Source organism: Petromyzon marinus, chromosome 27 (genome assembly GCF_048934315.1).
Source record: "Petromyzon marinus isolate PM22_M1 ecotype Great Lakes invasive population chromosome 27, UKy_Petmar_22M1.pri1.0, whole genome shotgun sequence".
NCBI lineage: Eukaryota > Metazoa > Chordata > Hyperoartia > Petromyzontiformes > Petromyzontidae > Petromyzon > Petromyzon marinus.
The window spans coordinates 5,786,721-5,930,899 of NC_133693.1; the positions used below are offsets into that span (position 1 = coordinate 5,786,721).

General features: G+C 52.0%; 1 protein-coding gene across 1 annotated transcript; it reads left to right on the plus strand.

Moving 5' to 3' along the window:
• The first annotated feature begins 6,521 nt into the window (after window positions 1-6,521).
• On the plus strand, window positions 6,522-89,178 carry LOC116946616 (transcription factor AP-2-epsilon-like). The gene is made up of 7 exons (XM_032961694.2): window positions 6,522-7,281; window positions 13,937-14,719; window positions 54,277-54,328; window positions 64,886-65,108; window positions 67,784-67,902; window positions 79,667-79,808; window positions 88,548-89,178. Exons 1-7 carry the CDS (start codon window positions 7,255-7,257, stop codon window positions 88,849-88,851), a joined length of 1,650 nt encoding a protein of 549 aa, XP_032817585.2. The 5' UTR covers window positions 6,522-7,254; the 3' UTR covers window positions 88,852-89,178.
• Window positions 89,179-144,179: the final 55,001 nt, after the last annotated feature.

Below are 144,179 nucleotides of genomic sequence, written 5' to 3' on the forward strand. Positions count from 1 at the left end.
CCATCTCCATCATCATCATCACCATTGTCATCGTCATTCATTTTCAACCTCTTTTCTCAACCCACTGCTGGATGATGACCCGCTCGACGCCGTCTCGGTCGCGTTGCCACCGGTCGAGGTTTTCTCCGGACCGTGCCCTTGTTGAGTGAGCCAGCCTGCTGTGCTACATTACGTCTAGTGTTGTGTTTTTTTTTGTCCCTGTTACGTAATAATAATTCTGAAGTTACACCACTAAAGACACTCCCTCTTCTGGTATTGTGAGATATTCTTCTTCTTCTTTCCATGATATGTCCATGCTTCATCACGCTCGTCAGCGTGGCTTTGACGCAGGGAGAGGGGCAAAAAAAAATGTATCCCAGGCGTCTGGCTCAAAACATCACTCGCCACTGACGTGAGTTGATGCAACGTTCGCCTGGAACCAAACTCAGGGGATGGCCCGGTTCAATTTGCGCAACGTGCTCACTGCTGCGCCACCGCTCCGGCCTCGTCATACGACAGCGAATCTTTTAATCGAATGTCCGGCACGGACTATAGGAAGACGTTCACATCACTGTAGGCGTTCTGTTTGTGGCTGGGCTTTGTCTCAGCATCGCTCAACTCCAGCCGGAACAGTCCGGCTGGATAACGCTGACACGCAAACGGCGTTATCACCTTGTTTTGCCTGCATCATAAAAAAAAAACCTGTTCGTCGGATTACATAAATATAGGGTTCAATAATAATAATACTAACTCTGAGGTTGCACCGCTCAAGACACTGTAATGGATGTTTACTGGATGTCGTGCCCTAGTGATGGCACTAGTCGGAGTGTCTTACGTCGGGAAAACCCAAACTCAAAGCGGCGTTCTGGGAAAAATACGGAATGAGGAATGAATGCGAGTCGCGGGTGTGAAACCACACGGGCGCTGAGCCAAGACCTGCTTCTCGAACCCCGCCGCGATGTGAAGAGACAACGGAGCCCGCTTTGGAGACGCGCAGAGAGACGGGGCGATGGACACGGACAAAGAGACTGGCGGACGACGGGATTTGCCAGAGAGGAAGATAGGCAACTGACGAAGACACGGAGAGCGGCAGACAGGAAGGCAGACATACGGGAATGTGAGTAAGGCAGTGCAAGACGGAGACTCGAGGAACGTAGGGGGGGGATGATCGCACGGAGATACAAACGTTGGAGAGAGGTGGGGCGAGAGAGAGCGAGACAGGGAGACAGACAGTGAGACTCGGATAGCAGGAGCCGGAGGCAAGGTAGAATTCACAACCAACCCCTACCTAACCTCCCACCCCTCCAAATCCTTCACCCTCCCCCCCGCACCCACCTACCCCCAAATTCTCCCCTCCCCCAACTGCACCTCTTGGGCTGCTACGGTTATTGCCTCAAGGGGGCAGACTCTATCCACATCCTCCCTCCTTCCCTCGCTCCCTCCCTCCATCGCTCCTCTCCTCCGTGCCGATTACCCCTCAGGGGTCGGAAAACCTGCGGCTCATAGAGCCGCATACGGTGGCTCTTTAAGGATTCCTTTGAGACGCAATTTACGAAGGACATCCGTCTTGCGTTCACCACCACCACCACCACAGTGCATCGCGACTATTGAGACATTGAGTCTTTTTTTTTTGTTGTGGCCGGCTCGTTCCCTCTCCACCGCCCGGATAGATAAATATTCCGACTCAAGGTCGGAATATTTACTTATCCATGGAGGCATTCCACTGAGCTATAAAGCTCTTTTTACAGGTGTCCAGTAAGTCCAAATCCGACGAGAGAGAGAGTCGCCGAGTCTCACGACTCTTCTCTCCGGGATGGTGCAGCTCAGTTGGAATGTTTGGCCAATTCTTTTATCCGATTGGAACTTCTTGCTTCTTATGTGAGGGCGCCGCGGTGGAGAGATGTTAACTACCTCGCCTGGTACACAGGAGGTCGAGGGATCGATCCCGATCCTGACGCCTGCTGTATATTTGGAGTTTGCATGTCTCTCTCTCTCTCCCCGGGGTCGCGTGGATTTTTCTCTGGGTCCTCCGGTTTTCCCCTCCACATTTTTAGAATTAACATCACGCATTGAGAGTATTTGGCTGCTATGAATTTCCACGTGGCGAGCCACTTCGTTCAGCTATCATTTTGCGACCAGGTCGTTTCAGAAAAAGAGCTATATAGCTCAGTGGGCCTTACGTGGTAAAATAATATATATACATATTCTTGGTTCTTTCGGTAAAGTCACGTAGAAGGGAAACAATAAAATAATAAAAATATAAAACAATAAAATTCTCACGACGTTTCGACAGTCGAAGCGACGTTTCGACAGTCGAAACGACAGTCGAAACGTCGTGAGAATTTTATTATTTTATATTTTTATTATTTTATTGTTTCCCTTCTACGTGACTTTACCGAAAAAAACAAGAATATGAATCCCTGCAGTCACGAAAGCTTTAAATCAATATATACACTTAGGTCATCGGATTCTTCCAGGATAAATAAATATTCGGATTCTTAGGAGCATGACTCACACACATCTCTACGTTATCCACCAACCCTCACTTTATCAAGCGCTGCGTCACAGGCGAGCGTCACGTGCTGCTATCGCTAAAGAGAATATTCGTCCCGTTTGCACCAAGTTCCTCGTGGAAAAAAAGCGAACTCGGGTCAAATGTAAAAGAATCGACGACGCATTTGCGTTCACTCTCGACGGCATTTGAATACCGTTAATGCACTGTTTTCCCTCGCTCTATGCGGTAGTAGTAGTCGTAGTAGATGCGTTCCAAAAAAAAATGGGCGCACAATGCGAAACCATACGAGGAGATAGCTGCCTGCCGAGACAGAGTACAGACATACAATACATACAGTACATACAGTACACACAGTACACACACACAGTACACACACACAGTACACACATCCAGTACACACCTAGTAAATACACACAGTACACACCTAGTACACACACAGTACACACACAGTACACACATCCAGTACACACCTAGTACATACACACAGTACACACACAGTACACATAGTACACAGACACTACTCACAATGCACACACACAGAACACACGGTACACACACAGTACACACACAGCACACACACACAGTACATACATCCAGTACACACGCACACAGTACACACACACAGTACACATACACAGTACACACACAGCACACACACAAAGTACACACATCCAGTACACACACACAGTACACACACACAGTACACACGCACAGAACACACCCAGTACATACACACACAGTACACAGACAGTACCCATAGTATACAGACACTACACACACACAGAACACACGGTACACACAGTACACACACAGTACACACACAGTACACACACACACAGTACACACACAGTACACACATCCAGTACACACACACAGTACACACACAGTACACACATACACACAGTACACACACAGTACACACATCCAGTACACACACACAGTACACACACCCAGTACACACGCACAGAACACACACCGTACATACACAGACAGTACACATAGTACACAGACAGTACACACAGTACACACATCCAGTACACACACACAGTACACACACATTACACACACAGTACACACACCCAGTACACACGCACAGAACACACACCGTACACACACAGTACACACACACAGTACACACACCCAGTACACACGCACAGAACACACACCGTCCACACACACACAGTACACACACACAATGCTGCCCGATGTTCGACCGCATAGCCGCATTTGAGTGAATTGAAACCGCACGTAGCGAATTTAGGCTAAGAAGTAGGTTAGCCGCATGGACACAAAATCGCACAAACCGAACCCGCACGGAACGAATCGCACGAAATCGGTTCGTAGGCAGCTGGCTGGACGTATCGTGAGAGGTGGCGTCGCCAGGAAGAAGCATTGATCCAGCAGTGGATCGGGCATGGCTGATGATGATGATGCTTATGATGATGAATACGAACGACTGGCCAATGGGAGTCCCCAATTATTGTACACCAGCAATTTGAACCAGACCATCCGATTATACGAAGAATCGATTATTATTTCGATTGTCGTTTCGATGAATTTGACGCTGGGCGGGGAGGGATATCGCGATATTTAAATCATTGATCATGACAAAGAAGCGTCCTTTATAATTTTCAATCGTAACTTCGACTTAGCTCGTCCCAGCAATTACAATAATTAGTAATAATGTTTGCATATCGCGTAAATACTATTACAAGTTGCATATATATATCTGAAATATTTGGTGCGAAGATGATGATTTATTCGTAGGATATTTAAAAAAATTATATATTTTCATTACCAGCGGCGGTGATGATGATTCTATGATTCTATTTTCCAACACATGAAATATTTAGTGATATCGAGTTTCGGTGGTGGTGGTCCTGATGATATTATTGTAATCTTTATGATAGTGGTGATGCTGATGAATCTATAGTTGTCCATGATGGAACCTTGCATGATCTTGAGTTCAGGTGGCGGCGTCGGTGATAATATGAATTATAATATGAATAATAATGTTTAAATTTTACATTAAGCGTCGTCTTTCCTACATCCCGCATCTCTCGCGAATTGCTGACGAACCGCTGGCAGGAGCTGGAAAGTCTCGACAGGAGGGTCGGTGCTAACCGACGAGTACCAAGCGACCACAATGATATTCACACGTAGAAAACACGTGATTATATTCTATACGACTACATGTATCAAGGTATCGAGTTGAGACGGTGGTGGCGATGATGATGATTATGATATCGTCAATAATACGAGTTAATTTATTTATGGTCGAGGCGGTGGCGTTGATTTGCGATGGTGGTGCCCGCGAACAGCACTTGCCCCAACAGTCTGCTGAAGGCTACACGGGTGATCTTTGTCTTTCGTGATGATGGCGGGGAGCGGTAGTGCAGCGGTTAGCGCTACGCAGCGCTACGAACCCGGCGACCCGAGTTCGATTCCCGCTCGCGGTCACCAACACCCAGTGACGATTATTTGCACCGGCCCTGGCCTTCCCCTAGGTCGACTCAGCCTCCAGTGAGTACCTGATGCGGTGTGTATAACGTCTCCACGAGGGAGACAAAAGCGGCCGGGCGAGTTGATCAGCACCCACCCATGTCGGCTAACGTAGGCGCTGGCTGAGAGCCCTTTGCACCAGCGGGCTACCCGGGGGATATTTGTCTTCGGTGACGGTACGAGGAACGATGAAAGTTTAAATTATACTGCCCGTAAGTGTTCGCGCGATGGTCATGACGATGATGATGTAGCTGCCGTCTCGGGATTGAAACGACACAATCGTAGAAATCGCTCGCTCGCTCACTTCTATCTTAGCTCTCCCCCCCTCCTCCTACCCCCTCCCCCATCAACTCTCTCTCCCCCCCACTCCGATCCCCACCCCCCCGCCCGTGCCCCCCACTCGGTGTGTCTGTCGTTGGGACGCGTGTGCAGAGAGAGAGAGAGCGCATTTTTCTGCTCGCGTGCCTTCAATGAATAACCATGAGCGGGTGATGGGTGGGAGGCAGTGGAGGGGATGGATGCGGGGTGCGTGCGGGGGTAACAGAGGGAGAGAGACACCCGCACAGGAGGGGGTTGAAGGAGAGACGCACACACACCCTGTGTGTATGTGTCTTTGTGTGTGTATGTGTCTTTGTGTGTGTTTGTATATATATGTGTGTGTGGAGCGGTAGTGTAGCGGTTAGCGCGCTGCGGTATGAACCCGGTGACCCGAGTTCGATTCCCGCTCACGGCCAACACCAGTGACGATTATCTGAACCGGTCCTGGGCCTCCCCTAGGTCGACTCAAATGAGTACCTGGTGCGATGTGTAAACATCGCCACTGGGGAAACAAAGGCGGCCGGGCGTGGTGGTGGCCACCCACCCCCTCGCGTGCCGTGCCGGTCTTCATAGGTGCTCCGCTAACAGCACTTGCCCCGACAATCTGTTACAGGCTATACGGGGGATCTTTGTTCCGTGTGTTACGTACCCAAGTTCAGAATCTTTGTTTTTATCCTGGAGAAATCGAGTGGAGTTAGATTTCCGATCACGGCAAGCACCAGTGACGAGTGTTATCTGAACCGGTCCTGGGCCTCCACTAGGTCGACTCAGCCTCAAATGAGTACCTGGTGCGGTGTGGTAAACAAACATCGCCACTCGGGAGACAAAGGCGGCCGGGCTCTCGAACAGCACTTGCCCGAAAAGTGTGTTGAGGCTACAGGGATGATCTTTGTCTGTGTTGCGTGTGTGTGTCGCGTTGGGGGTGGAGTATACGAAAGTAATGTTTGGATCCGGAGAGAGGGAGCATTGAGGGTGGATGAGAAAGAGGGTGGGGGGAGGAGTAAGGGTTTGGTGGTGGGGGCGAGGGGGGGTGGTAGAGGCGAGGGGGTGTGGGGGGGGGCGGGGTGGGTAGGGGGGGCTCGCGGGGGGAGTGGGGGAGGCGTAAGAGTGAGCGATTGAGAGAGTGGGGGGGGGGCACAGGGAGGGAGTGACATGGGTGGTGGTGGGGTGTGTGTGTACGTGTGTGTGTGTATGTGTGTGTGCGTTGCGGAGGTGCGGCGTTTCGCCCGCGTTCAGCCGATTCCGCCCAGACGAGTCGCGTCCGTGGCTCCGAGCGGGAGCGCGCTCCTCGCTCGCGTCAAGCAGCAGCAGCAGCAAACCACTCAGCAGCAACAATTTAGCAGCAGCAGCAACCACTCTGCAGCAGCAGCAACAACTCAGCTGCAGCAGCAACCACTCTGCAGCAGCAACCACTCAGCAGCAGCAACTCAGCAGCAGCAACTCAGCAGCAGCAACTCAGCAGCAACATCTCAGCAGCAACATCTCAGCAGCAACATCTCAGCAGCAACATCTCAGCAGCAACCACTCTGCAGCAGCAACAACTCAGCAGCAACAACTCAGCAACTCAGCAGCAGCAGCAGCAACAACTCTGCAGCAGCAACAACTCAGCAGCAGCAGCAACAACTCAGTAGCAACAACTCAGTAGCAACTCAGCAGCAACAACTCAGTAGCAACTCAGCAGCAACAACAACAGCAGCAGCAGCAACAACAGCAATACTGTTATTGCAATTGCACGGAGGAGCTGGGCGCGTAAATACAAACTTGTAGATGACAAGAGTCGTCGCGTAGCGGTGCACAGCACACGCGTGCCAATTTGCCCCGTGACTTTTGTAATTTTATATATAAGATATTTATTTTAGAGTGGCGGCGGCGGTGGTGGGTGTGGGCAAATTTTATCGCTTTTTTTAAAATCTGAGAGCCTCTGACTGCATTCGTCCCAAATGCTGGTTCACACGTACGCGGCCATGGTGAGTTTTCCGCGTCGCGATCTTATCTTGTTCTTATCTCTCTCTCTCTGCGCGCGTGTGTGTGTGTTGTGTTGTATTATATGGGTCGACTCAGCATCGGCTGAGAATCTGGTGCATGTGTGTAAACGTTAGCGCGAGGGAGACAAAGGCGGTCCGGGCGTGGTGCTGGTCACACACCGCCGCTCGTCGTGCCGTGATGGGCCTTTACAGGCGCTCGCTTTACTGCACTCGCCCCAACAGTCTGTTAAAGACTATACCCGGGGGATCTTTTGTAGTATATACACACACACACGTATATATATGGTGTATGTATACATATATGGGGGGAGCTGTAGTGCAGTGGCTAGCGCGCTGCGACTACGAAATCCGACATAAAGCCGAGTTCGATTCCCGCTCACGGCCACTACGGCCAACACCAGTGATAGCGATGATCCGAACTGATCCTTGGAATCGCCTATAGGTCGAACTCAGCCTCCAATGAGATCCTAGTGCGGTGTGTAAACATCAGCGCTGGGGAGACAAAGGCGGTCGGGGCGTGTTTTTTTCCGGCCGGCCACACCAACCACTCGTGTGCCGTGTCGGCCTTCGTAGGTTCTCGCGAACAGCAATGGGCCCCGACCGTCTGTTAAGGCTATACGGGGGATCTTTGTGTGATTTTTGTAGCTTTTTTCCAAGTTATGAATGTCAATTTTCTCAGTCTTTTAATCGTGATGCGATTTGACGTTTTGAAAGCGGCAGACAAAGATCTCCCGTTCATTCTTGACCGATTTTTGGGACAAGTGCTGTTAGCGAGCACCTATGAAGGCCGGCACGGCTCACGAGGGTGGCCAGCACCACGCCCGGCCGCCTTTGTCTCCCGAGTAGCGATGCTTACGCAACGAAACAGGCACTAATTTCAGGGTAGGACCGGGTTCATATGATCGTCACTGGTGTCATTGGTCGTGAGCGGGAACCGAACTCAGCTCGCCGGGTTCGGCAGCGTCGCGCGCTCAACCCACTACACTACCCACTACACTACCCACTACACTACCCACTACACTACCCACTACACTACCCACTGCGCTACCCACTACACTACCCACTACACTACCCACTGCGCTACCCACTACACTACCCACTACACTACCCACTACACTACCCACTGCGCTACCCACTACACTACCCACTACACTACCCACTACACTACCCACTACACTACCCACTACACTACCCACTACACTACCCACTGCGCTACCCACTACACTACCCACTACACTACTCACTACACTACCCACTGCGCTACTCACTACACTACCCATTACACTACCCACTACACTACCCACTACACTACCCACTACCCACTGCGCTACCCACTACACTACCCACTACACTACCCACTACACTACCCACTACACTACCCACTGCGCTACCCACTACACTACCCACTACACTACCCACTACACTACCCACTGCGTTACCCACTACACTACCCACTACACTACCCACTACACTACCCACTACACTACCCACTGCGCTACCCACTACACTACACACTACACTACACACTACACTACCCACTACACTACCCACTGCGCTACCCACTACACTACACACTACACTACACACTACACTACCCACTACGCTACCCACTACGCTACCCACTACACTACCCACTACACTACCCACTACACTACCCACTACACTACCCACTGCGCTACCCACTACACTACACACTACACTACACACTACACTACCCACTACGCTATCCACTGCGCTACCCAATACACTACCCACTACACTACCCACTACACTACACTACCCACTACACTACCCACTACACCACCCACTACACTACCCACTGCGCTACCCACTACACTACACACTACACTACCCACTACACTACCCACTACACTACCCACTACACCACCCACTACACTACCCACTGCGCTACCCACTACACTACCCACTACACTACCCACTACACTACCCACTGCGCTACCCACTACACTACCCACTACATCACCCACTACGCTACCCACTACACTACCCACTACACTACCCACTACACTACCCACTGCGCTACCCACTACACTACACACTACACTACCCACTACACTACCCACTACACTACCCACTGGGCTACCCACTACACTACTCACTACACTACCCACTACACCACCCACTACGCTACCCACTACACTACCCACTACACTACCCACTACACTACCCACTACACTACCCACGTCGCTACCCACTGGGCTACCCACTACACTACCCACTACACTACCCACTACACTACCCACTACACTACCCACTGCGCTACCCACTACACTACCCACTACACTACCCACTACACTACCCACTGCGCTACCCACTACACTACCCACTATACTACCCACTACACTACCCACTACACTACCCACTACACTACACACTACACTACCCACTACATCACCCACTACACTACACACTACGCTACCCACTACACTTCCCACGTCGCTACCCACTACACTACCCACTACACTACCCACTGCGCTACCCACTACACTACACACTACACTACACACTACACTACACACTACACTACCCACTGCGCTACTCACTACACTACCCATTACACTACCCACTACACTACCCACTACACTACCCACTACCCACTGCGCTACCCACTACACTACCCACTACACTACCCACTACACTACCCACTACACTACCCACTGCGCTACCCACTACACTACCCACTACACTACCCACTACACTACCCACTGCGTTACCCACTACACTACCCACTACACTACCCACTACACTACCCACTACACTACCCACTGCGCTACCCACTACACTACACACTACACTACACACTACACTACCCACTACACTACCCACTGCGCTACCCACTACACTACACACTACACTACACACTACACTACCCACTACGCTACCCACTACGCTACCCACTACACTACCCACTACACTACCCACTACACTACCCACTACACTACCCACTGCGCTACCCACTACACTACACACTACACTACACACTACACTACCCACTACGCTATCCACTGCGCTACCCAATACACTACCCACTACACTACCCACTACACTACACTACCCACTACACTACCCACTACACCACCCACTACACTACCCACTGCGCTACCCACTACACTACACACTACACTACCCACTACACTACCCACTACACTACCCACTACACCACCCACTACACCACCCACTACACTACCCACTACACTACCCACTACACTACACTACCCACTACACTACCCACTACACCACCCACTACACTACCCACTGCGCTACCCACTACACTACACACTACACTACCCACTACACTACCCACTACACTACACTACCCACTACACTACCCACTACACCACCCACTACACTACCCACTGCGCTACCCACTACACTACACACTACACTACCCACTACACTACCCACTACACTACCCACTACACCACCCACTACACTACCCACTGCGCTACCCACTACACTACCCACTACACTACCCACTACACTACCCACTGCGCTACCCACTACACTACCCACTACATCACCCACTACGCTACCCACTACACTACCCACTACACTACCCACTACACTACCCACTGCGCTACCCACTACACTACACACTACACTACCCACTACACTACCCACTACACTACCCACTGGGCTACCCACTACACTACTCACTACACTACCCACTACACCACCCACTACGCTACCCACTACACTACCCACTACACTACCCACTACACTACCCACGTCGCTACCCACTGGGCTACCCACTACACTACCCACTACACTACCCACTACACTACCCACTACACTACCCACTGCGCTACCCACTACACTACCCACTACACTACCCACTACACTACCCACTGCGCTACCCACTACACTACCCACTATACTACCCACTACACTACCCACTACACTACACACTACACTACACACTACACTACCCACTACATCACCCACTACACTACACACTACGCTACCCACTACACTTCCCACGTCGCTACCCACTACACTACCCACTACACTACCCACTACACTACCCACTACACTACCCACTGCGCTACCCACTACACTTCCCACTACACTACCCACTACACTACCCACTGCGCTACCCACTACACTACCCACTGAGAGCGATACAGAGAGACAACACACACACAAGCGCGTACGAAGTTAATCAACTCCACATTGTCGACTCTGAGATATCTCGTGCGACTATACACCGGCACCACCGCCGCCGCATCATCAGCAGCATCAAGCGACGTGTCGAATGCAACTTGTTTCCTATCTCTTCCTATCTCTCTCTTGCTGTGCGAGTGAGTGATGCGTGGTGGGTTCTGGCCGGGGGGGGGGGGGGTAGGGGGTGTCTTCGCGCAAAGCGAGACGCCTGCAGGAGATGTTTCGGGGGGGGGGGACGGGGGGGGTTAGGGGATCTCGGAGCGACAATCGCCCGCAGGGCACGAAGATCTTGGCCGACTCCAGCGCGCTCCGCGCTTTCATTCGCAAGCCCGTCTTCCCACTGCGAATCGCGCGCGCTGTGGCAACGCTCACAGCTGCCCGCGCGCGTGTTCGTGTGTGTGTTCGTGTGTGTGTGTGTGTGTTCGTGTGTGTGTGTGTTCGTGTGTGTGTGTGTTCGTGTGTGTGTGTGTTCGTGTGTGTGTGTTCGTGTGTGTGTGTTCGTGTGTGTGTGTTCGTGTGTGTGTGTTTATGTGTGTGTGTTCGTGTGTGTGTGTTCGTGTGTGTTCGTGTGTGTGTGTTGTGTGTGTGTTCGTGTGTGTGTGCGTGTTCGTGTGTGTGTTCGTGTGTGTGTGTTCGTGTGTGTGTGTTCGTGTGTGTGTATGTGTTCGTGTGTGTATTCGTGTGTGTGTTCGTGTGTGTTCGCGTGTGTGTGTTCGTGTGTGTTCATGTGTATGTGTGTTCGTGTCTGTGTTCCTGTGTGTTCGCGTGTGTGTGTGTTAGTGTGTGTGTTCGTGTGTGTTCGCGTGTGTGTGTTCGTGTGTGTGTGCGCGCTGCGCTACGAACCTGGCGAGCCGAGTTCGATTCCTCGCTCACGGCCAACACCAGAGACGATTATCTGAGCCGGTCCTGGGCCTCCCCCCTAGGTCGACTCAGCCTCAAATGAGTACCTGGTGCGGTGTGTAAAACGTCGCCACTCGAGAGACAAAGGCGACCGGGCGTGGTGTTGGCCACCCATACCCTCGTGTGCCGTACCGGCCTTCATAGGTGCTCGCTGGAAGAACTTGCCCCAACAGTCCGTTAGGGCTATATGGGGGATATTTGTTTTGGACATTTGTAAAAAAAAAATAGAGCTTCATAGCTCATCGGATTCCTGCAGTCTAAAGATTCTGATTGTGTATATGTATGTGCCTTTGTCTGTGTTTGCCTTAGCGCATCTACGTGTCTCTGTATCTGTGTAGATCTCCTGTGTTTGTGTATCTGCGTTTTTCTGTATCTCTATGTGTGTATGTGTGTAGGTGTATCTTTTTGTCATTTGTATCCGCGTGTCTTTGTGTCCGCGTCTGTGTGTGGACGTGTGTATCCGCATTGGGGGGGAGCGGTGGTGTAGCTGCTAGCGCGCTGCGCTACGAACCCGGCGAACCCGAGTTCGACTCCCGTTCAGGAACAACACCCGGTGACGATTATCTGAACCGGTCCCGGGCCTCCTCCTAGGTTGACTCAGCCTCAAATGGGCAACGTCGTGCGATGTGTAAACATCAACAACGGGGAGATAATGGCAGCAGCAGTCTGTGAAGGCAATGCGGGGGTGGAATCTTTGTCTTTGTGTCTCCGCGTGTCCCTCTCCACGAGCTCAAAGGCGCGTTGAGAGTCGCACCTCGACTCGCATCGCCACGCCGTCTCGTCCCAAACAATGGGAGCACGTCGCTACCCTTGACGCACCGACTCCATCTCGACGCATTGTCTCGTCCGCCTCTCCGCTCGCGTCTAAGTCACGTCCGGCCTCGTTCCCCGCGTGACCTGCCCCGCTAGGGAGAACATTGCCTCTTCATCGGTCCGTCCGTCCGCGCGTTCAACTTTCAAGTTCCGAATCGCGATCCTTCGCCGTTCGACCGCGCCCGCGCGTCGAGTGTGTCCCCGCGTGTCACGTGTGTCCCCGCGTGTCACGTGTGTCCCCGCGTGTCACGTGTGTCACGTGTGTCCCCGCGTGTCACGTGTGTCACGTATGTCCCCACGTGTCGAGTGTGTCCCCGCGTGTCACGTGTGTCCCCGCGTGTCAAGTGTGTCCCCGCGTGCCACGTGTGTCCCCGCGTGTCCGTCTCACCACCCGCGCGTCCGCGTGTCCGTCTGCCCGTCTGTCCGCGGTGTCCGTTCCCCGGTGTCTCCCCCGCGTGTCCGCGCGTGCTCCCCACCCCGAGACTCCGGCAGCTGCCCGAGAGGCTCCCCCCCCCCCCCGTGCCCGCTCCGCGCGACTCCCACGCGCCGATGGAGGAGAGTCGAGGCGTCGGCACGAGCGGCGCGCCGCGTCCAATTGGCCAACGCGAGGGTGCGTCGCGAACCCTTCATCGGAGCTCTCTCAAATCGCTCACGACCGCTTTTGCCTCTCTCCCCCCTCTCTTCTCTCTCTCTCTCCCCGCTCTCTTTATCCGATCCTTCTCCACTCCGTCGTGGGCAGGAGCGAGCCGACATGGTGGGGTCCCACGGAGCCGGCCGCCTGGCCGCTCAGCTGGGCCAGGCCGGTGGGCCCTACTCGGGCAGCGCCCCACCGCTCTCCCACTCTCACTCGGCGGCCGCGGCGGCCGCGGCAGCCGCGGCCGCCGCAGCCGCTGCAGCGGCGGCCGACTTCCAGCCGCCCTACTTCCCCCCGCCGTACCAACCGCTCGCCTACGCGCAGTCCCAGGACCCCTACGGCGCCACCCCCCACGACCCGTTCGGAGCGCTAAACCCCCTGCACCAGCACAACGCCCTGCACCACCATCACCACCACCACCACAACAACCACCACCACCACGCGCACCAGAGCCAACAGGCGGCGTGGCAGCAGCAGCAGCAGCAGCAAGCAAACGCGGCTCAGAGACAGGCCACACCAGAGGCGGCCAATGCGCACGGCCACGCTCATGGAGGTGGTGGTGGTGGTGGTGGAGGAGGTGGTAGTGGAGGTGGAGGCCACGGACACGGCCACACGGGGCCATCGCATCACCACCACCACGGGGCGGTGAGCGGCGGAGCGGGCGCGCAGCACGCGATACTGCCCGCTCACTCCGCGGCGTCGACCCGAGCCTTGGTCACGCAGCTGTCGGGCGGACTGGAGTCGAGGAGAGACTACGGCACCCCGCGGCGGCCGGACATTCTCCTGCACGGCTCCGGTGGGGGGCCGCCGGGGGGGGGGCTCGATGTGTCGCTCGCGGACGGACTCACGCTCGCGGGACTCGTTCATCAGCACATGGACGACATGCAGGTGGGTGAGAGGGTGAGCGGGTGGGTGACTGAGTGGGGTGGGTTAAAGAGTGAGAGAGTGGTTGAGTGGGTGAGTGAGTGGATGAGTATGTGAGTGAGTAGGTGAGTGAGTGGGTGAGTGGGATGTTATGCTGTGACGGTGGTGGTGGTTGCGATGCGAACCCGGGCGAACCGAGTTTGATACCCGCTCACCATCAACAACAACAGTTGGGTCTTTGCTAGATCGACTCGGCCTTTAATGGGTACCTCGTGCGTGTCGTGAAGATCAGAAACCGGGGAGACGAAGCTGCCCCAAACAACAAACAACACTTGCCCTAAACATTCTGCTATGAAGGTTATATAGGGGGTCTTTGTCAGTGAGCGAGTGAGTGAGCCGGCGAGTGAAAGAGATAGTGAGTGAGAGAACCACAACACACATAGACAAAGACAACCCGTATAGCCTTAACAGGGTGTAGGGGCAAGTTCTGTTTGCGAGCACCTATAAAAGCCGGTACGGCACACGAGCGGGTGGGTGGCCAGCACCACGCCGATCGCTTTTGTTTACACATCGCACCGGGTACTGACTTGAGGCTGAGTCGACCTAGGGGAGGCCCAGGACCTGTTCAGATAATCGTCACCGGTGTTGGCCGTGAGCGGGAATCGAACCCAGCACGCGCAGCACGCTAACCGCTACACCACCGCTCCCCGCAACACACGCACACTCAGTCACACACAAAACAAAGATCCCCCATATAGCCTTAACAGACTGTAGGGGCAAGTGCTGTTAGCGAGCACCTATGAAGGCCGGAACGGTACACGAGGGGGTGGGTGGCCAGCACCACGCCCGACCGCCTTTGTCTCCCTAGTGGCAATGTTTACACACCGCACCAGGTACTCATTTGAGGCTGAGTCGACCTAGGGGGAGGCCCGGGACCGGTTCAGATAATCGTCACTGGTGTTGGCCGTGAGCGGGAATCGAACCCGGGTCGCCAGGTTCATAGCGGAGCGCGCTAACCGCTACACTACCGCTCCCCACTACCGTCACACACACACATATATACACACACTCGTTCATGCACTCACTCGCTCGGACGCTCGCAGCAGTCAGCACGAACTTAATCACTTATCGCCACTCACTCGCTCACACTCTCTCGGTCGACCGCTCATTCACTCGTTCGCACGCAGGCACAAACAGCCCCACTCACACACTCACTAATATACCAACGTACTCGCTTCGTGCATACACACACGCACATACACTCAAAGACAAAGACCCCTTCGTATGGCCTTAGAAGTGGCGATGTTTACACACCACACCAGGTACACAGGCAACGCGCAAATTTAACATGCTTGCTCACACACTAACAAAGACCCCCACGCCATACATTCGCACCTATTAAGCACAGTGAGTGGTTGCTGTCTGGTCAGCACCACGCGCGCGCCCGACCGCCTTTGTCTCCCAAGTGCTGATGTGTTACACACCAAACCGGAGTCGACATAGGGGTATCTTTAGAGCCGCTACGGTCACACATCTGCACGTGATTCATCCAGCAGTGGATAGACCAAAGAGGATTTCGTTTGTATCGTGTGTACATGTACACATCTCGCGGGTTATGTTGATGCTGGTTGTTGTCAGCTAACACGCTATAAGCCTGTGGACGCGTGAACAAAGATAATGTCTCCTGATAGTCTGTGATGATGTCATGTGACTCACTGAGTCTCAAGACTAATTTTACGGAGGGACCTGTCACATTGAAATTGTGGGCAAATGCAATTCCTTAAGGGGCGTGAAATTAATTTAAATTTCACGCGCCTGCAGTATATATATCTACATTAGGCCAAAGAGCCTTAACAGACTGTTGGGGCAAGTGCTGTGAGCGAGTAGCACCTATGTTGGCCGGCACGGCACACGAGGGGGTGGGTGGCTAGCACGACGCCCGACCGCCTTTGTCTTCCCCGGTGGCGATGTTTACACACCGCACCACGCACTTAGTCGACAAAGGGGAGGCCCATAACCGGTTCAAATAATCGTCACTGGTGTTGGCCGTGAACGCGATAACGGTAGCACTAAAGGCACACACACACATACATACCCAAACAAAGACAAAGATCCCCCGTATGGCCTTCGCAGACTGTTGGGGAAAGTGCTGTTAGTGAGCACCTATGATGGCCGGAACGGTACACGAGTGGGTGAGTGGGCAGAACAACGCCCGGCCGCCTTTGTCTTCCCCAGTGGCGATGTTTACACACCGCACCAGGCACTCATTTTAGGCTGAGTCAACCTAGGGGGAGGCCCGGGACCGGTTCAGATAATCGTCACTGGTGTTGGCCGTGAGCGGGAATCGAACTCAGGTCGGCCAGGTTCGTAGCGCAGCGCGATAACTGCTACACTACCGCTCCCCACACACCACGTACACACACACACGTACACACACGTACACACATACACACGTACACACACACACGTGCACACATACACGCGCACTCCACGGTCTCGTTCTACCTAATTCGTGTATACGATCGCGCCGCTGGGCCATGTCAACTCTAATGGCGTTGCAGAGAGGCCAGAGAGTTGAAATTTGGTACAAGCGTAGCCCAGGCTGCGCTTGTAACGTGGACACATTCTAAATGCCACAATTTTCCAAATTGGGCCACAGCCCCTGCCCCCCCCCCCACTCCAATAAATGAATTACAGAGGGAAGCCTGACAGGCAAGGCAAGCAGGATGAGCCTCAAAGATTATACTCATCGCTCGCGCAAAGTATTGTGCTAATAAACGCTTAGGAATACACAGCTAGGCCAACACGCTCCTCAGCAACACCGTGTGAGTCTGCGTGGCCTTAAAGGGAACAACATTTGTATTCATAATAATAGACGACGTTTCGGGCAATGGTCCTTCTTCATAGCACGTAGAGAGGCCATATAGAGAGAGAGAGAGACGGTGGGTAATACGAGTTGGAGACTAGTTACTTTATACTTTACATAACGGGGCCTGATAAAATTTATGTTTGAACATGGCAGCACTGCATATACCTCATAATTTGTTACAAACATACGATCCGCACAATCAGTGGACCAAGTGATGCTCCTCGCGTGGAGTATGACGCTAACGCTCCAGCAGGTTGCACGTGTGTTGTATCCTGTAGACCTATACACACAAACAAAGATCCTTAACATACTTCTTGCAGCAAGCGCTTTGAGCGAACAGCACGGTACACGAGGGGGTGGGTGGCCAACACCACGCCCGGCCGCCTCTGTCTCCCGAGTGACGATGTTTTACACATCGCACCAGGCACTCAATTGAGGCTGAGTCAACCTAGGGGGGGGGCGCAGGACCCGTTCAGATAATCGTCGCTGGTGTTGGCCGTGAGCGGGAATCGAACTCAGGTTCCGGGTTCGCAGCACAGCGCGCGAATTCCTACACAACCGCTCCCCACATATATACATATTCACACACACACACGCGCGTATATACGCGTGCATACGCGTGTGTACAGATACACACACGCGCACGGGCGCGCGACGAACATTGCACGATTGTCCAGATAGTTGTTCACCAACGGATCGTGATTTATGGAAAGGCACAGCGTACGTAATCGTATAATGCGCCATCAGCATCGCAACGTGGTCATGCATGAACACGGAGAGCGAGCGGTGGCGCAATGGTTAGCGAACGGACACCCGACTGTCGATTTCCAGCCAAGGCCTAAGGTCGTGATGTGCAGCGGGCGTTTTCCCTTCGCCAACCCACAGACTCACCCGCGTATGGTCAAGTAAAACACCTGCGCCCCTCCCCCCTAAGACCGACATGGCGTGGGGATTGATTATCCAGCGGTCGATTGACATCGGGACATTAATAATGATCACAATTACAATTTACAACGTGGGGATTTTATTTTTTTCGTATATACACACACGCATATATATACACACACATGTATATGCGTGTGTGTGTGTGTCAACGGCATCTACGGAACCAGACAATTGCATCTACAGTAGACAGATATGTAATAAGTGACGTTACGGGCAATGACCCTACATCTGTACACAGATAATGCTGTACAATTCCGTATAAAGAACATGTACAGATACTTCGCGATCAATAACGAATATAATATACACTTTCAGCGTGCAGAAAGGCTGACCTCTGCAATATTAATTTACGGTTAAAATGTACACGTTAACAAGAAAACCACTGAGACACGAGTACGGATCACGCATCCGTCTGTGTATTATGCAATCGTAATACAAAAATAAAACATCAACAGTTCCCGAACAACCGCGTCTTGGTCCTCCTCCTCCTCCTCTCGTCTTCTTAGCCCACCGTCAAAATTAATCGGAGCCAATGTGACCGACTGACAGCTGAGAAAGTGATGGGGCAAACACCGTGGGTGGGTTCTCTTACAATTGCGACTCATCAGCAGAGCACAGTCAGTCGCCAAATGCGCTGCTGCTGCTGCCGCTGCTGCAAAGTCTGCAAATAATGGGAACGTCATTTGGACGGAGGTCTCCGCACATCAGCTGGGCGACTGCCAACCAAACAAACACGACGTCTGTACGTACGTTCGGCCAACCGTGCTAAATCGGAGGCGATTCTCGCACGTGTCGGGAAAAACTCCACCTCTTCTTCATCGCCCTACCCTCTCGCCCCTCCACTCCGTCCCGTCCCTCCCCTGTCGAGGCTCTAGCGTGACCCATCCCTCAACGCGTGCCCTCTGTGACGGTCACGCGTTCCTCGGCCACTTGGCATTGCCCTTGCCATCCAAAATCACTCTCCCCTAGTTTCGTTACCGCTTTTTAAACGATGTTATAGAGCGCCTTGAGCTCAGCTAAGGCACTCGTCAAAATGTAAATGCGACAATGTATTAAATGCTGGCGAACTCACAGTGAATTCTTGTTACTGTGTTTTCGGTTCGTCGTGTCGCTCCAACTCTCACCGCGACTGCTGATGCGACCGTGGTCTCGCGGTCGCTGTTTGTACAACGAGAACTCGCTTCGAGTTGTGCGTCTATAGACAGTATATATACTGTAGACAGTACATATACTGTAGACAGTATATATTTACTCTCTATAGATGCAACGTAACTGGCAGATCTCGCTTAGCGCGACCCCCTTAGGACCCCCGATTCGCGACAGCGCTCTTAGCCCTGCACGTGATACGGCTGTTGTTGCCTTGGTTGTTGCTGCTGCCACAATCGTCGATGGAAACTGTTGTTGCATTCATAGTTGTTGCATTCAGACCCTGAACGTAGTGCGGAGCAGCTGGTGTTGTGATGGTTGGCGGTGCGTATTGATAGATATATTGATTTGCATATTATGCTAATTATAATTGGTAAGTGTTTTTTTTTACCTTTGTTGTTGCTGTTGCGTCTTGGGATGCTTGTTTGTTGTTGTTATTGTTGTTGTTGTTTATGTTCACGCTGTATAATTTCACGTTGCTCGTGCGTCTGCGTTTTGACCTTATGTGTTGTTGCATTTACTAAGCGCATGCGTTGACATTGTTGCTGCTGCTGCTGCTGTGTTACCGATCCATTGGCTGGGACGCTGCATGCATACAGCGCTGTTGTTCCAGCTGTCGCCCCCTTGAGCTACTTAGGCCAATTTGCTTCCCTCGGCTGTTCGAACGTGAGATGAGAAACCCTTCGCCCTGCGTGCGTTCTCTCTCATCTCCACGCGAATCTCTCTCGGCGCATGCCATGTCGAACCACTTTCGCGACGTCGCCAACCCGTACACGCGTCTGTACGCGACTGTTCAATTTATGCTGTTGTTGCTGTTGTCGCTGTGGTGGTTGTTGTTGTTATTGTTATACATACGCTATCCGCAAAGAAACACAAAATTGGCTGTTGATTATTAATGTTGTTCTAGGTCAGCGGCTCGGCAAGCTGCGGAGCCGCGTGCGGTGGCTCTTTAAGGGACTGCTGCTTCGTGACCGATATTTATCACCACCACCACCATGGTGCATCGCGGCGCCTTATTGAGAGGGGGCGGGGGTGGTTTATTTTATTGTTTTTACGGAATTTCGCAAAAGAACAAACACCCCGAGCCCCCCCCCCACCCCCCCCTCCGTTCTTGATGTTGTTTAGTCGGAAGAACCGCGGTCTCGCCGACATCTGTTCTTGAATCCGCGTTGAGTTCCGGCTCAGACGCTGGTTTATTGGTCTTCGTGGTCTACTCGGGCCGTACATCCCAAATGGCCGAGCACGTGGTCCCAACCCACCACCATCCCACCCACCCCTTCCGCCTGGCCCATGCAGGCAACGTCGCCTCTCCCCCCTCTCTCTCTCTCTCTCGCTTTCTTTCTTTCTCCCGGCGATATTCGGAGCCTGCAATTTGTGTGTCTCTCTCTCTCGGCTCGATGTGTCGCGCTGTTTGCCTTCACGCCGCATTACGTACGCGTGTGTGTGTGTGCGCGCCTTGTTGGAATTCATATAGGTGCACGCTAACAACACTTGCCCCAATAGTCTGTTGAGGATATATGGGGGATCTTTGTGTGCCTGCATGTGCCGTGTTGCCGTTCATATAGGTGCTCGCTAACAGCACTCGCCGCAATAGTCTGTCGAAGGCTATATGGGCGATCTTTGTATTTGTGTACGTGTGTGCGTGTGTGTATACCGTGTCGACCTTCATAAGTGCTCGCTCACAGCACTTGCCCTAACAGTCTGTTGAGGATATACGGGGGATCGTTGTCTTTGTGTGTGTGTGTGTGTGCCGTGGTGGCCTTCATAGGTGCTCGCTAACACGACGTGAAGGCTACATGGGGGGAGGGGGGGTCTGTGTCTTGTGTTCGCGGGTGTGCATTTGTGAGTGTGTGTGCGTGACGTTGTAGAGGACGTACTGACCACACCACAATCGTTCACTTACCCCTCCGGCCTCTGGAGGCTATACGGGGGATCTGCATCTCTATCTGTGTGTGTGTGTGCACCTCCGATTGGCACGGTTGGCTATGTGCGGTGCGAAATAAGTTCAACATACATATTGTGTATGCGCATTTGTGTCTGTTCGCCTGTATACTAAATATCTCGAAATATATTTACGCACACACGCATATACTGTTTACCGCCAATACTCCTACATGTGCCCGTCTATAACACTATATATGTTATCATATAGGATATACTTGTCTCTGTATATGGTACGCGGTTAAGGTGGTCTGAGTGTGCATGTGATGCAGTGGTGAGCGCGCTGTGCTAGGAGCCCCTATACCCGAGTTCGATTCCCGCTCACGGCCACCAACACCGATGACGATTATCTGAACCTCTCCTGGGCCACCCCTAGATCGACTCAGCCATAAATTAGCACCTGGTGCGATGTTTAAACGTAGCCACTTGGGGGAGACAAAGGCGGCCGGGCGTGGCGCTGTCCAACCACTCCCTCGTGTGGCGTGCCGGCATTCATAGGTGACCTCTAACAGCACTTGCCCCCGACACTCTGTTAATGCTATATGGGGAACCTTTGTCTTTTATATATACACGTTGTACTTGTAAACAGTAGCGGGGATATTCCCTCTTCATATCGGTTCACTGTTGATAGGGCTCGTGTCCTGTGTACGTTCTATATGCGCAAGCTATTCCCGCGGGACGTGGAGCAATGTGAAACAAAATCTCCGAGTTTTGAAATATGTCTCGTGCTCAGCGGAGTCTTGGCTACACCCGTAACAAATTGCAGCTCTCTAGCCCTTCTGCAACATCGTTTAGAATTTGCATCTCCACGCACCTCCGATCAACACGGTTGGCTGCGTATGGTGCGAAAGAAGTTCAACGTATATACATTTCTGGAGACCCGATCGCCTGCGTGTTTTCTCGATGTGGTCTGGACAGCAAAAGAATATACGCATGAGATATGTATTGTATACTCTATGTATAAAGCACTTACTATATACTGCAGTTAGCATGCGTGGCCTAATATGCGTATAGTACGTACATGCCCATTGCATGCTGATGATATGTAGTTAATATAATCTATGACGGTGTATATATATGTACGCATTATTGTGGTGCTGCTGCATTGGCACGATTACCATTAACAACAAACTCACATTCGTCAATGACACTGCCTTATAAAGAAGGGTCCATTGTCCGAAACGTCGACTATTAAATTGTGTTGAGATATATATGTATGTATATATGCAAAGACAAATATCCCCCCGCATAGCCTCAACAGACTGTTGCGACGAGCGTTGTTAGCGAGCACCTATAAAGGCCTGCACGGTACACAATGGGTTTGGATGGCCAACACCACGCCCGGCCGCCTTTGTCTCCCTAGTGACGATGTTTACGCACCGCACCAGGTACTCATTTGAGCCTGAATCGAACTCGGGTGGCCGGGTTCGAAGGACAGCGTGATAACTGCTGTACTACCGTTCCCCATATATATACACACAGATATTCTATAGGCTAACTGTTATACATACGTATATGTGCATAGTATAGGTAACACGATTAGCTCGTCTTATATGCGTATAATGTCCACAGCTCTCTTCTTTAATCCACTGCTGGATGGACCAAGGCCTCCTCCCCATGACGTAATTTCACTAAGGCGTCTTACATTCCCACGTAGTAGTGAATCAATGCTGTCAGCATATCCATCCGGTCTACGTGACACTCAAGACAGCCGCTCGCAATGTCCAGGCAGTCAAACAGAGGTAAAAATTGTCCCCAAATTGACTGAAGTATTATCAGGTCATTGGTCTGATTTGTTTGTGCGACTGCGTGTGTGTGTTCATGTCCATACACGAGCGTGTATACATCTACGCATCTCGTACATGTGAGTGTGTGTATTAACGTGCGTGGTGCTGACCACCCACCTCTCTCGTGTGCCGTGCCGGCCTTCATAGGTGCTACTCGCGAACAGCACTTGCCCCAACAGTCTGTCACGGCTATACGGGGGATACGTGCCTTTGTTGTTGTATACATGTATACGTGCGTGGCCTTATCATTGTGCCGGTGGCGTAGTGGTGAGCGCACTGCGCTACGAACCTGGCGACCCGCGTTCGTGCTCCGACTCACGGCTAACATCAGTGGGCGAATATCTGCAGCGGTTATGCACCGTGAGGTTTGAACGAGATAACTTCGTATAATACGTGTACATACTGCAGTACTGTATACTGTATACAGTACTGCAGTTAGGTAGACTCGGTCTTGAACGAGCACAATAACTGGTGCGGCGAGTAAACACGAGCACCGGAGAGACAAAGGCGGCTGAACGTGGTGCTAGTCACGTCACCCCCGTCATAGGTGGTTCTCTAACAGCACTTGCCCCAAAAATATATTTGTCTATACGGGGGGTGGCGGCGGCGGCGCGGGGAGGGGGAATCTTCGTCTTTGTATTTCGGCTCACAGTTTAAAACTGCCGTGTCAATCCCGCCTGCTATGATGATTATCATTTAATGATCGGCAGAACCAACGGGAGCAATGACGAAGTAAAATGAAACGACGGCTGAAGATTGCGTTGACGAATTTAGACGCTGTCTCTCATTAGGCGCGGTTTATTTTTTCGTGTGTGTTCTCTGAACCACGTGCTCCTCTGTCTGCCTCCCAATGTCCCTCCCGTACAATCTTCGGGACTTCGTTCCAAAGCATTAAACTTTGTCAGTGTCCCGCGGTGCTGACGATTCTCACGAAACACGTTTAGCATTTCATTTTGAATTCCGTTTAGCGAAATAAACAATTAACATTTTATTTGACCAGGCAATACCCACTGAGCTATTGAGCTCCTTTTCATCCACACGTGATAGCTCAATGAAGTGGCTTATCACATGGAAATGTACAGCAGCTAAATGCTCTAAACGCACGTTTCTAAACGTGGAGGGAAAAAACCGGAGGACCCGGAGAAAAATCCACGCGACCACGTGGAGAGAAAGACACGAAAACTCCAAAATATACAGCAGCAGGCGTCAGGGTCGGGATCGGGATCGAACCCACGACCTCCTGCATACCAGGCGAGGGAGATAACATCTCGACCACCGTGGTGCCCTATACAACTATACAACTGGAAGTACCCTATACAAATTAATGGTCGCTCATATCTGCATTTCACTGATTTAGATCCTGGTCCGCGCTAAATATATAAGATATTTTTAATGTGTCTATTATCCAGTTGCATCCCTGCATCTAAACGAGGATTCTCTGTTGTTGAGAGGAGCTGTGATTATTGTTTCCTTCTGTTTATCTTTTATAGCCCAACTTTGCCCACCTGAATAATTACGTTCAACGCTCTTTTCCTGAGCTTCACTTTCACCGCAAATGATTACCATCATCATCACCATCACCACCACCGCTATCGCCATCAGGGACGCGCATATAGCTGACGAAGTTCCATGTTGTGCCAACCTCAGTATCCGTCCACGTTTCTTCGCGTTGCAAGGTCAGATCAGCGTCACGGCAGATCTGAAACTATAAAATCAACAACTGGACAGATCTGAAACTATAAAATCAATAACTGGACAGATCTGAAACTCTGATCTCTACGTAGAGCCGAACAGCTTCATCGCGGACTTGCTGCTGACATAAACAAAATCTGAAATCGATTTTTTTTCGCGTTGAGTTCGTTGTCCTCCCCCCGCACCTCCGATGAACGCGGTTTGGCTACGTACGGTGTGCAATACGTTACAAAGACAAAGATCCCCCATATAGCCTTAACAGACTGTAGGGGCAAGTGCTGTTAGCGAACTCGGTGGGTGGCCAACACACGCCCGCTCGCCTTTGTCTCCCTAGTGGCGATGTTTACACATCGCACCAGGTACTCATTTGAGGCTGAGTCGGCCTAGAGGAGGCCCAGGGCCGGTTCAGATAATCGTCACTGATGTTGGCCGCGAGCGGGAATCGAACCCGGGTTGCCAGCGCGCTAACCGCTACACTACCGCTCCCCACACACAAATCTAGATCGGACGAGCACACGAATTCCACGGGGCTATTAAGAAGGGTCATTGCCCGAAACGTCACCGATTATATATCTAAGGCCACGCACACAGTGTTGCTGAGCTGTATGTTGATTTATTTTATTTATTTGTTAATTGGGCTTATGTACGACTGCTAAAGTAGCAGCGGCATCATCACCGTCGCCGTCAAAGTCGTGAGCTCAACCAAGAGGCCCTCTGGACGTCCCCAGCGGATCCGGGAGCCGTGACGGCCCGAAACGTTGGGAGGCCTTCAATCAGCGGCAGATAGAAAATGGCTCATGCTGATTACACGCACGAACTACATTGTATACAGATATGTGTGTGTGTGCCGTTTGTTGTTGCGTGTGTTTACAGGGTTATGCCTGTGTTTGTGTGTTAGTGCTTGTTCGTGTGCGCTCGCTAATCGCACTTGCCACAACAGTTTGTTAAAGGCTATACGGGAGATCTTTGTTCATTGTGCACGCGTCTGTGTGTGTAAAATGCGCCAGGCAACCCGGCCACCCGAGTTCAATTCGAGCTCACGACAAATGTAACAGTGACGAATATCTAAATCGGCCCTAGGCCTCCCCTAGGTCGACTCGGCTTTAAAAATGCGTACCTTGGTGCGGTGTCTAAACGTCGCCACGAGGGAGACAAAGGCGGTTGGGCGTGGTGCTGACCCACCCATCCCGATCGTGTGCCGTACCGGCCTTCACATAGGTGCATTCCTCGCTAACAGCACTCGTCCCAAACACTCTGTTAAAGGCTATACGGGGGATCTTTGTCTTTGTCTCGTGTAATAACACGTGGCTTGCCGAGTTCGATTCGCGCTCACGGCCAACAGCAGGGAGTAGTCGTCAGCCTTCGTTCTTGCAACGTGGCCACACAGACGTCAGTTGATCTGAGACCCGTGAATAAACCTCACCCTGCAACGTAGTGCATCCAGCCATACCTCTCTCCAATACAATTTCCTCCAGTTGAACCAAGTAGGACTTACGCGACCAATATTATCCACAGTAAAGGGGTTTTTTTTTGGGGGGGGGGGGGGTTGCGCTCGTAAATATGAATGTGTCGTTAAACCCGCCACCACCGACACAACCAATTTAGTAGGGGTTGTCACGTAAACAGAACGTGGCCAATTCGTTACTCGTACAGCACGCCAGTAGTGTGTTGGAAAGTAAACCCACAACATTTACAATTTGACTGCTGTAAATGTGGGTGGGTTTGTTGTAAATGTAGTGGGTTTACTCTCCAACACACCGGCGTGCTGTACTCGTAACGAACTGGCCACGTTCTGTTGACGTGACAAACCTTACTAGTTGGCTGTGTCGGGTGGTGGCGGCTTTAACGACTCATTTCATATTTACGAGATCTAACCCAACAAAAAAAAACCTCTATGAGCATTCTCTCCTCTCGAATGTTCCATTGTGTATCCGTATACACAAATGTCGCTGCCAATGCCTGCGGTGGGAGCATATCTCCTTGCCCGACTCTTCACGGATTCGTATAATGCCACTCGGTGTAGCTATTTAATCGATTTCATTGTCTTGATTTATATTTGTATATGTCTGTGTGTGTACACATCACGAGTATAGGCCCCGTTGCGGCTGCAATGATAATTAAGAGACAGCTGTTATGTTCAGAGTCTTCTCACAATCCTCCGGTACTCGAAGCACTAAAATGTATTCGTGTTTTTTTTGAGTAGTAATAATAACATGCCAAGATAATTTATACGGGGAAGTAAAAAAAAGAGTAGTATTCTCTAGGCTATAAATAATATTCTCGCGGAAGAATTGCATAAATATGAGCATTGAATCAAACGTTAGAGCTATTTTAAATGAACCGTGTGGCCAGCATTCTGTATTCGTTGCTATGAACTTTCTATTCCGCCGTTCCAGTTCAATTCCACCTTTTACATTAAAGCACGGAAAATCCCGTGTAGCCAGTTACCCAGCTAGTTTCGACGGCAGCGACCCCGCAGCGGTCACTAACAGCGGAGTTATCATTAGGCGTGCTGAGGAGCCCAGCCAGCAGCGAGCCAGGAAACTCGAGGCTTGGATCATTTGCATTGGAAGCACGATGAACATCTGGGTTGCTTTGTGACGTCTTTGTGACGTCATTGATAGCACGATGAACACCTGGGTTGCTTTGTGACGTCTTTGTGTCGCCATTGGTAGTACGATGAACACCTGGGTTGCTTTATGACGTCTTTGTGTCGTCATTGGTAGTACGATGAACACCTGGGTTGCTTTGTGACGTCTTTGTGTCGTCATTGGTAGTACGATGAACACCTGGGTTGCTTTGTGATGTCTTTGTGTCGTCATTGGTAGTACGATGAACACCTGGGTTGCTTTGTGACGTCTTTGTGTCGCCATTGGTAGTATGATGAACATCTCGGTTGCTTTGTGACGTCTTGTGACAGCTTTGTGATGTCATTGGTAGCACGATGGACACCTGGGTTGCTTTGTGACGTCTTTGTGTCGTCATTGGTAGTACGATGAACACCTGGGTTGCTTTGTGACGTCTTTGTGTCGTCATTGGTAGTACGATGAACACCTCGGTTGCTTTGTGACGTCTTGTGGCGGCTTTGTGACGTCATTAGTAGCACGATGAACACCTGGGTTGCTTTGTGATTTCTTTGTGACGTCATTGATAGTACAATGAACACCTGGGTTGCTTTGTGAGGTCTTTGTGTCGTCATTGGTAGTACGATGAACACCTGGGTTGCTTTGTGACGTCTTTGTGTCATCATTGGTAGTATGATGAACACCTCGGTTGCTTTGTGACGTCTTGTGACGGCTTTGTGACGTCATTGGTAGCACGATGAACACCTGGCTTGTTTTGTGACGTCTTTGTGACGTCATTGGTAGTACAATGGACACCTGGGTTGCTTTGTGACGTCTTTGTGTCGTCATTGATAGTACAATGAACACCTGGGTTGCTTTGTGACGTTTTGTGTCGTCATTGGTAGTAAAATGAACACCTCAGTTGCTTTGTGACGTCTTTGTGTCGTCATTGGTAGTACCATGAACACCTGGGTTGCTTTGTGACGTCTTTGTGTCGCCATTGGTAGTACGATGAACACCTCGGTTGCTTTGTGACGTCTATGTGTCGCCATTGGTAGTACGATGAACACTGAAGGTTGCTTTGTGACGTCTTGTGACGGCTTTGTGACGTCATTGGTAGTACGATTAACACCTCGGTTGCTTTATCACGTCTTTGTGACGTCATTGGTAGTACAATGAACACATCGGTTGCTTTGTGTCGTCATTGATAGTACGATGAACACCTCGGTTGCTTTGTGACGTCTTGTGACGGCTTTGTGACGTCATTGGTAGTACGATTAACACCACGGTTGCTTTGTGACGTCTTGTGATGGCTTTGTGACGTCATTGGTAGTACGATTAACACCACGGTTGCTTTGTGACGTCTTTGTGACGTCATTGGTAGTACAATGAACACCTCGGTTGCTTTGTGTCGTCATTGATAGTACGATGAACACCTCGGTTGCTTTGTGTCGTCATTGGTAGTACGATGAACACCGCGGTTGCTTTGTGACGTCTTGTGACGGCTTTGTGACGTCATTGATAGTACGATGAACACCTCGGTTGCTTTATCACGTCTTTGTGACGCCATTGGCGGTACGTTGAACACCTCGGTTGCTTTGTGACATCTTAGAAGACTGAATCATCAATCTTCCGATTATTCAGATCCATTGGTCACAGTCCAACAGGAGCCGAGGGGCACCTCATCCCCTGTCGCTGTATGTTGCGTCTGACAATGTATTCGATAGCATCAGGAGACAGCTTGACGATGGAAAGAGATCTTCATCGGGCAATCTCCAGCGAGATGTTACGGTACTCGAATTGTAAACGTTGTGGGTTTACTCTCCAACACGCCGGGTGTGCTGAAGTCCTAACGAATTGGCTAGTCTCGTTTACGCGACAAACCTTACTGGTCGGGTGGTGGCGGGTTTAACGACACGTATATATAACCTAAGCGATCTAACTTCAATCAGGATAATTTTGGTCGCAAAAGCCTTACGTGTTCACATTGAATTGCTTTGTAACGTAACTTGCCGCCGTACGTAGTGGACGGGGCGTTGCGGTTGCTTATCCAGTGGACAGACTCTGCACTTTTACACATTCGTAGGGCATCTCTTTGATTTTAATTTCCATATTCCTTCGCGTTTTTGTTTGTTTCAACCACCGCTCTCGTCTAAGCTCTATCTACGGATGATGAGGACCACGTGACATGAACTCTCTCTCTCTAAACCAGGGGCGGGGAACCTTTTTTTTCTGCCAAGGGCCATTTGGATATTTATATAACGTCATTCGCGGGCCATACAAAATTATCAACTTAAAAATTAGCCCGTTATATTTGGTCAAACTTTTAATTAACTCGCCCCTAATGAGATGGCTGGAAACCGCTTCTCTTTGGCGAGGCGTGTGATGTTGTTAGCTGCTATTGATGATGTCGCTACTCGCAACTGCTTTTCCACGTTTGCTTCTAGATTTATTGCATTTCGAGTCCCGCCTGCAGTTGCCTTGGCAGGGCCAGAACAAATGATTTCGCGGGCCTCATACGGCCCGCGGGCCGGACGTTCTCCACCCTTGCTCTAAACGCTACAGCCGTCTCGTCGTGGGCATCAGCAGCATACGTCAACATTGGCATCGAGCTGCTGAGCCCACAGTGCTGCCGTTGTAGGCAAGAAGAGAATGGAATTGTAGAATGTCGACAATGATTTGTATCTTCTTCGAGGGTGTGTGGCTGCATACTGTGCATGGCCGCAGCTGGTAGAGAAATATTTCTAAAAATACAAATCCAGATTCACCACGTGATCTCTACGTCTTCTACCGTGCCTTCACTGATCGGTACAAACAGCGATATATATAAATGTGCAAAGAAACTATAAACGAGAACTCTTTTTTATTTCACCAGGTAAGGCCCACTGAGATATGTAGCTCTTTATTCAGAAGCGACCTGGCCACAAGTTACAGCTCAATAAAGTTGGCTGATCACGTGGAAATGTGAAGGGGACATGCCCGCTTGCGTGGAATTACATTAAAAGGTAGAAAATAAAATAAAAAAACGGTTTAGAGAATGCATGTAGGTTAATGACAAGATATTACATCTATTAAGAAAAGTATCAGAATCAGAATATGCATTTATACTTGAAGAATCCGATGAGCTATGAAGCTCTTTTTCACAGATGTCCAGTAGTATGGAAGGGACGACGACTGACGATGGTCGAGAGTAATAACGGAGTGGCAGCCAAGGAATGGAACTCGTCCGCGATGACAAGTCCGGCACCCCGGGGGAGGAGATGGAGCGATGGAATAGGGCTTCGTGCGCAGGCGCTGCGCGGATTTCTACTTCTACTACATCGTATGATCGCGATAGCTGTGAAGGTTGCTTGGTGGAGGCGTTCATACAGCAGTGGATTGACCATGGCTGATGATGATGTTTATTCATTGGACACATGCTGATTGAGAAACGCGCTACTTGTAAAGCGCCATGAATCAGCAAAATGTGTCCACGAGAGCGACAGAGAGTGTGAATGTGTGAGTGTGCAATAGAGCGTATGGATGTGTATGTTAAAGACAAAGACAAAGTTCCCCCGTAGGGGCAAGTTCTGTGAGCGAGCACCTATGAAGGTCGGCACGGCACACGAGGGGGTGGGTGGCCAGTACCACGCCCGGACGCCTTTGTCTCCCCAGTGACGATGTCTACACACCGCACCAGGTACTCATTTGAGGCTGAGTCGACCTAGGGAAGGCCCAGGACCGGTTCAGATGAATCGTCACTGACGTTGGCCGTGAGCGAGGTTCGTCGCGCAGCGCGCTAACCGCTACACTACCGCTTTGTTGTCTTTGTATATGTAGGGAGCGGTGGTGCAGTGGTTAGTAAAATGTACAACGAACCTGGCAACCAGAGTTCGATTCCCACCCACGGCCAACGCCAGTAACAAATATGTGAACAGGTAATGGGCTTCCTCTAGGTCGACTCAGCCTTAAATGAGTACCCGGTGCGGTGGGTAAACATCGCCATTGGGGAGACGAAGGCGGCCGGGCGTGGTGCTGGCCACCGACCCCCTCGTGTGCCGTGTCAGCCTTCATAGGTGTTCGCTAAGCACTTGCCACGAAAAGTTTATTAAGGCTATGCGGAGTATCTTTGTCTTGTGTGTACGAACATGAGATTGTCTGAGTGACTGTGTTAGTAGCAGCGTGTGTGTGAATCTGTGGGTGAGTTAGTGTGTGTCTGTGTGCGCACGATTGTATATATGTGTGTGTGTCTATGTGAGCTTGCGATTCTAGCCTTTCCTCGAGCATCAATGTGTTCAAATCAGAAGCTAAGTGCCAACGTCGAAGGTCTGCTGCTAACCACGAGAGGGCTTCAGAAGAAAACCTGCGATAGAGTGAATGGATGAGTGAGTGCATGAGTGAGTGCATGAGTCGGTGAGTGAATGACTCACTCACTGGAATGGCTTAAGATCGCCCATTCTCATCCTCTCTGCGCCAAGTACCAAAGTTTCCCGCACATCGTTAACGGACTGTGGGGGCACGTGCACTTGCTAGCAGCACTTGCCAGAACACCAACTAAGGCCGGCAATGGCACGCGAGACGGGTGGGTCGCAACGCACCACGCCCGGCCGCCTTTGTCTCCCCAGTCGCGATATTTACGCATCGCACTCATATGAGGCTGAATCGACCGAGGGGAAGGCGTAGTGAAGGTTCAGATAATCGTCACCGGTGTTATATTAGCAGTGAGCTGGAATCGAACTCGGGATCGCCGGTTTCGTAGCGCAGCGCGCTCACCGTTGCACTAACCCCCCCCCCCCTTCCTCCTCCCCCCCCCCCCCACTCTGGCGCTTCGACTCCTCTCTGCACCGCCATCCTTTTCTGTGCAACGACCGCAAATGACCAAGGCGCCTTCCCGATCATCTCGCCCCCCTGCATTAACGGCTCCAAGAGGCATTAAACATAATGCGCGTGGCTTGCAGCCCAGGCATTACGATAACTGTGCCAATTCATTACAGCGTTCGGGTACGTGCATTGGTCTTTGCGTGCGTGTGCGTGTGTGCGTGTGCGCGTGTGTGCGTGTGGGGAGCGGTAGTGTAGCGGTTAGCGCGCTGCGCTATGAACCCGGTGATCCGGGTTCGATTCCCGCTCACGGCCAACACCAGTGACGATTATCTGAACCGGTCCCGGGCCTCCCCTAGGTCGACTCAGCCTCAAATGAGTACCTGGTGCGGTGTGTAAACATTGCCACTAGGGAGACAAAGGCGGTCGAGCGTGGTGCTGGCCACCCACCACCTCGTGTGCCGTGCCGGCCTTCATAGGTGCTCGCTAACAGCACTTGCCCCAAAAGTCTGTTCAGGCTATAAGGGGGGATTTTTTTGTGTGCGCGTGTGCGCGCGTGTGTGTGTGTGCGCGCGTGTGTGTGTGTGTGCGCGTGTGTGTGTGCGCGTGTGTGTGTGTGGTTGCTCTCGTGTGTGTGTGTGCGCGTGTGTGTGTGCGCGTGTGCGTGTGTGTGCGCGTGTGTGTGTGCGCGTGTGCCCGCGGTGTGGGGAGCAGTGGTGTAGCGGTTAGCGCTGCGCTACGAACCTGGCGACCCGGGTTCGATTCCCGCTCACGGCCTAAACCGGTGACGATTATTTGAACCGGCCCTGGGCCTCCCCTAGGTCGGCTCAGCCTCAAATGGGTACCTGGGTGTGATGTGTTAACATCGCCACGAGGGAGACAAAGACGGCCGTGCGTGGCGTCGGCCACCCACCCCCTTGTGTGTGCTATGCCGGCCTTCATAGGTGCTCGCTTACAGCACTTGCCCCTACAGCCTGTGGAGACTATACGGGGAACATTTGTCTTTGTTTTCCTTTAAACGCTAACAGCGCGGGCAAGTAAAAAATAAACCGTCGAGAAATAATACAAACGAGACGGTTAATCAAGACACGATTATAAAGTCACCGGTTAATGTCTGTGGGGAGCGGTGACGCAGTGGTTTGCACACTGTTACGTAACATCAGAACCGGTTTTGGACGCCTCGCCCGCCTTCCTTAATCCCAACTCGCTTTAGCCAGCGTGTTGAAGTGTGGTCAAACACCCAATCCCCCCCACACACACACACACAGTAGTTGATTAACAACGTTTTGGAAATTATTATCATCATGTCATGTAAATAAAATTGCGTATAAAATTATCGCGTTTATTTTTGTGAGTATATCTTTTATATTTGGCTTCCAGTGTATATATAAATAGCGTGCAATTTGTTCTTGAATATCAAGCAGAGTATTGTAGATTACATTGTAGGCGTATACATATCATATATATAATCCGTTTGCACGTGCCCTATATTGATGTGTCCGTGTGTGCTTGTGCGCGTGTGTGTGTGTTCATATTGGGAAGCGGTAGTGTAGTGGTTAGCGCTATGCTGCGCTAAGAACCTGGCGACCCGAGTTCGATTCCCGCTCACGGCCAACATCAGCGACGACTCATCCTCAAATGAGTTCCTGGTTGCGGTGTGTAAACATCGTCACTGGGGAGACAAAGGCGACTGGGCGTGGTGCTGGTCACCCACCCCCTCGTGTGCCGTGCCGGCCTTCATAGGTGCTCGCTAACAGCACTTGCCCCAACAGTCTGCTAAGGCTAAACGGGGGATCTTTGTCTTTGTTCATCGCGGGGAGCAGTCAGCGCAGTGGTTAGCGTGCTGCGATAGAAAGCCGGTGATCCGAGTTCGATTACCGCTCAGCAGCAATAAGAGAGGGTAATTATAATTAAACTGCTCCTGAGTACCTGGTGCGGTGTGTAAACATCGCCACTGGGGAGACAAAGGCGGCCGGGCGTGGTGTTGGCTACCCATCCTGTCGTGTGCCATTCCGGCCTTCATAAGTGCTCGTTAACGGCACTTGCCCCAACAGTCCTGTTGACGGCTATAGGGGGATCTTTATCTTTGATTATGACATCAAGTGTGCGTAGAGGTAGTAGGGGCACGCACGTGTATGTGCTTATAGGGAGCGGTGGTGGAGTCGTTAGCCCACTGCCCCACGAACCTCATCAACCCGAGTTCGATTCCCGCTCACGGCTAACATCAGTGGCGATTATCCGAACGGACGGCAGGGCACTGAGTTGGCCAAGCCACTCCCGTCGTGGGCTTGCTAGCAGAACTTGCCCTAACCAGCCAGTGCAAGGCTATATGGGGCACATTTGCCATTGTTGCGTGACGTGGGCATGCGTGCGTTCAATCTAGTCATTAACAATTAAGAATCCTACCTATACATTGAACCGGGGAGGAGCCGATCATTTTCAACAATGTGCAAATTTGCGGCCTCCAGTGGCTGGAGGGGGGTTACGTGAACGCATTACACAACGTCCACGAAATCGAACAGCATGGATTTTCACGCAAAATTCGCGGCATTTATCGTCAGCTTAAATGATTGATTGATTAATCAATGAGTCGTTGCACAGCTAATAACCTTAATTTGCCTGTAACATTTACAGAGATCATTACTATCGCAGCTCAACGCTGGCGATGGCTTTGGGGAGGCCTTCACCCATCGTTAGATCTCTCGATCAAGCAGCTCAAGCCTCCCGTAAATCACGTGACTTCTATGCGGCCACCCCCACTGAATCTCCCTCCCCTCGCCCCGCCCCCTGTGAAAACAGCCGCCCGCTCCTCGAGACCCTGACGCAGCCTCTTCCTCCGTCCCTCTCCTCATGTCTCCTGACCCCTGGGCTCCCGATTCTCCATCCCCTTCTCCACTCTTTCCCTCTTAATTCCTCATCCGTTCCTCTCCTTCTTCGCTCTCCCGTTCCTTTCACCCCCCCCCCCACGCATCGCATCCTTGTCTCTACCCCCCCTCCTTCCCGTTGTGGTTGTGCCAAGGGCTCAACGTTGCTAAGTTTGCCATGTGCACAGATAGATTTTTTTGTCAACATCTGCTTTCAAGTCTTCGCCACATGTTCGTGTACTTTTTTTAAAATAATAAACTTTGCGCGCAACTCAAACGCACTGTTCCGTGAAGAGGAAAAAAATATATATACATGAGCAGACAATGTATCTCCTTCACACGTCCGTCTCTCCACGAAATAAATAAATAAATAAAAATGCATACACATATATATTACAAAAACGCATCAGCCGTTACGGCCTTCCTACTGGGGGTGCAGAATTCCAGCAGCATTGAGTTAAGAGAAGACCAACTCTGGAGGGGTTTCGACACGCCGTGGCAGCAGCAGCAGAGTCAGGATGGTTCGAATCAATGCTGGTGGACTGCCAGATACTTACTGGCAATGATGTAACTCCTACGATGTTATGTCCTAGTTGGACGGGGAATTGTATTCACGCTATTTAACATTAAAAAACCCTCTATTATGGATGATACTGGTCGCCAAAGCCTACATGTTAAACCAAATTGTATACCGCATGTATATATCAAACTCTGAATAATTATTGGACTATGAGGCAATGCACAATACCAAACTGTAGAGCGAATTCATTTACTTTCCCCTGCACCTCCGCTGAGCACGGTTGGCTACGTACGGCGCGAAAGAAGTTCAACGTATACACGTACACACGCAGCGGTCTCCCGGCGAACACACACACACACACACCGCTCGGGTTGTACGTACAACAACGGTAACCGGTAAAACCGGTAACCGTATCGAGTCGCTGAGACTCATAAGCAGGGTCAGACAGCGCAGCAATAATAATACCAATGGTTACTTTGGAACGGTGCAATTGTGTGTGTGTGTGTACAAGGGAGTATTCGCTGTACAAACACATTGACATTGCAACCATTATTGAAGGAGTGGCTGACTGAATGGATGGTTGGCTGGAGTGACTGAGTGTCTGTCTGATTAGACATCTGATCGAGTGGCTGGCTGAATGGCTGACTTGCTGGCTGGCTGAGGGTTTGGCAAACCCGAGTTGCTGTTTGTGGGACCGCTCGTGTGTCTGCGTTGCTGGCTGAGTGGTTGGCTAACTGGCTGACTGAGTTGGACGTCTCATTGGCACGGTTTGGCTACGTACGGTGCGAAAGATGTTCAACATACATTCATACATTTGGCTGGGTGTCTGGCTGGCTGAGTGATCTGACCGAGTGGTCCCGGCTGGATTTCTCGGCTGAGTGTCTAAGTGGCCTCCTTGTACCCACGAGGGCCGTCGAGTGTCTGGTACAGCACGAACACCTAGATTAGGCCACAAGCTGCGCTCCGCTCGGAGTGATAATTGCTCTTTAAAAAAACGGTGTGCGTACACGTGGCGCGTAAAACACACACTCACACGAATTCACACTCACACAGAGAGAGAGAGATATTTAAAATAAAAAAAGCTTATGTGATGAACATGAACATATACCCTCACCTCCGCACCCCACTGCACATTTGATCGCTCCACTGCTGGATGAGCGAGGTGCCTCTCCCCACGCCGTGCCGGTCGCGTGGCTTACGTGAAGTGAACTTCACCGCCACGCTGATCACCACGAGTTGGCTTCGCCGGAGAGTTTATCCGCTAGGTTATTATAAATACGAGCAACACGCTCGTCCACCAGTTTAACACGTAGGCTTTCGCGACCAATATTATTCATAATAAAGGTTTTTGGGTTAGATCGCGTTAGAACGCTCGTCCACATTTGGCCGTGACCGTCCGTCTCTCCCTCCAGCCGTCCAGCCAGCCGGCCAAACTTTTCGTCGAATACAGTAGGATGTGGGAGCATAGAAGTGCAGTACAACAGTGGATTGTGGATTTTACTCCAGTTCCTCGCGGCGGAGCACAACCCCCACCCCAATACACCCCCCCAGCCCCACCCGTACCCCACCCCTACCCCCCCGAATCCCGATGGCAACATTTTTTTTAAATTCCTGCGACTCTGGTCGCACCAACCGAGCTCCTGATTCGGTCATTCGGTCGAATGCGCCTTCAGATGCGCTTCTGCGGCCGTCTGGAACGCTCCTCCTTCCGACAGTAGGAAGCCGCAGGAGCGATACGCTTTCAAAGCGATGTCGACAAACGATTTTATTTTAGAACTGCTTTTTTTGTGTTTAGTTTGTTGTCCTTACCTCCCATCAGCAGGGGTTGGCAGACGTACGGTGCGAAAGAAATTCAACGTCTTTGCATACGAGTGATGGCGGTGGCAAAAAACCGAGCTATGAATGCCCTGAAAGAGCGTTGTCTTTGTGCTGCTCGCCTTTGGGCGTCCTCTCGTCTAACAGTGGTTGGGACTAGTCCCTAAAGAAAGTTGCTGTGTCTGGTGTAGGCCTATCAGTTTCAAAGACAAAGCCCACGTGATATCAGAGCGTGTTTTTGTTTGCATGTTCAGCACAAGCACTGTGTGTGGTCAATGCAGGCTTTGATTCCTTGCAAAAAGGGTTCTATTTGGTGTTTGAACATCTTAGTTATATATATGTATTATTATTTTATAGTTTCCCTTCAACGTGACTTTACCGAAAGAGCTAAGAATATGAATTACTGCAGTCACGAAAGCTTTAAATCAAAATCTTAATAACCTGTTTTATTTTTGCCATAAAGGGTGATACACTGTATATCCTTATTTTCTTTTATACTTTGACGCTGGCCAGAAAAAAAAGGGTCCCATTTCTACACATACATTGGGTCATCACGACTATTAAGCGTGCGATATTTCCCCGCGCTAACGATTATTGATCGCTCGTGGTTATGGTTTCTCAGCTCGCGTCGGGTCGTGTGAGTGTGCGAACTCTCGACGTGCCGACCTACATCCTTGCGCGCTGGTGCAGCGGTCTTCATTGCAAGGCCACTAGCCCCCCCCCCCCCCCGTGGCCTTCAACGCGGCCCCTGATGTGAGCTCCACCCCCCCCCCCCACCGACCAGACACACAACGAGTGAAAACACCACCCCCATCATCATCATCATCGTCGTGCTGCTGCTGTCAAACCCCCCAATGGTTTCAAACGTGTGGCGGCCCCCGCACACGCCTCTGAAAACACTCAAGGCTGCTATATTCGGCAGGGTGTCATATCTATACAATGTGTGTGCATTTTGAACTATATAACTCATTAATTCGCCAAGGGGTGGGAGCATAGCCTAACACCCCTGTAATCACCACCACCACCATCATCACCGCCACTAAAGCGCTGTGGCAGAATGTGCGGCACGTGTTAGCGATTACCGGTGAAATATTAACGTGTAAATTAAATAGAGCGACGTACTTAATTTACCAATTAGCCTCGAACATTGTTTGAACAACAACAACAACAACAAAATAGACACCGCCAATACAGGGCCCCCGTGTCAATTCCACTGCTGGATGCTACGAGTAACATACGATTCCCCATAGGACATCGTATTAAGTGGTCGCTCGTCTATTTCACTTCGCACAGCTTAACCACTCATATATTTGGATGCCGCTCGACGAGGCGAGCAATACGAGTACCACCTTTATGGGTCTGCGACGTTTCCTTCCAGAGTTATTGCAAAAAAAACATAAACATCCCAGAATCCTTTTGGTTTTGGGTCCAAATGTTGTCGCTTATTATATCCCATAAGAAACGTCGCATTGAATGAATGTGATTTAATTATACTCGCCTGGACGAGCGGAATTGAATGGTGCAACTGGTTTTGCTGTGCTGTTGGCTACTTTTGCTACGAGTCGCATATGCTACTCTTGCTACTAAGGGTAATCCGGCACACTGGTTGACAGCACGGATGACTCGGGGAAGCGATTTCCAGACTGCAAGGGCAGCGGAGGTGAAAAGGTCGACTGGGGGGCTTCAATAGAACGCCTTAGTGAAGTACATGCAGTGCCGGAATACCCTGGTATCAAAAGTAGCTACATATGCTAAGGGCCCCGCACTTTCAAGGGCCCCGCGCTAAATGATATCAAGCTATCAATTCCGGTTCAGTGATTCTGCCCTTGCTCTATTACTATAGTGCTTTACCGCCTTCAACTTTTATGAACGACTGGGTGTTTAAAGTTAGCGATTTGTCGTATTATCTGGCTGTGTAGCAAATGAAAAAATACAATTTACTTTAATATAAAAGTTTTAAAAAATGGTGTTTTAATATTAATGTTTTTTTTTTAATTTAGAGCCCATTTATAACATATGCTAAAGGCCCCGCACTCGCTTAATCCGGCATTGTGTGGGTGGTTACTGTTTGACCATACTTCACCAAGCTGGTCAGTACCAAGTTGGTGACGTGCGATCCGGATGTCACCCGCCAACGGTGTTCGGCAGCCGTGGCCGGGAATTTAACTTCCAAGTGCGTTGCGCTAACAACCACTGGGCCACCGCTCCACATACACTACATAAACCACATTATAAAGACTGAACACATATATACATTCGTATAGTTCAGTTTACTGTGTTCGTATTGAGACTAAACATTAAATGCACTCGTCTAGCTTAAAATACATTGATAAATAATCGACGACGTTTCGGGCAATGGCTCTTGAGCGTGTCAACGGAGAGACCAGAGAGATGGAGTGGATACATCGGTGTTGCAGATTACGCTGACCACACCATAGGGCCTTATGAAGAGAATTGCATTTAAACATATTTTCTGGCGAACATTTTTTTAAAATAGTTATATGAATAGTTAGTTACCCAATAGTGACTATTGAGTACCGGACAAACCCTTCAATAATCAAAAGTATTCCAACCCAATGCACTCGAGGCTTCAAATGTCATACTAAATGAGAACGTAAAAAAAGTTTTGCTCACTGGCTGGCTGTCTAGAGGGATGGACGGACGGTGCCGTCCAAGGGGCTTGCTGGATGCTATCAATAGTTAAACTTAGCGCACGTGTGCGGGAGAGGGAATAGGGAGAGCGAGAGAATAGGGAGAGAGAATAGGGAGAGAGAATAGGGAGATAATAGAGAGAATATGGAGAGAGAATAGGGAGAGAGAATAGGGAGATGGAATAGGGAGAGAGAATAGGGAGATAATAATAGAATATGGAGAGAGAATAGGGAGAGAGAATAGGGAGAGAGAATAGCGAGAGAGAATATGGAGATAATAGAGAGAATATGGAGAGAATAGGGAGATAGAATAGGGAGAGAGAATAGGGAGAGATAATAGGGAGAGAGAATAGGGAGATAATAGAGAGAATATGGAGAGAGAATAGGGAGAGAGAATAGGGAGAGATAATAGGGAGATAATAGAGAGAATATGGAGAGAGAATAGGGAGAGCGAGAATAGTGTGCAGGAGAGACAATTGGGCGAACGGGACTTGAACTCCGCATTGTATTTACTGCGGAGTAGTGGAATCCCGTTCACGCGCGGGTTAACATTTGGGTACGACCACCACAGGAGATGGAGCGAGGAGAGATCACCCCCATCGTGGTTGGGGTGATCGAGACGAATTGCTGCCTTGGCAGTGGATAGATCCACGGGTTGATGGTAAAAGCAGACTCTGTGGATGTATCGGAATGTGTTTTTTTTTTAAAGGAAGGGGTTCACACCTGAGTGGTAACGTTTATTTGTTTAACTTTCAAGTGTATTTTGGTTTAACCAGGTGAGGATGACTAAAGAACACAACCGCGTAGGGGGCAGGGAGGGAGGGTCGATATCAGTTGCATGCAATCGGTTGCGTGCAGCTCAATCGCGTGCAATGTATTTGTTGGACGTGCCTGCCAAACGGTTGTGTGCAACTCAATCGCTTGTAATGTACGTGGTGGACGTGGATGCCAACCGGTTGCATGCAACTCAATCGCGTGTAATACATGTGGTTGACGTGTCTGCCAACCAGTTGCGAGCAGTTGCGCAATGCAATTTGTAGCGACGTGTTTCATCACGTGTGCACATTTGTCGAGCGTGATTGCAAACTAAACACATTCACAAAGGGGGAAACAATTATAGAAAAACTGTAGTAGGTGACGTTTCAGGCAGTATCCCTACTTCATGAGTGCAGTACGTAAACAGAAAACTACAGGAACACCTCTACTTATGAACGCGTTAGGTTCCAGAGGTTTGTTCGTAAGTCGATTTGTGCGTAAGTCCAACTTTACTCCTGTCGATTCCATACATTGTCTACGGCGTGTACACTAAACACGGGGTATGATGGCTTGAAAAGTTGTATAAACTCATGTAGATGTAGATGCCATTGGTTCGTCATGTTCTGTGTATTGTAGATGCCACTGGTTCTTCATGTTCTGTAGATGCCCCTGGTTTTTCACGTTCTGCAGATGAAGATGCCACTGGTTCTTCACGTTCTGCAGATGCAGATGTCACTGGTTCTTCACGTTCTGTAGATGTAGATGCCACTGGTTCTTCATGTTCTGTAGATTCCACTGGTTCCTCACGTTCTACAGGTGTAGATGCCACTGGTTCTTCACGTTCTGCAGATGTAGAGGCCACTGGTTCTTCACGTTCTGTAGATGTAGATGCCACTGGTTCTTCACGTTCTGCAGATGTAGAGGCCACTGGTTCTTCACGTTCTGCAGATGTAGATGCCACTGGTTCTTCACGTTCTGCAGATGTAGATGCCACTGGCTCTTCACGTTCTGCAGATGTAGATGCCACTGGTTCTTCACGTTCTGCAGATGTAGATGCCACTGGTTCTTCACGTTCTGCAGATGTAGATGCCACTGGTTCTTCACGTTCTGTAGATGTAGATGTCACTGGTTATTCACGTTCTGTAGATGTAGATTCCACTGGTTCCTCACATTCTGCAGGTGTAGATGCCACTGGTTCTTCACGTTCTGCAGATGTAGATGCTACTTCCGCCATCTATTTCGCGGTAGTTGAACTTACGACTCTCGATCTGAATGGGCAACTGGGCATACGGAGAGGTTTGTTTGCATCTCTGAAAGTGCGCAAGTCGAATATTCGTAAGTAGAGGAGTCCCTGCACATGCTTGGCTGTTCCAGTGGTGAAATGTGTTTGTGTGGGAGGAGAAGCTAACCAGCAACGTGGACTGCTGCGCGACCGCTCAGCTCAAACGTGGGACAACGCGGTTTGCAGGCGACTTAAGTCACGCGGTTTTCTGGGACGCGAAAGATCCTCCCCCCCGCCCGCCCGCCATCGGATTGGCAATGTACAGCCACGCAACGCGCGATCGCAGTGTCTCGAGCGGTGTTGTGTGCTTGCCTGCGCGCTGAGGTTTTGCAGACGCACTGAGCCAACGGGGGTAGGTGGGGCGGGGGGGTTACTGATCCGGGTTAACTGCCAATTACCCTGGGCAGATGTGTTCGCTTGTGTACAGAACTGTGAGTTCGCACGTGTGTATGTGTGCGTGTGTCTGTCTGTCTGTCAAGGCTATACGGGGGATGTTTGTCTGTATTTGTACAGGACTGTGAGTGTGTGTTTGGAGAGCGGTGGCGACACGAGTTCAAGTCCTGCTCGCGGCCAACGTCAGCGACGATTACAACGAACCTGTGTTGGGCCTCCCCGAGGTCGACTCAGCCTTAAACGAGTACCCGGTGCGGTGTGTTAACATCGCCACTGGGGAGACAAAGGCGGCCGAGCGTGGTGCTGGCCACCCACACCCCCTCGTGTGCTGTGCCGGCCTTTATAGGTGCTACTCGCTAACAGCACTTGCCCCGACCGTCTGTTAGAGGCTGTACGGGTGATCCTTGTCTCTCGATATCTGACTGTGTGTTCAGTGTCCTGTGAGAGTGCGCGCGTGTGTGTGTACACGTGTGTGTGTACACGTGTGTGTGTACACGTGTGTGTGTACACGTGTGTGTGTACACGTGTGTGTGTACACGTGTGTGTGTACACGTGTGTGTGTGTAGGTGTATGGGGGGGGGGGGAGCGGTAGTGTAGCGGTTAGCGCGCTGCGCTATGAACTCGACGACCCGGGTTCGATTCCCGCTCACGACCAACACCAGTGACGATTATCTGAACCGGTCCTGGGCATCCCCTAGGTCGACTCAGCCCCAAATTAGTATTTGGTGCGGTGTGTAAACATCGCCACTGGGGAGACAAAGGTGGCCGGGCGTGATGTTGGCCACCCACCCCCTCGTCTGCCGTTTTTGCCTTCATAGGTGCTCGCTAACAGCACTTGCCCCTACAGTCTGTTAAGGCTACACGGGGGCATCTTTGTCTTTGTGTGTGTATTGATTTGGGGAGCGGTGGCCCAGTGGAAAACTTGTCAAATTGTATTCATTCCCCCCCCCCCCCTCCGACAAACGTTTTTAACGCAAGACCATGCCCCAATATTAACCCGCTAGCTGGCTGTGGTCGCTTTCTGTCAGCTTTGGCGTCACACTCTGCTTGCAATGTGAGTCATTTTACTCTGGCTCGCCACTGGTATCCTGGGACGATCATACTTATGATTAATATTGTTTTTGTCATCATCATCATCATACTCGTTCATTCGGCGTTCTGAAAATGAGAACTTAAAAAACCCCACCGGAATGTAAAGCGAGGATTACGTTTTGGGAATGTCCATGGTGATCCATTTGTAGATACCCCACTGGCGTCCAAATGACCAATCGTTTGTTTATTTGTTCCTCAAAATTAAACAAATTAAATTATTTGGCGGTGGTGATGCCGCTGCTGTCGCCTTGGCAGTGTTTATCTTACAGGCACATGTCAACAAAACTTAAACAACTTCAGAAACAATCGGTGTGCTATGAAGAAGAGCCATTGCTCGAAACGTCGCATGTTTTATATACTGCAGTGAGGGAAAAAAGTATTTGATTCCCTGCTGATTTTGTACGTTTGCCTACTGACAAATAAATTATCAGTCTATAATTTTAATGGCAGGTTTATTTGAACAGTGAGAGACAGAATAACAACAAAAAAATCCAGAAAAACGCATGTCAAAAATGTTATAAATTGATTTGCATTTTAATGAGGGAAATAAGTATTTGACCCCCTCTCAATCAGAAAGATTTCTGGCTCCCAGGTGTCTTTTATACAGGTAACGAGCTGAGATTAGGAGCACACTCTTAACGGGAGTGCTCCTAATCTCAGCTTGTTACCTGTATAAAAGACACCTGTCCACATAAGCAATCAATCAATAAATCAGATTACAAACTCTCCACCATGGCAAAGACCAAAGAGCTCTCCAAGGATGTCAGGGACAAGATTGTAGACCTACAAAAGTCTGGAATGGGCTACAAGACCATTGCCAAGCAGCTTGGTGAGAAGGTGACAACAGTTGGTGCGATTATTCGCAAATGGAAGAAACACAAAACAACTGTCAATCTTCCTCGGCCTGGGGCTCCATGCAAGGTCTCACCTCGTGGAGTTGCAATGATCATGAGAACGGTGAGGAATCAGCCCAGAACTACACGGGAGGATCTTGTCAATGATCTCAAGGCAGCTGGAACCATAGTCACCAAGAAAACAATTGGTAACACACTACGCCGTTAAGGACTGAAATCCTGCAGTGCCCGCAAGGTCCCCCTGCTCAAGAAAGCACATATACATGCCCGTCTGAAGTTTGCCAATGAACATCTGAATGATTCAGAGGACAATTGGGTGAAAGTGTTGTGGTCAGATGAGACCAAAATGGAGCTCTTTGGCATCAACTCAACTCGCCGTGTTTGGAGGAGGAGGAATGCTGCCTATGACCCCAAGAACACCATCCCCACCGTCAAACATGGAGGTGGAAACATTATGCTTTGGGGGTGTTTTTCTGTCATGGGAACAGGACAATTTCACCGCATCAAAGAGACGATGGACGGGGCCATGTACTGTCAAATCTTGGGTGAGAACCTCCTTCCCTGAGCCAGGGCATTGAAAATGGGTCGGGGATGAGAATTCCAGCATGACAATGACTCAAAACACACGGCCAAGGCAACAAAGGAGTGGCTCAAGAAGAAGCACATTAAGGTCCTGGAGTGGCCTAGCTAGTCTCCAGACCTTAATCCCATAGAAAATCCATGGAGGGAGCTGAAGGTTTGAGTTGCCAAACGTCAGCCTCGAAACCTTAATGACTTGGAGAAGATCTGCAAAGAGGAGTGGGACAAAATCCCTCCTGAGATGTGTGCAAACCTGGTGGCCAACTACAAGAAACGTCTGACCTCTGTGATTGTCAACAAGGGTTTTGCCACCAAGTACTAAGTCATGTTTTGCAGAGGGGTCAAATACTTATTTCCCTCATTAAAATGCAAATCAATTTATAACATTTTTGACATGCGTTTTTCTGGATATTTTTGTTATTATTCTGTCTCTCACTGTTCAAATAAACCTACCATTAAAATTATAGACTGATAATTTCTTTGTCAGTGGGCAAACGTACAAAATCAGCAGGGGATCAAATACTTTTTTCCCTCACTGTATATCTTGTCCCTTTAATGCCACAGTGTTATTGACTGACGTGTTGAGTGTTGTTGTTAATTGTACTTGTGCGCCAATGGCAACGTAGCAGCAACAACACTGAATAATTAGTTAATTTTAATGAAATACTCAAAAAAAGTCATAATTTAATATGGGTATCTATAAATGGATCGGCAATAGCGCCTAAGGGTAGCGACGACCGCTGATCACGACCTCCATAAGTTCGACACCGACTCCAGGCGAAATAAAATAATTTATCCACAGCAAAATATTACACCAATACCTTAACGCAATGTGGATTTCTCGGATAAATACGGCATGCGTATGATTATTTCATGAAGAAGGGCCTTCGCCCGAAACGTCGCCCACGATATATACTTTAACGAAAGCGGTTTTGGGTGGGGGGGGGGGTTGAATCCGGGTAAATAATTACAGAGAGTGACGGGGGGAGGGGGAGTGTGACTCGTGATGAACACGAGCTCGAACATTTATGTCGCAAACCACCCCCAAGTGTGATGCGCAAAACAAGCTGATAAAGACGGCAGAAAATGTTGGTGTGGTGTGCGCTGTACTACTGTGCCAGGTGTAACTATGTAACTATTATTTCGCCAGGTAAGGCCCACTGAGCAATGGGAGCTCATATTCAGAAGCCACAAATAATATTAATAATAGATCAGTGAAACGGCGCATCACGTGGAGAGTTCTGGCAGCCACGTACTCTAAGCGCGTGACGTTGATTCTAAATGTGGATGTGAAATCCACGCGACCATGGGGAGAACATGCAAACTCCAAATATGCAGGCGTCAGAGTCGGGTTCGATCCTACGAACTAACTGCGTACCAGGCGAGGTAGTTAACATCTCGCCACCGCGGCGACACATACCCCGACGTGTAGACCACGTGGGCTGTCGGGCAGTGCCGGATTAAGCTCGTGCAGGGCCTTTAGCATATGTTATATAGGGGCTCTAAGGGGCCGTCCATAAATGACGTCACGCACCTGGGTGGGGGGGTCAGACATTTGTGACGATGTGTGACGAAGGAGAGGTTGGGGGGGGTGAGAAATGTGACGTCACATCAAAATGCGCAACTTTAAATAAGTATAGACAACACGTTCTACTTAATTAGACTTTTCAAATAAATGTTTTCTCCTACAACATCAGAGTGCAGCGCCACATTAAATACGCACTACAATGACAATAGTTTAAAGCGATTTGAAGCATGTTTTATATATTTTTTTGGGGGGGGGGCAGAGCTTTGTGACGTCATATTTGAGGGGGGTCTGGCTTTTTGTGACGTCGTGTGACGAGGGGGGGGGGTCAAAAATCGTTCAAAATCGCGTGACGTAATAAAAAAAACACGTAAATATTGTAATTGTATTTTTTCATTTGCTATACAGCCAGATAATGCGGCAAATCGCTAACCTTAAACTCCCAGTCGTTCATAAAAGTTGAAGGCGGTATAGTACTATAGTAATAGAGCAAGTGCAGAATCACTGAACCGGAATTGATCGCTTGAAATCATTTAGCGCGGGGCCCTTGAAAGTGCGGGGCCCGAAGCTACTACATATGTAGTAGCTACACATGCAGCTACTTTTGCTCCTACTACAATCCGCCACTGCTATCGGGGCAAGTGCTGTTAGCCAGCTACATAAGCAAACAACAACAGCAACCGCCGTCGTTCCCCACTCAGTGGCGGTGACGTCTCGATGCGGGGCTTGTGCCAGGCCAGGTGCACTTTGATTACAGAATCAAACAAAGACAAAGGTTCCCCCCATATAGCCTGAGCAGACTTTCGTGGCAAGTGCTGTTAGCAAGCACACGAGGGGGTGGGTGGGCAGCACCACGCCCGATCGCCTTCGTCTTCAACCCAGCAGCGATATTTACACACCGCATCGGGCACTCATTTGAGGTTGAGTCGACTTAGGGGAGGCCCAGGACTGGTTCAGATAATCGTCACTGGCGCTGGTGGCCGTGTGCGGGATCCGATTCGAGTCGCTGGTGCAGTGTACCAGAGTCAAATGTCCCCGTGTACGATTTGAAAAACGGACTCTTACAAGGACTCAACCCTTTAATTCTAACTTAGCGCTGTTGCGTTTAATTATTCACAGGAATCGAGTTGTCCGTGAATCGTGCTGCCCCTAATCTCTCTGTATTATTTATGAGATAAGTGTTGGTGTCTCGTCGAAGTGTGCTCCGGTTGATCACACGAACATCCACCAACACACGCAGACGCGAAGAACAAGGCAAAGATCCCCCGTATAGTCTTGAACAGACTGTTGGGGCAAGTGCTGTTAGCGAGCACACGTGAATAGCCAGCACGGTACAACTAGGCCAAGGGTGGCCAACACCACGCCCGGCCGCCTTTGTCTCTCCAGTGGCCATGTTTACACACCGCGCCACGTACCCATTCGAGGCTGAGTCAACCTAGGGGAGGCCCAGATAATCGTCATTGGTGTTGGCCGTCAGTGTGAATCGAACTCGTGTCGCCGGGTTCTAAATGATACACTACCCCCCCCTCCCACGCACACACGCGCACAACACAATTCAATCCAACACGCGCACTCTGCAATATCTATACACTGGCTCATTTTTGTTTATTTCTTCCCGGACACGGTAATCACTCGCGCGCCCGCGTGAAAACATTCGTTGTCCAGCGCATTCGCCTCGACCAAAAACACGACCATCGGCCACGCATTCCAACACGAGCACTTGTCACCAACTCAAGCTACCGGTGTAGTCGTCATTATCATCATCAGCCATGCTCGATCCACAGCTGGATGAAGGCATCTCTCCCAAGCAGCCGCGACCTCTAATGATCCCTGGCGATCTAATTCATACTCCACCTCGCACCTTGACACGCGAGCTGATTGCATCGCTCCATCTCGTCTCTGACCATCGCCCGTCATCATCATCATCACCATCATCCCTTTTAGCCGCGACGTCCCCTGCCCAAGCCCGTATTGAATGATCTTTAAGTAATCGTCCTGCGTGCTGTCTTTAATCCACGTGTTCCTCTTTTTATCTCTCGATTTTATTGTGTTATTTTATTATTTTAGTCTCATTCTACGTGACCTTACCGAAAGAACCAAAGAAGAAGGAACACAGCTTCTTTGCGTGCGTTTCAGTTTCATTTCAAAATTTGCCGTAATTTGCCGCGGTGTTCCCCGAACCAAATGTCCTAACAGTTAGTACGCCCGTGTGCGTGTGGGAGCGGTGGCGCAGTGGTTAGCGAGCTGCGCTACGAACCCGGCGACCAGAGTTTGTTTCCCGCTCACGACCGCCAAACACGAGTGACGATTATCTGAACCAGTCCTGGGCCTCGGCGAGGTCGAATCAGTTTGAAAAGAGTACCTGGTGTGGTGTGTAAACATGGCCACTAGGGAGACAAAGGCGGCCGGGCGCGGTGCTTGTCAACCACACCCTTCGTGTGCCGTGCCGACCTTCATAGGTGCTCTCCAACAGCACTTGTCGCAAATGTCTCGTAAGAGTATATGGAGATCGTTGGCTTTCTCTTTGCTTGCAACGTGAGTCCAAGCTCAGTTAACAACAGCTTAACACATTCGTCAATAACACCGTGGCCTTAAAAGGGTAAAGAATATGTATAAATTAGATGCGACGTTTCAGGCAATGGTCCTTCTTCATAGCACATTGTCTCGTTGCCTTCCGAACCGCCAAGTTCGGAAGGCAACACCTCGCGGTGGCTAGGAAATGTTAACTGCCTCGCCTGGTATACAGGAGGTCGTGGGTTCGATCCCAACCCTGGCGCCTGCTACTGTATATTTGGAGTCTGCGTGTCTCTTTCTCTCGCCTCGCGGCCACGTGGATTTATCTCCAGGTCGTCCGGTATTTCCCCCCACCCCTCCCCCTCCACATTCACAATCGACGTCACGCGTTTAGAGGATTTGACAGCGATTATTTTCCCAGGCGATGACAATCCACTTCGGTTGAGCTGTCATTTGTGATGGGCAGCTTCGCTTCTGAAACAAACAAAAAAAGAAACCAGCTGGTAAAATTTTACTAACAAAAAAAAATTGTCGTTGAGTTTTATAGTTTCGGGGGTTCCCATCACGAGGAGGCCGCAATCGGAAGCGTGGCTCCGAGAGGGAGCCATCAGCTCTCCAGAGCGCCGCGTTGCATCAACATCGCCGCTGCCCCCGTCGCTCGCTAACTGATTGCGTTCCACACTTTTAATTCCACGCCAATTTCCTCTCCGTCGCTTTTTTTCTCTCTCTCTCTCTTTCTCGGAGGTGGAGGCGGAGATTAGCGGTAATCTATGGCGGCGGCGGCTGCTGCTGCTGCTGCTGCCGTGGGGAGCGGGCGTGAGCGGGTGGCTGTGTCGGTGTGGGGGAGGGGGTGGTCAATGGGGTATGATGCGGGGTGGGGGGAGGGAGACTTTTGGTGATGGGGGTGAGGTAGGTGGTGGTGGGAGGTAGTTGGAGGGAGGGTAGGTGGAGGTGGTGGCGGTGGGCCGGGGGGGTAAGGGCGAATAGGTGGAGGTGGTGGAGAGGGGTAGGTGGTGGGGGAGGGGGTAGGTGGAGGGGGTGGGGAGGGGGTAGGTGGTGGGGAGGGGTAAGTGGTGGGGAGGGGGTAGGTGGAGGTGGTAGGGAGGGGTAGGTGGAGGGGGTGGGGAGGGGGTAGGTGTAGGTGGCAGGGAGTGGTAATGGACAAGTTGAGATACGAGCCGAGTGAAATGTCACGATGATACTCTGCTTCAAACCCGCTCGACGATTCGACTATTTATCGCAATTCAACACATTCGTCAAGAACACTGTGACATTGAAATCAATATATAAGCTGCGACGTTTCGGGCAATGGTCCTTCTTCATATAAAGAAGGGCTGTCTGTTGAGTGTTGTTGTTATTTCTGTTCGTGCGCCACTGCCAACGCGGCCGCAGCAGTAGCAAGCGTCGCAAAATCACTTTGATCAATTATCCCGCTTCGATTGCAATCATCGAAATCAAACAGACGCGCGAGCGATGTATGCGCATCGATCCCATCGCAACGGGCGCACTTGGACACTCGCCACGGTTATCAACTCGTAGTCACGGCGCTCCAGCAGGGCTGGAGAGAGAACACGTCGCGCAAAAAAAAGTATCGTGGCGTCTTTGCTTAGAGAGCAAAAACAAATACACAACAACAACAAAAAACACCCTTTTAATTTTCAATATTTCGGTCCTCAAAAGCTCCAGCGGGGAAAACAAAAAGAAACCTACAGCCCGAAGTTCCAGATTGCTTTCAGGATCTCACGCTGCACGATGACGTACCAATGACCCAACGCTCTCCTCCTTATCGTCGGTGAACCGAGTAATTCGCCGCTAGTGGAGCGTGACGCTAAAGCCGATGGCAAAGGGAGTCAAAAGGCCTCCGTTGGTTCTTGGGGGGGGGGGGGTCAGAATCGTCTCAACCCTTCTGGTGGAGAAACCCTCCAAACACACACACACACATTTAGTCATCATCATCATCTTCACAATCACAAGCAATGATCTATCCACTGCTGGATGAAGCTCACCCTCTAAGCCGTCCATCTGAATGATGCTCCTGCAAGCGGCGGAGTGAAGGCCGAAGGGAGGTGATGGTTCGTCAGCCATCAAATGAGTACCTCGTGCGATGCGTAAACATCGCCACTGGGAAGACAAAGGCGGCCGGGCGTGGTACTGGCTACCCATCCACCTCGCGTACCGTGTCGGTCTTCATAGGTGCTCGATAACAGCACTTGTCTCAACAGCCTGTTAAATGCTATACGGGGGATCTTTGTCTTTGTTAGTGTTGACCGAGACCAAAGCGCGAGAGGGCTTAAACACACAGACGCGCGAATCTTGTCGCGTGTGTCACGCATGAATTGACCTTGGTGATCATGATGATGGTGGAGGCTTGGGGCGGCCTTCATCCAGCAGTCGATTGACCCTGGCTGATGGTGATGATGGTGGTTTTGAGCGGCCTTCATTCCGCAGCGGATTTACCCTGGCTAATGGTGATGATGGTGGAGGCTTGGGGCGGCCTTCATCCAGCAGTGGATTGACCCTGGCTGATGATGGTGGTTGTTTGGAGCGGCCTTCATCCAGCTGTAGATTGACCCTGGCTGATGATGATGATGGTGGTGGTGGTGGCTTGGGCCGGCCTTCATCCAGCAGCGGATTGACCCATGGCTGATGACATTTTGAAGCATGTCATCTCTGCCTGTTGTCTGATTATATTGAAATGATTATACGGTGTTGAGCAATAGCCCCGCGGCTCGATTTCGATTACCGGCCACTGTTAACATCAGGCGCGACCGCCTTTGTCTCTCCGCACCAGGTACTCATTCAAGGCTGAGTCGACCTTGGTGAGGCCCGGGACCGATTCAGATAATCGCCACTGGGTGTTGCTGGCCGTGAGCCGGAATCCAACTCGAGTCCCCGGGTTCGTAGCGCAGCGTAGCGCTGATCGCTACGCTACCGCTCCCCACTATATAGACCAAAAAAAGACAAAGATCCCCCGTATAGCCTTAACAGACTGTTGGGGCAAGTGCTGTTAGCGAGCGCCTATGAAGACCGGAACGGCACACGAGGGGGTGGCTGGCCAGCACCACGCCCGACCGCCTTTGTCTCTCTAGTGGCTATGTTGACACACCGCACCAGGTATTCATTTGAGGCTGAGTCGACCTATTCGAGGCCCAGATCCGGTTCAGGTAATCGTCACTGGGTGTCGGCCGTGAGCGGGAATCCAACTCGGGGCGCCGGGTTGGTAGCGCTAACCGCCACACTACCGCTCCCCACTATATAGGGCACACACATTGGCACGCACACACACACACCTATACAGTGTACCTACCTACCCTACCCGCTAACACACACACACACACGTGTGCGCGTGTGTGTGTATATATATAAAGGCTGTCGGGCCTATTACCCCGCGAGTGTGATGGACGATTTCGCGCTCGCGATATACACCCGTGGTGGGTGATCGTTTTTATTAATAGTCCATTGGGGAGGTTGCTTCGTAACCCTCGCTAGCGTGGGAATGTGGGGGGGCTGGTGGGGGTGGGTGGAAGGGGTTGGGTAGTGGGGGGGGGGCAGGGAGATGGAGGGGGTAAGTGGAAAATGGGAGCGGTATAAAATAAAATCGTGTTTCATATGGGCAGAGGGAGCGGTGGCGCAGCGGTGAGCGCACTGCGCCACGGAAACCCACCGGCGGTGAGCTGAGTTCGATCCCTGGTACACACACACAAAAAGGGAGTACCAGGAGCCGTAGCGGATCAGCACGTCAACGTGTTTACAACGCACGTGTTGTTTATTGGTTGAGGAGCGGTGGCGCAGCAGTGAGCGCACCGGGCTGTGGATTTCGCTGTCCGAGTTCATTTCCCGGAGACGGCTAACGTCAGCTGGCGAGTCATTTAATCTTAGCCGGTCGCGGTCAACCCTTTCACCAACCAACTACTGACCAGCGCGGTGAAGTATGGTCTAACAGTCCCCATTACCGCATTGACCGGTGGTGCACAAAGATAAAGATCCCTCCGTATAGCCTTAACATGCTGGTGGGGCAAGTGCTGTTAGCGAGTAGCACCTATGAACGTCGGCACGGCACACCAGGGGGTGGGTGGCCAGCAACCACGCCCGACCGCCTTTGTCTCCCCCCCACTCCCAGTGGCGCTGTTTTACACTTCGCACCAGGTAACCGCTTGAGGCTGAGTCGACCTAGGGGAGGCTCCGGTCCGGTTCAAGTGGTGTACATACACACAAGCAGTTACGCATTGAGGTGGAGAATCATAATGATGATGATCGGGCGACAGGAGAGGAGGACAAAAAGCCGTCTAGCAGATCGACACCACGCCGTGCCCAATGCGGGAGATCAGACAGCAGACAGAGACACGCATGACACGGACAGACCTATTGACGGACACTCCACCTTTGTCAAATATTTAATATTCGTCGTCGTCTGATCGCGGGGTTGGGACTCAAGAGACACCACCGCCTTCGCGTTGGAGGCAGAGGATACAACGAGACAAAGACAGAGACCCTCTTCCCACCCGTATAGCCTTTAACAGACTGCTGGGGCAAGTGCTGTTAGCGAGCAGTACCTCCGAAGACCGACACAGCCACCCCCACGCCCTCGTGTGCCGTGCCGGCCTTCGCAGGTGCTGCTCGTCATCAGCACTTGCCCTGACAGCCTGTTCTTTTGTCTTTGTGCGGTCCAGGGCCTCCCCCTAGGTCAATTCGGCCTCAAAATGAGTAAACATGGTCACCAGGGGAGACAAAGGCGGCCGGGCGTGGTACTGACCACCCGCCTCCAAAAAGTCTGTCAAGGCTGTGTACGGGGATTTTATTATTTGTGTGTGTGTCAACATGGGTGTGTGTGTGTGCGATCAGCAATCTTTAAGGCTATAGGTGGGGGATGTGGGGGTATTTGTCTCAATGCGTGAGAGTGTGCGCGTATCGTTAAACACAACGGGCAATGGTTCTCGTTGTGTTCACTGTGTCAACCCGTCTCTCTCCCCCCCCCCCCCCCCTCTCTCTCTCTAGGTGGAAGATGCCGTAAACTTGAATCTTGTGGATCAATCGGTCATCAAGAAAGGTGAGTGTGCTGCTGTGTTTTGTGTGCGTGTGTGTGTGTGTTTTGTGTGCTTTGTGTGTGTGTTTTGTGTGTGTGTTTTGTGTGTGTGTGTTTTGTGTGTGTGTGTTTTGTGTGCGTGGATGTGTGTGTTTTGTGTGTGTGTTTTGTGTGTGTGTGTTTTGTGTGTGTGTGTGTTTTGTGTGTGTGTGTGTTTTGTGTGTGTGTGTTTTGTGTGTGTTTTGTGTGTGTTTGTGTGTGTGTGTGTTTTGTGTGCGTGTGTGTGTGTGTGCTCGCTAGGTCGGCTGGGCCTCAAATGAGTGCCCGGTGCGATGTGTAGTAAACATCGCTACTGGGGGAGAACAAAGGCGGTCGGACGTGGTGCTGGCCACCCACCCGTGCCGGCCTTCGTAGGTGCTCGCCCAACAGCACTTGCCCCAACAGTCTGTCAAGGCTCTCTGGGGGATCTTTGTCGTTGTGTGTGTCGAGCGGTGGCGCAGTGGTTAGCGCACTGCGCTACGGACCCGGGCGACAGCAAGTTCCAATTCCGCTCACGGATAATATCAGTGACGGATATCTAAGCACCGTTGCTGGGCCTCTCCTAGGTTGGCTCAGCCTTAAACGAGTACCCGGAGCGGTGTGTTAACATAAGCATTGCGGAAGGGCGGCCAGCACCACCGGACGTGGTATTTGCCGCTCACTCCCTCGTGTGCCCTGTCGATTGATTTAATAGCTGCTCGATAGCAGCACTTGCCGAAACCGTTTGTTAAGGCTATCCGGGGGATCTTTGTCTTTGTGGACTTCTATAGCTGCTCGCGAACAGCACTTGTCCCTGCAGTCTGCGTAGGCTGTACGAGGACGGCGAGAGGGGGGGGGGGCGCGTGGAGTCTTTGTGTGCGTCACTTACGCCGAAACCTCATGGATCGCTGTCCCCGAACCGTCATAGCTTGCGGGGTGGAGTGCGCAAACCGGAGCGCCGCCGATCCTCGTGTGAGGATATTTAGTTTTTCCCTCTAGCGCCCACCCAAAAGAGCACGCGATTGTCGGGGGGGGGGGGGGGGGGGAGTGTGAGGGGGTTCCACGCCCAAGCGCAGGCTCATCAAAGCGACCCGGTTGAAATGTCTCTCCCCCGTTTCACTCGTTCGCTCTCAATGTCACTTGCTTCGATGAACGTTACGGCTGCTTGCGAGCGCCCCCTTCGCCAGTCGACCGGTGAGTCTCGCGATTCACGTGGTCATCGTTCCGACACCCTTCCTCCTCCTCCTTCTCCTCCATGCTGGGATGGGGCTGCTGTTGTTGGCACCCATCGTAGAATGTCAACACAGATTCGGAGGAACGCTGCTGCTGGTGCTGCTGTTGCTGCTGCTGCTGCTGTTCTCTAACAACCGAGTGGGACAACGCGGACGTCTGGAATAATAAAGGGGGCCATCACAGTGGCGAGATGTTAACTTACATCGCCTGGGGTACGGGAGGTCGTGAGTTCGATCCGCGACCCTGACGCCTGCTGCTGTATATTTGGAGTCTGCGTGTCTCTCTCTCTCTCTCTCACCGTGTTGAGAAACGCGCGTTTTAGAGAATTTGGCTGCCACGAATGTCCACGTGATGAGCCACTTTCGTTGAGCCATCATTCGAGACAGCCAGGTCGCTTTTGAAAAAGAGCGACATCGCGATTGCAGAGTCCGACTCGACTGGAGCAACCGATTGCGCAACCGCTCGCAACTCGTTTCGCAGAGACGTCCACAAAGACACCTTTCAATTGCACGCAGCAGAGTTGCACAGCAATTGATCTTTCCGGGGCTAGAATCGACTTAAGCCATTCAGTTGCATGCAACCAAGTTGCAATACAACCGATCGCTCGGGTAATAAAATCGGCTTAAGCCATTACGTTTCAGGCAACCAACTCGTGCAACGCAATCGATCGCTCGGGTAGTGGCATCGACTTCGTCGCACGCACTCCAAGTTGCTGGGATGAGGACGCCCGCTTTAAATGGGCCACGCGTCGATCGCCCGTGCCTCGTGTCCCTTTAAGAGCAGCGCGTGGCGGTGCCTTCACAGCCAATCGGCAGGCCGTGACCCGCGGAGACGCGAGATGAATGAGTGGGAGGGGTGGGGAGGGAGGGGAGTGGAGTGGGAGGGGTGGGGAGGGAGGGGAGAGGGAGAGGTGGGGAGGGAGGGGTGTGGGAGGGGTGGGGAGGGAGTGGAGAGAGGGGGGGGGTAGAGGAATGGAGGATGAGGCGAGAGGGAGGGAGAGAGAGAGAGCGGGAGAGAGGGGTCTGACTAACCACCGCATTTCCTTCCTTCCTGCTTACAATTGCCCGTCGTTCCTTCTAAGTGTCCCCCACCCACTTACTCCCCCCACCTCCACCCACCCAACCCCCAACAAACCCCCTCCTCCTACTCCCCATCTGCCTGCCCATGCAGTTGCGTTCGGTTTTAAAATCCGGCGAGGTGTGTGGAGATGCGTGGAGGTATGTGGAGGTGCGTGGAGGGGTTTGGAGGTGTGTGGAGGTGTGTGGAGGTGTGTGTGTGGAGGTGTGTGGGGGTGTGTGGAGGTGTGTGTGTGGAGGTGTGTGGAGGTGTGTGTGTGGAGGTGTGTGGGGGTGTGTGGAGGTGTGTGTGTGGAGGTGTGTGGAGGTGTGTGGAGGTGTGTGGAGGTGCGTGGAGGTGTGTGGAGGTGTGTGTGTGGAGGTGTGTGGAGGTGTGTGTGTGGAGGTGTGTGGAGGTGCGTAGAGGGGTTTGGAGGTGTGTGGATGTGCCTGGATGTGTGTGGAGGGCGTGGGGGTGCGTGGAGGTGTGTGGAGGTGCTTGGCGGTGCGTGGAGGTGCGTGGCGGTGTGTGGAGGTGTGTGGAGGTGCGTGGAGGTGCGTGGAGGTGTGTGGGGGTGCGTGGACGCCGTCTCCAGGGTATGCGCCTCGACCATTGACCGCTGTCCAGGTAAACGTCAGAATCAGAATATTTATTTATAGTGGAGGAATCCGATGAGCTATTAAGCTCTTTTTTGCAGATGTCCAGTAGGGGACGGGTCAGAACGTTGCAACAACAAACAATGCAACAAAACATGACAGCAGTGCAAAGTTTTGGGAAAGTAAGCACATCACTTAACGTACAGATACAGGAGTGGTGGCGCAGTGGTTAGCACCGCGAAAGCCAGCATGATTCGCTGGCCACGACTGTGACTTCAGTGGGGAAGTCACTTCAGTGACGTCAGTGGGGAAGTCACTTCAGTGACGTCAGTGGGGAAGTCACTTCAGTGACGTCAGTGGGGAAGTCACTTCAGTGACGTCAGTGGGGAAGTCACTTCAGTGACGTCAGTGGGGAAATCACTTCAGTGACGTCAGTGGGGAAGTCACTTCAGTGACGTCAGTGGGGAAGTCACTTGAGTGACTACAGTGGGGAAGTCACTTGAGTGACGTCAGTGGGGAAGTCACTTCAGTGACGTCAGTGAGGAAGTCACTTCAGTGACGTCAGTGGGGAAGTCACTTCAGTGACGTCAGTGGGGAAGTCACTTCAGTGACGTCAGTGGGGAAGTCACTTCAGTGACGTCAGTGGGGAAGTCACTTTAGTGACTTCAGTGGGGAAATCACTTCAGTGACGTCAGTGGGGAAGTCACTTCAGTGACGTCAGTGGGGAAGCCACTTCAGTGACGTCAGTGGGGAAGTAATTTGAGTGACGTCAGTGGGGAAGTCACTTCAGTGACGTCAGTGGGGAAGCCACTTCAGTGACGTCAGTGGGGAAGTCACTTCAGTGACGTCAGTGGGGACGTCACTTCAGTGACGTCAGTGGGGACGTCACTTCAGTGACTTCAGTGGGGAAGTCACTTCAGTGACTTCAGTGGGGAAGTCACTTGAGTGACGTCAGTGGGGAAGTCACTTCAGTGACGTCAGTGGGGAAGTCACTTCAGTGACTTCAGTCGGGAAGTCACTTCAGTGACGTCAGTGGGGAAGTCACTTCAGTGACTTCAGTCGGGAAGTCACTTCAGTGACGTCAGTGGGGAAGTCACTTCAGTGACGTCAGTGGGGACGTCACTTCAGTGACGTCAGTGGGGACGTCACTTCAGTTACTTCAGTGGGGAAGTCACTTCAGTGACTTCAGTGGGGAAGTCACTTGAGTGACTTCAGTGGTGAAGCCACTTGAGTGACGTCAGTGGGGAAGTCACTTCAGTGACTTCAGTGGGGAAGTCACTTTAGTCACTTCAGTGGGGAAGTCACTTCAATCACTTCAGTGGGGAAGTCACTTCAGTCACTTCAGTGGGGAAGTCACTTCAGTGACGTCAGTGGGGAAGTCACTTCAGTGACGTCAGTGGGGAAGTCACTTCAGTGACGTCAGTGGGGAAGTCACTTCAGTGACTTCAGTGGGGAAGTCACTTCAGTCACTTCAGTGGGGAAGCCACTTTAGTGACGTCAGTGGGGAAGTCACTTCAGTGACGTCAGTGGGGAAGTTACTTCAGTGACGTCACGTCAGTGGGGAAGTCACTTGAGTGACTTCAGTGGGGAAGTTACTTCAGTGACGTCAGTGGAGACGTAACTTCAGCAACTTCAGTGGGGATGTCACTTCAGTGACTTCGGTGGGGAAGTCACTTCAGTGACGTCAGTGGGGACATCACTTCATTGACGTCAGTTAGGGAAGTCATTTCAGTGATTTCAGTGGAGAAGTCACTTGAGTGACGTCAGTGGAGAAGTCACTTGAGTGACGTCAGTGGGGAAGCCACTTCAGTGACTTCAGTGAAAGAACCTAACGCAGAGGATCCTTGGGGGTTTGATCTCCCGCGAGGCTGCTCGTGGTCCACCCCAAACCGCATCCGCTGGACAATCCGTGGTCAGTAGATGCGGATGATACCCGACGCACAAATGTAAAATGTAAAAGAAAACAAAAAACTCTCCGGCAGTGTGCTGCCGTGGTCATCCTGAACGGAGACCCGTGCACAACGCCCGGCGCACGAGGCGATGCCACGACCCCCACAGATAGGAAGGAGACATCGCGGCAGCGGTAACCACTCCGCCGCTCCTCGCGCCGGTATCCGGTGCCGACCATCCGAATGTGAAGCCGCACGAAAGAAGAAGATGGAGAAGCAGAAGAAGAAGAAGTGGCGAAGCGATATCTCAACATGGACCTATAGGCAACGCTCTTCGCCAACCCGCACTGACCTGCCTGGTGAAGTATGGTCAAACGAATCCTATGACCGACACGGTGGCCGAAAGGCCTTCATCCAGCAGTGGATCGATTGACAAAGGGTCTGCGATTTTATTACGAATAAACTATATTCGTACGTGTTTAAAAAAAAAAAACATTATCCATGCGCGCATACTGGGCGCCTGGTACGATGAATTGAACTGAACTGTGTATAAAATTCGGGCACTTGCATAGGCCTACAGCCATAAAGATGAAGATCCCCCGTGTAGCCTTTAACAGACTGTTGGGGCAAGTGTTGCAAGTGCTGTTCGCGAGTGGCACCTAATGAAGGGAGGCACGGCACACGACGGGATGTCGATACTCCACGCCTGGCCGCCTTTGTCTCCTCAAAGCCAATATTTTATACACACCGCACCAGGTACTCGTTTGATGCTGAGTCGACCTAGGGGAGACCCGGGACCGGTTCAGATAATCGTCAATGGGTGTTGGCCGTGAGCGGGAATCGAACCTGGGTCGCCAGGTTCGTAGCGCAGCGCGCTAACTGCTACACCGCCGCTCACGCACACACACACAAACATAGATACACACAGTTACACACACACAGACACACACAGTTACACACACAGTTACACACACAGTTACACACAGACACACACAGTTACACACACACAGACACACACAGTTACACACACAGTTACACACACACAGAGACACACACCACTGGAAACATTCTGCGCAGGCAATCGTAGGCGACAATTATGCAAATCCGTGAGAGGCGCGACGCTGTGGACATTAGCGACTGATCGGAGGACGGGCGCGCTTACTTACTGCTCGCGTACACAACCTACAGCGCGTTCGCGACAGGGAGTCGCGAACGGGTCGCGACACTCGACGGTTAGCAGTGGTTCGTGCCACAGCGAGGGAGAGATGGAGGCAGGGAGGGAGGCAGAGAGGGAGGGAGGGATAATGAGAACCATATCATTGGACGATATCGTCGCTATCACGGCGAACAAAGTGGAACGACGCGTACGTCCAAGATGAACACCTCATTCAAGACCCAAACATCACCGCATGTCCTCCATGCCTTGAACCCTCCTCCTACTCCTCCTCCTCGAAGTCACTGGTGGAACCATCAACCGCAACGTCGGGACATCAACACCAGGCCGATGGGCACCACAGCGCCTTCGTGAGTGGAACATGAAAGACGCGAGTCGCTGCTGTGCGATTGTGGCCATGCAACCCAAACTACGGAGCGTATAGTAAACCCACAGAGGCGCATGGAGATACACAGAGACCCATAGAGATACATGGAGACCCGAGAGATGTATTAAAGGCAAACCACAGTCGTGCGAATATGGCCTTGCAAATCCGGACCACGCACAGTAAACCCACTGTTCCATCTTTCATCTGGTCGGAATCTCACCTCGTTCAGGCTCTCACCTCTTCAAGCTGTCACCTGGTCAGACTCTCATTTGTTCAGGCTGTCACCTGGCCAGGCCCCCACCTGGTTCAGACTCTCACCTCTTCAAGCTCTCACCTGGCGAGGCTGTGGCGGTCGAGTACTGTGTATAGCAGGCGACGTTTTGGGGCAACAACGGGGCGGTGGTGGTGGCGGTGGTGGTGGCGGTGGCGGGGCTCGAATCAGATGATCGCTTGCCACCGATGTCGTCCGTGAATCGAACTCGGCTCGTCGCACGGTCGACAGCGCGTGCGGTGCCGCTGAGACCACCGCGTGTTTCGCCGCCTCGAAGACCCGTAACAGTGTAGCGCGCGTGTCCACGAGCCAATGGGAAAACCGTGCCGATCTGGCACGGCTCGGAGTCCTACCCGGCGTGGCGGTTGGGGGAGGGGTGGAACCCCCCCCCCCCCACCCCGAGTTTAAGCGTCGCACGATGTGTGAAATGTGCCCGCGCGCTCCTCTGTGCTTCGAATCGGTGTCAATCGCGCAGCATTCGCCAAGCTCAGCGGCGTCTCAAAACGGTTCACATCTGCTCCGCCGCCGTGGTTATTTATGTTTTGGGGTTGGCTTAGTTTCGGCTCAATGGAGCCTCGGGGGTGCTGTAATCTGACTCTCAAAGACCCCGCAAGTATGTGTACACTCGCGTCAGTCACGCCTTGTCTTTGCCGCCTTTTGCGTGCGCGCGCGTGCGCGTGCGTCTGTGCTAGGGAGCGGTGGTGCAGTGGTTAGCGCTACGCTGCGCTACGAACCTGGCGACCCGGGTTCGATTCCCGCTCACGGCCAATACCAATGACTATTATCTGAACCGGTTCTGGGTCTCCCCTAGGTCGACTCAGTGTCAGATTTAACCTGGTGCGGTGTATAGCAAACATCGCCACTAGGGGAGACAAAGGCGGCCGGACGTTGTTCTGACCACCCACCCCCTAGTGTGCCGTGCCGGCCTTTATACGTAGTCGCTAACAGCACTTGCCCTAACAGTCTATTGAAGGCTATACGGGGGATCTTTGTCTTTGTGTGCGCGTTGGGAGCGGTGGCGCAGTGGTTAGCGCGCCGCGCTAGGAACACGGTGACCCGAGTTCGATTCCGGTCAACCCCACCGACGATTATCTCAACCGGCTGAGTCGACCTGGGTCTCCGCGAGGTCGACTCAGCCTTAAATGTGGATGAACATCCCTCGCCACTTGGGAAACGAAGGCGGTCGGGCGTGTTGCTGTGCTGCGAACAGGAATTACCCCAGCACCCGGAGGCTATGGCGAGAGGGGTGGGCGCGTTCCTTGTTGTTGTGGGGGGGGGAGTCTGGACAAAAAGATCCCCGCGCCTATCGCCTGCATCAGACTGTCGCGCCGAGCGCTGTCGGCGACGGAGTGGTGTGGCCGACGCACAATACAACCACGCCACTATATCTGCATATCGCACGAGGTACTCGTTTGAGGCCGAGTCGACCTAGGGAAGGCCCAGAAACCGGTTCGAATATTACTCGGCGCCTCCGGGTTCGTAGCACGGCGCACGAGAGGGCGGGTGACCAGCGCCACGCCCCGGCCGCCTTTGTCTCGTAAGAGGCTGAGTCGACCTAGGGATAATCGTCACCGGCGCAGCGCTCCCCACGATAACGAAGCACAACGACCCGCGTGCGTTACTTCTCTTAAACAACTGTTGGGGCCAGCCCCTCTACACACAACAAAGACGCGAGCGAGTGAGAGGGGTTCACGGGGAATTATGAAAGGGCCGCTTTGTTTGAGCGGGTCCCGTGTTTAATCTTAAACCAGGAGAGAGAAAAAACACACCGCGTAATCCCGGAATAATCTCCGTCCGTTTATCGCTCAGGGTCGATTAGCCGGGCACTCACTGCCGTGGAGGGGGGGGGGTGTGACGTGGGGGTGGTGGTGTGACGTGGGGGTAGTGGTGTGACGTTGGGGGGGGGAGGAGAGAGGAAGGGCGGCGTGGGGGAATTATATGTCACTATGTAACACGATTTTTGTTACTGGGTAGTAAGTGTTATTTTCTAATTGCTTATGCCTCAAAAGTGTAGAAAATGGCTATTATTCCCTACAAACTTTACGTGAAGGGATGACGCAAATTTGCCCATTTTCTCATTGAAAATGGGTCAATTGAAAAATATCACTGTCCTGGTCACAAAAGCAAAGTTTGTGGGGAATAAACATCCATTTTCTGTACTTTTGAGGCATAAGCAGTTAGAAAATAACACTTGCCACCCAGGAACCAATTTGTTTTTGTTACACAGTGAATTATTAGTGACAGGGCCGCTGAACTGGTTGTAGGGCTCCATCGACGTATATTTGCGTTGCATCAACTTCTCACAGCACGACAACAACAACAACAATATCAACAACAATCATCATCATCAGCCGTGTTCAATCCACTGCTGGATGGAGACTTCCATAAGCCGTCGCCAGCTGATTGATCATGATGATTATGATGATTAAATAAGTACATTTTCCCCGTAACTTCCGATCACCACGGTTGGCTACGCATGGCGCGAAAGAAATTAAACATTGTCCATACGTCAACAACATGAGTACATTTCTATAACTCAAGTTTTGTTCGCTCAAACTGCCAAAAAAAAAGATTCGTAGTGAATGCGAGTTCGCATCACGGGGGGGTGTTCGTTCACCGCAGGCAGTCGATCGTCAGGTCGCGTGTGGCGAGGTAAAGTGTGGTGGGTACTGCCCCCCCCCACCCACCAAGACGTCTGAACACGAGGCCAACATTCCCTCCAGAGGGGCTCGCTACAGCGACCTCTAGTGGACGCCCCATCCACCAGCAGTGGCGTGAGCACGGAATTGCAGGGCTGCGTCTTTAGCTGTTGCCGTCTCGTTAAGGCGGTGGTTCTTAACGTTTAATGCAGCCTTGCACCGCCTTTGGTTCTCAGTTATGTACAATGTTTATAAACACGTTGGGTTTAATTAAACAAAATAGTTGGGCGCCGTCCATAAATGACGTCACATGATTTTGGACGATTTTTGACCCCCTCATCCCCGTTTCGTCACACGGCATCACAAAAGTCAGACCCCCCCTCAAATATGACGTCACAAATCTCCGCCCTCTCCCCCCAAAAAACATGCTTCAAATCGCTTTAAACTATTGTCATTGTAGTGCGAATTTAATGTGGTGCTGCACTCTGATGATGTAGGAGAAAACATTTATTTAAAAAAAAGTCTATTTAACTAAGCAGAACGTGTTGTCTATATTTCTCAAACCCCCCCCCACCCCCCTCGTCACACATCGTCACAAATGTCTGACTACACCCACCCCCCCCAGGTGCGTGACGTCATTTATGGACGGCCCCTTCCGTGCCCGTGCTTAATTTGTGTTTCGATGATTTATCTTCTAAAACAAAATCTGGCCGTGTCTCGCAAAACCCAGAAAGGGCCTCTCGCATTGCCAGGGGGTGCGTGCACCCCAGGTGAAGAAACCGCTGAGTTAAGGGAAGGCGGGGAGAACGTACGAACTCGACAGAGAGGGGCGTCTGTATCGGGAATCGAACCTGGGTAACCTTTTTTTTATTGCTGGAGTAGGTGTGTTTCTAAAAAGGTTCTGCGTCGAGCGACAAAAGCGTCGGGCGAAAGCGATTTACCCAGTAAATAATGTAAAGTTTGGCGAGATACGATGCCATGTGCTCCTACGCACACACACAGCGAGATGGCAGGGTGCGGCCCATGCGTTACTGCATCATTCCGGGCTGCTGTATCATTCCGTTCAGTCGCGCAGCTCAAGGAAGAAGTTTCTCGCAGGGCGCTCGGAAGGCACGTTATAAGGGCGCGCACGCGTTCCGTGTTACAACGGGGCTCGTTGTCCGCGTTCCAACACAACAGTGCACTTTCTGCGTTATAATGGGGCGCGCGTGTTCCACGTTCCGAGCCGCGCCAAGAGCCTTCCCCCAACGGAAGAAGAAGAAGCCGCGACGCGTCGCAGCGACGACCCCCGCGGCTCGAGGCAACCGGCGTGACGTTTCGGGCGCTGTGTTCGTGCAGCGGCGCTGTCAGGCGGCAAGTCGGCCGGCGCGCTGTCCCTGGGCAAGGACGGACTGATGAGCGCCATGCACGGGAACCCCTCGGAGGTGTTCTGCTCCGTGCCGGGCCGCCTCTCGCTGCTCAGCTCGACGTCCAAGTACAAGGTGACCGTGGGCGAGGTGCAGAGGCGCCTGTCGCCGCCGGAGTGTCTCAACGCCTCGTTGCTGGGCGGCGTGCTGCGCCGGTGAGTTTGGAGGTCGTGATCCCCCCTCCCCCCCCTCCCTCTCCCCCCCCCCACCTCGCCGTGGGCTCACGTTAACGATGCAAATGGGGGGGGGGGGGGGGGGGAGAAACGTTGACAGGAGGACAAGAAATAAGATGAGCCGTGAAGCTCTTATTTTTTTATCGCGCTTGCACGTGTCCAGGAGTGGGGCGCATGGGGTCAGCGAGTGTCGTCATCAGCAAACTAAATGCAAAAGGCGATAGGGAGTGCGAGATGGAGCGAGCGGTAAAGGATGGAGCAAGTGGTAAGGGTGGAGCAAGTGGTAAGGGATGGAGCAAGCAGTAAGGGATGGAGCGAGCGGTAAGGGTGGAGCAAGCGGTAAGGGATGGAGCGAGTGGTAAGGGATGGAGCGAGCGGTAAGGGTGGAGCAAGTGGTAAGGGATGGAGCAATCGGTAAGGGATGGAGCGAGTGGTAAGGGATGGAGCGAGCGGTAAGGGATGGAGCGAGTGGTAAGGGATGGAGCGAGCGGTAAGGGTGGAGCAAGCGGTAATGGATGGAGCAAGTGGTAAGGGATGGAGCGAGCGGTAAGGGATGGAGCGAGCGGTAAAGGATGGAGCAATCGGTAAGGGATGGAGCGAGTGGTAAGGGATGGAGCGAGCGGTAAGGGATGGAGCGAGTGGTAAGGGATGGAGCGAGCGGTAAGGGTGGAGCAAGTGGTAAGGGATGGAGCAATCGGTAAGGGATGGAGCGAGTGGTAAGGGATGGAGCGAGCGGTAAGGGATGGAGCGAGTGGTAAGGGATGGAGCGAGCGGTAAGGGATGGAGCAAGTGGTAAGGGATGGAGAGAGCGGTAAAGGATGGAGCGAGCGGTAAGGGATGGAGCGAGCGGTAAGGGTGGAGCAAGCGGTAAGGGATGGAGCGAGCGGTAAGGAATGGAGCGAGCGGTAAGGGATGGAGCGAGCGGTAAGGGTGGAGCAAGTGGTAAGGGATGGAGCGAGCGGTAAGGGATAGAGCGAGCGGTAAGGGATGGAGCGAGCGGTAAGGGTGGAGCAAGTGGTAAGGGATGGAGCGAGCGGTAAGGGATGGAGCGAGCGGTAAGGGATGGAGCGAGCGGTAAGGGTGGAGCAAGTGGTAAGGGATGGAGCGAGCGGTAAGGGATGGAGCGAGCAGTAAGGGATGGAGCGAGCGGTAAGGGATGGAGCGAGCAGTAAGGGATGGAGCGAGCGGTAAAGGATGGATCAAGCGGTAAGGGATGGAGCAAGTGGTAAGGGATGGAGCAAGTGGTAAGGGTGGGGCAAGTGGTAAGGGATGGAGCAAGCGGTAAGGGATGGAGCGAGCGGTAAGGGATGGAGCGAGCGGTAAGGGATGGAGCGAGCGGTAAGGGATGGAGCGAGCGGTAAGGGTGGAGCGAGCGGTAAGGGATGGAGCGAGCAGTAAGGGATGGAGCGAGCGGTAAAGGATGGAGCGAGCAGTAAGGGATGGAGCAAGCAGTAAGGGTGGAGCAAGTGGTAAGGGTGGAGCAAGTGGTAAGGGATGGAGCGAGCGGTAAGGGATGGAGCGAGCGGTAAGGGATGGAGCGAGCAGTAAGGGATAGAGCGAGCGGTAAGGGTGGAGCAAGTGGTAAGGGTGGAGCAATCGGTAATGGATGGAGCGAGCGGTAAGGGATGGAGCAAGTGGTAAGGGTGGAGCAAGTGGTAAGGGATGGAGCGAGCGGTAAGGGATGGAGCAAGTGGTAAGGGTGGAGCAAGTGGTAAGGGATGGAGCGAGCGGTAAGGGATGGAGCGAGCGGTAAGGGATAGAGCGAGCGGTAAGGGATGGAGCAAGCGGGGTGGGGGGGGGATGGTTCTGGGGGGAGTGAATCTGTCCCGTGCCTCCCCTGAGGTCGACTCAGCCATAAATCAGCGCCTGGTGCAATGTGTAAGCATCGCCGCTGTGGGATGGACAGCGGTGATGATTACGCATTGCCGATGCTAATCATTGTAACGCTGCCGCTGAGGGTGGTGTTGTTGATGCTGATGAGTCTGATACTGACGATAATGCTGATACTTACGATGATGCTGATAATGTTGCTGATGCTGATGATGCTGATAACGGTGATGCTGATAACGAATATACTGATAATTATGACGCTGATAATGATGCTGATAATGATGATGCTGACAATGATGATACTGAGAATGATGATGCTATTAACCAGGGGTGGGGAACGTCCGGCCCGCGGGCCGTGTCAGGCCCGCGGGCCGTATGAGGTCCGCCGGCCGTATGAGGCCCGCAAATCATTTGGTGTGGCCCTGCCAAGGCAACCGCAGGCGGGACTCGAAATTCAATAAATCTAGGAGCAAACCTGGAAAAACATTTGCGAGTAGCAACAACATCAATGCCAGCTAACGTCATACTCCTCACCAAAAGAGAAGCAGTTCCAGCCATCGCATTCGGGGTGAGTTAATGAAAAGTTTGACCAAATATAACGGGCAAATTTTTAAGTTGATCATTTTGTATGGCCCGCGAATGATGTTCTAAATATCCAAATGGCCCTTTGCAGAAAAAAGGTTCCCCACCCCTGCTAATAACGATGATGATGCTGACAATGATGATGCTGACAATGATGATGATGATGTTGATGATGATGTTGATGATGATGATGTTGACGATGATGATGATGCTGTTGTTGTTGATGACGATTGCTACGCTCGCAGAGCCAAGTCAAAAAACGGGGGCCGCTCGCTGCGAGAGAAACTCGACAAGATCGGCCTGAACCTCCCGGCAGGGCGACGCAAGGCGGCCAACGTGACGCTCCTGACGTCACTCGTGGAGGGTGAGAGCCCAGCAGCTAAATCGTCTCACCACGATACCAACATCATCATGGTCATCATTATCATCATTATCATCATCATTATCATCGTCGTCATCGTCGTCATCATCATCATCGTCGTCGTCATCGTCATCATTATCATCATCGTCATCATTATCGTCATCATCGTCATCATCGTCATCATTATCATCATCATCGTCATCATTATCATCAACTTCGTCATCATCATCATCATTATCGTCATCGCCTCCACATCATCATCATCATCATCGTCATCGCCTCCACATCATCATCATCATCATCATCGTCATCGCCTCCACATCATCATCATCATCGTCATCGCCTCCACATCATCATCATCATCATCGTCATCGCCTCCACATCATCATCATTATCATCTCCTCCACATCATCATCATCATCGCCTCCATATCATCATCATCGTCATCATCATCATCATCATCATCGCCTCCACATCATCATCATCATCGCCTCCACATCATCATCACCATCATCATCGCCTCCACATCATCATCAGCATCATCGCCTCCACATCATCAACATCACCTCCACATCATCATCATCGCCTCCATATCATCATCATCACCATCGCCTCAACATCATCATCATCATCGCCTCAACATCATCATCATCATCGCCTCCAGAACATCATCATCATCATCAGCGCCTCCACATCATAATCATCATCATCATCGCCTCCACATCATCATCAGCATCATCGCCTCCACATCATCAACATCGCCTCCACATCATCATCATCATCATCATCGCCTCCACATCATCATCATCAGCATCGCTTCCATATCATCATCATCACCATCGCCTCAACATCATCATCATCATCGCCTCAACATCATCATCATCATCGCCTCCAGAACATCATCATCATCATCGCCTCCACATCATCATCACCATCGTCTCCACAACATCAATATCCACATCACTCCATCATCATCGTCTCCACATCATCATCATCTCATTTCTACATCATCATTTCTCCACATCATCATCACATCACCCCATCACCATAATCTCATCTCCACATCATCACCACATCACCCCCATCATCTCATCCCCACACTATCACCACAGCATCTCACCACATCATCTCCACATCATCACCACATCACCCTATCATCAATCATCTCCACATCACCCCCATCATCTCATCCCCACATTATCACCACATCATCTCACCACATCATCTCCACAACATCACCACATCACCCCCATCATCTCATCCCCACATTATCACCACATCATCTCACCACATCATCTCCACATCATCACCACATCACCCTATCATCAATCATCTCCACATCATCATTATCGTCTCATCTCCACATTATCATCACATCATCTCACCACGACATCATCTCCACATCATCATCAATTATTGCACATCATCATCACCACAACATCACCTCATCTCCACATCATTATAAACCATCTCCACATCACCACCATCATAGTCTCATCTCCACATCATCACTACATCATCTGATCACTACATCATCAACACATCACCTCACCATCTCATCATTCCGTGGACCCATCATCACATGGACACATCAACCTTTCATCCCATCAACACATCACCTGACCATCACATCATCTCATGAACCCATCATCCCATCAAAACATCACCAAAACACCCCCATAAACACATCATCCCATCACTCCATCGTATCATCTCCCTCATCAAAACATCACCCAAGCTTCTGCGCTGGTCTCACCGCGTCCGCAGAAGTGATGGCGAGGCCTCATCCGTGCCCCTATCCTACGTCACGGCGGCGCGCGTGCCAGACTAGGTGCCCCTTGAAGCAATACACACGTCGATACATATATACACACGCTTGCACATTCTAAACACACACTCTGAGACGCAAAGTTAAACGAAAAGATCACCCCGTGCAGACTGTAACAGACTGTTGGGGCAAGTGCTGTGAGCGAGCGCCTATAGAGGCCGTCACGGCACACGAGAGGGTCGGTAGCCAGCACCACGCCCTGACACACTGACACAACTTGACACACTAACACAACTTGACACACTGACACAACTTGACACACTGACACAACTTGACTCACTGACACAACTTGGCTCACTGACACAACTTGACACACTGACACAACTTGACACACTGACACAACTTGACTCACTGACACAACTTAACTCACTGACACAACTTGACAAACTGACACACTGACACAACTTGTCACAACTTGACACACTGACACAACTTGACACACTGACACAACTTGAATCACTGACACAACTTGACACACTAACACAACTTGACTCACTTACACAACTTGACACACTGACACAACTTGACACACTGACACAACTTGACACACTGACACAACTTGACTCACTGACACAACTTGACTCACTGACACAACTTGACAAACTGACACACTGACACAACTTGTCACAACTTGACACACTGACACAACTTGACACACTAACACAACTTGACTCACTGACACAACTTGACACACTGACACAACTTGACACACTGACACAACTTGACTCACTGACACAACTTGACACGCAACTTGACACACTGACACAACTTGACTCACTGACACAACTTGACACACTGACACAACTTGACACAACTTGACTCACTGACACAACTTGACACAACTTGACACGCAACTTGACACACTGACACAACTTGACTCACTGACACAACTTGACACACTGACAAAACTTGACACAACTTGACACACTGACACAACTTGTAACAACTTGACACAACTTGACACAACTTGACTCACTGACACAACTTGACACACTGATACAATTTGACACGCAACTTGACACACTGACACAACTTGACACACTGACACAACTTGACACAATTTGACACAACTTGACGCACTGACACAACTTGACACAACTTGACACACTGACACAACTTGACACACTGATACAACTTGACTCACTGACACAACTTGATTCACTGACACAACTTGACACACTGACACAACTTTAAACACTGACACACTGACACAACTTGACACAACTTGACTCACTGACACAACTTGACTCACTACACAACTTGACACACTGACACAACTTGACATACTGACACAACTTGACACACTGACACAGCTTGACACAACTTGAATCACTGACACAATTTGAATCACTGACACAACTTGACACACTGACACAATTTGAATCACTGACACAACTTTACACACTGACACAACTTGACACACTGACACAACTTGACACACTGACACAACTTGACTCACTGACACAACTTGACACACTGACACAACTTGACACAACTTGACACACTAACACAACTTGACACACTGACACAACTTGACACACTGACACAACTTGACACAACTTGACACACTAACACAACTTGACACACTGACACCACTTGACACACTGACACAACTTGGCACAACTTGACTCACTGATACAATTTGACACACTGACACAACTTGACTCACTGACACAACTTGACACACTGACACAACTTGACACAACTTGACACAACTTGACTCACTGACACAACTTGACACACTGACACAATTTGACACGCAACTTGACACACTGACACAACTTGATACACTGACACAATTTGACACAACTTGACACAACTTGATGCACTGACACAACTTGACACAACTTGACACACTGACACAACTTGACACACTGACACAACTTGACTCACTGACACAACTTGACACACTGACACAACTTGATACACTGACACAACTTGACTCACTGACACAACTTGACACACTGACACAACTTGACTCACTGACACAACTTGACACACTGACACAACTTGACAAACTGACACAACTTGACACACTGACACAACTTGACACACTGACACAACTTGACTCACTGACACAACTTGACACACTGACACAACTTGACACAACTTGAATCACTGACACAACTTGAATCACTGACACAACTTGACACACTGACACAACTTGACATACTGACACAACTAGACTCACTGACACAACTTGACACACTGACACAACTTGACACACTGATACAACATGACTCACTGACACAACATGACTCACTGACACAAATTCACACACTGACACAACTTGACACACTGACACAACTTGACATACTGACACAACTTGACACACTGACACAACTTGACACAACTTGATACACTGACACAACTTGATACACTGACACAACTTGACTCACTGACACAACTTGACACACTGACACAACTTGACAAACTGACACAACTTGACACACTGACACAACTTGACACACTGACACAACTTGCCTCACTGACACAACTTGACACACTGACACAACTTGACACAACTTGAATCACTGACACAACTTGAATCACTGACACAACTTGACACACTGACACAACTTGACATACTGACACAACTTGAATCACTGACACAACTTGACATACTGACACAACTCGACTCACTGACACAACTTGACACACTGACACAACTTGACGCACTGATACAACATGACTCACTGACACAACATGACTCACTGACACAACTTGACACACTGACACAACTTGACGCACTGATACAACATGACTCACTGACATAACTTGACACACTGACACAACTTGACACAACTTGACACACTAACACAACTTGACACACTGACATAACTTGACACAACTTGACACACTGACACAACTTGACACACTGACATAACTTGACACACTGACACAACTTGACACAACTTGACACACTAACACAACTTGACACACTGACACAACTTGACACAACTTGACACACTGACACAACTTGACACACTGACACAACTTGACACACTGACACAACTTGACTCTCTGACATAACTTGACACACTGACACAACTTGACACAACTTGACACACTGACACAACTTGACACACTGACACAACTTGACTCACTGACACAACTTGACACAACTTGACACACTGACACAACTTGACACACACCGTGACACGGACGGCCCCATGTGTTTGACACTCGCAACAGCCACGGACGCCACCGCTGCTGCTCACAACGACGAGGCAATGAATCTCGACTTGAAGCTTTCGTGACTGCAGGGATTCATACTCCTCGGGTTTTTCTGTAAAGTCACGCAGGTAGAACGTGACTTGACCGAGAGACGATACATGTTATTTGCTGCTGAATGCGTAGTCGGTTTACGCGACCAATATCATCCCTAGTCGAGGTTTTTTTTGTGGGTTAAATTTACTCGATAACCCCACCCCCCCCCCCCCCCCTAAAAACTCCTCTTTTGTGGAAAAATGTATTTTTGTTACGAGCCGACATGGGGGGGGGTGTAATTATAGAAATACCGCTGCGATAAAGAAGCGAAGTGGATGATTTTGTTTGTGTCTGAGCGCGTGCGTCGCCCCGGCTGAGCGAGGCGCGAAGGCAATTGGTGACGGGGAGTGAAAGTTGGCACTGATTATCGCTTCCACACGACCACAGCGGGGAGCGCAGCCAACTTAACAAAGACAAAGACCCCCCCCCACACACACACAGCCACACACACAGCAACACACACAGTAACACACACACAGCCACACACACAGTAACACACACACAGACACACACACAGTAACACACACACACAGCCACACACACAGCCACACACACAGCCACACACACATACACACAGAGAAACACACAGACACATACACAGACACACACACAGAAACACACAGACACACTGACACACGCAGACACAGACACACACAGACACACACATATACACACAGACACACACACAGACACACAACAACAACAACAACCGCCATTCGCCACTAAGTGGCGGTGACGTCACCACGACGCTTGTGCCAGGCTATGTGCACCCTGAGGCCACGTGAAGTGTCGAACGCCCGCTGGCAGGAGGTCACGGGGCAGACCCAGGTGCCACGGGTCGACTGACTGAGATGACTGGCTGATGCACCACCTGTGCCCCCTACTGTGCCAACCTGCTGTGCTTTAGCCACCCGGCGCTCCGCTCGCTGTTGTGAGCGTCGCTCCTCCGCCCTCCGTTGTTGTTGGAGGGCGACTGCCTCCAACTGCCCAGTAGCATCCTTCACGAGCCTCCTCCACAGAGGCCGATCTTGACACCGCTGGTACCAGTCATCGGCAAGTCCACTCAGCTCCACGTCCTCCTGTACCACATCACTCCATCTCTTCTCTAGCCCATGCCGCGCCCGCTTAGCCCCCTCAATCCGGCCAAACAAAAGCTGTTTCGGCATGCGGTGGCTGGGCATGCGGGCTACATGACCCAGCCATCGCAGCCTTGCCTGCCGGAGGAGCTCACCGATGGGACCCTGCCCAGATATTTCAAGGATTTGTGAGCTCCTCACACAATCCAGTCTGGTTAAACCCAGGATGGATCGTAGGCAGGCCAGCCTAAATGTTTCTAACCGGCGAAGATGTTCCATTAGGGGGGTCCACGTTTCGCAAGCGTAGAGAAGGGAGGGAATGACCGTGGCCGAGAAGACCTGAAGCTTAGTGCGGAGCGACAGACACACACACACAGACACACACACAGCCACACACACAGACACACACACAGAGACACACACACAGACACACACACAGAGACATACACACAGACACACACACACAGACACACACACAGCTACAACAACAACAACCGCCATTCGCCACTAAGTGGCGGTGACGTCACCACGACGCTTGTGCCAGGCCATGTGCACCTTGAGGCCGCGTGAAGTGTCGAACGCCCGCTGGCAGGAGGTCACGGGGCAGACCCAGGTGCCACGGGTCGACTGACTGAGATGACTGAGATGACTGGCTGATTCACCACCTGTGCCCCCTACTGTGCCAACCTGCTGTGCCTTAGCCACCCAGCGCTCCGCTCGTTGTTGTGAGCGCCGCTCCTCCGCATCTGTGGGGGGAGCGGTAGTGTAGTGGTTAGCGCGCTGCGCAACGGACCCAGCGACCAGAGTTCGACGATCATCTGAACCGGTCCTGGGCCTCCCCTAGATAGACTCAGCCTCAAGTGAGTTACTGGTATGACGCTGCAAACGTCGCTTCTGGGGAGAGACAAAGGCGGCCGGGAGTGGTGTTGGCCTGTTGGCCACCCACCCCCTCGTGTGCCGTGCTGACCTTAATAGGTGCTCGCTAACAGCACTTGCTCAAAAAGTTTGTTAAGGCTGTTTGGGGAATCGACGTATATCATCTGTACGTAGCGTCATGGGGAAGAGCGATAGAGTAGCATCAGTGCCAAGTGGTCTGAGCCGGTCTTGTGCCCACACTAGTTTCGTCCTAAAGGTAAACATCACAATGTTGTGGGCCAGGTCGAAAATAGGCCCCGGATTAGTGCGGCTAAGATGATTGCAGCGACGGATAAATATGTTACGGGGCTTCGTGTGAGCGGGGTTATTGCGAAGCGAAGTCCACGGGCCCGCGTGAAGTGAAATGTCGAGCCGTGTGAAGTGAAGGAATGGATCGGCGAGTCAGGTAATGCGCGCAAGAGACGCGGGAATCGCCCCCCATCGCATCGACCGCGAGGCAGGCGGGAAGGGTGCTGGGGATGGAGGGGAGGGTGGGCTGGCCGTGGTGGCGTGGGGGGGGCTATAAGTTGGGGGGCCTCTCGCACGAACCGGCATCAGCCGCACTTAATTAGATGCCGGTGTGAAACGACGCATGGCCATTTCCATCGCTGGGCGGTCTTTGAACGAACATTTCAAACGCCCGAAAATGAGATGTACGTTAATATTACAACCCAGAAGAGTCGGGTGGAAGATGAAGGGTGGGGGGGGGTGTGCGAGATGTGGTGGTGGTGGGGGGGTAGAGGGGAGGGGGTGACGGGAGAGAGAGAGGGGGGGGTCGTGAAATTTGCATGCGGTAATAATGAGGCGCGCGAGGGGAACAGCGACTCCGTTCGAGGCGATTACTGCGGCTCGCGCTGCCGGGTCGGTGCGAGTGAGTGGGAGAGTGTGTGTGGGAGAGTGTGTGGGGGAGTGTGTGTGTGGGGGGGTGTGTGTGTGGGAGAGTGTGTGTGTGGGGGAGTGTGTGTATGGGAGTGTGTGTATGGGAGAGTGTGTGTATGGGAGTGTGTGTGGGGGAGTGTGTGTGTGGGGGAGTGTCTGTGGGGGGAAGTGTGTGTGTGGGAGAGTGAGTGGGGAGGGTGCGTGGGGAGTGGGAGAGTGTGTATGGGAGAGTGTATGGGAGAGTCATGGGGAGCGATAGTGTAGCGGTTAGCGCGCTGCGCTACGAACCCGGCGACCCGAGTTCGATTCCCGCTAACGGCCAACACCAGTGACGATTATCTGAACCGGTCCTGGACCTCCCCTTAGGTCGACTCAGCTTGAAATGAGTACCTGGTGCGGTGTGTAAACATCGCCACTGGGGAGACAAAGGCGGCCGGGCGTGATGTTCGCCACCCTCGTGTGCCGTGCCGGCTTTTATAGGTGCTCGCTAACAGCACTTGCCTCAAAACGCTTCTCTAGACTATACAGGTGGTGTTTGTGTTCGCGTGTGTTGCCTTTCCACCGGCCCTATTTAAACATCTCACCTGCCTGGGGGGTGTGGTGGCTATTCTATGTCGTCAAGCACTCGACCCCCTCAACTACCCCCCCCCCCTCCACCCCCATGGATGTAATGGGGCAGTCGTGGAGAGAGTGAAGCAGTTCGCGAAAATCCAGCGGGCATTGCGCACGTGGCCAGCTCCGGGTTTGGCGAGCAGAGACCTGGAAGTTGCCCGATGCTCGTTTGATGGTCGAGTCGATCTACGGAGAGGCTCCCGGTGCCGAGTTTAGATAATTAAAAAAAGACCGTCGTGGATCCATAATAGAGTTTTGTTTTTGGGTTAGACGTAAACAGAACGTGGCCAATTCGTCACCCGCTCGTTCCAATTCGCAATTCGACACATTCTGTTTACGTGACAACCATTACTAGTTGGCTGTGTCGGGTGGTGGCGGGTTTGAACGACACAACATTTATATATTTACTCGATCTAACCCCCCAAAACAAACCTCTATTGTGGATTATTTCGGGTCGTGGAAGCCTGCCACGTGTTAAACCCGTCACCGACCTTAGGCGTGAGCGAGAATCGAATTCGAGTCGCCGGGTTCGGAGCGCACTGCGTTACAACCCAGCGATTCGACAAAACCTCAAGAGAACAAGCAGATGCCGATTTTATTTCGAAATTTGGTGATTCAAAAAGAAAGTATAATAATACACCGCATTTCAAGTGCCGCAATGCCTCGTGGCGAATCACGCCACGAGGCAGTCCTTGAGGAGCCGACGCTTGCCGATCCCCTGCGCTAACCACTTGCGCCACCGCTCACAAACATACACGCACGCGTGTTTGTGTGTACGTGCGGAGCGGTAGTTTAGCGGTTAGCGCTTCGCTGCGCTACGAACCCGGTGACCCCAGTTCGATTCCCGCTCGCGGCCAACACCGGTGACGATTACCTGAACCGGTACCTGGGCCTCCCCTAGGTCGACTCAGCCTAAAAATGAGTAACTGGTGCGATGTGTAAACATCGCCACTGGGGAGACAAAGGCGGCCGGGCGTGGTGTTGGACATCCACCCCCTTTGTGTGCCGAGCCGGCCTCTATAGGTGCTCGCTAACAGCACTTGCCCCTACAGTCTGTTAAGGTTATACGGGGGGTCTTTGTCTTTGTACGTTGGGACGCGATGTATCCGCGTGCGTGTGATTGTGTTGTTTAGGTTGGTGCGCGTGTTTTGTTTACTTGTTTGGGTTTTTTTTGTCCGCGAGTCGCGTGGGACCGCATTTGCGTATTAACATCGCAGACACGCACGCGCGCCTGCGTGTCAGTGCGCGCGTGTGTGGGGGAGCGGTGGCGCAGTGGTTGGCGCGCTCCCGCTCACGGCCACGACGATTATATAATTATCTGAACCAGTCTTGGGCCTCCCTCAGGTCGACTCAGCCTTTATTGAGTACCCGGTGCAGTGTGGACACATCGCCACTGGGGATGGTGCTGGCCACCCACCCCCCTCGTGTTTTTGTGCCGGCCTGCCAGCATTTGCCCCAAACGTCCTGGCAGGCTATGCGAGAGCTCTTTGTCTTGTTGTGTTAATGGTTAACGCATTCCGCTACGAACCCGGCAACGATCCCAGTTCGCTTCCCGCTCACGGCCCGCACTAGTGACGAATATTAACCGGTTGCTGGAATCTCCTCTAGGTCGACTCAGCCTTAAACGAAACAATACCTGCCGAGGCGTCTATTAAAACAAAATCAGCCACGTGGAGACAAAATGCGGGCGTCGAGTGCTCCCCGTGCAGCGCCGCAACCTTCATAGGCGCTTCTCGTCGACAGCACTTGTCCCAACGCTGCGTTAAGGCAACACGGGGAATATTTGTCTTTGTGTGCGTGTGGTGCGCGCGCGCGCGCGTGTTCTTTGGATCTGTGCCCAGCAACAGATGCGTCCTTAAGTGGCTGCGCCGGGCGCGAGTGGGAGAAGCCACGAGCGAACGAATCCAGTTTAAATATTAAAGGAGTTTTGGAGGAGCGAACGACTCTCGAGCGACCCGTTTACCGAATGTGTTTGGGCAACGATTTTGATCACCACCACCACCACCACCACTACCGCCGCCACCCCCTCCTCCACCACCACTCAACCCCCATATCCCCCGAGCCCCTCTCCCCTCCTCCTATCCACCTCCCCCCCCCTTCCCTTGCCTACGAGCTCCAGCCACCGTTTCACATAATTCTCCTTCCCTACTTCTGCAACATCTCTCTCTCTCTCTCTCCCCGTTGCTTTCCCTGGCGCATCAAGCGCCAACAGCACTGCACGATTATGCCGTGCCCGGGTCTACAGTCGCTTACGACCTTCGCTGCTGCTGCTGCTGATGTTGCTGCTGCTGATGTTGCTGCTGCTGATGTTGCTGCTGCTGATGTTGCTGCTGCTGATGTTGCTGCTGCTGATGTTGCTGCTGCTGCTCCTGCCGTTATAAGTTCAGAATCAGAATATCTATGAATCCTGGAGGAATCCGATGAGCTGTGAAGCTTTTTTTGTTTTTAAATCACAGACGTCCAGTAAGGGCGGCTCAGAACGTCACAACAACAAACGGGCCGTGGTGTGGTTGGTGATCGCGCTTGATGTGCGTGGTAGGTTAGTGGACATGGGAGTGAGGGCACGAGTCAAATGCACAAGCCGCAGTACGTGTCGCGATTGTGGCCACGCAGGCCAGCACGATGGACCGTATAGTAACCCCCCCTGGAGACGCAGAGAGAGAGAGAGGCAGAGGCCCGCAGAGTTACACTGAGACACGTAGGGGCACGAAGAGACACCGGGAGATGTATTCAAGGCGAGCCACAGTAATGCTACTGTGGCACGCGACACAAACTGTGGGCCACATCGTCAACCACTGTGGTGGTGATGGTGGTGTTGGTAGTGATGGTGGTGATGTTACCATCACGGCCACCTCCGTCTTTACAATTTGCCGACGCTGCTCGATCTGACCCCTGGACCGTCTTTGTCTCTCCCACCCACTCACCCTCCCCCCCCCCCGAATTTTGTCATAATCATCGTCGTCGTCATCATTGTCGTCATCATCGTCGTTATCATCATCGTCGTCGTCATCATCATCATCGTCGTCATCATCGTCGTCATCATCATCATCATCGTCGTCATCATCGTCATCATCGTCGTCATCATCATCGTCATTATCATCATCATCGTCGTCATCATCGTCGTCATCATCGTCGTCATCATCGTCGTCGTCGTCATCGCCGTCGTCGTCCGCGTGTGGCGCCGCAGGCGAGGCGATCCACCTGGCGAGAGACTTCGGCTACGTGAGCGAGACGGAGTTCCCCGCCAAGGCGGCCGCCGAGTACCTCACGCGGCAGAACACCGACCCCGGAGACCTGCACGGGCGGAAGAGCATGCTGCTCGCCACCAAGTGGGTGCTGCGGCCCCCACCCCCCGGACCCCCCCCCCACCCCACCAGGACCCCCCCGCGCGGCGACTTTCATCCCCCATCGGCAGCCTGCCCGCGTCAGCCCCGGCCCCACATCCCCCCGTCTCTCAGCCCCCCCCCCCAAACCGCTCTGACTCGGTCAGTTACCCTGAAGCGAGTTACCCCCCAATGGATAACTCTTCCCCTGAACCCTGACCTCACCCCTACCACTAACCTCACCCCTACCACTAACCTCACCCCTACCACTAACCTCACCCCTACCACTAACCTCACCCCTACCACTAACCTCACCCCTACCACTAACCTCACCCCTACCACTAACCTCACCCCTACCACTAACCTCACCCCTACCACTAACCTCTACCCCTACCACTAACCTCACCCCTACCACTAACCTCACCCCTACCACTAACCTCACCCCTACCACTAACCTCACCCCTACCACTAACCTTACCCCTACCACTAACCTCACCCCTACCACTAACCTCTACCACTACCACTAACCTCACCCCTACCACTAACCTTACCCCTACCACTAACCTCACCCCTACCACTACCACTAACCTCTACCACTACCACTAACCTCACCCCTACCACTAACCTCACCCCTACCACTAACCTCACCCCTACCACTAACCTCTACCCCTACCACTAACCTCACCCCTACCACTAACCTCACCCCTACCACTAACCTCACCCCTACCACTAACCTCACCCCTACCACTAACCTCTACCCCTACCACTAACCTCACCCCTACCACTAACCTCACCCCTACCACTAACCTCACCCCTACCACTAACCTCACCCCTACCACTAACCTCACCCCTACCACTAACCTCACCCCTACCACTAACCTCACCCCTACCACTAACCTCACCCCTACCACTAACCTCACCCCTACCACTAACCTTACCTCTACCCCTATCACTAACCTCACCCCTACCACTAACCTCACCCCTACCACTAACCTCACCCCTACCACTAACCTCACCCCTACCACTAACCTCACCCCTACCACTAACCTCACCCCTACCACTAACCTCACCCCTACCACTAACCTCACCCCTACCACTAACCTCTACCCCTACCACTAACCTCACCCCTACCACTAACCTCACCCCTACCACTAACCTCTACCCCTACCACTAACCTCACCCCTACCACTAACCTCACCCCTACCACTAACCTCACCCCTACCACTAACCTCTACCCCTACCACTAACCTCACCCCTACCACTAACCTTACCTCTTACCCCTACCACTAACCTTACCTCTACCCCTACCACTAACCTCACCCCTACCACTAACCTTACCTCTACCCCTATCACTAACCTCACCCCTACCACTAACCTCACCCCTACCACTAACCTCACCCCTACCACTAACCTCACCCCTACCACTAACCTCACCCCTACCACTAACCTCACCCCTACCACTAACCTCACCCCTACCACATATACAAGCACAGAGACAATTTCAACCGAGAAGATGGATTCTGGCTTAGCAATCATTGGAAAGATTTGATAAACCATTTCAGGTCTTAATTGATTGTTCACGCTTACAGTGGCTTTCAGACAGCATACATTAATTTTTCGTCTCCCCCCTCCTCTTTTCAGAACATAGATGGACTCGTCCGTCTAAATAAACTGCCAAATCGCTGCGCGTGGCGCTGACGTTTTTTTATAAATAAATAAACCGTTTAAAAATAAATAAATTAATGCGAACCGACACACCTGATGACGCCCGTTTGTGTTATGGTCGAAACGTCGTGATAATTTTTATTGCTTTATATATTTTATTATTTTATTGTTTCCCTTCAACGTGACTTTACCGAAAGAGCTAAGAATATACCCATATCCTTAACTCTACCCCTAAGCCAAACATGAACTATATTACTCTTTCCTGACGTCTATATCGACACTCATGACCGTACATCTACCCAAACGCCACGAATAACCCTCATTCTGAAATCGACATTAGCGCTCGGAGGCCCAGACCCGGTGTTGAACTCAAGGTTCAAGGTCATCTTCTTTGACCACGTGGGAACACAGGAGACCAGGGGAGAGTGACCCCACACACACCTCGCCCGGCGTCACCACGAATGACAAAAATCGACGAAACGAAACCACGAGTCGGATCATTGCATCAAATAGAAATCTGCACAAAAGCAACAAATGGTATAACCAGTGCCGGATTCTCCTAGTAGTAAAAGTAGATACATGTGTAGCTAGTAGCTACGGGCTCCGCACTTTCAAGGGCCCCAACGCTAAATGCTTTCCGGTTCAGTGATTCTGCACTTGCTCTATTACTATAGTACTATACCGCCTTTTACGAACGACTGGGTGTTTAAGGTTAACGATTTGTCGAATTATCTGGCTGTATAGGAAATAAAAAAAAAATCTTTACTATGCAAGTTAAAAATGTGTGTTATAATATTTACGTGTTGTTTAAAATTTAGGGCCCCTTTATAACATATGCTGCAGGCGCCGCACTAGCTTAATCCGGCACTATAACCCGAATGCCTTAACCCCCCTACCCCTTCGCATAATTAGCATGTGCGCAAGTAAGTAAATTAACACATTTGTGGATAAATAAGTAAATAAGTAAACAGGCTGCAAATACGGGGGGAGAGGGGGTGTGGGTGGAAGACCCGGGAATGATTTGTTTACAAATCTAACACGTCGTCACATCGCTGTGTGCGTGTGTGTTTGTTTTAAATGCACGTGATGTTAACGCAAAGCCCTCATTAACAGGCGGCGTTAGGAGGGTCCCATTAGAATACACAGCGTGCTCGTCACATCGGGACGCGTGGTTAGTGCACGTGTGTGTGTGTGTGTGCATGTGTGTGTGTGTGGGGAGCGGTAGTGTAGCGGTTAGCGCTGCGCTACGAACCTGGCGATATATTCGACTCAGCTCAAATCAGTACCTGGCGCGGTGCGTAAAATCGCCACTGGGGAGACAAAGGCGGCCGGGTGTGGTGTTGTCCACCCACCCACTCGTGTGCCGTGCTGTTCAGGCTATACGGGTCGTCTTTCTCGTTTGTGTGGGTAGCGGTGGAGCAGTGGTTAGCGCACCGATTAGAGTCGCCACGAGTTCGATTCCCGATCACGACCAACAGCACCAGTGAGGTTTATCTGACAGAACCGATCCTGGGCCTCCCCTACGTCGACTCAGCCTCAAATGAGTGCCGGGTGCGATGTCAAATCACCGCCACTCGGGAGACACAAGGTGGCCGGGCGTGGCGCTGCACTTGCCCTCATCCGCCTGCTGCACGGGGGATCTTTGTCTTTGTGTACGCTCCTAGTTACACCACTTCTCATTGTTCACCCTCTGTTGACCTCAGCATCGCTCGCGATCGACTCTCACCGGCCACCACTCCCACCAGGACCACAACAACCACGCCATTCCGTTCCCATCACCTCTCCCCCCCTCCCCACCTTTAGCCACACCACCTCTCTTTTTAACCCCCCTCCCCCACAGGCAGTCAAACTCCCAAGTAAGCGCTAAGTTAATGACCTTGCAAATTGGCTGGGAGGGAGCCTGTGAGTGTTTCTTAAAGGGCACGCCATTTCGTACGCCTGCGCGTGTGTGTGCGCGCGTGTGCGTTTGTGTGTTAATAGCGAGAGCGGTGGCGCATCGGTTAGCGCGCTACGCTGGGCGCCCGACGGACCTGAGTTCGATTCCCGCTCATGGTCACCACCAGTGACGATGATCTGAACCGGTCTTGGACCTCCGCTAGGGCGAATCAACTTGAAAAGAGAACCCCCATAGGTCGACTCGGTCTCAAATGAGTGGCTGCTGCGGTGTGTAAACGTCGCCACTAGGGAGATAAAGGCGGCTGGGTGTGGTGTTGGCCACCCACCCCCTCGTGTAGCGTTTCAAACCTACGTGTGTGCGCACGCTTGAACGCGTTGCGTGTGTCTAGTTTAATCTTATATCCCACTACGTTGCTTGCGATCAACCACAACCGCCACCCAGTGCTCCCATTTAACCTCCCCCCTCTCTCTCCCAGATGCCCCCACCTCGTCCCCTTACTCCAAAGACAAAGATCCCCCGTACAGCCTTTAACATACTGTTAGGGCAAGTGCTGTTAGGGCGGATTTGGCACACGAGCGGGTGGTGTGGTTCGAACCATGCCCGTCCCCCTCTGTCTCCACAATGCTGATGTGTCATAACACACCGCGCCATTTAAGGCTGAGTCGACCTAGCGGAGCCATCGAACACATCACCTGCCCCCGAGAGCGGTTAAAATATGCGCCACTGTTTATTGATCCGTGGACTGGAATCGAACTTGCGTCGCCGCGTTCGTGGGGCAGTTCAAAGCTAACCACTACACTACCGCTCCCCCCCCCCAAAAAACCCCCATTAAAAACAAAAATCCCCCGTGGGTGGCCAGCAACCACGCCCGGCCGTCTTTGTCTCTCCAGTGGCGATGTTTTGCACACCGCCACCAGGCACTCATTTGAGGCTGAGTCGACCTAGGGGAGACCCAGAAGCGGTCCAGATGCCCGTCACCGCTGTTGGCCGTGAGCGGGAATCGAACTCGGTTGGCCGGGTCCGTAGTGCGGCACAGCGCGCTAACCCCGACACTACCGCTCACCCCCCCCCCCCCACGCTGCATTGCACTCAAACTCCCAAATAGCGCTGGCTGAGCTAATGGCCTTGCAAATTGGCTGGATGGGGGGGGGGGGGTGCTGTGAATGCGTTTCTTAAAGAGCAGCGGGGTCGCAGTAACGTGGCGTGTTCGTATCCAAGACAGAGGCAAAGATCCCCCGAATAGCCTGAACAGACTTCTGTTAACGTGCAGCCACGGCACATGAAGGGCGTGGGTGGCTATCATCATGCCCGGCCGTCTTTGTCTCCCTAGTGGCACACTCAAGACTGAGATCCCACGTGTAGCCTCAACAGACGTTTGGGACGAGTACTATTAGCGAGCGCCTATGGAGGCCGGCACGGCACATGAAAGTGTCGGTGGCCAGCACCACGCCCTGTGTCTCCCCAGTGGCGATGTTTACACACCGCAACAGGTACTCATTTGAGGCCGAGTCGACCTAGAAGCGGTGGGGGGGGGGGGGGGGGCGGTGGCCCAGAACCGGTTCAGATAATCGTCACGGGTTGGTGGTCCGTGAGCGTGAATCAAATTCGGGTGGGCGGGGTTCGTAGCGCAGCGCGCTAACCGCTGCACCACCGCTCCCCCCGGCTCAACACGCAAACACACACACTCGTCTCATGCAATTGCTGGCTGCGTGCGTGTGAGCTATCGCCGCATATATTATCGCTGACAGCGGCACCTTGCCTGACTTGTTGTTCGTGCCAAAAAAACTGCGATGATGATGCTGCTTTTTTTTGTGTGGAAATACTCCCCCACCATATCTCTCCCACCCCACCACCCACCCTTCTCTCTCTCTCCCTCGCTCTCACTCCGGGTGGCATTGAGTCTACAATTTAGCCTGATTTAGACAAACTGCGAATTGAATTATTTAATTTCAGTGTGTTTGGCATTTAGCTCCTCAAACGTATTGCTTGCCGTGGGCAGCTCCAGACGAGAATGCCATTTCGTGTGTGCGCGGAGCGCCGGGTGACTAAAGCACAGCAAGTTGGCACAGTAGGCTGGCACAGGTGGTGCATCAGTCCAGTCGTCTCGGTCAGTTGACCCGTGGCACCTGCTGAGTCTGCCCTGTGACCTCCTGCCGCCGGCGGGCGTTCGACACTTCACGAGCACTTAGCCTGGCACAAGCGCCATGGCGAATGGCGGTTGTTGTTGTTGGGGAGCGATAGTGTAGCGGTTAGCGCGCTGCGCTATGAACCTGGCGACCCGGGTTCGATTCCCGCTCACGGCCACCACCAACGTCGCCAGTGACGATTATCTGAACAGGTCCTGGGCCTCCCCAAGGTCGGCTCAGCCACAAATGAGTCCCCGGTGCGGTGTGTATGAACAGCGCTACTATTGGAAACAAATGCGGCTGGGCGTGGTGCTGGCAACCCACCCACCCTGTCGTGTGCCGTGCCGGCCTTAATAGGTGCTCCTCGCTAGCGGCACTTGCCCCAACGGTCTGTCCAGGTTATACGGGGGATCTGTGTCATTGTGTCTCAGCCTGCCCCGTCTTTTGGGCAATGTATTGTTGATGTATTCTATGCTGTACGTGTGAATGGATTTGATTTTTAAATGAAGGGATAAAAATGTCTTCACCAGACCCACACCTATTGCCCCCTCCCCCCATCCCAGGGGTCACGTTCTTGGGATCTGTGAGATTAACACCATCCTCGCTTCTCTTGTCATCACTTATTTTGTGTTATGCAATTAACAATGATTCATTGACTTATTTATCTGTTGAATGTGTTTGTTTCCTTATGATGTTTTGTTGTTGTTGTTGTTGTTGTTTAAAGCACAGTTACTAAACGCAGGTCCCAGTGGCCCAACATTGTCAAACAGCCAGCAACAACCAGCACGAGCCGTATTCACAGCGTTGTAATGGGCAAGGGTTAATACGCGTGTCGTGAATTGGGGCCGCATATTGTAGTGAGAGATTGGGGGAGGCGGGACAGAGACGATAATAGGAGGGAAATCTAAACTTGATTCGTGAAGAAGTAGAAAGAGACGCGGTGTAATCTGCAACGTGGTGAGTGGGCGGTTGAGTGAGTGAGTGGGTGGTTGAGTGAGTGAGTGGGTGTTTGAGTGAGTGAGTGGGTAGTTGAGTAAGTGAGTGGGTGGTTGAGTGAGTGGGTGGTTGAGTGAGTGGGTGGATGGATGAGTGAGTGAGTGGGTGGTTGAGTGAGTGAGTGGGTGGATGAGTGAGTGAGTGGGTGGATGAGTGAGTGAGTGGGTGCTTTAATGAGTGAGTGAGTGGGTGGTTGAGTGAGTGAGTGGGTGGTTGAGTGAGTGGGTGGGTGGTTGAGTGAGTGGGTGGATGGATGAGTGAGTGAGTGGTTGGTTGAGTGAGTGGGTGGATGGATGGATGAGTGAGTGAGTGGGTGGTTGAGTGAGTGGGTGGATGAGTGAGTGAGTGAGTGGGTGGATGAGTGAGTGAGTGGGTGGTTTAGTGAGTGGGTTGATAGATGAGTGATTGGGTGGTTTAGTGAGTGACCTTGTAGTTTAGAAGTATTTAGAAACATGCCTTTAGAGTGTTTGGCTGTTATAAATTTCCACTTAAGCCACTTTCCTGAGCTTTCATCTGTGGCCAGGTCGCTTCTTAAAAAGAGCTGTATAGCTGAGTGGGCCTTACCTGGTAAAATAAAATAAAAATAGTTACAAAATTTAATAGTTAAATAGGTTGAGTGAGTGTCGGAATGAGTGTGTGGATGATTTAGAGCTATATTGGGAATCTTCATCTCTGTTATATGTGTATACTCTATGTGTGTACATGTATTTGTGATGTTTATGTGTGCGTATGTATGCACGTGCCTATGTGTACACAGTACGTGTGTATTGGGTCGAGCAGGGGCACAGTGGTTAGCAAACCCTTCCTATGCACCCGGCTATCTGAGTTCGAATCCCGGCCACGGCCAACATCTGTAGCGACTGATGCCTGAACCGGCCCACAACCCCCACTAGACCGCCTTACACGAGTGCCTGGTGCTAGTGTATGAGCATCAGCGAGCAGCCCTTAATAGGTGCTCGCTAACAGCGATCGTCCAAAGTCGCCATTCTCTTCCCGCCCCTCCGCTCCTTCCCATCCCTCCCCTACAGCTCTTTCCTAATCCCACATTACCCCACGGTCACTAATTCCTCAACCCTTGCACTCCCCTGCCATCGAAATCATTCCATTATGTCACCGTGTGTTAACTACGTCAAGCGCCTTGAGTGAAAGAGGTGCTCTATAAACATTTTGATTTGAAGCTTTCGTGACTGCAAGCTTTAAATCGAAATTTAACCGCCTCTACGGAGAGGGATTCCACACAACCTTAAAATCATTCAACAGACTCCGGGATAAGAAGGCTCAACTAATCGAGTCTCTCACCTTTCTGAAGAGATGCCGCGACTCTAAGGCGCTTTGTTTCTTCTCACACAGTTTAAAGGTCGCGATCTGAGCGTAGCTTTTTCACTCCAGCGCTGTCCTACCAGACAGTCTCGTCCCTTCACCTGATGAAGGCCGCTTGTGTTGTGGCCGAAACGTCGTGAGAATATTATTGTGTTATTTTATTTTATCAATTTATTATTATATTCTCATTCTACGTGACTTTACTGAAAGAACCAAAGAAGATAATTACATGTTTTATTTTATTTTATCCGATGAGGCCCACTGAACCATGTTGCTCGATTTGAGAAGCGACCTGGCTATCATAAATGATCGCTCAAGGAAGTTCATTATCACGTGGAAGTTTATTGAAGTCCAATACTCGCATGGTGACGTTGATTCTAATTGTAGAGGTGGGAAAAAACCGGAGGACCCGGAGAAAAATCCACGCGACCACGGGGAGAGAGACACACAAACTCTAAATATACAACAGGCGTCAGGGTCGGGATTTAACCCACGACCTCCTGTATACCAGGCGAGGTAGTTAACATCTCACCACTGTGGCCGTCCCCACAGGTTTGTCAAACAACCCCCCACAGCGGATTGACAATGTTTGCTATCAATCATCATCATTTATTATTGTTTACCTGCAAAATAAACTTCTGATTCTGAATACTTTCGCTTGGAAAATCCTTCTTTTAACCGTGACCCTGCTAACCCCCACCCTCCACCCTCTATCCCGGACTCCAACCCTTAACCCCTTAGACAAATCTGCAAGGAGTTTACGGAGCTGATGTCCCAGGACCGGACGCCGCTGGGCAACGCGAGGCCCCCGCCGATCCTGGAGCCCGGCGTTCAAGCGGCCCTGTCTCACTTCAGCCTCATCACGCACGGCTTCGGCGGCCCGGCCATCTGTGCGGCGCTCACGGCCTTCCAGAACTACCTCACGGAGGCCCTCAAAGCCACGGACAAGCTGTACCTGAACAGCCCACAGCAGCAGCAGCAGGGTGGAGGGAGCCCGCAGAGCAAGATCGGGAACGGAGACAAGGAGGAGAAGCGGCGGAAGTGACCGCATCTCGGTGCGAATTTGTTCGCTGGTTTTCACGAACATTCACCTTCATTTTATTGTCAAATTTTCTCTCATTGTTAAAATCATCGTCGCCGTCGTCCTCGTCTCCTCCTACTCTGAAGTTGTTGTTGTTGTTAGCGAGAGTCACGTTCTACCTACCGCTGGATGAAAGCCTCCCCAAGCCGCCACCCTCCCCCCCCCCCACCTGACCGTGCCATCACCGCGACCACCGCCATCTCTCGTGGACCTGCAAACCCACGCGGCGTTCGCACTCGTGAGAGGAGTCTCACCGCTCCTCCCTTCTCTGTGCGGTGGTGGCGGCTGTCGTCTGTCTGGGGGGGGGGGGGGGGGGGGTGGTCGGAGGGGCGGGGGAAGGGGGGAGGGACGACAAACTAACACGCAAAAAAAAAGCTTTTCTGAAAAGTGCACAGCTCCAGGAGAAGGAAGAGCGTTCCAGACGGCCGTCAGAAGCGCATCCTAAAGCGCGCCACGCGGCGACCGCAGTCTTCGTTTGATGGTCGGCCAAAAGCCGCCGCCGCCGCCGCTGCTGCTGCGGCTGCAGGGGCGACCGGAATTCGCGTGATGATGGTTCCTGCTCCTGGACGAGATGGGCGATTTCTTGGTGTCCCCGTTACTTCGTCCGAGCCAGGGCCCCCTCGCTGATGTCCTCCCCCCCCCCCCATCACCGGCGGCACGACGCCTCTGGCGTTCTGCACGTGGAGTTTTCGGCGGCCAGGTGCACGTCCCTCTGCCAGCCTTGCCCGCGCGATTCTCAGCCTTGCCTTGTCAAGATCTCTCTCTCTCTTGAGTCATTAGCGATGCTGCCCTTCTTGCCCAACCCCCCCCCCCCCCACCCTTGCACCCCTCCACTGGAATCAACTTGCATCTGTACATTGAGCAACACTGCACCACAGAATCACACTGCACCACAGACTCAACACTGTCCATAGACTCAACACTGCACCATAGACTCAACACTGCACCATAGACTCAACACTGCCCATAGACTCAACACTACCCATAGACTCAACACTGCCCATAGACTCAACACTGCACCATAGACTCAACACTGCCCATAGACTCAACACTGCCCATAGACTCAACACTGCACCATAGACTCAACACTGCCCAGAGACTTAACACTGCCCATAGACTCAACACTGCTCATAGACTCAACACTGCCCATAGACTCAACACTGCCCATAGACTCAACACTGCCCATAGACTCAACACTACCCATAGACTCAACACTGCACCATAGACTCAACACTGCCCATAGACTCAACACTGCGCATAGACTCAACACTGCCCATAGACTCAACACTGCCCATAGACTCAACACTGCCCATAGACTCAACACTGCACCATAGACTCAACACTGCCCAGAGACTCAACACTGCCCATAGACTCAACACTGCCATAGACTCAACAACACCCATAGACTCAACACTGCACCATAGACTCAACACTGCACCATAGACTCAACACTGCACCATAGACTCAACACTGCCCATAGACTCAACACTGCCGATAGACTCAACACTACCCATAGACTCAACAACACTCATAGACTCAACACTGCCCATAGACTCAACACTGCCCATAGACTCAACACTACCCATAGACTCAACACTGCCCATGGACTTCACACTTCTCCTGTACATTGAGCGGCCCCCCCTTAACCTCCTTCCGTTCCTCTCTTTAAGCTCCACCTCTTCTCCATCGCCCATTCTCTTCTCCCTCTCCCCTCCCCTCTCCCCTCCATTTCTTTCCCGTCCCTCCCCTACCCCTCACCGACCCCTCTAGCGCGGCGACCCACCCCTCGCAGCCCTTGCACGTCCCCCGCCATCTCAATCATCCTTTTTTTACCAGTTAAAACGACGTTAAGCGCCTTAAGCAAATGCGCTCTACAAATATAGAATAGGATCCAGCATGAGCGCGACTCGATGTTTAGCAAAAGCCACCAACTAGCAGTAAACCACCACTCCTGGAACGATCCCCACACAACGCCACCCACCACGCTGCGAGTTCCTCCTCCTGGTGGAGGCGGCGGGGGTGGTGGGGAGCGGTGGCGCAGCGGTTAGCGTGTTGCGCTCCGAACCCCCGGCGACCCGAATTCGATTCTCGCTCACGGCCGCCACCAACTCCGGCAGCGATGATTGTCTGAACCGGTCCTGCCCCCCTCCCCCCACCACTTCGACACAGCCTCAAGTGAGCACGTGGTGCCGGTGAGACAAAGGCGGTCGGTCGGGCGCGTGTGGTTCTGGCCACCTAACCCGCTCGTGTGCCACCGTGCCGGCCTTCCTAGGTGCCACTCGCTAACGGCACTTGCCCCGACAGTCTGCTAAGGCTACACTGGGGCGGGGGGATCTTTTGTATTTGGAATCGGAGTGATGGAGATGTGCGACTGGCTAGAACGCGTAAACATCCACACAGCAACACAACCACACTACTTTTTTATTTGCACAATGGGGGAGGGGCGAGGCGGAGGAGTGAGTGAGGGGAGGGGGGGGGAGCTGCGGACGATCTGCCAAGAATCGTGTCAACCTGTGTGGTGATGTCCACCACGCATTGGGAACTTGGCAGGAAATTAGGGGTTGGGATGTGGGGATCATATAGTTTCTGGGGGGGGGGGGGGGTGGTGCGTGGGGGGGGCGTGGGGGGGCGCGTGGGGGGGTGGGCGCGTGGGGGGGGTATTAATTGAGCCAATTGATTGCTGTGCGGTTTGTTCATTCAGAGGTGGTGCGGAGATGATGCGAGATGCGACGCGGGTCGCTGGTAACGCATCACGTCCCTGGGTCGGCGCTCCGTTATCGACGACGGTCCACCTTCAATTCGTGTGACTCGCCCCCCGCCTCGACGAATTGCGCGGACTTCGTGAAGAGGCACGTGGTTGCATTCAGAAGGCGTCAACGTGATCGCCCCCCCCCCCCCCCCTTAGCGCCTCCGATTGGCACGGTTGGCCACGAAGTTCAATACGAGTAGATATAAGCGGCGACCATGGCAACGGTGACAGTCGCAATACCAACAGCTTCGTTCCCTGCAGAGCAAGTGTCGTTGATTGCAAGGCCCCGCGGGACCACTCTCGGACCCTGGTGCCCCTTTAGTGCTGCCCCCGACGACACAGAACACGTTCAAACACCACCCCCCATCGTGATGTCAAACCCCAACGGTTTCAAATGTGTGGCGGCCCTCTCACCGATGTCTTATCGGCGAAAGTGCCTCCGCCACCCGACCACCCTCCCCCCCCCGCCCCCTCTGAAATTGAGTGAAGAATAGTGTCGTAGAGAGAGAGTGAGGAGGATTCGTAATGATTCCGCAGATTACTCAACTGAGATTACACAGATGCAAGTAATTGTATTTTTGTCATTTGCTATGATATGACACATCGCTAACCTTAAACACCCAGTCGTTCATAAAAGTTGAAGGCGGTACAGTACTATAGTAATAGAGCAAGTGCAGAATCACTGAAGCGAAATTGATAGCTTGAAAGCATTTGGCGCGGGGCCCTTGAAAGTGCGGGGCCCGGTAGCACGTGCTGCGTTTGCTACTAGGATAGTCTGGCACTGCAGCTTAATTAATGGCCTTGTCTCACCGATGCTACAGACCACAGGACACCAAAGGGTGGACAGCACGAGGACAATGCAAACTGCAAAGCATCCATTGCTCGGGTTTAAGCAGTTTTTTCTACGGGACTTCTTTTTTTTTGCTGCCATTATTTGCCAGTTTAAGATAATAAAAAGAAACGATTAGAAATGGCGTTACCCTCTATGGTAATAATACATCCGGTGTTAAGATGTAAAAAAAAAAATATACACCAGTAATTGTTGCAATAAAAAAGGGGACCCGTAGATACGTGTAAAAGTTTATTAGTTCAACCAGCTGACAGCTCAAGAGACCCGAAGGATAGAAATCTCATTTGTTAGAGGCGACCTTCGAAGGGGGTGGACAGAGGGGACGTAGTGCTCACACCGCAACAACCAAAAGCAGAACAAAGCAAAAAAAAAGTCGGCGAAGCAACGAAAGCTAATTCGAAATCGTAGCAACCAAACAAACTAACAAAAACTAAGTCTGCGTCGCCACTTGACACACCGAAAATATTCGCAGCAAAACTAAAAAAAAGCGGTGGCCATTCCAATTAATAAATAATTAAAGAGCGGTCGATTATCGAGGCGGTTATTCGAATTGATAAGTTGGGGGGAGGGGGGAGTCAAATCGTCACGGGAATATTATCGACCGCGTCGACAACAGGAAACGTTCGAACAAAAGCAGCTTGATGTAGAACTCCCGAGCTCATGAATGGTAATCGGTGAATCGAGACTCACACGGAGGCTGATCATAGACGCACACAGTGACCCATTATAGACACACGCAGAGACCCATCATAGACACACACAGAGACCCATCATAGACACACACATAAACCTATCATAGACACACACAGAGACCCATCATAGACTCACACAGAGACCCATCATAGACACACACAGACACCCATCATAGACACACACAGAGACCCATCATTGACACACACAGAGACCTATCATAGACTCACACAGAGACCCATCATAGACACACACAGAGACCCATCATAGACACACACATAGGCCTATCATAGACACACACAGAGACCTATCATAGACTCACACAGAGACCCATAATAGACACACACAGAGACCCATCATCGACACACACAGAGATCCATCATAGACACACACAAAGACATCCATCATAGACTCACACAGAGACCTATCATAGAACCCCACGGAGATTCATCATAGACACACACAGAGACCCATCATAGACTCACACAGCGACCTATCATAGACACACACAGAGACCTATCATAGACACACACAGAGATCCATCATAGACACACACAGAGACCCATCATTGACAGACACACTTAGAGACCCATCATAGACACACACAGAGATCCATCATAGACGCACACAGAGACCTATCATAGACACACACAGAGACCCATCATAGACAGACACAGAGACCTATCATAGACTCACACAGAGACGCATTATAGACACACTTAGAGACCTATCATAGACTCACACGGAGATCCACATCACAGACGCTCACATGCGTGACTTTAACGTGCGCTGCATTAGCTATGAGCAGCTCATTGTACAGGGACTCCTCTACTTACGAACCAGTTAGCTTCCTGAGGCCTGTTCGTAAGTAGATTTTTTCGCAAGTGTAAATTTACTCCTGTAAATTCCAAATGTGTTGTATGGCGTGAACACTAAACATGTGGCACATAGATGCCACTGATTATTCATGTTCTGCAGATTAGATGCCACTGTTTCTTCATGTTCTATAGATGTAGATGCCACTGGCTCTTCATGTTTTGCTGATTAGATGCCACTGGTTCTACATGTTCTAGATGTAGATGCCACTGGTTCTTCTTGTTCTATAGGTGTAGATGCCACTGGTTCTTCATGTTCTATAGATGTAGATCCCACCGGTTCTTTATGTTCTATAGATGTAGATGCCACTGGTTCTTTATGTTCTATAGATGTAGATGCCACTGGTTCTTTATGTTCTAGATGTAGATGCCACTGGTTCTTCATGTTCTGCAGATGTAGATGCCACTGGTTCTTCACGTTCTGCAGGTGTAGATGCCACTGGTTCTTCACGTTCTGCAGATGTAGATGCCACCATCTATTGCGCGGCGGTTAAACTTACGACTCTCGTTCCGAACAGGCAACTGGACGCACGGGACGAGGATTGTTCGTATCTCTGAAAGTTCGTAAGTCGAGTGTTCGCAAGTAGAGGGAGTCCCTGATACTGAAGTTTCGCCGCGGTGACGTCACTGGGCGCGCTTGCAAGGCCCCGTTAAACAACGTGTGACGTCATCACTCGAGGACCCTTTCAAAACTCTCCTCGGTCATGAGCGGAGTTCTGTGCCGTCAACTTTCTGCTAGCTACGAGATGAGAGCTGGACACGGATAAGCAGCATGGGTTCATCCCCGGCGCGTTCATGGCGACTTGGGAAAGTGAGGGCCGGGGGGAGGGGGTGGTGACCTAGGGAGGAGGGGTGGGGGTATCGAGGGGGGGGGGTTACTTTGTTAATGATGATGATGATGTATGGTACTACTGGAAGTGAGGTATTCTAGCTGTATATAAACACACTTATTTATGAGTAATTTAATCAAAGTGTACATAGGCTGCATTTTCGCTTATCACTGTGTGTATTTAACGCGATTTATTCTATACCTCAGTTTGTCGCTGTTGTTATTATGAATATCATTTAACGTCATTGTTGATAGGTATACATATATAATATATGTTGGGGATGTTTTGTCGTTGCTCTCGTCGTGTTAGATTTCCGATTGGCTTCATTTCGCGATGCCGCGTGACCGATTGCGTTGAGTCGAACTCCTTCGACCGCTCGTCGCCACTGAGAAAACCCAGAAAACAAAAAAAATCCTATCGCCTGCACATTTAATTGTACGTTAAAAGTATTTTTTAAAAAGATGTTTCTAATCGGCGATGGGGGGGGTGAAAGACTTGAGTGACATTCGTACGCGAAAAACTAACAACAACAACAACAAAAACCAGTACAAAATACAAGCGAAAAAAAATCGGTAAATAATATACAAATCTTTCGCTGCATATATTGTACATTGAAAATAACACAAAAAAGCCCCTTTGTCGTGTTGCACTGTTGAATAAAAAAACGAAACTGAGCCGCACGCGGCGAATTATTGCTACACCGTGGTGGAGTCTTCGCGTCTTCATTGTTGAACTATTCCATGACAATCGCCGTCTCAGAATGAGTACCTGTCTCTCACTCCGTGTGTGTGGGTGTGTGTGTGTGTTTGTGGGGGGTGAATATCGGCACTGGGAAGACAAAGGCGGTCGGGCGAGGTGTTGACCACATCACTTTTTTGGTACGCCTTAATAAATGCTCGCTCTTGGCACTTGCCCTAAAAATCAACGTTGGTTATACGGGGGATCTTTATCTTTTGTGCAGAGCCTACACGTGATACGTATGCGTGCGTGCATGTTGAACTCCTGCGTGGTGTTTTGTCTGTGCACGTGTGTATCCGTGTGTTCGTGGGTATGTGTGTATCCGTGTGTTCGTGGGTATGTGTGTATCCGTGTGTTCGTGGGTATGTGTGTATCCGTGTGTTCGTGGGTATGTGTGTATCCGTGTGTTCGTGGGTATGTGTGTATCCGTGTGTTCGTGGGTATGTGTGTATCCGTGTGTTCGTGGGTATGTGTGTATCCGTGTGTTCGTGGGTATGTGTGTCCGTTCGATTGACTCTCACGATCATTCACCGCTGACGAATAACTGAACCGCTCCTGGGCTTCCCCAAGGATGACTCAGCCTCAAATTGTGCACCTTGATGCGGTTGCGTGTGACCATCAGCACTGGGGAGACAAAGGCGGCCGAGGCGTGGTTCTGCCAAAAAAACAGCCCCTCGTGTGCCGTTTTCCGGCCTTCATAACAGGTGCTGCTCGCGAACAACAGCACTTGCCCCAACAGTCTGTTTTAGTCCCTAATGCGAGAGATAACGGGTGAGAGACGAACCGCTGTAGGCTGTTGTGATGATGTCTCGCGAATGGCGAATACAAATTAAAATTTCGCAACCAGCACAAGCGGCTGCCCGGACAATGTAACCCCGACATCACGTGCAGGTATAATAGCAATATTATACGGCTCTTTTACAATCCACCGCACGGGTGCTGTTTGACCATACTTCACCGTGCTGGTCAGTGTGTTGTGTGGTTGATATCACTGGACACCGTTGTGAGCCGTGGTAAAGATGCTCACGATTATTTTACACATCGCCTCGGCTTCTTGTTTAAGGCTGAGTCGACCTGGGAGAGACCCAAGAAACTTGTGAAAATATATGCGTCTAGGATGTTGGTCGTGAGCGGGAATCGAACCACTTCAACCACCCGTCTCGGCAACAAAGACAAAGATCCCCCGTATAACCTGAACAGACTGTTGGGGCAAGTCCTGTTAGCGAGCGCCTATAAAGGCCGGTACAGCACGCGAAGGGGTGGGTGGCCAACCCCACGTGTGGCGATGTTGACACACCGCACCAGGTCCAGGACCGGTTTAGATCAATATCACTGGGTATTGGCCCTGAGCGGGAATGGAACTCGGGTCGCCGGGTTTCGTAGCACAGCGCGCTAACCGCTGCGCCACCGCTCCCCACAAAGATGCTAATACAAAGACAAAGATCCCCTGTATAGCAATTAACAGAATGTTGGGAGCAAGTGCTGTTCGCGAATAGTACCTATGAATAGCACCTATGAATAGCACCTATGAATAGCACCTATGAACCCAAACCAAACCTCTGTTATGGACCTATGAAGGCTGACACGGCACACGAGCGGGTGGGTGGCCAGCACCACGCCCGGCCGCCTTTGTCTCCCCAGTGGAGATGTTTACACATCGTATCAGGTGAGAATCAGAATATTTATTTATCCTGGAGAAATCCGATGAGCTATAAAGCTATTTTCCATAGATGTCCAGTAGGGGTGGCTATGTCCAGTACGGGTGGCTAAAGGTAGTTATTTTAGGTTGAGTCGACGTAGGGGAGGAACGCGACCGGTTCAGCTAATCGTAACTGGTGTTGGCGGTCGTGCACGTGAATCGAACCCGGGTCGCCGGGTTCGCAGCGCAACGCCCTAACCGCTGCACCACCGCTCCCTACGAAGAAACACGCACACACAGCTCACATTCACTCGTGCACTGCACTTGCCACGTCTCCGCCCCTCCTCCTCCTCTTCCTTATCAGGTGGAAAATATCAAATGCTCCGAGTCGCAATTTAAATGCAAAACATCCCCGCTTCGCAATTTACTTTTCAATCTTAGACAGAGCCCCCTCACTCGCCGTCCTCCATCTCTCACGGTTATATTAGTTTAACAAAACATTCCGCAGGTTTTTTGGTTTTCATTATTTTATTTTAAAGCCGCCGCCTTGATAATCTCAGTGCTTGCGCTTGACCCGCGCGGCATCCGCCGGCCACCAAGTTCGCCGGCGGATGCGTAAAATAAACTCGCGTCAATTCGGCGGCGAGTTCGAGGGTGGAGGAACGAGAAGGGAACGGGAGAGGGAAGAGAGGAGGAGAGATGGAATGGGAAATAAAGCAGACATTTGCGGGAAAGAAAACAAAAGAGGAACGGAGAATCGGGGAGCCAAGGGGGTCGGGAGAGATGAGGAGAGGGAGGAGGACGAAGCTGCACGGGAGGGCGTCTGTTTTTATAGTGGGCGGCGGAGAGAAGGGGAGGGATTCAGAGTGTGGGGGGGGGGGGGGGGTCACAGAGAAGTCACGTGATTTGCGGGAGGCTTGAGGTGGATGAGATTTGTAGATATTCCCCCAAAAATCTCTTGCGACTCTACGCTCCGTGAGGGTTTTTTTTTACATATATATAACCAGAAGAATCAGAATCAAAAGTAAATGTAATCGGAGTAAATCACTTTGAGCGATACAGTTCTGTTTATTTTCAAAGGCGATTCGGCCAGCAGACAACAGAGGTAGCAGTGGCAGAATTATCGGGGATTTTTATTTTTATTTTATTAGCCCTTGCCAATAACATTTAGGCAAACAATTTGAGGGCTGCGCGTTTGCATTAACTGCCATCGACAAAATAACAACAACAACAACAACGTAATCAGTCAGTGAGTCTTGAGTGTCGGCACACACACACACGGCCCCGATCATCGATGATACACCGTCCAGCTTGTGCCCCTCTGGCCACGCCTGTGTGGTTTATCCGACGATTGCGTTGTTTGAGTTCTCTCGTCCAAGCACCGTCTTCTCGGCGGATCTGTCTCGTGCTCGAGCCTCGACTCAGGGCACGTGTCGTCTGTGCTGCCTCTCTGCGCGCAGACAACAGATGGTCCGTTCCGTCTCGTCCCTATTGTCTCGTGTGCACTGCGTGCCTCCTCTGTCCCGTCTCACCCTTAATTACTCGCTGCCCCGTCGCGTCCTGCCTCTGTGTGTGTGTGTGTGGGTAGCGGGAGTGCAGCGGTTAGCGCGCTGCCCTACGAACCTGTTGACCCGAGTTCGATTCTCGCTCACGGTCAACATCGGTGTGGCGAATATCTGAACTCGTTCTGGGCCTCCCCCAGGTCGACTCAGACTAAAACGAGTACCTGGTGCGGTGTTGCAAACATCGCCACTGGAGAGACAAAAGCGGCCGGGCGTGGTGTGCTGGCCACCCACCCCCTCGCGTGCCGTGCCGGCCTTCATAGGTGCTACTCGCTAACAGCACTTTCCCAACCGTATGTTAAGGCTACACGGAGGATATTTTTCTTTGGTTTCGTTTATACTCTCCCCTTTGTGAAGTATTTATCGTTTGTACCCTGGGTTTCTATTCCTCTGCTGCTCCAGTTTCTCCTCTGCCGTTTTGTACTCACTGGTTCGTCTGTACTGGCCTCTGAGTTTCGTCCGGTTTGTAACGTCCCATTATTTTTGTATTTCTTATCATTTCTTATCATCATCTGGTTGGCTGTGTAGAGTGGTCGTGGATATTAACGACACAACTTGGGTCAGATCGTTCCGTGGCTTACACCCAAAAAATAAATCGTGAGCCGTTTGTGTAATATATATTCCCCTTCTTAGTCATCCTGCCATTTCCCCCACTCACTTGTCCCCTGGGCCATCATCTCCACGACGTCGACTCCACACTCCATCGCATCCCAAATCACCTCTTCGTCGCGCCTCTTGCGACTCCACCCTGATTGACGCTTCCACGTTCATCACACCTCTTTTTTTTCATTCCTATCTGGGGTTTCCCTCTCTTCTTTTATACGACATGCCCTAGCCCTCCGCCTGGTCGGACATCTCTCAGCCAAGTCTGAGATGGACACCGCTCACCCCTTACCCTCACCGACATGTCCTCGACAGCTGGGTCGACTTCTCTCAGCCAGTCTCAGATGGCCACCATCATTCTTGCCGTATTCCTTGTCTCATCCGGGTTTTTTTTCTTTCTGAAACGATCCAATCCTCTCTTCATCGCCGCACCTCCGATGAGCACGGTTGGCTACGTATGGAGCAAAAGAAGTTCGACACGCATGCGTCCTCATGTCTATGGTGCACAACATCTGCGCCTTCGCGCTTTTTTTTTAGTTCTCTTTGTCAAGGTTTTTCCGTCCGTCTCTTTCGGCCTCATTGGTTCTGCCTCGATTGTTCCAGGCAAAGTAACAAAAACACAAGCCCCCAACAACAACAACAATAACCCCATAAAACGTAACTTATAATTGATTATTACTCGCCCCCATTCGACGCTTGTGTCATGACCATAACAATAGATTTTGCCCCCCCCCCCCCAAATACAATAATCTATTGATCACAAGACGCTTAACAGACACACAGAAAGAGATGCAGAGAGTTTCGGACCATGTGTGCATATCTAATCGCGTCCATGTGTCACCAACACCCTGCACGTGTAAGCGACGTCCCTAAGAATATTCAAGCCCCCCTCCCTATCCTCCCATCTATTTAACACAGACGGACCCCCCCCCCCCACCCCTCATTTCCAAAGCACCCCGTGGCTGGAACACAATGGCAAGAAAAACTGCCTACATCTACTCATCCTCTCACTCACCCATCTATCCACTCACTCACCCATCCGCTGACCCATCCACCCACCCATTCACTCAGCCATCCACTCACCCATCTGCTCACCCATCCGCCGACTCACCCATCCACTCACCCATCTACTCACCCATCCACTCAGCCATCCACTTATCCACTCATCCACTCACCCATTCACTCACTCATCCACCCATCGGCTCACCCATTCACTCACCCACCCGCCTATCCACTCACACTTCCACCCACCTACGCACCTACTTACCCATCCTCCCCATCCACTAGCCTACTTGACGACCCATCCACTCACCCATCTATCCACATATCCACCTACCACCCACCCACCAATCTACTCACTTACCCATATACTCACCCACTCATCTACTCACACTTCTATCCACGCATTCACCAATCTGCTCAACGACGCTTCCACTCACACACTCATTCAAACACCAAAACAATCCCCCACCCACCCACCCTGTCACCCACCCATTCACCCACCCACCCTGTCACGCATCCACCCACCCTGCCACCCACCCATCCCCTACCGGCCTCTCTCACATTATACACGCCACGCCTCACAGTATGCTGCCTTTCTCGCACTGCTAATGCGCTTGAATAATTATAGGGGTCGATGTTTATAATGTATTATTATTCTTGTTGTTATTATAATTAATAAGGGAGGAGGGGGATGGAAACGCGTCCGATGGTCAAATGCACGCAGGAGATGCAGCGATGAAATCAGCTGGTGCGTGTGCGGATCTTGGAGGTGGATCATCACATTTGGAGGATGGCAATTTACGGTGGCGGCTACGGCGAATTGGGACGGCTTTCATCCAGCAGTGGATTGACCGTGGCTGCCGCTGCTGCTGCTGATGATTATTCTACGAGGGTTGATAGATGAGTCTTGTGTTGGCTTCACAACAGAAGGAGCGGTTTAATATAAGAAAGGATGAAAGTTTAGCAGTGGAAAACCGGTGGTAGCAATGTCAGCACCACCATCATCATCGTCATCAGCAGCAGCAGCGTCATCATCAGCAGGCCACGGCCGTGTTGGTCATAGTTTACGCGCCTCCCCATCCATCATCATTGACTTATCAGCAAAACATTGCAAGCCATCACGCGAACCTCGGTCATCCTCGCACCAGCGGCTTTTGGCTGAGCCATCGAACAAAGACGGTCACCGAAACCGCAACCACTGAGAGCTGTGCATCTTGAAATCATCTGGATTGAAAACTCATTTCTTTAGAACTGCTTTTTGTGTGTGTTTAGTTTGTTGTCCTTCCCCACGCACCTCCGATTAGCAGGGTTTGGCTACGTACGGCGCGAAAGAAGTGCCACATACAAACATTGCAAGCCTCGTGGTATTGACACGTCTCATCTTGGACGACACTGGTGGAGCCATCGGCCTCACGAATGGAATATCGAAGACGCAAGTCAACGGTCGTTCATCTGCGGCCATGCAACTACAACTATGGATCATAGAATAAACCCATAGAGATAGACAGATACACATAGACATCTTGAGAGACACTTAGAGACCCCCATAGAGATGCATGGAGACCCATACAGATTGGTAGAGACGCATTAAAGACAAGCCGCCTTTGTCTCCCTCCCCTGCTGAGGTTTGCGCTGGGGTGGCCCAGGATCGGTCCAAATATTCGCCACTGATCGTGCGTGTGACTCGAACTCGGTTCGCTGCACTGCCGCTCCGCATACAAAGACCCCCCTCATAGCCTGTAGCAAACTGTTGGGGCAAGTGCTGTTTGCGAACAGCTATGAAGGCCTATGAATGCCTCCCCATACACAAAAAAAACAAAGCCAAAGATCACCCGTATAGCCTGAACAGACTGTTGGGGCACGTGCTGTTAGCGGTCATCAATGAAAACCGGCACGGTACACGAGGGGGTGGGTGGCCAACACCTCGCCCGGCCGCCTTTGTCTCCCTAGTGGCGATGTTTTTACACACCGCACCAGGTACTCATTTGAGGCTGAGTCGACCTAAGGGAGGCCCAGGACCGGTTCAAATAATCGTCACTGGTGTCGGCTGTGAGCGGGAATCGAACTCGAGACACCGGGTTCGTAGTGCAGCGCTCTAACCACTACATTACCGCTCCTCAGTACACACACATAGACACACATGCAGACACATACATATACAGACAACAACAATGATCGCCGTTCACCATGCCAGGTGCACTTTGAGGCCACGTGAAGTATCGAAGGCTCGCTGGCAGGAGGTCACCGAACAGACGCAGGTGCCTTGGGTTGACTGACTGATATTACTGGCAGATGCATCAACTGTGCTCCCCACTGCGCAAACTTTCTGCGCTTTATCCGCCCGGCGCTTCTGCTCGTTGTTGTGAGCGTCGCTCCTCTACATACAAAAGACACAGACGACGATCCCCCTCCACCTCCCCCCCCCCCGTATCTATCCTCAACAGACTGTTTGGAGCAAGTGCTGTTAGCGAGCACCCCTACACGCGCGCACGCGCTCACGCACGCGCGTCCATTATAAAGGGCGCGCCCTCGGACGCAGACACGCGCGTGTCTAGAGAAGGTGGAGTTCTATAGCGGGGGAAGTGGGGGCGGGCTTAGTTGAAAGGGATTGGAGTCACTAAAACCGGGAGGGGGAGCGATGGGGGGTATAGGTCTCTATTCTCTTCTCCTTAACAGATCGGTGTTGGGGCAAGAGCTGTTAGCGAGTAGCAACCCATGAAGGCCGGAACGGCACACGAGGGGGTGGGTGGCCAGCGCCACGCACGGCCGCCTTTGTCTCCCCAGCGGCGATGTTTGCACATCGCGCCAGATACTAATTTGAGGCCGAGTCAACCTAGGGGAGGCCCGGGATCGGTTGAAATAATTGTCTTTGTATTGGGGATTCCGTCCCAGGCCTCCTCTAAGTCGACTCAACTTCCAAGGAGTACCTGGAGCGGTGTGTAAACATCGCCATTAAGGGAGACAAAGGCGGCCGGGCGTGGTGCTGGCCACCCACCCCTTCGTGTGCCGTTCCGGCCTTCATAGGCGCTCGCTAACAGCACTTGACTTAACGGCCTTTGTGTTGTAGAGTTTATATATATATGTTTATACGATGCAGAGTTTGTAAACACTCATTGCGCGAATAGTACGCATTATAAATGTAATAACTTCTATTAGAGTAGGGGTTTTTTGGCATAGAGTACATAGACAATGTACGCCTATCCATAACAACGTCATATTAGCGTACGCTATATCAGGTGTACCCTATATGTATCGCACCCTACACAATGTGTGTGAACACGTTAATCGGACTATACGATGCAATGATGCGGGCGGCCCGATATCGGGCTGCCGTGATAATACCGCAGGGGCAGAGTTCCCAGCCGTTCCGGTTGAAATGAAAACCTTGGCCAACCACTGGACCCTACTAAGCTCGACCCAAATCTCCCAATCCCCTCCTCATCATCATCATCATCATCCTGCACTACGTACGGTGCGAAAGAAGTTCAACATACATACCCCCACCTCGCCCCCCCCCCCCCTTTCTCCCCAACCTTAGCGATTTAATGAAGTGCCTTCTATTCATGACCGAACATAATGTCCCTAATCGCCTCGCAGTCGCCTTCTGGGGAAGGACAAAGCTGATGCCCGCGGCGATTTAAGAGGGGAAAGAGGTTGGGGAGGGTAGGGGGTGCTTGGGAGTCGGGTGAATGAGTGGTGACAGAGGGAGCTGAATGCGTGCGCGTGTGCGCGGTTCGGTGGATAGAGACCCAGATAGTTGTGTGTGTGTATGGGGTGTAACTTTGTGTTGTGGGGAGCGGTAGTGCAGTGGTTGGCGCTGCGATGTCGCTACGAACCCGGCGGCTACCCGAGTTCGATTCCCGCTCGCGGTCAACACCGGTGACGATTACCTGAACCGGTCATGGGCATCCCCTAGGTCGACTCAGCCTCAAATGAGTACATGCTGCGGTGTGTAAACATCGCCACTGGGGGAGACAAAGGCGGCCGGGCGTGGTGCTGGCCACCCACCCCCTCGTGTGCTGTGCCGGCCTTCATAGGTGCTCGCTAACAGCGCTTGCCCTCAAACGGCTGTTGAAGGCTATACGGGGGATCTTTGTATTTGCCTTTGTACTTTGGCGTACATGCGACTCAGTCCGTACGTTCGCGTGCTGGGCAGTCGGTGTGAATGTGTTTCACAGTGTGTATTTGTGTGTGTGTGTGCGTGTGAGTTTGATCCAGTCCTGGACCTCCCTTAGTTCGACTCAGCCTTAAATGAGTGCCTTTTGGGGTCGTGTGAACATCAGCACCTCCCCTTTCCGTGTGCTACGTCGACCTTAATAGGTGTCCGCTGAGAGCACTTGCCCCAATAGTCTGTTGGAGGCTATACGGGGGGATCTTTGTCTTTGTGCGTGGTGTGCGTGTGGATTGCACGTGTCTCTTGACACTCTGCGAGACTTTTCCTGAACAAAACAAAAACAAACTCCCAAATCACCCCCCCACCACACTTACACCTACGAGTGCTCTCCCACCTTACTGCCAAGTCAACCTAGGGGAGACCCAGACCAGCCGTTTACCGAACCCGCGCCTTGTACGATGTAGCAGCAGCAACTCCAGTACACGCTCACACATTTATGGCCGGGTCGACCTAGGGCAGTCCCAGATCGGTCAGCTCACACACCCTCCGCTCTGTTAACACACACACACACACCCCGCTCTGTTAACACACACACACCCCGCTCTGTTAACACACACACCCCGCTCTGTTAACACACACACCCCGCTGTGTTAACACACACACACACCGCTCTGTGTTAACACACACACACACCGCTCTGGTAACACACACACACACCCCGCTCTTTTAACACACACACACCCGCGCTGTTAACACACACACCCCGCTCTGTTAACACACACACACACCCCGCTAGGTTAACACACACAAACCCGCTGTGTTAACACACACACCCCGCTAGGTTAACACACACCCCGCTGTGTTAACACACACACACCCCGCTGTGTTAACACACACACACCCCGCTAGGTTAACACACACACACCGCTGTGTTAACACACACACCCCGCTAGGTTAACACACACACACCCCCGCTGTGTTAACACACACACCCGCTATGTTAACACATACACACACACCCCGCTATGTTAACACACACACACCGCTGTGTTAACACACACCTGCTGTGTTAACACACACACACACCCGCTATGTTAACACACACACACACCCCGCTGTGTTAACACACACACACCCCGCTATGTTAACACACACACACCCCGCTATGTTAACACACACACACACACCGCTAGGTTAACACACACACACCCCGCTGTGTTAACACACACACACACACAAACCGCTAGGTTAACACACACACACAAACCCGCTATGTTAACACACACACACCCCGCTGTGTTAACACACACACCCCGCTGTGTTAACACACACACACACCCCGCTATGTTAACACACACACACACACACACCCCGCTATGTTAACACACACACACACACCGCTAGGTTAACACACACACACCCCGCTGTGTTAACACACACACACCCCGCTAGGTTAACACACACACACCCCGCTAGGTTAACACACACACACACCCCGCTAGGTTAACACACACACACCCCGCTAGGTTAACACACACACACACCCCGCTGTGTTAACACACACACACCCCGCTAGGTTAACACACACACACCCCGCTAGGTTAACACACACACACACCCCGCTAGGTTAACACACACACACCCCGCTAGGTTAACACACACACACCCCGCTAGGTTAACACACACACACCCCGCTAGGTTAACACACACACACACCCCGCTAGGTTAACACACACACACCCCGCTAGGTTAACACACACACACACCCCGCTAGGTTAACACACACACACCCCGCTAGGTTAACACACACACACACCCCGCTGTGTTAACACACACACACACGCAGCCCCCATAATCCCCCTTAACAAGGCACTTAACCTCCTCCTCGTCGCATTCATTTTCTCCGTGACAAGGAGCCGAGGAGGGGTGGAGGGTGAAGGCGCTGTGGGGGTGGGGGTCGGGATTCGGGGGGGGGGGGCGCTATTGTGGTCACTAACATCTGCGTCCCTAGGGGCACGGGGCATCTCTGTGCACAAGTTTGTAAATGCGCGCACGCGTGTGCTCGTGTGTGTGGGTCTGTGTGTCTGTGTGTGTGTCTGTGTGTGTGTGTGGGTCTGTGTGTGTGTGTCTGTGTGTGTGTCCGTCTGTCTGTGTGTGTGTCTGTGTGTGTGTGTCTGTCTGTGTGTGTGTCTGTGTGTGTGTGTCCGTCTGTCTGTGTGTGTGTGTCTATCTGTGTGTGTGTCTGTGTGTGTGTGTGCTCGTGTGTCCGTCTGTCTCTGTGTGTGTGTGTCTGTGTGTGTGTGGGTCCGTCTGTCTGTGTGTGGGTCTGTCTCTGTGTGTGCTCGTGTGTCCGTCTGTCTGTGTGTGTGGGTCTGTCTGTGTGTGCTCGTGTGCCCGTCTGTCTCTGTGTGTGTGTGTCCGTCTCTCTCTGTGTGTGTGTGTGCTCGTGTGTCCGCCTGTCTCTGTGTGTGTGTGTGTGGGTCTGTCTGTGTGTGTGTGTGGGTCCGTCTGTCTCTGTGTGTGTAACCGTCTGTCTCTGTGTGTGCGTGTGGCCGTCTGTGTGTGTGTCCGTCTGTCTCTGTGCGTGTAACCGTCTGTCTCTGTGTGTGCGTGTGTCCGTCTGTGTGTGTGTCCGTCTGTCTATGTGTGTGTGGGTCTGTCTGTGTGTGTGTGCGTTTGTCCATTTGTCTGCTCGTGTGCACGTGCATCTGTCTATGTCGCTGTCTTTTTCTTTGTCCCTTGAACTCTCTGGCGTGTTAGTCTCTCTGCCTGTCTCTCTGCCTGTCTGTCTGCCTGTCTCTCTGCCTGTCTGTCCGGCCATCTGTCTGTTTGTCTGCCTCTCCGTCTGGCCCTAATGTTATTCCGGCCAATGTCTAAGAGTACATTGCGGCAAGAGTGGCAGCCGACGATTTAAATGCGTCCGAGGGGCACCTCCACAGGGGACGTGGAAGCGATGAGACCAGTCACGTGTGCAGGTGTGCTGGGGATGGGTGGCGCAGCGGTTAGCGTCACGCTGTGCGCCCTCGATCCCGACGTCCCGAGTTCGATTGCCGCTCACGGCCAACATCGGCGACGATTTTCCGAATCGGTCCCGGGTCTCCGCTTGGTCGGCTCAACCTCAATCGAGTAGCCGGTGCGATGTGTAAGAGCGTCAGCTTTGGGAGGGAGCCAAAGACGGCCGGGCTTGGTGTTAGCCACCCAACCTTCCCCCGTGTGACGTGCCGGCCTTCGTGGGTCCTGCTCGCTGGCAGGCAGCACTTAGCCTAATGAGCTGTTAGACAGCGCGGGGGACCTTTGTCTTTGCGTGCGCGTGTGTAGAGCCACGGCGGCTGCTGTCCGATGCTGCCGACCTCACAGAGGACGAGAGCCCGGTTCGCTCCCGTGGTCAACTCGAACTTTGGTTGTCACTTCTCTCCTCCCTCCCCCTCCTCATCCTGAATCTCCGCTCTCTCGACAACCCAGGCCCTGGCCCCGTTACCCTCCCTTGCACTCTGCTGACCTCTTCCCCTACTCTCCCCCTTCTCTCTCAATCTTTACGATCCATCATCACTACTAACCCCCTCCCCAAAAACCCGACTCTCCCTGCCTCTCCCTTGCACTCTCCTCACCCCTACCACTCTCTTTCTCTCTCTCCTTGCTCTCCACTCTATAACCTCTCATCCCAAATACTCCCCGACTCTCCCTTACCCCCCCCCCCTCACTCTCTCTGAGTCTCTCCGCTAACCATAATGGACATTTTTGTTCCCCAAAAACGTTTTCCTGCACACCCCCCCCCCCCGCGTGTAATTACCGGTGGGGATGAGAGACATCCGAAAACGATTAGAGAGAAAGAGAGAGAGAGCGAGCGAGCAGGTCGCAGGGCATTTAACGTTCTGGAAACGTTGGGAAACGCCACGGGGGGGGGGGGGGGTAAAGGATGCGTGAGGGCAGGGACACGAGGGGGAGGGGGTACCGGGGGCATTGGGGCACGGCTGGGGGGGGGGTGGGGGCAGTGGGGTTTGGGGTTCTGAAATTATATTGCGGGACACAGCTCCTTAGTATTCATGTAAATAGGCAATACATATTTATTAAAGTAATATATTTGCGTGCGTTTTTTATAATAAGGGTGGCCCAGATGTCTTGTAACTCCCCCCCCCCCCCCCGCCATTAATTGACCCCTAACATTTATTTTTCCCTTGGTACAATTTCTGTTTTAAATAAACCTCACTCTAACAAAACATTCCGCCACCACGCTTCGTCTTTCCGCGTTTACCCAACTTACTCCTCCCCCATTCAAATAGACACGAACTCGTTGCACGCTGCACGCGCCCGATGATTGTTAAACACGTCCCACGTGACGCGCCGAGCCATCGACGGTGTCTGCGTCACGCGTGTGTACCACGTGGCACATGTGCACTGAGACCCCAATCTTATCGTTGAATCGGCTCGGCGCGGCTCGTGCGAAGAGACGCATCTTTGGTGGCTGAATAGACCGGCGGAGGGGTCAACCAGATGGACATGCGCACAGATGCACAGAGGGTAAATCGGACAGAGGTCAGACAGGCATGCAGGCAAAAGGTCAGACACGCAGACAAGCGATTCGTCAAACAGACAGACAGACATACAGACGAAGAGACGGCCGACAGAAGATCAGTCGGACGGAGGAACAGACGGACCGAGCGTCAGACAGACAGATATACAGCGAAACAGCCATGCCAGAGAAGGGGTTCGTGAAGACGAATGGTCAAGTCAGAAGGTCAATCAGAAGAGTCAATCAAAACTCTGCACCGGTGTCGACGTTCAGCGGTCTCATCGTCAGAGTCGTGTTCCTTGCTCGGATCAATGCTGGTCAATTGCCAACACCTTTGCAGACGAAAACACGCTCCCCTTATGATGGGGCAGGAGAATGGGGGGGGGGGGGAGGGCATTCCAGTGCATGTGTCAAGCAAACATTGTAGCTCTGATCCACGTGCTCCATCCGCGACGGCGTTCGTGATGATATTGAGTGACATGCAACAGTACAGTGCAACGATTGATTGTTGCAGCAGTACCCTCTGCTGATATAGAACCACCCTCCCCCCCTCGTCCTCACCGCCCCGACTTACCGAGCACGACCACCAGCTACCCCCGTTGCAGCCTGTACGATACGGCACGACCCATGCAAGAACCCACTCCAACACTTTATTTTATTACCAGGTTTAGGACAACTGAGCTACGTCGCTCTTCGTCGGAAGCGACCTGGCCACAAACCACAGCCCAGCGAAGCGGCTTACCGCGTGCACATTGACAGCAGCCCAAGTACTCGAAACGCGCGTTGATTCTAAATGTGGAGGGGAACACCTCGGAGGACCTAAGGGGCCGTCCATAAATGACGTCACGCACCTGGGGGGGGGGGGTCAGACATTTGTGACGATGTGTGACGAGCGGGGTGGGGGGGGGGGGGGTTTGAGAAATGTGACGTCACGTAAAAATGCGCAACTTTAAATAAATATAGACAACACGTTCTACTTAATTAAATAGACTTTTTTATATAAATGTTTTCTCCTACAACATCAGAGTGCAGCGGCACATTAAATAGGCACCACAATGACAATAGTTAAAAGCGATTTGAAGCATGTTTTATTTTTTTGTTGGGGGGGGGGGCAGAGCTTTATGACGTCATATTTGAGGGGGGTCTGACTTTTTGTGACGCCGTGTGACGAGGGGGGGGGGGTCAAAAATCGTACAAAATCGCGTGACGTCATTTATGTACGGCCCCTAAGACAAAAATCCACGCGACCACGGGGAGAGAGAGAGAGAGGGAGACGCGCAAACTCCAAATATACAGCAGCAGGCGTCAGGGTCGGTGATCGAACCCACGACCTCCTGCGTACCGGGCGAGGTAGTTAACAGCTCGCCACCACGGCACCGATCCAGGCTCATGCAGTGGCCCAAAGCAGGTAAGAGAAACACAAGACGTGCGTGTGGAGTGAATGAGCTCAACTGCAGAGGTCATTGATTCGGTCAAGGGGGTCCCTCTGGAAGGCCCGTGGGGTTAATGGTTTACGCGAATTGCGGGGGAAGGGATTGGCGGTGGGGTGGGGTGGGGGAATGGCGGGGAGAGATACTTTGGGGAGGAGGTGGTGGTGGTGGTGCTGGTGGGATAACCTCTCAGCCTCAAAGCGATTGTAAGTCGAACACCTGCACGTGCCAGTGTGTGTGTGTGTTGCGTGGGGAGCGGTGGCATAGCGGTCAGCGCTACGCTGCGCTACGTACCACGGCGGACCCGAGTTCGCTTCCCGTTCACGGCCAACAACGGTGATGATTATCTGAACGGGTCCTGGGACTACCCTAGGTTGACTCAGCATCAAATGAGTACCTGGTGCGGTGTGTAAACATCGCCTCTGGGGAGACAAAGGCGACCGGGCGTGGTGTTGACCACCCACACCCCTCGTGTGCCGTGCCGGCCTTCATAGGTGTTCGCTAACAGCACTTGCCACAACAGTCTGTCAAGGCTATATGGGGGATCGTTGCGTTTGTGTGGGGAGCGGTGGTGTAGCGGTTAGCACGCGGCGCTACGAATCCCGGCGGATGCGAGTTCGATTCCAGCTCCTGGCCAACAACAGTGACGGCCTTGTGCCTCCCCTAGGTCGACTCACCCTCAAATGAGTGCCTGGTGCGGTGTGTGAAATTATCGCCACTGGGGAGACAAAGGCGGCCGGGCGTGGTGCTGGCCACCGACCCCCTCGTGTACCGTGCCGGCCTTCAAAGGGGTAAAAAAAGAAATCGATATTGCAGAGAACGGGTACTGCAGGGTCCTTAAGGAATATTACACAGCCTATAAACGCGGTAGCAGACGATTATATATATAAAAAACAACACTTTACAATGTATTTATTCGTCAAAAATGACCCCCTAACGTTGAGGACTCTTACGCTGCTGGTGAATGACTAGAACGTTTCTCGGAACCGGTCCACGGCTTTTGCTTCTCTTCTTTGGTTCTTTCGGTAAAGTCACCACCACGTAGAATGAGAATAAAATAATAAATTGATAAAATAAAATAACACAATAATATTCTCACGACGTTTCGGCCACAACACAAGCGGCCTTCATCAGGTGAAGGGACGAGACTGTCTGGAGGACAGCGCTGTATCGAATAAACGCGGCTGGAATTTCGCGCTCTCCAAAGATCCGTGGGGGGCCGAGTGGTTGCCTACACATATATTATATATATTTACATCTGTCGAGTAACATAAACAAATATTATGAAGGATACACTTATGTGTCTGTCTGGGAATGTGTGTTAAACTTTTTTCGCACCGTACGTAGACAACCGCGCTAATCGGAGGTGCGTGGGAAGGGCAACAAACTAAAACACAAACATCAGTTCTAAAGAAATTGTTTTTTTTAAATCTTCATTTAAAAGTGCCACAGCTCACAGTGGCATCCCAATATCGGATGGGAAAGAGCGTTCCAGACGGCCGCAGAAGCGCGTCGGGGAAAGCGCCGCGCGATGCGGAGACCGCCGTCGCTTCTGTCCGATGGCTCAGCCAAAAGCCGCTGCTGCTGTTTCGAGGATGACCGGAATTCGTGGTGATGATGATGATGATGGTAATGATGGTTTACGTTCATTGACGAGATCGGCGGGGTATTGTGGTTCATCTGTAGCCAGCAACTTTGTGCGTGTGCGTGTGTAATGACGGGCACGGTCGCATCTCGCAGTACCCGCCGCGACACTTGCCAGATAATGTTGTACACGCTGCAGCTTGGTAATCTACATATACATGTAGATTGTGGCTTGACGGGAAGACAAAAAAAAACAGACCGATATATGAAGGATACGTTAATGTGTCTGTCTGGGAGCGTCTTGTAAGCCGGATAATCCGGAACACCGTATCTGCAACGTATTCCAGCGTCGCGTGGCCGGGCTTCTGTCGGTGGTCGCCGCGCTCGGTTGTGAAGGAAAAATCTGTGCGGAATTAGTGACGGGACACTGGGTCCTCCTCCTGTTGGCCATCATAGCCGTGGGGCACTAACTGGGCCATGAGGTTGTGTGTGCGCGCGTGTGTAGCGCGTAGATAATGCGAATTGGATAAAGACTCCAGATGAGACCTAAATAATTAACTCAAAGCCCCAGTGACTTGCAAACGCGCGTTCCGAAATAAGGAAACAAGGCAACGTGAGTTGGGAATATTTATATATATTATTTTTTGTATGCAAAATGTATTTTGAATTATTTACCCGGGAATTTAAGGAAGTTTCGCGAGTTGAGTTTGCTTGTTATTTGTGACACGTGCGAGTGTCCTGCTTAGGTGCAAATTGCCCGGCGGTTTTCCACGGGGGATCCGTGACGCCGCGTTCACGGTAGGCAACAGCAGCACCGGCCAGCAAACAAACAGCCACCAAGAAAACAAAAGGGCCAAAGACGTCGATATCGCGGGGAACGAGCAGAGCAGAGACCTCAAGGAGTACCGCACGGCGACCAAACGAGGACGTTGAAGAGACGCTGAAGATCGCTTCGCTGGAGTTTCGTCACAAAGGATCCTGGTTTGTTCGACCGCCCCCAACGGCGTTGGGATGTCTGGCCATCTGCCTTCGCACTTCACAACTAAGATGGACAGCGTCTCTGTGTGTGTGTGTATGTGCTCGGTGGCGAGATCGGTGGGTGAGCGGTAGTGTAGCGGTTAGCGCTACGTTGCGCTACGAACTCGGTGAACCCGAGTTCGAGTCTCGCTCACGGCCAACACCCAGTGACGATTATCTGAACCGGTCCTGGGCCTCAATCTCAAATGAGTACCTGGTGCGGTGTATAAGCATCGCCACTGGGGAGACAAAGGCGGCCGAGCGTGGTGTGGGCCACCCACCCCGTCGTGTATCGTTCTGGCCTTCATAGGTGCTCGCTAACAGCACTTGCTCCAACAGTCTGTTAAGGCTACACGGGGGATCTTTGGTGGCGAGATTTTAGCTACCTTGCCTTGTGTATGGGAGGTCATCGGTTCGTTTAGCGACCTTGGCGCCTGCTGTATATTCGGAGTTTGCGTGTCTCTCTCTCCGTGGTCGCGTGGATTTTTCTCCGGGTCCTGCGGTCTTCCCCTCCACGTTTAGAATCATTGTTTAGAGTATTTGGCTGCTATACAATTTCTCTGCACGATAAAGCCACTTCATTGGGCTATCATTTGTGGTCAGGTAGCGATATATAGTTCTTTTTAGCACCGTACGTTGCCATCCGCGCTGATCGGAGATGCGGGGGAAGGACAGCAAACTAAACACACACTAAAAAAAAACTGTTCTGAAGAAATGAGTTTTCAATCTCGATTTAGAAGTGCATAGCTCCAGTGGCATCACGATCTGGGAAGGAAGCGCGTTCCAGACGGCCGCAGAAGCGCATTTCAAAGCGCGCGACGCGGTGATCGTATTTGTCCGACGGTCAGCCAAAAGCTGCCGCAAGGATGACCGGAGATGGCGTGATGATGGTTCCTGCTCCTTGAACGAGATCGGCAAGAGAGTCTCCGCATCGCGGGTGCCCGCGGACGCGATGGCCCCCCGCGATTCGCCGCCCTGAGCACTTGAGGCTTGGGGCTGCCGTGCGCCACGTGTTAAGTGGGAGTCGTTGATGATGAATTCGTTGAGAAGTTTTAGGGGGTGTGTGTGTGGAGGAGGGGGGGGGTAGATGGGGGTCCGAACTCTAACCTGTCTCTCCAGCACCCTCAATTGTACCCCCTCTCCGCTCGTTCGCCCCAATCCCCTCTCTCCGATGTTCTCCACTCTGCGCTGTTTCTCACCCCGAATCTAACTCGTCGCTCAGTCGTCCGCGGCTCCATAGACCAAATAACGATTTCATTCATGAAATAGTTGCATTGTGGGGGGAGGGGGGGGGGGGGGTGGGAAGAGCGGTGGCGCAGTGGTTAGCACAATGCCCTATGAACCTACTCAGCGAAGTTCAACTCCCGGCCACGGCCCACATGGGTGGCGCGAGTTATATGAGGAACCAGTCCTCCTCGACACCCTCCCGTTCACCAACCCGCACTGACTGGCGTGGTGAAGAATGGTCAAATATACCCCACGATCTATGCGGCGTGGAGGGGTTGCGGTGAGGAGGGGGGGGGGTGGGGGGTGGTGGGGGCTCATCCAGCAGTGGATTGATTAAAGGGGTTGACGAAAAAAAGAACTGTATTAAACCGAGATAAAATCCTAGCATTGATACATCATCAGTCGGCATCAGCCACGCCCTATCCACTGCTGGACGAAGGTCTTCACCGGGGGCATCGCCATCCCTGCAAGCGGGCCGGTGTCACCAGGTTGCAGGTTTATGTTGTGGGTGGTCGTCCGGGAGGGCCGGGTAGGGTACCGTCTGCCAGAGTGACTCGGGTCATCGACATGACAAACGCCGACCACGCGAAACACAACAGTGAAGCGGCATCGAAATCAGAGCAACAAACGGTGACGGCGTGAAGAGACGACATCTAAAAGAGTCCGCGAACAGAAACAAATAATTCTCGAATCAGAATCTGCATTCAGACTGCAGCGGGAAAATCCGATGAGCTATGAAGCTCTTTTTTTATCTCACAGATGTCCAGGAGAGGCACGCGGTCAGCAAGTTACAACACCAAACAATACAACAACAACAAAAGCGATTCGAGTGCAAAGTAGAGACATAGAAAGCGAGTCTCTAAATATACCAAACAATAATAAAGGCGATAAGTTGTGTAAGTCCACCATTTAATTCCAGCCAATCGTCGCTACAAATCCGCCCATGATTCCAGGTGCTCCGTTCTGCACGATGGACTGAGCTCATTCACAGCGGGGGGCGCCCCCCCCCCCCCGATCGATTCCTCGATGGGGGGACTCGATGATTACGTTTAGGATGTGTGGCATCGGATTGAGAGGGTTGCGTGAAGCGGTGAGGATCGACGATGTTGTTTAATTCCTTACAGCGATCTCGGCAGCCACAAGATGCGCAAAATTCGCGACAGCGTTGGCATCATCATCATCATCATGAATTAAAAGAAATGAGATTTCAGATGTAACATTTGTCCATTATAGAGTTTTTTTTTGGGTTAGATCGAGTAAATATACAAATGTGTCGTTAAACCCGCCACCACCCGGCACAGCCAACTAGTAAGGGCTGTCACGTAAACAGAACGTGGCCAATTCGTCACCAGTACAGCACGCCGGTGTGTTGGAGAGCCAAGCCACAACATTTACAATCTGAGTACGACGTTTCGACAGTAATCACAACCAGCTTCATCAGGCGACAGTCAGACTTGTGGAGAAGTCCACCTGTTTTGTTCCTTACATAGAGACGTAGATGTGTTGACATTTGTGACTGAATCGAGATCATTCGTCATACAATCGTAGCACGGGGTGGGTATGATTGTGAATTGTTACACGCCTACTAAATACCCACACACCTACCTCCCCAACTTATCTACCTATACATCCACTTAACTATCTACCGACCCACTTAACTACCCACCCACATAACTACCCAACTTACCTACCCACCCAACTTAACTACGCATCCAAATCACCACCTACACACCTACTTACCTATCTACCCATCCACTTAACTACTCGACTTACTTACCTATCGATATATAATTTCCCACTTATATACCAACCCGCATATCTACCCAACTTACCTACCCACCACATTATCTACTCATCCATATATATATACACCTACCCTCTTTCGTACCCACCTACTTTAATACCCCCTTAAAATCCCCACCTATATATCTGTCGATCCACATACCAATCTACCTACCATATTGCCTATCTCCCTACCCACCTACCCAGCTATCTATTCATGTCCAGCGACCTACTTCCTCACCTACCGATCTCCGTGCCTATACCCCGAACCTACCCAACAACCTATCCACCAACGCAAACACCTACCGACCCATGTACCCACCTACTCGCCTATTCATTCACTTCGCCTGCCTACCTAACCACCCTACCCACACGCACACCAGACCCGCTTACAAACCTACTCACCAACTCATTCACCCACACAGCAAGCTACCTACCAACCTAGAACCACCTACTCACCTACCCGTCCACATGCTCAACCGATACCGCATCGAAGAGTCTCGTAACCCGGGGTCGAACCGGTTCGAATCGACCAGAGAGACAGATCTGCGGTTCGAGACACAGACAAAGGGGGGGACGGGGATCTCACAACCCCAAACATCGCCCACCGTCTCTCTCCCCCTCACCCACCCGTGTGCCCCCTCCCCCCTCTCCTGCTCCTGCTATAGCCCCACCGCTCAGCTACCCACCCCCCCATTTCATCTTCACTCCGACAATCGAAGCCCCGGGCGAACATATGCCACCGCTCCTACCCTCACAACATAATCAAGCGCAGCGCATGCAACCGAGCTCACAGTCATAGCCAGCCCCCCTCCCTCCCCTCTCATCTCCCCCCACCCACCCACCCACCAACCCCCACCCACTACCCCACACACGTCCCACCTCTCATCACTTCACTCACCATGTCCACACCCACTCTCGTTCTGTAGACGCCCCCCTTACCACACTTACTTAACCTCTGTCTCTGTGTCTGTCTCACGCAGGGCACCCACCCACCACCCACCAGCCCTCCCCTCGCCTCCCTCCCTCCCCACCTCCCACTCGACACACGCAGCCCCCGTGACGAACTCGAGCGCCGATCCGTCACGGGGAACGCGTGCCGGCGATTGTGACGTCACGCGGAGATTTCGGAAGCGAACACCTGCGGGAGGGGGGCGGGGCGGCGGTTGGGGGGGGGTGGGGGCAGTGTCACCGCCCCCCCCTCTCACTCCCCTTCCCCCCTCCCACCCCAGCGTGCGGGTGAAGGGGTGGGGGGCGAGGGCGGCGGTCGGGGGGGGGGCAGTCTCACCGCCCCCCCCCTCCCGCCCCAGCGTGTGTTTGTGTCATTTTGTGTGCGTATCCGTGCGCACGTGCGTGATTGTGTATTTCCGATTAGGTGTGATTGTGTGTGTGGGTGTGATCGTGTGTGTCTTTGTATTTTGTGTGTGCGTGTGACTGTGTGATTCGTTGTAACTTCATGCAATACTGGAACATCTGTGAAAAAGAGCTTTACAGCTCACTGGATTCCTCCAGTGTCAATAAACATTCTGGTTGTGTGTGTGTGTGTGATTGTGTGTGATTGTGTGTTTGTGTGTGATTGTGTGTATGTGTTTGATTGTGTGTTTGTGTGTGATTGTGTGTTTGTGTGTGATTGTGTGTTTGTGTGTGATTGTGTGTATGTGTGTGATTGTGTGTATGTGTGATTGTGTGTATGTGTGTGATTGTGTGTTTGTGTGTGATTGTGTGGTTGTGTGTGATTGTGTGTTTGTGTGTGATTGTGTGTTTGTGTGTGATTGTGTGTATGTGTTTGATTGTGTGTTTGTGTGTGATTGTGTGTATGTGTGTGATTGTGTGTTTGTGTGTGATTGTGTGTTTGTGTGTGATTGTGTGATTGTGTGTGTGTCAAATTGTGGGGAGCGGTAGTGTAGTGGTTAGCGCTTCGCTGCGCTACGAACCCGGCGACCCGGATTCGATTCCGGCTCGTGGCGAACACCGGTGACGATTATCTGAGCCAGTACCGGGCCTCCCCTAGGTCGACTCAGCCTCAAATTAGTACCTGGTGCGACGTGTAAACATCGCCACTGGGGGAGACAAAGGCGGCCGGGCGTGATGTTGGCCACCCACCCCCTCGTGTGCCGTGCCGGCCTTCATAGGTGCTCGCTGACAGCACTTGCCCCAACAGTCTGTTAAGGCTACACGGGGGATCTTTGTCTTTGTGTCAAATTGTGAGCGGGTGTACCCAGCCTGTCGCCGTCACGTGACTACGCTACGAACCTGGCAACCCGAGTTCGATTCCTGACTACGGTTCACGTCAGTGGCGAGTGATATCTGAAACGGTTGTGGACCCCCCTTAGGTCGATTCGGCATTAAACGAGCACCTGGTACCGTCTATAAATAGTTCCTCGCTCACGTCGCTTTCCTCGCACAGAAAGACAAAGACCCCCGGTGTAGCCTTCACAGAATGTCGGGGCAAATGCTGATAGGGGCCGTCCATAAATGACGTCACGCGATTTTGGAGGATTTTTGACCCCCCCCCCACCCTTCGTCACGCGGCGTCATAAAAAGTCAGACCCCCCCCCTAAAATATGACGTCACAAAGCTCTGTCCCCCCCCCCCCCCAAAAAAAAAACTAAAATAAAACTTGCTTCAAATCGCTTTAAACTATTGTCATTGTAGTGCGTATTTAATGTGGCGCTGCACTCTGATGTTGTAGGAGAAAACATTGATTAAAAAGTCTATTTAATTAAGTAGAACGTGTTGTCTATATTTATTTAAAGTTGCGCATTTTGATGTGACGTCACATTTCTCAACCCCCCCCCCCCTCGTCACACATCGTCACAAATGTCTGACCCCCCCCCCTCCCCCAGGTGCGGCCGCTTAGCAAACAGTGTATACTACTGTACTAGTGTATACTACTCGTGGTGCTAGTGGTAGCATATACTCACGAGTAGTATATACTACTGTACTACTACTAGCACATAGACACTCAGGCGCACGCACGTGATGTCGTCCACTCTGGTGTCGCCCCAGCAGCACGATGCCTGCATCTCCTCTCCCCTCCTCGTCCCCCTCTCGGCACCACCCCCCAATACCCCCACCCCCTTCACCTCCCTCTCCTCCCCCCACCCTCTTCTCCCCCCACCCCCTTCACCTCCCTCTCCTCCCCCCACCCCTCCCTCTCCTCCCCCCACCCCTCCCTCTCTTTCCCCCACCCCCTCCTTCCCCCACCCCCTCCTTCCCCCACCCCCTCCCTCTCCTCCCCCCACCCCTCCCTCTCCTCCCCCCACCCCTTCACCTCCCTCTCCTTCCCCCACCCCCTCCCTCTCCTACCTCCACCCCCTCCCTCTCCTACCTCCACCCCCTCCCTCTCCTTCCCCCACCCCCTCCCTCTCCTACCTCCACCCCTTCACCTCCCTCTCCTTCCCCCACCCCCTCCCTCTCCTTCCCCCTCCCTCTCCTTCCCCCACCCCCTCCCTCTCCTTCCTCCACCCCCTCCCTCTCCTACCTCCACCCCCTCCCTCTCCTACCTCCACTCCCTCCCTCTCCTTCCCTCACCCCCTCCCTCTCCTTCCCCCACCCCCTCCCTCTCCTACCTCCACCCCCTCCCTCTCCTTCCCCCACCCCCTCCCTCTCCTACCTCCACCCCCTCCCTCTCCTTCCCTCACCCCCTTCCTCTACTTCCCCCACCCCCTCCCTCTCCTACCTCCACCCCCTCCCTCTCCTTCCCCCACCCCCTTCCTCTCCTACCCCCCCCACCCTCTACTCCCCCTCCCGCCTCAGGCGCGCGTTGTGTCAGGCTGATAAAGCGCCACACAATTAACCACAGAAATTCATTGCGCATCGAACGATGCCGCCGCTTTTAATGCGGGACGGGCTGGGCGCGGGGCTCCAGCCCCTTTGTTCCGCTCGCTTCTTCTTACTTCTTCTCCTCATCCTCCTCCTCCTCTTCCTCCTCCTCCTCTCTTCCTCCTCTTCACGGTGTTGTGCTCCGGTCGTAAACACAAAACGGACATCATCTCTGTCGCACCCGCGCTGGTACCGACTCAACGTGAGTGGTGGTGGTGGTGATGAGTGGTGGTGGTGGCTATGATGAGTGGTGGTGGTGATGAGTGGTGGTGGTGGCTGTGATGAGTGGTGGTGGTTGTGATGAGTGGTGGTGGTGGTGGTGGCTGTGATGAGTGGTGGTGGTGGTGGTGATGAGTGGTGGTGGTGGTGATGAGTGGTGGTGGTTGTGATGAGTGGTGGAGGTGGTGGTGATGAGTGGTGGTGGTGGTGGCTGTGATGAGTGGTGGTGGTTGTGATGAGTGGTGGTGGTGGTGGCTGTGATGAGCGGTAGTTGTGGAGGCTGTGATGAATGGTGGTGGATGAGATGAGTGGTGGTAGTGGTTGTGATGGGTGGTGGTGGTGGCTGTGATGAATGGTGGTGGATGAGATGAGTGGTGGTGGTGGTGGTTGTGATGGGTGGTGGTGGTGGCTGTGATGAGTGGTGGTGGTTGTGATGAGTGGTGGTGGTGGTTGTGATGGGTGGTGGTGGCTGTGATGAATGGTGGTGGATGTGATGAGTGGCTGGTGGTTGTGATGGGTGGTGGTGGTTGTCATGAGTGGTGGTTGCGATGAGTGGTGGTTGTGATGAGTGGTGGTGGTGGTGGCTGTGATTAGTGGTAGTTGTGGAGGCTGTGATGAATGGTGGTAGATGTGATGAGTGGTGGTGGTGGTTGTGATGAGTGATGGTAGCTGTGATGAGTGGGAGTTGTGATGAGTGGTAGTTGTGGAGGTTGTGATTACTGGTGGTGGATTTGGTGAGTGGTGGTGGTTAGAGATACAGGGACAGAGAAACACACACATACAGAGAGACACGGATAGACACCTGAGTTCGATTCCTGTTCACGGCCAATACCATTGAAGATGATCGCCATATCGCTGCGACCCGAGTGTGTATATATTTGAGTGGCTATGGTATGGGCTTTGGAGAGGTGAGGGTCTTGTGTGTCCTGGGCCTCCCCTACGTCGACTCAGCCTCAAATAAGTACCTGGTGCGATGTGTGAACATCGCAACTGGGGGAGACAAAAGCGGACGGGCGTGGTGCTGGCCACCCACCTCCTCGTGTGCCGCGTCGGACTTCATAGTTGCTACTCGCTAACAGCACTTGCCCCAACAGTCGATGAAGACTATACGGGGGATCTTCGTCTTTGTTGGTGGAAGCGGGTAGTGTCGTGGCTAGCGCACCGCGCTACGATCCCGAGTTCGATTCCCGCTCGGAATAATCGCCCCCATCTGTTCGGCAGCGAATATCTGAACCGGACTCAGGACTCCTCTAGGTCGACTCAGCCGACCCGGCGTCGTGCCGTCCATACCCATACCTTATAAAGTTGCGCCGTGTTGCCCTTTATAGGTGCTCGCTAACAACCCTTGCCTCCCCCCCCCCGTCAATAGTCGATCCACAGCTCTAAGGGGCGGGGGGGGGGGGTGAGAGGGGGGGTTATGAATCAGCTTCTTAGAACAAACGGCGCAGGGAGTGGACATATGCGCCGGAAAATTGACAGAATTCTGAACAAGTGATCGCCTCCTCTACGTGGAGCGGCGGCGTCTGGATAATAAAGGAGGGACGTGGGGGGTGTGGGGGGTGACCAAGAGTAGGGGTTGGTGGGGGGGGGTTGTGACGGGGTTGGGTGGGGGGGTCATAGTGGGGAGGAAGGGAGGGGTGGGGGACGTTTAGGGTAATGCTTGCGGTGAAGCGCATGAGTACGCGCGCGTGTGTAGGTGCTCCCTAACAGCACTTGCCCCAACACGCCTGTCAAGCCTACACGGGGGATCTTTGTCTTTGTAGGTGCTCCCTAACAGCACTTGCCCCAACACGCCTGTCAAGCCTACACGGGAGATCTTTGTCTTTGTAGGTGCTCCCTAACAGCACTTGCCCCATCACGCCTGTCAAGCCTACACGGGGGATATTTGTCTTTGTAGGTGCTCGCTAACAGCACTTGCCCCAACACGCCTGTCAAGCCTACACGGGGGATCTTTGTCTTTGTAGGTGCTCCCTAACAGCACTTGCCCCATCACGCCTGTCAAGCCTACACGGGGGATCTTTGTCTTTGTAGGTGCTCACTAACAGCACTTGCCCCAACAGGCCTGTCAAGTCTACACGGGGGATCTTTGTCTTTGTAGGTGCTCAATAACAGCACTTGCCCCAACACGCCTGTCAAGCCTACACGGGAGATCTTTGTCTTTGTAGGTGCTCACTAACAGCACTCGCCCCAACACGCCTGTCAAGCCTACACGGGAGATCTTTGTCTTTGTAGGTGCTCGCTAACAGCACTTGCCCCAACACGCCTGTCAAGCTTTCACGGGGGATCTTTGTCTTTGTAGGTGCTCACTAACAGCACTTGCCCCAACAGGCCTGTCAAGTCTACACGGGGGATCTTTGTCTTCGTAGGTGCTCACTAACAGCACTTGCCCCAACACGCCTGTCAAGCCTACACGGGGGATCTTTGTCTTTGTAGGTGCTCACTAACAGCACTTACCCCAACACGCCTGTCAAGTCTACACGGGGGATCTTTGTCTTCGTAGGTGCTCGCTAACAGCACTTGCCCCAACACGCCTGTCAAGCCTACACGGGGGATCTTTGTCTTTGTAGGTGCTCGCTAACAGCACTTGCCCCAACACGCCTGTCAAGCCTACACGTGGGATCTTTGTCTTTGTAGGTGCTCGCTAACAGCACTTGCCCCAACACGCCTGTCAAGCCTACACGGGGGGATCTTTGTCTTTGTAGGTGCTGGCTAACAGCACTTGCCCCAACACTCCTGTCAAGCCTACATGGGGGATCTTTGTCTGAGACTTTGGGGAGCGGCAATGTAGCGATTAGCGCGCCACGCTGTATACCCCAGCGACACGAGTTCGATTCCCGCTCACGTCCACCAACGCCATTGACGAGTATCCGATCCGGTCCTGGGCCTCCCCTAGGTCGACTAAGCCTCAAACGAGTACCTGGTGCGGTGTGTAAATATTAGCGCTGGGGAGACAAAGGCGGCCGCGCGTGGTGCTGGCCACCCTCCTCTTCGTGCGCCGTGCCGGCCTTCGTAGGTGCTCGCTAACGGCACTTGCCTCAACAGCCTGGTAAAGTCTACACGGGGGAGCTTTGTCTTTTGTGTGTTTCGTAGATGCGAGGGGGGAGGGGAGGGAGGGGGTGTTGCGATATTTCCAGATGGACAGAAGATGTTTAAAAATTATTTATTTTTATTATAATTTTTTTGTTACGCAGTGAAATTCAAACATCTGCGCCCCCTGCACACAAACACACGCGCGCCGCTCGTTCTAACGCCTCTCGCGCTATAAACAACACCACTGCACATCACCAAGATAAAGATCCCCCGTGTAGCCTTAAGCAGACTCTTGGGGCAAGTCCTATCAGCGAGCACCTGTGCAAGGCCAGGACGGCCCACGACGGGGTGGTTGGTCAGCGCCACGCCCGACCGCCTTTGTCTCCGCAGCGCTAATGTTTACACACCGCACCAGGTACTTATTTGAGGCTGAGTCGACCTCGGGGAGGTCCAGGACCGGTGCAGAAAATCCTCACCGGTGTTGGTAGCGGTGAGCGGGAATCGAACTCGCGTCTCAGTGGGATTCGTAGAGCAGTGCGCGAACCACGACGCTTCCGCTCTCCGCACCCCACATCACCAACATCATCATCTTCTTGGTTCTTTCGGTAAAAGTCACGTAGAAGGGAAACAACAATTATCTTCGATAATTACGTCTTCATAGCCCTTTGCGAATCCACTGCTGGATGTTTCACTCCCCTGTGTCTTTGTCTGGAGGTTTACACACACACACACACAGACACACACACGCACTGTGCGTGTTTACGTGCGGTAGTGTAGCGGTTAGCGCGCTGCGCTACGAACCTGGCGACCCGGGTTCGATTCCCGCTCACGGTCAACATCAGTGACGATTATCTGAACCAGTCCTGGGTCTCCCCTAGGTGGACTCAGCCTCAATGAGTAACTAGTCTGATGTGTAAACATCGCCACTAGGGAGACAAAGACGGCCGGGCGTGGCGTTGGCCACCCACCCCCTCGTGTGCCGTGCCGGCCCTTATAGGTGTTCTCTACAGCACTTGCCCCTACAGTCTGTTGCAGGCTATAGGGGGATCTTTGTCTTTGTGATCTTTATTTCTTGTGGGGAGCGGCAGTGGGGCGGTTAGCGCTACGCTGCGCTACGAACCCAGCAAACCTGAGCTCGATTCCCGCTCACGGCCAGGACCGGTGATCATTTTCTGAACTGGACTTTGGCCTCCACTAGGTCGACTCAGCCTCAAATGAGTACCTGGTGCAGTGTGTAAACATCACCACGAGGGAGACAAAGGCGGTCGGCCGTGTTGCTGGCCACCCACCCCCTCGTGTGCCGTGCCGGCCTTTATAGGTGCTCGCTAATACCAATGCAGACTATATGGAGGGGGGGAGGTTTGTGTTTGGGAATATATTGACTTGCGTGATCATCATCATCATCATTCACAATTAACACAATCGCCATATAATTTGTAATGTTCATCAATCATCAGCCACTTCAATTAATTAATTCTTCGTCATCAACACCATCATCCAAATTATTGAAAGTCATCACGATCTAATGCATTATCATCATCACCATCAATCAATGCTCCTTTCAATACCTCTATTACTGGATTTAGTAAAATGAAAAACATCGTCACTATATTATTCATGATCCTGTCATCATATATTTTACGTTATCCTATTAAACATCATCATTGTCACCATAAAATAATCATGACCATCATTGCTGTCAGTTATTTTAATAATTGTTATCATCATCATCATCCCAACAGTGCATAATCGTATAAATATCATCATCCAATAATCTATCAATCATCGCATCAGTATTACTACTAATCATCATTCTATAAATGATTTCATTGATCATGATTACCATCATCATCATCATCTCAGCTCAATCCCGATTTCACAAACCGCTTCGCATCCCTGGCCAGTTTAATTCCATCACCACGAGAGGATGGAAAGGATTTCTACCTTCGCTCCCCACCAACCACTCCCCTAAAAGCCCTCACCTCATCTCTCTCTCCCCCATCACTCATCCACCCCCCTCAACCCCCACGTCCCTTCCCCTACAACGCACGCGGCCGCTAATTCATCACCGCCGCGAACCAGAGCCGAGACGAGGCCGATGGGAGTGGAAGTTCGAGGCTTCTCCACTCTCCCCATTGGGCCATTATCAATCCCATTATCAATCCCATTGCCAATCCCAGTATCAATCCCATTACCAATCCCATTATCAATCTCACGATTAATCCCATTATCAACCCCATTATCAATCCCATTATCAATCCCATTGCCAATCCCAGTAGCAATCCCATTACCAATCCCATTATCAATCTCACGATGAATCCCATTATCAACCCCATTATCAATCCCATCATCAATCTCATCATCAATCTCATTATCAATCCCATTACCAATCCCATTATCAATCCCATTATCAATCCCATCATCAATCCCATTGCCAATCCCATTATAAATCCCATTGCCAATCCCAGTATCAATTCCATTATCAATCCCATTATCAATCCCATCATCAATTCCATTAGCAATCACATTATCAATCCCATTATCAATCTCATTATCAATCCCATTATCATCCCATTACCAATCCCATTATCAATCCCATCATCAATCCCATTGGCAATCACATTATCAATCCCATTATCAATCCCATTATCAATCCCATCATCAATCCCATTACCAATCACATTATCAATCACATTATCAATCCCATTACCAATCAAATTATCAATCACATTATCAATCCCATTATCAATCCCATTATCCATCCCATTATCCATCCCATCGCAACGTTGGGTCGTTCTCGTCTTGTGTACACTTGATTATCGGTGGAATTAACCAGCGAATGTGGCACACAACATGCAAGTGGGCACTCACACACACACATAAATATATACTGTATGTCCACAATAAAGGTTTGCCGGGTTAGATCGCGTAAATATCAATGTGTCGTTAAACCCGCCACCACCCGACACAACCAATTAGTCAGGCATGTAACGTAAACAAAACGTGCCCATTAGTGGAGACTTCAGCACACCGGTGTGCTGGAGAGTAAACCCGCAACATTTACAATTCGAGTACAACGTTTTACATATATTCTAGATTTGAAGCTTTCGTGACTGCAAGGATCCATACTCTTTGGTTCTATTCGGTAAAGTCACGTAGGTAAAAAATAGAACAACAAAAATCACGACGTTTCGGCCACAACACAAGTGGCCTTCATCAGGTGAAGGGACCAGACTCCAGCGCTGTCCTCGAGATAGTCTGGTCCCTTCACCTGATGAAGGCCACTTGTGTTGTGGCCGAAACGTCGTGATTTTTGTTCTTTTATATTTTACCTATGTGACTTTAACCGAATAGGACCAAAGAGTATGTTTTACATATACTGTATATGTGTGAGTCCCAGGTGCAGACTTTGCACTAGTGAGCATTGGTGAGCGGCTAGTACTAATCAATACTCTGCAGGACTTCTACAGCATGGGCCCCGCAAGCCTGGCGAATACCACCACCAATAATCACGTCTTTGGAGTGCTGGTGAGTCTTCGTGAGGACAAAGCCGGCCCACACTTGTCTACATGCATGCACTCCTACCCGCCTGTAAGTCGGTGACATGTATTGCTTAACTCTATTCGACGGTGACCAAAGACAAGAGAAGAGAGAGAGAGAGCCACGGTGTAGTTCCTCAGGAACTGTAGGTGGCTATTGCGTAATGAGTGGCTTTTTTTTTTCGTGTACACGTTTCAGTGCGTTTTGTGAAATTCATCAGTCGTAGGGACCCAAGCAAGCACACCACTCTCCCGACGTCCATAGCTGGGTGACGGTGGCGGCTCTGCTGCTACGCTGTCACCAAACGGCTCCCTTGGAGTCCAGCACTGTGGAGGCAGCAGCGAGGGTTGGTGGGTCACCGCCACACCACGTTCCCCCGAAACTCCCTTGGCCTACTGCGTCGTGAAGGAGATTCCATGCGTGAACGTTGGACTTCTTTCGCACCGTACGTAGCCAACCGCGCTAATCGGATGTGCGGTGGAAGGACAACGAACTAAACGCAAAAATCAGTTTATTAGGAGGTTAGTTTTCGATCTAGACGATTGAAAGGTGCGCAGCTCCCGGTGGAACGTTCCAGACGGCCGCAGAAGCGCATCTGAAAGCGCGCGATGCAGTGGCAGCCTTTGTCCGATGGCCCAGGCCAAAAGCCGCCGCTGCTGCGAGTATGACCCGAGTTCAAAGATGGTGGTACTTGCAATGTCACCCTGTCCCTCTCTGCATGGGATAGAGCGTTGCCCCATCGCACGCGTGTGTTCTCTCCGGGACGCATCCCGTTTCTCCCAACTCGTACAAACGATCGCTGATTGGCTGAACAATTGTTTTTTTTAATTGAACCACTGTCATTTCATGCGACATTTGTATTTTTTTTTTAAACTCCGTGCCTTCGTATGCGCTCGCTAACAGCACTTGCCCCAACAGTGTGCTGAGGCTACACGGGGCGCCTTTGCCTGTGCAAGGCTGCGCGGACTCGTCTGCGGTTGTTCCCGGTTTGTTTTTGCTTCAGCCGGCTCACGAGCGCGCGCGGTGTTGACCCCAAACAGTTCTGTGTTTGGGGTCAAACAAACGCCCTCGGCTCTACACTCACTCCTCCTCACTCCCGCCTCTTTGCCTTCCCCCTACCTCACCACCCCTCCTCACCCCAACACCTCACCAAAGATCTTCCCTCATCCGCCCCGACACTTCCTCTGCTGACGAGGCCAGTGCCGGATTAAGCTCGTGCGGGGCCTTTAGCATATGGCATGAAGGGGCCCTAAATAAAATAAAAACCCGTAAATATTGAAATACATGTTTAACTTGCATAGTAAAGTAATTCTATTTTTCATTTGCTATACAGCCAGATAATACGACAAATCGCTAACCTTAAGAACCCAGTCGTTCATAAAAGTTGAAGGCGGTATAGTACTATAGTAATAGAGCAAGTGCAGAATCAGTGAACCAGAATTGATAGCTTGAAAGCATTTAGCGCGGGGCCCTTGAAAGTGCGGGGCCCGTAGCACGTGCAGCTACTTTTGCTGCGAGGAAAATCCGGCACTGGATGAAACCCAGAAACATCGGACACCATTCCAGGCATTGCCGATTCAATGATGCATGCTCCAACGGAACCGTGAAATAACAACAATCATCATCACCGACGACGACGACGACGATCAATCCACCGCTGCATCAATGCCTCCCCTAGCCTCGCCCAGGGTCCACCGGGATGGAGAACACCCGCACGTCAGCTGATTTCATAGCAATCATTTCTCTCGGGCGTCGTCCGTCCTTCGACGAGTCCCGGGCCCACCGCCTCTCGTCTCGTCTCGTCAACGGCGCGGTCTAACGTCGACGAGCGCGTTTCCCCGTTGAGCGGAGCATTCTCGAGGCGGCGGTGTCCAGACGTTCGGATGTGGGCGACGCATGTACCGTTGAACTTCTTTCGCACCGTGCACAGGCCGAATATCGCTCGCTCGCTGATGTCAGCCGTGGCTCGGGAAATCCAACTCAGGCTTGCCGGGGGTTTGTTTTCAGAGCAGTGCGCTGATCACGGCGCCACCGCTCCACTGAGAACAACAATAATGCCGACTGATAATCATAAAACTTCCTTTTTAACATGGCGTCAATCATTGCAACAGCATCTCACAACGCTGTACGTCAATGATATGTGAGGACCAAATCCCCTTCTCCGCCCTCCATTGTTGTTGGAGGGCGACTGCCTCCAACTGCCCAGCAGTGTCTTTCACGAGCCTCCTCCACAGAGGCCGATCTTGACACCGCTGGTACCATTCATCGGCAAGTCCACTAAGCTCCACATCCTCCTTTACCACGTCACTCCATCTCTTCTCTAGCTCGTGCCGCGCCCGTTTAGCCCCCTCGATCCGGCCGAACAAAAGCTGTTTAGGCATGCGGTGACTGGGCTTGCGGGCTACATGACCCAGCCAACGCAGCCTTGCCAGCCGGAGGAACTCACCGATGGGACCTTGCCCAGATCTTTCAAGGATGTGTGGGCTCCTCGCACAATCCAGCCTGGTTAAACCCAGGATGGATCGTAGGCAGGCCAGCCTAAATGTTTCCAATCGGCGAAGATGCTCCATTAGGGGGGTCCACACTCACAGACTCACACACACATTCACAGACTCACACACACTGACTGACACACACACTCACAGACTCACACACACTTACAGACACTCACAGACTCACACACACTCACAGACTCACAACAACCGCCATTCGCCACTAATTGGCGGTGACGTCACCACGACGCTGCCAGGCTATGTGCACCTTGAAGCCACGTGAAGTGTCGAACGCCCACTGGCAGGAGGTCACGGGGCAGACCCAGGTGCCATGGGTCGACTGACTGAGATGACTGGCTGATGCACCACCTGTGCCACCTACTGTGCCAATTTGCTGTGCTTTAGCCACCCGGCGCTCCGCTCGTTGTTGTGAGCGTCGCTCCTCCGCCCCCTGTTGTTGTTGGAGGGCGACTGCCTCCAACTGCCCAGTAGCGTCCTGCACGAGCCTCCTCCACAGAGGCCGATCTTGACACCGCTGGTACCAGTCATCGGCAAGTCCACTCAGCTCCACATCCTCCTGTACCACATCACTCCATCTCTTCTCCAGCCGTGCCGCGCCCGTTTAGCCCCCTCGATCCGGCCGAACAAAAGCTGTTTCGGCATGCGGGCTACATGGCCCAGCCAACTCAGCTTTGCCTGCCGGAGGAGCTCACCGATGGAACTTTGTCCAGATCTTTCGAGGATTTTTTGAGCTCCTCATACAATCCAGTCTGGTTAAACCCAGGAATGATCGTAGGCAACCAAGTCCTAAATGTTTCTAACCGGCGAAGATGTTCCATTAGAGGGGGTCCACGTTTCGCAAGCGTAGAGAATGGAGGGCATGACGGTGGCCGAGAAGACCCGAAGCTTCATGCGGAGCGACAGACCAGGTAGCTTCCACACAGCGTTACGCAACCGATGAAAATATAATGCCGCTCGACTGATTCGGAGTGAGACCTCTGCTGTTAAACCGGAGCCGGTCATGAGCACACTGCCCAGGTATGAGAAATTCTCCACTCTCTCCACAACTGCCCCATCACCGATTCTCACACATTCACTGACACACACACTCACTGACACACACTCACAGACTCACACACACACTCACAGACTCACACACACTCACAGACTCACACACACACTCTCATACACTCACGCACGTGTCGCTGTCTCCTCTTCGCCTCTGGCGTGCTCACGGACACACACACACACGGACACACACACACACGTGTCCGCCCGGCTGATTAATTATCCGTCTCCGTTAGCGTGAGGATTAATTAAGTAATTACGGGAAGCCGGCGGCGAACGCTGCTCCGCCCCGTCAAGAGTGGAATTTCTAATTATTGCCGAGTTTCATTTATTACATAAAAGTCGCTTAATTGCTTTCACACGACCACTGCGAACATTTTTTTTGCCGATCGCTGTAGAATTTTCCGTCTCTTCCGAACTCAACTTTCCTCCGTGGGACCGTCGATAAATGACGTCACGCGATTTTGGACGATTTTTTTACCCCCTCGTCACACGGCGTCACAAAAAGTCAGACCCCACCCCCCTCAAATATGACGTCACAAAGCTCTGCCCCTCCCCCAAAACTAAAATAAAACATGCTTCAAATCCCTTTAAACTATTGTCATTGTAGTGCGTATTTAACGTGGCGCTGCACTCTGATGTTGTAGGAGTGTTGTTATAACAATTCTATATTTATTTAAAGTTGCGCATTTTGATGTGACGTCACATTTCTCAATCCCCCCCCCTCCTCGTCACACATCGTCACAAATGTCTAAACCCCCCCCCCCCCTCCTAGATGCGTGACGCCATTTTTTGATGGGCCCCGTGTCTTTTGTGTTCACTTAAATTTCATTCTCAATTTTAACTCGGAAGCAACGGAAGCAACGAGAAGCATGGACTGCGCCAAAGAAAGTGTCGCAATAAAAAAATAAAGTCACCTTTGAGCGGTCTGTTGTGGCGAGTGCTGTTAGCCGAGTACCGGTGGAGGCCAGTACAGCGTGCCCGGACGCCTTTGTCTCCCCCAGTGCTATTCTTTTTAACACACCGCACCAATATTCATTTAAGGCTGAGTCGACCTAGGGGGGGAGGAAGGAGGCGAGGCCCAAGGGCGGTTCAGATGATCGTCACTTGTGTTGGTGGTGGCCCTGAGCAGGAGTCGAACTCAGGTGACCGGGTTCGTAGCGCGGTGCATATAATAAAGATAAAGGTCCCCCCCCCTCCTACAGCCTCGAGGGACGCTTGGGACAAGTGATAGATGTATAAAAAAACAAAGATCCCCCGTATAGCCTGTAACAGGCTGTAGGGGCAAGTGCGGTTAGCGAGCACCTATGAAGGCCGGTACGGCATACGAGGGGGTGGGTGGCCAGCAACCACGCCCGGCTGCCTTTGTCTCCCTCGTGGCGACGTTCACACATCGCACCGAGTACTCATTTGAGGCTGAGTCGACCTAGGGGAGGACCCAGAACCGGTTCTGATAATCGTCACCACCAGTGTTGGCCGTGAGCGGGAATCGAACCCGGGTCGCCAGGTTCGTAGCGCAGCGTAGCGCTAACCGCTACACCACCGCTCCCCACTACAGATGTACAAGCACACACGCTGGGAATTACAGGAGGACGAACAACACATCCCTTGACTAACTCTCGACTTGGTCTGGGTCGTGACTTTTAAACACGCTGGCTCTGAAAGTACCCTCGTAGTTTTGTATATCGAAGTCGGCTGAAGCCTCCCGTAAAACGCGTGGCTTCTGTGTGCACCCCCACCCCTCGCCGCCCCCCTACCACACAATCAATCCTCACCCCCCCCTCTCCCCACCGCCCCCTGTGAAAACAAAGGCGGCCGGGCGTGATTGAGGGTGGCTGCCCTGTACCGCCACGACCCTTTAATAGCTGCTCGCTGACAGCGCGTGTCCATTGTCGCGCAAGGGTCTGGCGTGTGATTGTGTTTTTAAAGACTCGATTCTAACGTCAACATTAACGTTGGGCCCACCGACAAAGGTAACACAATCTGATTGCGCTAAAAAATAATGATCGTTTTGACCCGCAGAGCAATGTTGTGATTCGCGTAATCGAGGGGCGAATGATTGTATGAATTGTGCATGCGCCGAGGAGAAGGAGGATGGCGAGAGAGATGTGTGTGTTTTTTAAATCAAAATCGTGACTTAAAATGAATGCCTGTAAATAGATTTAACATCGTCCCGATACACGCCTGTGTGCAGTGGATTGTTAAACATAATAATAATAATTTGCAATGGGGTTTAGGATTTTTTTTAATTTGAATTAAAGTTTAGTCAAGGCAGGCTCAGTGACATTACCGAAAAAATAAATGAGTTTATGCGTTTAGAATGCATAATTTGAATCTTATTGGCCGCCCTTTACCGGTATTAACAACATATATTAGTGGCGCAATATTCTAATTTGGGCAACCGTGCCCCCCCCCAATCCCCTCCCCACCATCCCCCCACCAGCCCCCCCACCAACCCACCCTCCGACTAGCCCCTCCCCCCAACCAGCCTCTCCCCACCATCCCCTCTCCCTGAACCAGCGTGTCATTGCAACTGCATGAGATGGAAATTCATCCGGGTACATGCCCTGGGCCGCCTTACGAGCTCCGTGGTCGAAGGAGACGTTTAAAGAGTGTATAGAAGGGGGGGATTGGCCAGAGGACAATCCATGGCTTGTCGCGCCCCAAGGTGAACGACTCCGAACTTACCGGTCACGCAGCTTTGCTCCAGACCGGCGCAACCACCACGAAGGCCCCTCAATGATTGTGAGCACAGAGGATCACCAAAGTAACGAATAACAATCGCCCGCTTCGGCGTCTTGATGGCATAGTAGGGGCTTGACCCAAGTCAATCAATAACGCAATGGGATATGTCCTTCCTAAACTTCTTACACCTCCGGCTGTACTCCTAGCACACGAAGAGCGACTATAACACAACTCAACGCACTTGGCCTTACTTATGAAGGCCGGCACGGCACACGAGCGGGCTGGTGTGGCCGGACCCGCGTCGGGCCGCCTTTGTCTTCCTAGTGGCGATATTTTACACACCGCGCCGGGTGCTCGTTTTAAGGCTGAACGGACCTAAGGGAGGCCCAGAATCGGTTCCAGATATTCGCCACTGAACCGAAGAAGGATCAACAGGTTCGTAGCGCAGTGCGCTCACCACCTCACACAGAGACACGCACACACGCAATGGCAACACGCGAACACGTGGATTAGCACGCACACTGACACACACACACTGATGGAAGCATATACAGAGAGAGACGCGCGAGCGCACACTCATAGAAACACAGACACGCTGATTCAAAAAGCCAAAGATCCCCCGTAATGACCTAAAAAGACTGTTGGGACAAGTGCTGTGAGCGAGCATCTATGAAGGCCGGCACGGCACACGAGGGGGTGGGTGGCCAGCACCACGCCCGGCCGCCTTTGTCTCCCCAGTGGCGACGTTTTACACACCGCACCAAGTAATCGTTTGAGGTTGAGTCGACCTAGGGGAGGCCCAGCAACGGTTCAGATAATCGTCACTGGTGTTGGTGGCAGTGAGTGGGAATCGAAATAGTATGGCAGGGGTTCGAAGTGAACTGCGCTAACCGCGACACCACCGCTCCCCACACGGAGACACACGGACACTGCCATACACGCAGAACATACACGCACACACGCATACTACACTCATTGAAGCACACAGGACTCACACGCAGACACACGGACTCACACACGTAGGCACACGGACTCACACACACAGACACAGGGACTCACACACACACAGACACACGGACATACACACACGGACACACGGACTCACACACACACAGACACACGGACTCACACACATACAGAGGGACTCCCACACACGGACACACACAGACACACGGACACACACACAGACACACGTAGACACACGTTGACACACACACGTAGACACACGGATTCATACACACAGACAAACGGACTCACACACGTTGACACACACACGTAGACACACGGATTCATACACACAGACACACGGACTCACACACGTAGACACACGGACCCACACACGTAGACACAAGGACTCACACACACATACACAGGGATTCCCACACACAGACACACAGACACACGAACTCACACACACAGACACACGTAGACACACGTATACACACGGACGCACACACACAGTTACACGGACTCACACACACAGAAACACGGACTCACAGACACAGACAAAGGGACTCCCACACACAGACACACGTAGACACACGCAGACACACGGACTCACACACGTAGACACACGGAGTCACACACACAGACACACGTAGACACACGCACTCACACACGTAGACACGTAAACACATGGACTCACACACACAGACACACGTAGACACGTAAACACATGGACACACACACACGTAGACACGTAAACACATGGACTCACCCACACACACACGTAGACACGTAAACACATGGACTCACACACACACAGACACACGTAGACACACCTAGACACATGGACTCACACACACACGGACTCACACACGCAGACACACGGAGTCACACACAGACACACGTAGACACACGCACTCACACACGTAGACACACCTAGACACATGGACTCACACACACACACACGTAGACACATGGACTCACACACACGGACACACGTAGACACGTAGACACATGGACTCACACACACACGTAGACATGTAAACACATGGACTCACACACACACACAGACACACGTAGGCACACCTAGACACATGGACTCACACACACACACGTAGACACACGTAGACACATGGACTCACACACACACACGTAGACACACGTAGAAACACACACAGACACACGTACACACACACACAGACACACGTAGACACATGGACTCACACAGACACACGTATACACGTAGACACACGTAGACACACACACGTAGACACGGGCTCACACACACACAGACACACGTAGACACGTAGACACCTAGACACACACACAGACACACAGACACACGTAGACACACGTAGACACGGGCTCACGCAAGGCGCCACTAACACTAAGAGGGCTGCCACTGCAGTGATGCCTCGCGGGCAAAACCTCGGCCGCAAAGTCCTGAATAAAATAATACAAATAAAATAATAGCCAGGCCCTGACAATCATCGCCTCCAGCCAAACACCGCTAGTGCCGCATCCCAACACAACCATTCTCAAGCGCAACGCGACACAACCGTAATCCTAACCCAAACACAACCCTAACCCCAACACAACCCTAACCCCAACACAACCCGAAACCCAACACAACCCTAACCCCAACACAACCCTAACCCCAGCACAACCCTAACTCCAACACAACCCCAACACAACCCCAACACAACCCTAACCCCAACACAGCCCTAACCCCAACACAACTCTAACCTTAACACAACCCTAACCCAAACACAACCCTAACCCCAACACAGCCCTAACCCCAATACAACCCTAACCCCAACACAACCCGAACCCAAACACAACCCTAACCCCAACACAGCCCTAACCCCAATACAACCCTAACCCCAACACAACCCGAACCCCAGCACAACTCTAACCCCAACACAACCCTAACCCCAACACAACCCGAACCACAGCACAACTCTAACCCCAACACAACCCCAACACAACCCTAACCCCAGCACAGCCCTAACCCCAACACAACCCCAGCACAACTCTAACCCCAGGACAACCCTAACCCCAACACAACCCTAACCCCAGCACAACCCTAACCCCAACACAACCCCAACACAACCCTAACCCCAACACAGCCCTAACCCCAATACAACCCTAACCCCAACACAACCCGAACCCCAGCACAACTCTAACCCCAACACAACCCTAACCCCAACACAACCCGAACCACAGCACAACTCTAACCCCAACACAACCCCAACACAACCCTAACCCCAGCACAGCCCTAACCCCAACACAACCCCAGCACAACTCTAACCCCAGGACAACCCTAACCCCAACACAACCCTAACCCCAGCACAACCCTAACCCCAACACAACCCCAACACAACCCTAACCCCAACACAGCCCTAACCCCAACACAACTCTAACCTTAACACAACCCTAACCCCAACACAACCCTAACTCCAACACAACCCTAACCCCAACACAGCCCTAACCCCAACACAACCCCAACACAACCCTAACCCCAACATAGCCCTAACCCCAACACAACCCCAACTCCAACACAACCCTAACACCAACACAACCCTAACCCCAACACAACCCTAACCCCAACACAGCCCTAACCCCAACACAACCCTAACCCCAACACAACCCTAACCCCAACACAACCCTAACCCCAACACAGCCCTAACCCCAACACAACCCCAACCCCAACACAACCCTAACCCCAACACAACCCTAACCCCAACACAACCCTAACCCCAACACAACCCTAACCCCAACACAACCCTAACCCCAACACAACCCTAACCCCAACACAACCCTAACCCCAACACAACCCTAACCCCAACACAACCCCAACCCCAACACAACCCTAACCCCAACACAACCCTAACCCCAACACAGCCCTAACCCCAATACAACCCTAACCCCAACACAACCCTAACCCCAACACAACCCTAACCCCAACACAACCCTAACCCCAACACAGCCCTAACCCCAACACAACCCTTACCCCAACACAGCCCTAACCCCAACACAACCCTAACCCCAACACAACCCTAACCCCAACACAACCCTAACCCCAACACAACCCCAACCCCAACACAACCCTAACCCCAACACAACCCTAACCCCAATACAACCCTAATGCTCACGTGATCATTGGTGCAAGCAATTAAAAACGATGGGAGGGGGTGGGTGTGGAGGTCATTGTCCAATTACTCCTCCCCACCCCCTCCCCCTCTTGTTCACCTCTTCGTAGCCCCGACGCCTGGGGACCCCCTCCAAGCCCGTGGGGGGGGGGGGGGGGGGTCCCGCGGGGGCAGTTGCACCGCCTGCACCACACTCGGGAGCTGCGCCACTGAGCCCCCCTCGTCGACCCGCGACAACTCGCCCGCTTCTATCCATCACCCGCTCCACACGTGGCACAATTATCCCAGTAATTACCAATTTCATTTTAACTCCGCCGCAGATAAAATAAAAACGCCTCTCTGATCATCTGATCGCGGCTGTTGGAGAAAGGTCACCACCACCACCCCCCCCTCTACTTCCTCCCCCCCCCCACACACACCTCAGCCCCCCCCAACCCCCCTATACCCCACTCCTTCTTCGCCCCCACCCCCACCTCTCACCCCACCATCAATCCCGAGACTCTCAAATAAACCTCGTTATGTTCGTCCCGCGTGCGACTAAATAATAAATAAACAAAGGACACCAGAGACAAAGATCACCCGTGTGGCGCGCGCGTGATCTCCGGGACAAGTGCCCTTGAGTAGCGAGTAGCCGGAGCATCCATGCAGGCCGCCACGCGGCACAAGAGGGGGTGGGTGGCCAGCAACCACGCCCGGCCGCCTTTGTCTTCCCCAATGGCGATGTTTACACACCGCCACCAGGTACTCATTTGAGGCTGAGTCGACTTAGGGGATGTCCGGGACAGGTTCAGCGTCACTGGTGTTGAGCGGGAATCGACACACTCACAGACTCACACATACTCACACACACTCACACAGACTCACACACACTCACAGACTCACACACACTCATACGACTCACTCACACACACTCACAGACTCATACACACTCACACAGACTCACACACACACTTTCACAGACTCACACACACACACTCACAGACTCACACACATTCACAGCCTCACACACACACTCACAGACTCACACACATTCACAGCCTCACACACACACTCACAGACTCACACATTCACAGACTCTCACACACACTCACACAGATTCACACACACTCACAGACTCACACACACACACACTCACACAGACTCACACACATTCACAGACTCTCACACACACTCACACAGACTCACACACTCACAAACTCACACACACACTCACACAGACTCACACACATTCACAGACTCACACACACACACACTCACAGACTCACACACATTCACAGACTCACACACATTCACAGACTCACACACACACACTTACAGACTCACATACATACAACCGCAGACTCACACGCACACAGACACACACACACTCACACAGACACACACACACTCACAGACTCACACACACACTCACACAGACTCACACACACTCACACAGACTCACACACACACTCACACAGACACACACACACACTCACAGACTCACACACACACTCACACAGACTCACACACATTCACAGACACACACTCACAGACTCACAGACTCACACACACACACGGACAGACTCACACACAGATTTACAGACTCACATACTCACAGACACTCACAGACGCACACACACATTCACAGACTCACACACACACAGCGCAACAGGAAACTCATGTAAGGCTGAGTCGACGCAGAAAAGGGTTGGTATTATTATTCGTCACTGTTGTTGGTCGTGAGCGGGAATCAGACTTCAGGGTCAGCAGGTTCACAGCACCACGATGCGCTGACCGCTGCACCACCGCTCCCCACCAAAACGTCCGACGTTGTGGGCTGTCATCTCCGGCAGGTGCGTAGGAGGGCTGCGCGCAGCAAGAGAGTTCCGAGGGGGATTGCTCGTCTAATCGCGTGTGGCCGATTGCCCACATCGGAATAGCAGTGGGAAGAGCAACGCAAGCAAAGTTAAGCAGCATGGGGTGGTCACCATTCAGCGGTGGATTGACCATGGCTGTGGCTGCTGATGATGATGATAACGTGGGGGGTGGGGATGGGGGCATGGTGAGGATGATGGGGGCAGGGGAGGGGGTGGAAGAGTGGTGGGAGGGGGGGGTCCATATCCTTACCCTGGGGGTATTCATGGGCGCTGGGTTCAAATCATCTCAGCTGCTAAGTCTGAACTACGCCGGGGGCGGAGGAGGTTGGAGGGGGTGGGGTGAGTGGGGAAAAGGGGGGGGGGGTAGAGAAGGGGGAGTGGTGTGGGGGAGAGAGGGGAGGGGTGAGGATTATTTTCACCCCCCAACCCTAATCACCACTTCATTCATCCCGCATCTAATATTAGCAGGGCAGGACTAACTTAGCACTTGCCCCAACAGTCTGTTTAAAGGCGTTTTCTTTGTCTGGCGACCCCAGTTCGATTCCCGCTCACGGCCAACACCGGTGGCGATTATTTGAACCGGCTCGGGGCCTCCTCTAGGTCGACTCAGCCTCAAATTGGTACCTGGTGAGGTGTGTAAATATCGCCACTGGGGAGACAAAGGCGGTCGGGCGTGGTGCTGGCCACCCACCCCCTCGTGTACCGTTCCGGCCTTCATAGGTGCTCGCTAACAGCACTTGCCCCTACGGTATGTTAAGGCTACTCGGGGGATCTTTGTCTTTGCATCTGGAGAGCCGGCAGTGTAGCGGTTATCACACAGCGCTCCGAACCCGGCGACCCGAGTTCGATTCCCGTTCACGATCAATAGCGGTGGGGGGATATTTGATCCCGGTCCTGGGCCTCCCCTAGGTCGACTCAACATCAAACGAGTACCTGGTGGCGGCGTGTGTAAACGACCACCGCTGGGGGAGACAAAGGCGGCCGGGCGCGCTGTAAAACCGCAAATATCTTCCTGGCGTGCCGTTCCACTTCCTTCATCGGTGGGGCTTGCTCGCTCACGGCACTTGCCCCACTAGTTTATTGAGGCTATACGGGGGATCTGTGTCTGTGTCTTCGTATCTGGCATTAAAACGAGTCAAAATTCACACTTCACTCTCTCCCGACCCCCTCGTGTCCCCGGAGACCCAGCAGCAGCAGCAGCGAGCGAGCGAGCGAGAGAGGGAAATCGAGAGGCAGAGAGAGGTAAAGAGAGAGATTACATAGAAAACAGGGGGAACACAGACATAGAGTAGGGAGAGAAGGGGGTAGAGAGAGAGGGTAGAGAGAGGGGGTAGAGAGAGGGGGTAGAGAGAGAGGGTAGAGAGAGGGGGTAGAGAGAGGGGGTAGAGAGAGGGGGTAGAGAGAGAGAGAGAGGGAAGGGGTAAGAAGGAGGAGAGCAGAGCGTGAAATATTTCGTGAAATATTTTATTTTAAAAGGGGGGGGGGCACATAGAGCAAAGCATTGAAAAAAAAAGACGAAATGATGAACGAAGCAAAGTGCCGACTACACCGAGCATCTTCTTGTTACCTCTGGTCGTTAAAAGAGAGAGAGAGAGAGGAGTGGGGGGTTGCGCAAAAGAGTAGGATACAGAATCAGAATATTTATTCATACTGGAGGAATCCGGTGAGCTATAAAGCTCTTTTTCGCAGACGTCCATGAGACATCTGTGAATAGACGCATCGGGAGAGCATGGAAGATGGGGGAGGGAGGGCGGGGGGGGGGGAGATTGTTGGAGATGGTGGGAGATTTGGAGAGGGGAAAGCTATCGGGAGATGGTTAGTGATGGGGGAGAGAAAGGGAGATGGTGTGAGATGGTGAGTGATGGGGGAGAGAAAGAGACATGGTGAGTGATGGTGAGTGATGGGGGAGAGAAAGAGAGATGGTGAGTGATGGTGAGTGATGGGGGAGAGAAAGGGAGATGGTGAGTGATGGTGAGTGATGGGGGAGAGAAAGAGTGATGGTGAGTGATGGGGGAGAGAAAGAGTGATGGTGAGTGATGGTGAGTGATGGGGGAGAGAAAGAGAGATGGTGAGTGATGGTGAGTGATGGGGGAGAGAAAGAGTGATGGTGAGTGATGGTGAGTGATGGGGGAGAGAAAGAGATATGGTGAGTGATGGTGAGTGATGGGGGAGAGAAAGAGAGATGGTGAGTGATGGTGAGTGATGGGGGAGAGAAAGAGTGATGGTGAGTGATGGGGGAGAGAAAGAGTGATGGTGAGTGATGGTGAGTGATGGGGGAGAGAAAGAGAGATGGTGAGTGATGGTGAGTGATGGGGGAGAGAAAGAGAGATGGTGAGTGATGGGGAAGAGAAAGAGAGATGGTGAGTGATGGTGAGTGATTGGTGAGTGAAAGAGAGATGGTGTGAGATGGGGAGTGAGGGGCGGGGAGAGGTGGCGGTGTGAGATGTGCTACTGTGTACGGGGAGCCCTGCAGGCGGTAGAGAGAGGGAGGGAGAGATAAGTGAGAGGTAAGGAGAGGGAGGGGGAGAGATAAGGGACATGGCCGCGAGCTGAGCGTGACCCCGATTATCGCGAATCCACAGCCGCGCGACGCGGACCGCTCTGGTGGCGGCGAAACGGAGAGAAAGGCGAGGAATGAGCACCCCCCGGCGAGAGGAAGACACGCGGAGAGAGAGAGAGAGGAAGAGAGAGAGAGGCAGAGAGAGTGGCAGAGAAAGACGGAGAGACAGAGACATACGGACAGACAAAAGAGAGAGAGAGACATAAATGCAGTGCAGTAAGTGGATGTCTAATCTTGATTTGAAGCTTTCGTGACTGCAGGAATCCATACTCTTTGGTTCTTTCGGTAAAATCACGTGGGTAGAAAATAAAATAAATCTACCTGATGATGGACGCTTGTGTTGCGCCCGCAACGTCGTGATTTATTTTATTTTATACCTACGTGACTTTACCAAAATAACCAAAGAGTATGGATGTCTAATTATATGTAAGTTGAGTCTTACCTCGCATTTAACAATTGTCTCCACATCCATACCTCGTTGTCGACTGAATATCACTCACCCACTCCTCTCATCACAAACCCCAAACCTCTCAACTCTCCTCATCCGTCTCCTCTCTTCCCCCTCCTCCCCCACCTCCTCCACACTTCCCCTTCTCCCCATCCGTCACCCCCACCAAAAGACCAAACAGAGTTAATTACACCCGCAGCGATGTCCAGTGCGGCCACTGGATTCGAACCGTGAACAACAGGGCCGCTTAAGCCGCCCTAACCCGGGGCCCCCAAGTTCAATTCCGGACCGTGGCTCTCGACCTCAAAGCAATACCGAGTGCGGTGTATGAATGTCACCGCTAGGGAGACAAAGGCGGTCACGTGCAGCTGCGCTGATTGAACCTCCCCCTCGTGCACCATCGCCCAAATATGCTCGTCAAGAGCACTTGTCCGAAAAATATATACACAGGCTATATGGGGGGACTTTGTCTTTTTATGTGTGTGCGTGTGTGTGCTTGTATGTGTGTGTATGTGTGTGTGTATGTGCGTGTATGTGTGTGTATGTGTGTGTATGTGTGTGTATGTGTGTGTATGTGGGGAGCGGTAGTGTAGCGGTTAGCGCTACGCTGCGCTACGAACCTGGCGACCCGGGTTCGATTCTCGCTCAAGGCCAACACTGGTGACGATTATTCGAACCGGTCCTGGGCCTCCCTTGAGGCTGAGGTCGACTCAGCCTCAAATGAGTACCTGGTGCGGTGTGTAAACATCGCCACTGGGGAGACAAAGGCGGTCGGGCGTGGTTGCTGGTCACCCACCTCCTCGTGTGCAGTGCCGGCCTTAATAGGTGCTCGCAAACAGGAGACCCACTTTTTCACCTTACCTTGACATTTTTGTTCTGTTAACCCCTTCGATTTAAACATTTCATCTTTAAAAAAACGCATCGTCGTTGTGCTTATGTTTGTGTTCCAGACGATGTGGGAGCGATGTGGGAGCGAGGGGAGGGAGAGGGGCGAGAGCGGGGAGGGGCGTTGTGGGAGCCGGGAAGGGAGACGGGGAGAGGTAGGAGATGGGTAGGTGGTAGCTGGGGGGGATGGAGGGAGGAAGAGAGAGAGAGGAGTGGTGGTAGTAGTAGATGGAGGGAGTGAGTGAGCTGCAGTTGATGTGATAGGCAGGTACATTTGCGTGCTGTTGGGGGATCAGGTGATTGGGGGGGGGGGGGGGCTGGTAGTGTGATAGTCTGGGAGAGGGGGGGGTAAGGGGTCCGGTCTTGCTTGGTTCATTCAAGTTACGCTACCGTCTCTCCCTGTCGCCCGTGATGTATGAGACAGAATTAACAGCAAATGAGCAACAATTAATTATGGGAGGACAGAAAGGCGCCTCCGGGAAAAAAGATGTGACATTGAGACAGGGAGAGGGAGAGAGAGGAGAGAGAGGGGGAGAGAGAGAGAGAGGGGGGGGGGAGAGATAGAGGGAAAGGGGAGAGAGCGGGGAGAGCTGGGAGAGGGTTAGTTGAGGGTTGCAGAGTGTGGAGAGAGTTCGAATGATGCCAGACTTGGCAGAAAAGCAGCTGAATCAGCAGGATCCGATGGCGGGGCGCTGAGCAACGGTGGGTTTCATTTATTCCGACGAATGCTGGCGCACAATGCAATGCCCGCGAACACACGTGGAGTTCATCATTGCAATCATCATGATCATAATCAGTACTACTTTCATCATCATCATCAATGGTCATACCATTATCATTATCATCATCATTAATGCTACTTTCATCAACATCATCGCCAATGCTACATTCATCATCATCATCAACGACCCTGTCACCATCGATGCGATTGTCATCATTATAATTATCAGCCCCAGCAGGATTCCTGATAACCATGAAGAGTAATCGTTATGATGCAATGCGACAATCATTATCATCATCCAACGCCACCTTCAGAATGATAATCGTGATCATTATCATCACTCACCCACGAACTCAACCACCACACTGCAGTTCACAACAACTCACTCACGTACTCATCCACCCACTCATAAATGCATCCACTCACTCGACCACCCACCCACTCACCCACCCACTGACCCACTCACCCACCCACTCACCCACTCACTCACCCACCTACTAACTCACCCACCCACTCACCCACCCATCCACTCACTCATCCACCTACTCACTCACCCACCCACTCACCCACCCACCCACTCACCCACTCACTCAGCCACCCACCCACTCACCCACTCAGCCACCCACCCACTCACCCACCCACCCACTCACCACAGTGCAGGTCA

What these genes read in the sequence shown, in the direction of transcription:
- LOC116946616 (XM_032961694.2), top strand. Translation starts at nt 7,255, where the DNA reads ATGCTGGTTCACACGTACGCGGCCATG. An exon ending in TTCACACGTACGCGGCCATG is followed by an intron (nt 7,282 to 13,936) that starts GTGAGTTTTCCG and finishes CGTCGTGGGCAG; the next exon opens with GAGCGAGCCGACATGGTGGG. An exon ending in CTGGGCGGCGTGCTGCGCCG is followed by an intron (nt 65,109 to 67,783) that starts GTGAGTTTGGAG and finishes CTACGCTCGCAG; the next exon opens with AGCCAAGTCAAAAAACGGGG.